General features: G+C 32.6%; 8 protein-coding genes, 1 long non-coding RNA gene and 1 pseudogene across 11 annotated transcripts; 6 read left to right on the top strand and 4 right to left on the bottom strand.

Annotated features, from left to right (window-relative positions):
* Positions 1-5,478: 5,478 nt before the first annotated feature.
* On the top strand, positions 5,479-10,535 carry LOC145956953 (uncharacterized). The gene is made up of 2 exons (XM_083072998.1): positions 5,479-8,433; positions 8,541-10,535. The coding sequence occupies exons 1-2, from the start codon at positions 7,689-7,691 to the stop codon at positions 8,567-8,569; spliced, it is 774 nt and encodes a 257-aa protein (XP_082929124.1). The 5' UTR covers positions 5,479-7,688; the 3' UTR covers positions 8,570-10,535.
* A 452-nt stretch (positions 10,536-10,987) lies between these two features.
* On the top strand, positions 10,988-11,683 carry LOC145957509 (secreted RxLR effector protein 161 pseudogene; annotated as a pseudogene).
* Positions 11,684-15,901: 4,218 nt separating this feature from the next.
* Positions 15,902-19,891, bottom strand: LOC109801776 (putative WRKY transcription factor 20). Its single transcript, XM_083072999.1, has 5 exons — positions 19,426-19,891; positions 18,995-19,189; positions 17,774-18,651; positions 17,527-17,685; positions 15,902-16,883 (listed from the first exon to the last, which is right to left on the bottom strand). The coding sequence occupies exons 1-5, from the start codon at positions 19,681-19,683 to the stop codon at positions 16,151-16,153; spliced, it is 2,223 nt and encodes a 740-aa protein (XP_082929125.1). The 5' UTR covers positions 19,684-19,891; the 3' UTR covers positions 15,902-16,150.
* Positions 19,892-26,539: 6,648 nt separating this feature from the next.
* On the bottom strand, positions 26,540-28,698 carry LOC109801840 (Putative adipose-regulatory protein (Seipin)). Its single transcript, XM_020362976.3, has 2 exons — positions 27,993-28,698; positions 26,540-27,424 (listed from the first exon to the last, which is right to left on the bottom strand). The coding sequence occupies exons 1-2, from the start codon at positions 28,536-28,538 to the stop codon at positions 26,738-26,740; spliced, it is 1,233 nt and encodes a 410-aa protein (XP_020218565.1). The 5' UTR covers positions 28,539-28,698; the 3' UTR covers positions 26,540-26,737.
* A 1,616-nt stretch (positions 28,699-30,314) lies between these two features.
* LOC109802950 (Ribonuclease E inhibitor RraA/Dimethylmenaquinone methyltransferase) lies at positions 30,315-33,272 on the bottom strand. 2 transcript variants are annotated; one of them, XM_020364378.3, is made up of 2 exons: positions 33,098-33,272; positions 30,315-31,377 (listed from the first exon to the last, which is right to left on the bottom strand). In XM_020364378.3, the coding sequence occupies exon 2, from the start codon at positions 31,362-31,364 to the stop codon at positions 30,864-30,866; it is 501 nt and encodes a 166-aa protein (XP_020219967.1). In that variant the 5' UTR covers positions 31,365-31,377; positions 33,098-33,272; the 3' UTR covers positions 30,315-30,863. The 2 variants fall into 2 exon arrangements, with proteins under 2 accessions (XP_020219967.1, XP_082929126.1); XM_083073000.1 differs by lacking the exon at positions 33,098-33,272 and adding an exon at positions 32,554-32,976.
* Positions 33,273-40,900: 7,628 nt separating this feature from the next.
* On the bottom strand, positions 40,901-45,442 carry LOC109802969 (isopentenyl-diphosphate Delta-isomerase I). The gene is made up of 6 exons (XM_020364407.3): positions 45,138-45,442; positions 43,700-43,755; positions 42,695-42,786; positions 41,920-42,022; positions 41,690-41,827; positions 40,901-41,412 (listed from the first exon to the last, which is right to left on the bottom strand). Exons 1-6 carry the CDS (start codon positions 45,392-45,394, stop codon positions 41,159-41,161), a joined length of 900 nt encoding a protein of 299 aa, XP_020219996.2. The 5' UTR covers positions 45,395-45,442; the 3' UTR covers positions 40,901-41,158.
* Positions 45,443-45,501: 59 nt separating this feature from the next.
* LOC145956954 (uncharacterized) lies at positions 45,502-50,928 on the top strand. Of its 2 annotated transcripts, XR_014433377.1 has the most exons (4): positions 45,502-47,533; positions 47,926-48,342; positions 49,377-49,514; positions 50,385-50,928. It is a non-coding gene; the product is annotated as an uncharacterized LOC145956954 (long non-coding RNA). The 2 variants fall into 2 exon arrangements; XR_014433378.1 differs by lacking the exon at positions 47,926-48,342 and having other exon boundaries at positions 50,385-50,919.
* Positions 50,929-70,143: 19,215 nt separating this feature from the next.
* Positions 70,144-74,574, top strand: LOC109802285 (uncharacterized). The gene is made up of 8 exons (XM_020363589.3): positions 70,144-70,298; positions 70,699-70,722; positions 71,011-71,116; positions 71,237-71,305; positions 72,066-72,559; positions 73,158-73,419; positions 73,926-74,134; positions 74,237-74,574. The coding sequence occupies exons 1-8, from the start codon at positions 70,294-70,296 to the stop codon at positions 74,301-74,303; spliced, it is 1,236 nt and encodes a 411-aa protein (XP_020219178.1). The 5' UTR covers positions 70,144-70,293; the 3' UTR covers positions 74,304-74,574.
* Positions 74,575-75,257: 683 nt separating this feature from the next.
* Positions 75,258-80,834, top strand: LOC109801804 (cytidine/deoxycytidylate deaminase family protein). Its single transcript, XM_020362927.3, has 9 exons — positions 75,258-76,294; positions 76,426-76,560; positions 77,169-77,268; positions 77,377-77,502; positions 77,580-77,893; positions 78,555-78,674; positions 78,928-79,170; positions 79,255-79,380; positions 80,422-80,834. Exons 1-9 carry the CDS (start codon positions 75,935-75,937, stop codon positions 80,683-80,685), a joined length of 1,788 nt encoding a protein of 595 aa, XP_020218516.1. The 5' UTR covers positions 75,258-75,934; the 3' UTR covers positions 80,686-80,834.
* Positions 80,835-106,090: 25,256 nt separating this feature from the next.
* Positions 106,091-110,917, top strand: LOC109802103 (Protein phosphatase 2C family protein). The gene is made up of 5 exons (XM_020363317.3): positions 106,091-107,150; positions 107,896-108,285; positions 108,385-108,502; positions 109,633-109,856; positions 110,078-110,917. The coding sequence occupies exons 1-5, from the start codon at positions 106,902-106,904 to the stop codon at positions 110,561-110,563; spliced, it is 1,467 nt and encodes a 488-aa protein (XP_020218906.1). The 5' UTR covers positions 106,091-106,901; the 3' UTR covers positions 110,564-110,917.
* The last annotated feature ends 11,773 nt before the right edge of the window (positions 110,918-122,690 follow it).

Consider the following 122,690-nt stretch of genomic DNA (forward strand, 5'->3'; position numbering starts at 1 on the left):
TAATTTCATATCAACTTTCTTAATAAATTTTATGTTTTTTACTAATAAATTCTTATCGATAAAATCTTAGCAAATCTTAAGGTATTGGTTTGAGATCAAAGAAAACAATAACTTGAAATCTTTCCGATATCAATATACTTCTTCTCTTATTCGCTTCTCTGGTTCATATTTCATCTCCAACTAATACTTTTTTCTTTGATCAATTAGGAAAGCAATTGGAAACAACTAAAACGTGACTATATAACAAAGTTATGACACGAGGGTTATGTTTTCATTCATCTCATACGTGCCTATTTTCTTATTCGTTTCTATGTTTGATTCATATTTCATCTCTAACTAAATTTTGGTTTTTTGATCAATCAAGAAATCAAATGTATTTACAAAGGCAAGAGAAAATCTTCTTTCGTTTAGAAACAACTAAACTTGACAATATGTAATCACACACCTTCTCTAAAATTCTCTCCCAAACAACTATTCAATATTGTGTTACGTCTTCTCTCTTCTCTTTCGTCTGTTATCTTTCACGAATTGTCAAACTATACTAGAATACCATTTTGCTCGCATTGAAGGTATGTAGTTTATTGACTTAGCTTTGCTATTGTTTTCTCATCTCTACTCTCTTCTTTCAATCAATATATATGTGCATCTTGACATTTTTAGTTCCTCTCTAAAAGCATCAACTTTGCTTCTTTTGTGTGTGATTGGATTAATTAATTGAATAAAATAGTGGTTATGGTTGTATTATTACATTGTATACATTAATTATATTTTATTATTGTAGTGTGTTATTTTGGTTTATTATAGGATTGAAATGTTTAATTATTAAGATATTTATAAGAATTTTAATATATTTTTATATTATAAGTTTATGGAGCCTTAATAAATTTAAGTAATGTCTCTAGTTTATGAATTTTTAGTTTGTCATTCATTATTGAGGATGTGGTTTTATATAAGTTGTGAAGCATTTTTTACTACGATTAATTAGGATTTATAGGTCATTCTCATGCTTAGATATGTATGAAAGTCATAAAACCATTAAATCATTTTCTAACATGCAACAATATTAACAAAAAAATAAGACTTGATAAAAAAATATTATCAAATTTTAAAACGTTAAATAATTAATTAAATAAAATATTATAAAAAAGTAATTAAATAAAATAATTAATTGAATTTTAAATTATAATAAAATTTTCCGATGTATATAACTCTGTTTCACTTGTCACTAGGTCAATCATTTTTTAAATATCAAGATAGTTTTGATTGCAACTCTATACATATAAAATCAAAGAAATACATGTGTGAAACCATTTATTCTACCATTTTTTTTTATAATTTACAATGAAGATTATTACTAACCTCTACTATAAAAAAAAAGTATTACTAACTTACTAATTATTTGAAGTTCTAAATATAGATCACGATACTTTAAATAAAATTTTATTTAAAATTAATTTTATAAAATCAATTTTGTTAACCCTTGTCTAAATCATTCAAATCTGAAGCTTGGTTACACGAAAAAAGTGCTAAGAACCGGAGTGGATCCGACCCGGACGATAGAGGTAGTTTGATTTTAAATAGGCGTAGAAAGAAGACGGTGCGTTTTTCAAATTTACAATTACAAAATGTTGAGAAGGAAGCCAACGAAAATCGAAGTGAAAATCGAAGACAAGGAAGAACTGGAGGAAGCTCGCCGTCGCTACGCCGCTTCCATTGCCACCCCCAACGCCGCCACTGCCACCGCCACTCTCCTCCGCCAATTGGATCGCGGCGGCGCCGAGGATCCTTCTTCCATAGCGCATCGCATCGGCCTCTCCTCCTAACGCCTTCGCCACACTCTCCCAATGCAGCTCCAACTGAAGCTGCGTAATTGGATAAGTGAGTGAAATTTCATTCTGTCATTTGGAATTATGCTTTTCTGTTTTGGAGTGCAGCATGAATAACGATAAATTTATGTTTTGCACATATTGTGTTTGATTTATGGTTTCCATTTGTTATTTCGATAGATTGGTCTTTCAAAGGTTTTAGAATGATGTTTGACTCTTATCAGTCTTATGTAACTGATGACTTTGATAAAACTTCATTGGAAGATATGTAGAGAGTAGAGACACCTTGTTTGGTAGATTGGGGAGGGGAGTGAAGCAGAGGAAAATACTAATTTATTATGATATATTTAAAATGAAAAACTCAAATGCGTGTTATATAGTAATTGATTGAGACTATAGATATTTGATAATTCTAGACTACCTAATAATTTCTTGCTTTTTGTGTACTTGTTTGATAAAAACATAAAACATTGTCCATCAATTATATCTTCTCTTTTTACCTCTTCATAACTTCTTTGATGAAAAGAAGCACATTTCACTGCCTCTTCAAATGGCCAAGAAAAGCAACCTTGATTCACCTTTGATTTGTTATCAAAAACTGTTGCCAAATAATTAAGAATGACAACAACAACTTTGAGATTTTGATACCCGCAATCTAGTTTGAAATTCATCCAAGCCAAAGCAGAACAATTCATTAGAAGAGCAAGCTTTCAAGCATCCTTTACTAAGTGTCTTGGTATTTGTCTTTCATGAAAAGATAATGTCGTCCTTCCTCTTTGCAACAATATGGTCTTGCCTATTATCCTAATGTGAATCTGTATCAATTTTGTAAATTTTTTTTTTGAGATAAGGCAGGATCAGCTGAAGCAAAATAACCTGCTAATTTTCAGATAGTTGAGAGCCTTTAACAAAAGGAAAACATATTGTTGTGGGACCTCAACTGTCAATAGTTTCATTGTTTTCCCAAAAGTAACCAACCGCACTATAAGCAATGGATCATAGTGGATTTTAACATAGCAGGTGACCAATTGGATGACCTTATCAAGCAAAATAACGATCTACTCCATAACAAACCAATGAATAATCTTATGAAACACATCTCTAAACCATTCATAAGAATCATAACCCAGCCAGATATCAGGGTGTTACATAATATGAGATCTACTTTTTCCATTTGAACAAACATTCTTCTTGCATAATAAACAAAACCGATGTAATGTACATATTAATAAGGGTAATCACTAAATTGCATCACAGACAACCTGATCCCACCCAGTTCTTATAACAGCATAAAGATTTTGTTATCCCACTGTGATTTCACACAGGGTTGAAAAATCACGAATGACTATACCCAACAATCTGTGGTTCTGATCTTCCATCCAGGATCTAGATATAGACCTTATTACTTAACAGAGTGTGTTCAATTTGTTCCATGGCCAATCCTCACCACTGAGGTGTCTACTTAATTTTATCAGAATCTGTTTCTTTATACGAGCATTTTCAAAGTGTAACAAGTAATTAAGAGTATCTCTCATAAACACGGAGCTTCTAGAAATTTGTTACTTTTGTTTGGTCAAGGTATAACTCTTGCCTGCGCTCCTTTACCGAATTGGGGTCCTTGCTATTGTCCCGGCCCAATCTCACTTGGGCAGCGTTTCATTTAATTTCTGCTTTTCTAAAATGTTCCTTTTTGGCGCTAACTCATACATAACAGTCTCCGCTTTTTGCGTCTTATTATTAGGAAAGGTAATAAAATAGGTAAGGGGGGAGATTTAACTATCCCCATCCATCATCCAATTAAGGACGGGGTAGGTCAGGGAACATATTTAATGAGAGAAAATATTTTATGCGACAGTAGAAGGGATAAATGTTAGCCAAAGCTTGATTGAATACAAATTTAAAAATGATTTAAAGATCTTCTCTACTAAAAAATAGTTTATTTTTAATAAAAAAATTTAAAAACATTTTTAACTTATATTCAAGCAAATTCTAGATCTTATAAATGTCATGATTGAATCAAAAGTTAAAAATTAATATTTTGAAATACTAAAATCTATTTAAAGGCTTGACCTTTTTTCGGTAAATATTTTGTATATGCATGGTTAGGAACGGAATTTCTTACCACACATTTTTTTTTAATTTCATATTACACTTTGTTGATTGTTTTAGGGAGAGTTAAACTTATAATACTTTTGACTTTAAAATCCAATTTATGATATTTACGATATTTTGCCCAACTTTGACCCACTGCCCACAAATGCTCGGATGCTATAATTGTATATGTTGTTGGTGTATTTTGTATAAGTAAAAAGTCTTTTCCTTGTGAAAGCAAAGAAGTAGGCTGATGCACCCGTTTGCTCAAGTAATGCTTGGATTACAATTGTTTTATTGTTGGAGGGTGCTCAACAATTTTTTTGAAAAGGAACTACTTTGTATATTTCAATGTAAATATATTTTTGGAAGACTTATATCCGAAATTCAAGAATGCACTTAAATGTTTGTGTTAAATTGTCAGGATCAATTTAGTGGTGGAAGAATTGGATAGTATAGTCTTGGGTTTTAAATCTTGTTGCATTTCTTATACTAATACAAAAAAGGATAAATATTAATTATTTAAATTTTTTTGTCCCTCAAATTTAAGATAATTTTATTTTTAGCCCTTCAAATTCAACTATCTTTTAGTCTTTATAAATTAAAAAAATGTTATTTTAGTCATTATATTTAAATTTTGTTAAGAAATTCATCAAATATTGTTACATAAAATCTATCTACTTGTATTTTTATTAGTGAAAATATCATATTAAACTCAATTGATGGGATATAATTGTTTTAATCCGTCATTTTTAGATATGTTACTGGGGACTTGTGAAACTAAAACGAGATTTTTGAAAATTTTATAAACTAAAAACAGTAATTTTAAATTTGCTTAAATTAGCTCTTTGTGAACTTTGCACAAGGTCTTTGCATTCTACATAATTTGCAACCACCGCAATAAATAATACTATCTCCGTTTTTTATTCATAGTCGTTTTGTCAGAATTTGTCATTTTTTTTCATTGTCATTTTACAAAAATCAATGACTTATTAGTTTTTTTTTCTCATTTTTATCCTTGATAATGAATGTATATTTACTGAATAATGTGCCTATTTATTTTTAATTTCTACCTATTTTTTCTCCAACTACCCATATAAAATTAATGTTACATTTAAAAGAACGATATGATTCCAACGAAATACTATAAAAAATAAATAGTAAAATAGGAAAATAAGTAATAAATATTTTTGAAAATTAAAATATTAATTATTTCTTTAAATTTCATGCAAAACCTTAAACGATTATGAATAAAAAACTGAAGGAATACAATATTTTGATGCATGCATTGCATGTAATATAAGGCATGGTAAATTTCATGGTATTCAATGTGAGTACAGCTGTACAGATCCTCACGTTTCAGTCAAATCAAAATTCAAAGAACTTTTAGCATTGGTTGAGTAGTGGGAATAAATTAGTATATACAAAATTTTAGATTAAAATTTATTGTTATTTTTGTAATTCTTATTAAAAAAAAAGAGTAAAAATTCATTTCTTTTTTGTATTAAACTAAATTCCATTTAAATTTGAATTTTAAATTTTTATTCAATTCATATTTAAATAAAATATGTGCGAATAATATATAATTTCAATTATAAATTATTATAATACTCATTTATATAAGTAATACTATTAGAAATACCATCTCACCCCGACACGACTTAGCAGGCAAAATCCATTTTTGGCAAGATCAGATATGGGTTTGAGTTTAGAGATGTAACTCTCCCATGATGTCATCCCATATTTGTCTTGTTGCATTATTTTTACAGCACAGACCGACACACATGCACGATATTTTTCTTATAATCATTAAAATATTAATTAATTATTTTTATATTTAAATTATAATAATAATTAAATAACAAACTTAAAATTATACAGTTAGCTAACAATATAGTTTAATTCTTACTATTTTTTTGTTATTTATTAGTTTTACATATTTTATATAAGTTTATCCAAAAAAGAAATTATTGTATATTTAAAATATGTAACTAAATTCAAATTATAAGAAAAGTGATAAATTTGTTAGAAATTTTATTTCTAATAATTATTGTGGGCTATATATATTACTTGTAGTATTTATATTAGTTATTTACATTTGGTTGGGCTCAATAAAAGTGATCTAATTTTAGTGAGCCTTTAGAGTGCCAACAGGAAAAACTGATATGGGCCCAAATAAGTGGAAACCAGATTTGGCCCGTTAGGGGTTAATGGGAACCCTAATAGGTTTAAAATCATAAAGATGGTCATGGTCCCCAATATGCCAAATCAGAAACACATGTCTCTCTGTCTCCCCATCAGAAGAGTAACATCAAGTCCCATCAAGGAATCCAGTGATTTGGCTGAGGAAGATCATTGCACCAAAAGACTATTCCGCTGCAACCTTTTGATCAACGTCAATGGATACAAGTATGTATTATTAACATTAACTCTGTAATCTGAGACAACGGTTCTTAATTTTTTATTAATGGAAAATTTCTATTTGGCTTAAGAAATTTTATCCCAACAAGTGGTATCAGAGCCGCCGTTGTTATTAGGTTATGGGGTTCTAAAGCGTATTGTTACAAATTTTTTTCTCTCTTCATTGATAATACGTGTATTTGAATGCGTTAGTCATTTTTTTCTCTCTTCAATTTGGTTTAATTGATTATACGGATAAAGAGATCGATTAAAAATTGAATTTTTATTAAAGAGAATTTTTTGTGAAATTGTATAATTTTCTGTGAATGTTATAGATTTGTATATGTAACAATTTTGCAATGATCCTGAAGACATTGTCAAATGTGGAAATTTTTTGAATTTTTTAATTTTCTCACCAGAAGTGAGTTAATTGTGCAACAATGCAATAAAGGAATATTTTCTCACCAGAAGTGAGTTAATTGTGCGACAATGCAATAAATAAATATTCTCTCACCAGAAGTGAGTTAATTGTGCGACAATGCAATAAAGAAATATTTTCTCACCAGAAGTGAGTTAATTGTGCAACAATGAAATAAAAGAATATTTTTCTCACCGGAAGTGGGAAAATAATATTATGTTTGATCCTTTGAGTACCACCAGAAGTGAGATTTTTTTTTGTTTTTGTCAAAATCATTGTTGTTATATTAAATGATGTTTGGGAAAATTATATAATTAATATATATTGAATTCCACATTATCGTTTTTTTTAATGGCATTCGCGTAAGAATTATTTTCTTGAAATTTAAATTGATATTTTTTATATATATCAAATTTGAGTGCGAATGTTGGCAGATTATAGACCCTCTTTATTAATTAATTTGTCTGGTAATTTTTAATTAAATAAATTGATGTAATATATTGCCAAAGCAATCCCTATTATAGAAATTAATTTGATTAAAAATTACAATAGATGTTAGTATGAGATTATTTATGCGATTTGTGCTCATCCCAAAGGAAGACACAATTTAGCCAAATAATAACATGCCTGTGATGATAAATATGTGACAATTATAAAGTTACAATCATGTGAATAATAGTCGGTCCAAAGAAAGGCTATTATTTGACAGAATTAATTGTCAATATTTGATCGTTGCATTGAGAGTACCATTAACAAGTTAATTTGTATGTCCAAAGACAAAGAATTAATGTTGTGCTCGATATCTTGTAATGGGTCTATTATGTAAATAATCTGCATATTTTGTTTATTTTATTTTACTGTGAGCATGTAATTAAATTAAATTTTTTTTATGTTCTATTACAGTTGCTGTTGCTAGTGCTGTTAACTTATCTGCTCAAATTAATTGTATATCTATGCTTAATGGGACAAACTTTAAGGCCTGGAAGGAAGCAGTTGAGATAATTCTTGGCTGCATGGATCTTGATCTTGCACTTCGGGCTGAGAAACCCACTCCAAATCCGGAAAACTCGGATGAGGATAAGGTTGAAAAGTGGGAACGCTCAAACCGAATGTGTTTGATGATCATGAAGCGATCTGTTCCAGAAGTTTTTCCGGGCTCTATTTCTGAAAGCCAAAATGCTAAAGGTTTCCTTGATGCTGTTGAGCAGTATTTCACCAGTAATGAGAAAGCTGATACAAGCAGTTTGCTTGCTAAACTTATCTCTATGAGATACAAAGGCAAAGGAAACATAAGGGAGTACATTATGAAAATGTCTAATCTCGCGTCAAAACTAAAAGCACTAAAGTTAGAGCTGTCTGATGACTTGCTTGTGCATCTAGTTTTGATTTCCCTTCCTACACACTTTGGACAATTCAAGGTGAGTTATAATACTCAGAAAGATAAATGGACCTTGAATGAATTGATTTCTCACTGTGTGCAAAAGGAGGAAAGGCAGCAAAGAGAAAAGACTGAAAGTGCTCATTTAGCGTCAAGCTCTCAGAGTAGGAAGAGAAAGAATAATAAGGATGTTGTAGAAAGGACTTCTCAACAAAAGAAAGTCAAAAAGGATGAGAACACACCTACTTGCTTCTTCTGCAAGAAGCCTGGGCACATTAAGAAAGAGTGTCCCAAGTACGCCTCTTGGCGTGTAAAGAAAGGTAATTTTCTCTCTTTTGTTTGTTCTGAAGTTAATTTAGCTTTTGTACCACATGATACTTGGTGGGTAGATTCCGGTGCTACTACTCACATTAGTGTATCCATGCAGGGTTTCCTTTGGAGCCGACCACCAAGTGATAATGAAAGATTTATATATGTGGGTGATGGCAACAAGGTCACAGTGGAGGCTATTGGAACATTTAGATTACAGTTAAAAACTGGATTTCATTTGGATTTATTTGAGACTTTTGTTGTACCGTCTTTTAGGCGGAATTTAATTTCTATTTCTAGTTTGGACAAATTTGATTTTTCTTGTTCATTTGGAAATAATAAATTTAGCCTCTATCAAAATTCAAATGTTGTTGGTTCTGGTTCTTTAATTGATAATTTATACTTACTAGATGTAGTTAGTTCCAATAAAGAAAATTTTCACATTGATTCTCGTGGTACGAAGCGTAAAATAAATGAGAACTCAGCCACTTTATGGCATAAGCGTTTAGGCCATATCTCTAAACAGAGAATTCAGAGGCTTGTGTCGGATGAGATTCTTGAACCCTTTGACTTGTCAAACTTTGAGGTTTGCGTTGAATGTATTAAGGGTAAACAAACAAATTCTAGAAAATTAGGTGCCGAAAGGGCTAAGGACATTTTGGAATTAATTCACACAGATATTTGTGGACCATTCCCTACGGCATCTTGGAATGGGCAACAATATTTCATTACGTTCATAGATGATTATTCAAGGTACGGCTACCTATTTTTAATTCATGAGAAGTCTCAATCCCTAGATGTTTTCAAATCTTTTAAAGCTGAAGTTGAGCTTCAACTTGGAAAGAAAATTAAGGCCGTCAAATCTGATCGTGGTGGTGAATATTACGGTAGATATGATGGATCAGGTGAACAACGTCCAGGGCCTTTTGCGCTTTTCCTAAGGGAATGTGGCATCGTTCCTTAGTATACTATGCCTGGGAAACCAATCATGAACGGTGTTGCAGAACGTAGAAACAGGACTCTTAAGGATATGGTGAGAAGTATGATTAGTCATTCTTCCTTACCAGAGTCATTGTGGGGAGAAGCGCTTAAGACTGCAGTCACATCCTAAATAGGGTACCAAGTAAAGCAGTTAACAAAACTGCTTATGAGCTATGGACGGGTAAAAGGCCAAGTCTAAAACATTTACACATTTAGGGTTGTCCGGCTGAAGCGCGTCCTTATAGGCCGCATGAAAGTAAGCTGGAGTCAAGGACTGTTAGCTGTTATTTTGTTGGTTATCCTGAACGCTCTCGGGGCTATGAATTTTACAATCCCACTACTAGATCATTCTTTGAGACGGGGAATGCGAGATTCCTTAAGAATGTTGAGTTTGGGAAGGAAGAGAACATAAGAAATGTTGTCTTTGAGGAAGAACCTGTCATTGACAGTGATCAAGTCCTCGTGCCTATTACTATTCCAGTACCTACCCCAGTAATAGGTGACAATCATGGAGTTATTCCTGACATTGTCCCTACACAAGACAATATTGAGGTTCTCCTTCAAATACCTATAGAGCAAGCTCAACAATCTCAAGAAGTGTCATTAAGGAGATCCACTAGAGAAAGGAAAAGTGCAATTCCAGATGATTACATTGTGTTTCTTCAAGAACATGAGGATGGTATTGGCTTAACAAAGGATGATCCAATCAACTTCTGTCAAGCTATGCAAAGTTCTAGCTCTCAAAAGTGGATTGATGCCATGAAGGATGAAATGAAATCCATGCAAGACAACGATGTTTGGGATCTCGTTGAATTACCTGAAGGTGTGAAACTTATTGGTTGTAAATGGATATTTAAAACCAAAAGGGATTCAAAATGTAATATCGAGAGATATAAGGCTCGTTTAGTTGCTAAAGGTTTCACTCAAAAGGAAGGCATTGATTACAAAGAAACCTTTTCTCCGGTTTCTTCAAAGGATTCTTTTAGAATAATAATGGCAATCGTAGCTCATTATGATTTAGAGCTCCATCAGATGGATGTTAAAACTGCGTTTCTAAATGGTGACATTGAAGAAACGATTTATATGATGCAACCAGAAAATTTTGTGTTTGGTGACTCAAAGTCCATGGTATGCAAACTAAAGAAATCCATCTATGGTCTCAAACAAGCTTCCCGTCAATGGTATCACAAGTTCCATCAAGTTATTACCTCATATGATTTTGAGGCAAATATAGTTGATGATTGTGTTTATCATAAGTTTAGTGGGAGTAAATGTATATTTTTGGTGTTATATGTCGATGATATACTGCTTGCCAACAGCGATATAGGCTTATTGCACGAAACCAAGAGATTTTTAACAAAGAATTTTGAAATGAAAGATCTTGGTGAAGCCTCTTTTGTATTAGGTATTAAGATACTAAGAGATCGTTCTCATGGTATCATAAGGTTATCACAAGAGAACTATATCGATAAAGTTTTAAATAGATTCGGCATGAAAGATAGTAAACCAGGAGATACCCCTATAGCCAAGGGAGACAAATTTAGCCTCAAATAATGCCTTAATAATGACCTTGAAAGAAATGAGATGCAAAAAATTCCCTATGCTTCAGCTGTGGGAAGTCTAATGTATGCTCAAGTTTGTACTCGTCCCGATATTGCATTTATAGTGGGAGTTTTGGGCAGATACTTAAGTAATCCTGGGATGCAGCATTGGAAAGCAGTAAAGCGTGTAATGCGTTATTTGAAGAGAACAAAAGAATATATGCTCACTTATCAGAAGTCTGACAGTTTAGAGATCGTTGGATACTCAGACTCTGATTTTGCCGGATGTCAAGACAGTAAACGCTCCACATCTGGATACATCTTTATGTTGGCTGGAGGAGCTATATCTTGGAAGTCTGTTAAACAGACTATTATAGCTTCATCAACCATGGCTGCGGAGTTCATTGCTTGTTTTGAGGCATCCAACCATGGGATATGGCTGCGAAACTTTATCACTAATTTACGTGTGGTTAATGACATTGAAAGGCCATTGAAAATTTATTGTGATAATAACTCTGCAGTTCTTTATTCCAATAACAATAGGAGTACAACCAAGGCAAAATTCATTGATATAAAGTTTCTGGTTGTTAAGGAAAGATTTCAGAATAAGCAAATTTCTATAGAACATATAGGGACTAATTTTATGCTAGCTGATCCACTTACTAAGGGTTTAGTGCCTAAAGTCTTTCATGAGCACACTGCTCATATGGGTGTAATTCCTTATAGTACCTTAGTTTAGTGGGAGTCTCATTTATGTTTTGTGTCTTCTTTATTTTTTTTAATTTTTCCAGATATTTGTATTATTTGGATTTTCTACAGAAATAAAGTTGATGTTCATAATTTTATTCTGAGCTTGTTTTTGTGCAATATATATATATATATATATATATTGCGTTTTGAATGGATCTCTATAAAGAATAAAGTTTGGACCAGTTGGAAATAGACATGATTAAGATCACGTTGCATGTAATTTCCATGCCACTTATCCATATTTGATCTATATCATTGAGTGCATACAATTGTGGTGATCATTGTGGTTTAGTCACATTAAATAATGATGAAAGCTGCAGTGGTTCCTTGTTGTTGTATGAGATGGACCAGATTGTTTAAGGGGAGTCTAAAAGTAAATAGCATACGGTTGCGCGCCTAAAGAATTTTGTGATATAAATACTTAAATGAATATGAAGCCCAAGTGGGAGATTGTTAGAAATTTTATTTCTAATAATTATTGTGGACTATATATATTATTTGTAGTATTTATATTAATTATTTACATTTGGTTGGGCTCAATAAAAGTGATCTTATTTTAGTGAGCCTTTAGATTGCCAACAGGAAAAACTGATATGGGCCCAAATAAGTAGAAACCAGATTTGGCCCGTTAGGGGTTAATGAGAACCCTAATAGGTTTAAAATCATAAAGATGGTCATGGTTCCCAATATGCCAAATCAGAAACACACGTCTCTCTGTCTCCCCATCAGAAGAGTAACATCAAGTCCCATCAAGGAATTCAGTGATTTGGCTGAGGAAGATCATTGCACTAAAAGACTATTTCGCTGCAACCTTTTGATCAACGTCAATGGATACAGATATGTATTATTAACATTAACTCTGTAATCTGAGACAATGGTTCTTAATTTTTTATTAATGGAAAATTTCTATTTGGTTAAGAAATTTTATCCTAACAAAATTATCCACGAATATAATTTGCCCAATAGAATCGGATATAAACTTTTAAAAAAATATAAATTCACATCTTTTAAATCCAAACTTGCGTTGCCTTTTTGCGCGAGAACAAAGAGCAAAACTTATATACATTCCGAAATCGTATTTCGAATATTAAAATATTAATACTTTTTAATAAATTTATTATAAAACAATTATTTAATTTAATATTTTATAATTTAAATTATTATTTGAATTATTTGGAATGATTTTCGACACATTTATTCAAAGGTTCTATCATTTTTCAAACATATATAACTCTCTTCTCAGGTCTACTTAATGTGTAATCATTATTATTTATTATCGTACAAAAAGATATTTCCTGAATCATTTTTTTAAAATAAAAATTATATAATAGCATGTGATTGTGAAAAATACTAACAATTATAGAGTAAAATTTATAATAAAAAATAATAATAAAAATTTATAATTTATAAAAGGGTAGTTATAAAGGTAAAATTGTCAAAAAAAAGAGTGAACATTAAATGAGACAATCTCCTTTATTAATGATATAAATTATAAGAAATAAATTATATAATATAAATAAAATTATAATGTTATATAATTAAAAAAAATTATAGTGTTTTATTGTATATATGATTGTAGTAATTGTTTTATATAATGTGTATATTACATATTACCTATAAGAATAACATAATAATTTTTTAATATTTCATAAACGAAATAAAAATTTAGTTTATTACATAAAGAATATCAATATTAAAGATTTATTTTGTGTGACACATGATGAAAATATATTGTGTCTCTTTCCTTTTATATTTTTTTTAGTTTTTTCAAATTTTCCTTTTTTTTTCATTATTTATTTATAAATATAGTTTCAAATTTTAATATGATATTTCATTAAATTAAATAAGACAAATAAAAGAATTGAAAATTAAAACAAATTTATTATGAAATATTGGTTCTTAAAATATCACAATACAATTTGAGTTTATAATTTCATATCAATTAATCTCAATACACATGTCAATGATGGAGTAGCATATGTTATTACTAATGTATCATATCAACAATTATTATTAAAATTTTGATAGTAGATTATGATTATAATGTTATTACTAATATATCATGTCAATAATTATTATTAAAATTTTGATTTTAAATTAACGATAGATAAATATTGTTTAATTAAGAAAACATGAGAGTCTAAATCATAATTTTAAAAATTAGCTTAGATTGACCAATAAAACTAGTTGAACAAAATTGATGATAAATATAGTCGATCCAAACACTTTATTGGATTGGTTATGCTAGTAACTTAGTGTGACATAGTAAAAACTGATTGATTTTTTGAACCACCAACTAGGTGAGCCACAATTCAATCGTAACACACTTTTCCTAAATGTCGACATTTTAGACATGGTCATGAAAGTTTTAGACAATCTAACTTACTACAAAACATATAACATCTTCTATTTACGATTAATAATATAATATATACTAAATTAAATTATATTTTATATTATTTTTTATATTTATTCAATCTATCAATAATTTAATTACTTTATTAGTATTACATTAATTACAATTTACACTCAACAAATTCACCAGATTTATACATGTACATCAAGTCCACCATCTATTGTTTGATTTTTTGACGTGTAAAAATCACTTTAATATAAAAACACATATACTCTTCTAGCTCTATATAATATGAAACTCATTTTTTTAAATACTTTTATATGATATTGAATCGGATGACATTTGAAAACAAATAGTAGAAATATTAAATTTAACACTAGTTTTATTGAAACTATCAATAATATATTAAATAAATCAATGTAATTTAATTATTATAAAAAAATTACATCATGCATTATTGATTAGAAAAAAAAATTAAAATATGACATTTTCTAAATATATGTACATCTAAAGATAAAAATATAATTACAAATTAATCTTATTTCCCCAGTAAATTCATGAAGCATTACATAAATTTGATATTATAAAATGATGGCACCTCAATATCATGGAAATGATGGAATAATTATAAATATATGTTCTCACCAATTTGGGTAAATCTTCGGTCTCCACCGATAAACAAACTGAGTAAATGTCAAGGAAATAAACCTTTTTCAAATACAGATTTTTTCAAGTGAAAGAAAACCAACAGAAGAAAAATTTAATCATCTCAATTAGAGAACTATAAAAGTTGTCTTACTAAAAATATAAAGTGTGAAAAGTAGACATGAAAGTTACCATTAATCCATCCTGACTGAGAGGTGGGAGCATGAAGAAAGTAAAAATGTTGAGATGGCATGACCTCCAAAACTAATAAAATCAAATTTTACACCAAAAGTATTATTTTTTCTTCATGAAAATGAGATTCACTTTGTGTTTTAAAGGGGATAAGAAAAAGTATCGTCCAATATTTATTAACTAAACAGAAACCTAATCTATGACCGATGTAAGTCATGCATTAGGAAAAAAAACCTCATCTATGTCTTGTGGCTTATGATACTTTTATGTTGTTTACAAGTGTTCTCTTATCCAATGCAAAATTCTGAGTGTTCTGTTATAGAAGTAAACTGTTTATAATGTTAATTTACTGTTTCACACCATTTATCTGTAATTTTCGTTTGTGAATTTTCTGAATTGAATGGATACATGAGTAAAACAACAAATTATCAAAAATTAAATAATAAAGTATGCAAAATAATAAAGGTCACATTATCTTCTTAGATTATCCTTCAAATGCACCAAAAGAAAATTTAACATAGTATATATAATCTAACAAAAACTATCTATCTCTCCAAATCCTGCATGCAAATATAAAATCCCGTAAGTATCTATGCACATTCTGCATATTCTCTCATATCTCAGAAGTTATAAGTTTCTCCATACACTCCCTTGGTTCATTGCTTGTTCTGGCAACTATAACTAAAAGAATTCTCTTTACAAAAGAAACCAGTACATGAGTACATGTACATTTTTAACTACAATAGACTAGTTGTAGTTACAATATATCATATCACAATTCTGCATCATACAATACTAATTTGCACTTGCCAACACATTGTCTCGCCCTCTTAACTTTAATATCAAACAATTTTCATGTAACATGATATCTACAAGAGTTAAAAATATATTTAAACTAGAATAAAAGAATGATTCATACCGTGGCGATTCATACATATATTTAAACTAAACTACAGAACCATATGTTTCTCATTAATAAAATTACTTACCAATAACTTGTTACAAACATGGGTATGTAAAGAATTTCATATTTTGTTTCAATAAATATATAAAAGAATTGAAACAACAACAGTCATAGGACAAAAGAAATTTACCTACCAAGAACTAGTTACAAATATTGGTATGCAATTTGTATAAAGACGTCATAGTTTGTTTGCGAAAATCAGAATAAAACTGAAATAACAATGTGATAAAACGAAAGACCTTCAAATACTAAACAAAACTCATCAGAATCTGCTGTTGCTAATAGCTGTAAAAAGGAGATTATGAAGGGAAATTCTGCATGACTCGTTGATAAATGGATGGTGACGCTGAAGAACTGAGTGAAGCATTTGCATGATCTAGTGCTGGAATGCACGAGCCGTATATAGAATCATCCTTCTGTTCCTGTTTAGGCCTCAGGAATCCTGTGTCAATGTCCTTCACCTGCTGCCCGGAAAGGTAAGACTGAACATGATTCATTGGTTTTACACAGTTGAAGTTAAGTCCAGCAAGTGAAAAGTTTCCAGATGGAGGAAGATTCAAGGGTAGTGGCATTGGAAAATCAGGGAACATTGAGGCGATGGATCCAGCTTGAGGGGCGGCGCAACGATCAGGGTTCAATCCATAGGAGCCATAAGGCATGGTGTTGTTCAAGGAAGGATACTTCATTTGGCAAAGGGAAGAAGGTCCAAACTTCATATCAGTACCGAAACTTCCAACCAAACCAGGCCTCAGAAACTCGTGGCCAAAATCAGGTTTTCTGTCAAAATGATGTGCAAGAGTTTGATGAGTTTCTTGCTTTGGAATACTGGCGCTACCGGGTAGTGTAAGAGCCACATGCCCATTAGCACCACTCGGACCATCACTTGAGTTCATCTGATTGTTGGTTCTAGCAGTAGGCACTTCATGGTTGTGCTTTCCCTCATATGTAGTGATCACAAATTTTAGGTTGTGTGAAGCCCTTTCCACGTGTTTCCTCACCGTACATCCAGCACTTGTGCATTTGTAGTAGCTCCTGAAAGAGATTCATGAGAAAATGTTACATGCATAGTCCTAATGAGGAAAACCTTGGCGTGAATGAAGAATATAGAGAATGAATCAACGCAATCTTTAGTATAAACCATTGATACGCTTAGAACAAAACACCATTTCAAAATAAACAACGAGAAAGACAAAATAGAATAATAAACGCATAGAAATATATATCTATAAACAATATCAAACAAGCACGCTATCAACTTAAGAATGGAAACTGTCTACTAATAAAAAAGAGCAGCAAACAAGAAACAGAAAAATATCAGCATTCAACATTTAGAAAAAAGAATCTACCATAATCGAGTTATATATATATATATATATATATATATATATATCTTCTTAAATCTATTAAAACTCTACAAATAGTTGAAAACTTGAAACATCATTTGAGATCACAGTAGCCCAAAAATACAACAACAAAAACCTTATCCAACCTGGTGAAGTTGGCTGCATGGATTACACAATGTCATTTAAACACATGCAACCATTGGATACAATACCCCAAAACTATTTTATAATATTTTATTAAAGATAGAAACAATACATCAGATGTGTATTTCAATCAAGTGAGAACAAATATAAACAGGCCTGCAAGAACAGAAAGAAAGGCAAGAGCATACCTAGGATTTGGATTTCCTTTGACAACCTTCTGCCCATACTTACGCCAGCGATAACCATCATCAAGTATGTCCACGTCACTCTCAATTTGGACTACCACTCTTGGCTCACGAACAGCCCTAGGAGGTAAATTTGATTCAGCCGCATAGTTCTCTTTCTTCCTGCATAGCAAATTGATACAGAAACATTTTAGTTGTCTTTCCATTTGTTATGGCCAACATGAAGACACTATCGGATAGAGTATGAAACCTTCTTTTGGAATCTGATTCATCATTTTCAGCTTCGTCTTCAGCTGACACGATTGCTTGAGTGGCTCCATCTTCATCACCATCATGACTAGCAAGTGTAGAAGAAAGCTCAGGAGTGTCCTCTGATTCAAGCATAGAAAGAGATTTAGCTTTGTTAGTTGACATAGGATCTGAAAGCTCAGTCACAACAGAAGTTGATGATGTCCTTTCCTGACCATCAGCCTTCCAATCTAAACTGTTTTTTGCATCTTTTAATCCTGACTGAATATTTCTCCAGATGAATCCATTATCAACTTTAGCATAAGTACTGTCTTCACCCATATCTGAAACTTCATCAGTAGAAGGTGCTGATGCCCTATGACTAGGGTGTGGTTTTGCATGATTATGAGCACCCTTGTAGATAATTTCTGTTATTTGGCCATCATGTGATCTTTCCACCTTTTTCTTGACCTGACAATTAGGTTGTGTGCATTTATAATAGCTTCTGGGATACTCACTACCTTTTACCTGTTTTTGTCCATATTTCCTCCAATTGTAACCATCCTCTGAGGTCCTTACTACTCCTGTTGCATGAGATGTGTCTTTCTGATCTTCTGAAACAGGTTGCCCCCCAAAATCCTCACCATGGATGGCGTTTTTCGGCAGAGCACTTTCATCACTCACTTCCTCAGAGCCAGACATTTGCATGTCAACATTATTGGAATTAACAATGGCATCATTTACCATTTTCATATCATTGTATGAATGGACTTCACTATTTTTCATGGAACGACCTTTTGAAAAGTCTGCTGGGAATGAAAAATCTAATGGTGGCTGAACTTGAGCATGTAGTTGGCTCTCCCTATTTCCTCCCTTTACCGAGTGGAAATTACTAGAAACCTAATGAATTCAAGGTTACCAAATTACATTTAATGTTGGAACAAATATGACTCAGTTAAAATAGATTTCAAATATAAGATTATATCTGAGAAAAAATATAGATCATGGGATTTGTTTATAAATTAGACAAAAGCTGGGCTGCATATGTTTTTAAAATTTTGCTTAATTGTCACAACTGATCACTATTCTTCACATCAACCACTTAGAAAAAAGTGATTTTCATTCTTCAAGTCCATCACTGAGAAATGGAGGAATAGATATAAAAGTAATACACCACCAACAAAAATCAATAACACAACCCCAACTGCATTTTGGGTTGGTTAATAACAAAAAAAAAGGGTACCTGATTTCGAGAAGCAGAATAGTGAGAAGGCAAAGGATTAGGATCCAAATTGCCAAGGGACTTGAATTTGAATTTGAAGGAGGCAACATCGGAGACAGACGACATATCCGTACTTCCTTGTTCAACTGTGAGCATTGATCCTTCCTGGGTTAGAGGCGGCAGCATGAAGAAAGTGCCAGTAGTGGGAGACATGGCCTAAAACACATCAAAAGATTCAATTTTTATTCAAAATTCCAAAACAAGGACCAAATGGGTGATCATATTGGACCAAACTAAGATGTAATTCTATGATGTTATTATCCGATTAGAATTGAAATTTTAACCGAATAATCTATGTCTTCAATGCAATTCTTATTTCACAAGGAAAAACTCTAAAAAAAAGTAGATAAGAAACTGATCTAAGTTTTGTGAGATTAAATATATAGCGAAACCTGAGAATTTGGAAGCATGATTGGAGAGTCAAGTAAAGCAGTGGGGCTAATGCCAGGGGGAATGGTGAGACGAGGTGATCGTGCAGCAGGAGAAGGTGAAGGGGTTGTTGAAGTGGAAGTGCGGAACAGTGCTGTGTTGATTCTTGCAGCATTGGAATTGAAACCCCTTCTCTCAGCAATGCTTCTTTTTGGCGGAAAACCTCCTCCAAAGGTTTCTTCATCAGAATTGTTGCTGTTGTTAAGGTTGTCTTGTTCCATTTGAAAAGAAGAAGGGATCAGAATGATTTGGATTTGGAAATGGATAATGATTATGTCGTAAGGACGAGATTCGGTTCAGCTCCAGGACAGTGGAGCTGAAACCAATGTAAGTCAGGATTTAAAGTTCTTCCTGCAATGCAATCTTTGCTTCCCCACACACAACACACACAAGAAAAATGGGACCTCACCATTTCACAACATACTATATATTTATATATAACAACAATCAATCACATGTTCTTGTCCCTTGTGCCTAAAAGGAAGATTAAATAATAATTAACAAAAACAAAACTTACGAACTGTACCATGTTAGTGCCAATTTAGTGTATAAATACATGTATTGAAACTAGTTTTAAAAAATCATTAATTATTGAAATGAATTAAATTAAAGTTTTACTCTTTTAGTTTGTAGCATTTAAGGTTTCGAAACAAAAATTAAGAAAATTAATTAATAATTTAAATTTAATAAAATTAATATGCAATTCCATAAAAAAAATATTCCTTCATTTTATTTTATTTGAGGTTTTAACAAAGCTATCTTATTTTGATCGTTATTTTACGATATCAGTGAAACGTTATGTATTTTTTTCTTATTATATTTTAATTATTTATTATAGAGTGAGAAAATATTTTTATAAAAGTATAATATAAAAGATAATGATATATTAAGAAATTATATAATAATTTTTATAAAATTTAAAATATTAATTACATTCTTAATATTGTAAAAAAAAATCTTAAACTCAAACAAAATGAGACAAATAGAGTAATGTTTTATTATTATCGTAAAATGATAATCAAAATAAAACTTTTTTTCTTCTTTTTCTTAAAACATCGAATAAAATGAGACAGGAAGGCAATATAATTCAGTGTTAAATATGTACACTAATTTTACATTGCAATTTTAATTTTAATTGGGGTATAAGAAAAATTGCAAAGTTACTTTGCATGATATTATAAGGTAGGAGAATGAGACATGTTTTATAATTAGGATAATCCATCATAGTTTTGGTTTACAGCATTTGTTAATGGAGGTTATGGGCAATTAAGTAAAAGCATTAAGTTGAGAAGAGTGAGAGTAGTTACTACACGTAGAAGGTTATGTAACATAATGCAAACACTAGTTTCGGAATTAATGACATGTGAAAAATCCCAATTCACATAGAGCCACACACATTATTATTGTTACCTCAAAACAGCATTTTCAGTTCCTCAAATCTATCAGCACCCATTCTCGGATCTAAGTTCTTAGATTAGATATCAATCTCCTATTGTTTCCTATTTCATAACAAATTTTATTTTCTGTTATTATGAGTTGTGTCTTATCTCCTTCAATGTCTCACACACTCCCAACTCAAACTCACATGTTCATTTTATTATCACTGCCTCAACTTAATTACTTTTATTCTTATTTTATTTCATGCAAGAAACAAGAAATTCAATAGAGAATGGAAGGCTTTTATTCTTTGACTTTGACCGTCTTGAGAAAATGAGGAACCAAAACTAAAATGATTATGAAACAGTTAAAAACGCGTCTGTTTCAAAAATTAATATAGTAGGAAAACAAATAAGGAAAACATTTTTAAAAAATCATCAATAATGTTCATCCCGTATAAAATATAAATCATCATTACCAATCTATATATTCATATATTCTATATAAACAAAACTGAATTGACCAATATTAATGACATGTTAATTAATAGATATTTCAATATTTAATGACACTATAAAAAATAAAATATCCATTGAAATGGAAAGTCCCTATATAATTAAAATAAATTTAATTTAATTTAATTCATGATCTGAATATAAAATAATTAATGCCATGCATGAATGTTTTTACAATTTTAAAAAAATAAGTTTATTATATGTTAATTTTATCTTTTAATTAACAAGCTATTAATTAATTATTTTTAAGATTTTCCATCGGCATAAAATTTCATTTCATCTTTACTTAAATAAAAAAAATTATTTGCTTGTATTTTTTTAAATATAATTAATTAAATAAATTTATAGTAAAAATTAAATTATTAATAAATTTATATATATATATATATGCATTAGTGGATGAACATTTTTTAATATATTATTTTACGTTAGTTTTTTATTTTTTTTACTTTTTAAAATTGAATTTTAATTTATACCTATTATAAAGGAGATAGGTATGTAGTCACTTTTAGTCTCCACTTTTTAATGAATCATTATATCTCTTAAATATAAAAAAGAATTATATCCTCTCTAAATAATTACGCGCAACCTTATAATATTCTATCTATGTATAATTATTAAAAGTATGTAATGTCTCGATCCCTCTAGTAATAGTAAAACAAATCACTTTTCATGTGAATTAAAAAAAAAATTATTCGCTAATTTAAAATATGTTTGTTGACATATTTATTTAAAATTAAGTTTGTTATTATATTTATTCTCATTAAATTAAAATAGATTAATAAGTCAAGCTAAATTTTAAAAAAATCAAATCAATCCTATAAAAAAATATCCTACAATACATAATGAATAAGGTTTAATTCCTAAATTTATAAGAAAGATCAAACAAATATATTCAAAGTCTATGATTTGTTTGCATTCCTATCTCTCCCATTCTCATGAAATTTGTTGGTTAAATCCTTGTCCTCGCCTCATTCCCATTATATGAGTTTTTACTTTCTCGATTGATTTTTTTTTTTTTTGTGAGTACCTATAACTCCGTAAGATGCATATACATGATAAATTTTTATTTTATTAACTGAAATTTTTAATTAATAGATACTTTTTAATGTATAATTTATTCTGTAATTAAAATCTATGTAAGTAAATATTTTTATCATACAAATATCGTATTTTAAATTTAAGATTATATTTTAAATTTATGATAAATAATTTATAAAATATTGTATAATTATCAGTAACTTTTTGTATAAAATGTTGAAATTCAATTTAAAAATAAAAATGATAAATTGACAAAATTTGTAACGATCCGATATGGTCTCTACAGTTAACCGTTTGGCTACTAAGTGCTAGATGTGGAAAACATAAATGCATCTACCTAAGATTAATATACACACAATACTTGGATATACATGTCATCACACACACACACACACACACACACACACACACACACACATATATATATATATATATATATATATATATATATATATATACGTACACACATAGAGTAATCTAGTACTAAAAGTATGAAAATCGATTAAGCAACATCTATAAACCAAATACATAAGAGTAGTCCAAAAGTCCACACTGCCATCCTCCAGCATGGTTTCAACACAAACTCCATCCACAACCTATCTTTGTCTTGCTCACATACCAAGTATGATCATCGTAGTCTCAACTACGTGCAAGGGTAAGCTAGTGTTCAAAAAAAATTAACAAGCAATCAACTTTACAATATAAAAACTTTACTACATAACATCTCAAATTCACAACATTTCAACCAGAGGTGTCAAAAAGTGAGTCAACTTAGCTCACATGGGTTGGTGAGTTAAATGACCCAACCTGACTCATTTTTTGGTGAGTTTGAAAAATTCAACCCTGACTTGACTCACCACAGACTGGTGAGTTACATGAGTTTCTTTACCAAATTTTTTAAAATTAAAAGTTAAAAAAAAATTATGGGAGTGTATTGGATTTGGATTTCGAAAGACAATTTTAGCATGAAAAGGCCATGTGGATTTTAATGAATTTTAAAAATATTTGTAGGAGTATCACGACTTTTAGGATTTTTTTTAAAAGACTTCTAAAACTTGAATTTTAATCAATACTTTGTAATTCAGATTTTAGTGGATCTTGATGGATTTATATTATAAGATCTTATTTTATAAAATAAAGATTTATAATTTTTCCATCAAGAAATAAAGTTTATCATTAATTCAAATGCAAATACATAAGGAAATATCAATCAAAATTTAAAATGATAACGACATAAAACTTTTTTCCTAACCAAGCTCGGCCCAAACTTGTGGTGAGTTGGTTGACCCACTAGGTTGAACAATATAATTCATCAACAAGTCAACATAGCATTTGAATAGCATAATACATCAACATATCACATGCTCAACACTCCATTCAACTTGAACAACATAACAACATTGTACTCATCAACACAACAACATAGCATATGCCGAAATCCATTAAACAACTCAACAACATATGCAACTCAAAAGTCATAACAACTAAATGTGTCATTATGCATTTCAACTAAGAGATCTCCTACAATAAAGGTGACTAGTCTAATTGGCTTGACCCCACCGAATTAACAACACAATCTTTTTAATAGAACTAGATTAACAACCAATTTCGACCAATCTATAACAACATAACATTGATCACTTGTTATCAATATAGCTCTACTTGACCTTGAGGTCACTTATAGCCAGTATGTCTCGATCTTACCCACATACCACATCAATTAACGTTCTAAGAGAGACTTAACCATCCACTTCAAGAGCCAACTACTCAATAAGTATTTTCAATAAATTGGACTCTTAGAGCACCACAACACAATATTCTCACATTGAGATATTCAACTTCTAAAGCAACCTCTCCTCTAGTCCTGGGTCAATCAACAACATTCAACAACATGATTTAAGCATTCTTAACTCAACCACCTCAATGTTCAACAATTTAATCATATATACATTATCTTAGATCAATGCATAGAACCAACGTTATACATTTCACCATTTTCTCAAGAAAATAACACATTTTCATAAGGCAACTCACGTCTAGTGCCATTCTCCTTGCGCTTGACATCATTGAGCCAAAAAGCTCTCGAACTTGCTCACGGCAACCTACAACTAGCATGAATGAGAAAGAGCCTTTGCTGCAATCACACATAGCATGGCTAAACCCACATTCGACCCCCATTTTAAACAAAGAGTCTTTGTCTGACTAACGTTTGACATCACTCCATTGGCACCCAAAATCATTCAAGCAAAGAGTTTCTATCTTGGCCACTTGAGTGTCACTCAATCTTAGACCCAACGTCACTAAGTCAAAAACATTTCTCTCTCCTCATGCTCAACGCCATTCAACCCATGCCCGACATGACCAACGTAAGAGACTTTTCTCTTTCCCACACTTGACGCCACCAATCTTGTGTCTGACGTAATCAAAGTAGATAACTCCTTATTTAAGCTATGCTCGACACCTTGAAGGCACGTCCAATGCGATGGTGCTTTCTACACTTGGTAGAATCATGAAATTGTTCAATCCACTTGAAACTCAGAAGATTTCAAGCATGCAACACGTAACAACATATATAGGCACTTTAAATAACTTAAATCCAACATGCATCCACCAATATGATCAACACATTAGAGTTCACCTCAACATACCTCATGAACAACAAAACACTAATCTTAATATTAAATCCTCAAAATCAGCCAACATAACCATGATTTGTGAACATCAACCAACATGCAACTCAACCAATTTACAATTAAACAAGTTTTAACTTCTTTTACCTCAAAATCTCCATAATCAGAGGAAGAAGAAACCAAGCTTTGGGAACTCCACACTCACACCATGGAATTGAGATTCCAAGCTCTCCAAGCTTGAATCTCTACTCAACAGTTCTAATATAATCTTCTACAACTCTCGGAAGGTTAGAAAGAAGAATGAAGAAAATCTGAGTCCAGAGTTCCTCTCTCTAATTTCCCTCTAATTTGTTTTAAGAAATGAATTTATAAAACTCAAATTTTAAAAGAAACCTTATATAAATTCGCCACAACCCATTGATTCAAATAATTATTCTAATTTATATTTAATATAGTTATTGCAATTTATATTTTATGCGATGTTAAATATGATATATAATTTAATATGTCATATTATGTAGTATGTGTATATTATATTGTATAAATAGATATAATATTTTATGAAATTTATATAATATATAATGATATAATGTAAATGTTTAATTATCTTTTTAATTCTAATAATTAAATAAATTTTATCTTTTAGTTTTCCTTATTGATATTTTTTATTTAATCCCTATATGTACTATTTTTTTAGTCCTATAGTTGTATGATTTTTCTTTTTAATTTCTATAATTGCATAAAAAAATTGTAGTTCCTATAAAAATAAATGACAAACTAGAATAGAAGAAAAAAAATGTATCTATAAGAATAAAAATGGATGTTTTTAACTATGATATAAAATTTATAAAACTACATAGAAGAAGATGTAATTAAAACTAATATAATACGGATCCTCTAGAGTTCATAAATAAACTGCATGCGGTGCACAGTTTGAATCGTCTTGAATCCAACGGCTTTCGGTCTTTCATTATCGTCATGAGTTAAAGTTTGAATAAAAAGACAATATTAAATTTTTTTAAAAATTAGAAAATTAAATTTAAAACTTAAAATTAGAAAATTCAAATATAATAATTTAAATAAAATGAGGAAAAAAATAATTAACCTATATTATTCATATAATAGTTTTCTTCAACATTTTTTCTGTCTTTCTACAATTTATCTAATATGAAGAGGTTTCTATATCCATTTTTCAATAAAACTATAACGCTTTGTTGTTATAATAAAACTACATCAAGCTATCATCTAAACATAATTTCTAAAATTAAAAAAAAAATGAAAACAAAAATTAATTTCATTAAACAAAAATATATAACGAAATACCATTTTAACCTATAAAAAGCTCCTAAAAACGTTTTGTTTAAATATAGCTCCAAAAAAACAATTCCATTTGCATCAAGCTTTCTCACTTTAACAATTTTCCGACACATCAACAATTGAAACTTCAATATTAATTAGCAACCGAAAATTCAAAGTCAAATTCATTGCTGAATGATACCCGCTGCACCCTCCAATTTTCATGTCACAAGCCAACATATAATATATATATGTAATGCAATGTTTCTAGATACACTAACAGAAGTGTTGTGACATTATTGTGCAAAATGTTACTTTTTGAAACCATAATAACATGCAGTGGCAGATTACAAAAGATCACACACTTGCAAACAACCATAATAAAAAAACTTACTCAAGACCAATTTATCATCCCTCTAACCTATGCACACCGATTCAGAGTCCTCAACATCCTGTTCCACACTGGTAACATCTTCTTTAGTAGTCATGCTAATGCTGGATGCTGATGAACCAACAAAGGTTTCTGGAACACCCTCATGTTCCAGGGTGGGAGTTTTTCTCTTTCTTCTGCTTCTTCTCCATTTCCTCAACAACTCAGAAGCCTCACTTTCATCTCCTAATTCCCCGGCTTGTAATTCGTTATGTTCACTAGTGAATTGTCTCACTCTATGATCACTGAACAACTGTGGTATCCCTAGAAAAATGAGTGGCCTATAACAACATAGGAGAAGCATAAGTAGCCCAATGTAGACATACAAGGAGACCCAAACATAAAAGGTCCACTTCCAATTTCGGACCAACTCTTTAGTCCAAGGCAGATGGGACTTCATCACAACTTCAGCTTCATATAGCTGTGGAAGAGATGATGATCCTGCTCTTGGATGCAGAGTTACTTTAATAGCATGGCTTCTTCTATAGTCTTCTTTGTGCCTCAAGATTTCTACATTAATGTTCTGAGTCTCCCCTGAGATTCCCAGTACCAGAGGCACGCCCATCATAGCGGTTCGGGCTAGTCGAACCGGGGAGCTTCTATACCTCAACATGCATGGCTGGCTAGAATTTGATATCACTTTTCCATTCTCAGATAAGAGTTCTGCATTCAACTGCAAAATGTCTCTGATTAACTCTTGAAGAAACAGGTCCTAGATCAAATATATAATTCTTTCTACCAATCGAGTGTTTTTTTCCCCTTGTTGACACAATTTGAAGAAAAAAAAAATGGTAAATTACTCGTATCCTAAATGAATAATGGTAGAGCACACTGTGAGTCTGTGACACATAGAACTTAAGAAGTTTGTATCATATATAGTTGATATAATGACTGTAAAACTGAAGGAATTGTAGTGAAATTGCTAGTTATGGCATAGTCTAGAACGGAATATAACCAGCCAGTCAGCCAGATGCGATGAGTTTCCTAATATTTGTCCAAAACCATAAAATTATGTAAGAAAATAGTGCTAGGACTATCTATCAGAATTTTGCACTACGCAATTGATGACAACAGGTGTCAGGTAACGGTATGATTTCCTTTTGAAAAAAAGAAATATCAGAATTAAAATGAGAAGAGTTTTCTGCTATTGTTGTGGTATTATTTTTTAATTAAAGGGAGAAAACGGCAGTAAGGACACGAAGAAGCTTATTTCGTGAAAATTTTCAGAGACAAAGACATACCTGAAACACGCCAAGATCCCTATTGAAGTCAGATTCAGGCATCACTAGAACCAAAGAAGCGAAAAATGTGTGACCAAGTGGGACACTTATGTGCTTTTTCTTGAGTTGGCCCTTAAAGCTGGTAAATCCGTTGAACAAAAACACAGCTGTAGGGTGAGCTTCAGTGTAATCAAAATGCAGATTTTCCTTAACAGACACGGGTTCCTCCACCCAGAACCGAACCAAACCAACACCCACCACGGTAGCCAGAAATAGAACCAAAATCAGAAGCATGCACACATACGCAGCGGTCAGAAAGCTAAGTCCCAGTTTCTTCAGCAAGTGAGTGCTGCCATGAGTCATTTGAGAAGGAACACGTTGCACCGCTGATTCAGCATTGTCTCTGGTCTCCTCAGCTCGGTGGTAGGACTGTGGAGCCACTGGAAAAAGAGAGTGGATCGGGGAAAAGACAAAAGCCAGACCGTTGAAGAGCAAATCCGTTTGAAAAGATATCAGTTTTGCCATTGGTGTGGGCAAAATAAAACCTTCTTTTTGGCGTTCCTCCATGGAGAAGGAGTGGAGTGGAGTGCAGTTTCATAGAGAGATAAGGACTAGTTGGGAGGGAAGAATAGACATGAGAAGGAGCAGTATTGTTGCATAGTGATTAGAGTGGCAGCACACCACACGTGTCATCTGTATCAGAACAAAATGTGTCGTGGCATTCTGCATGGGCAGAAACATGTTGCATACTTACAAGATTTTCTGTTTTAATTCAGTAATAATTATGGGTCCCACTAAGTTGGCATTTCTCTTGGGCCTTTATGGTAGGCCCTTCATAAAACATCATTTGGAATCCAACGGTTGAATATATCATCAAATATTCAAGCCGCATGATGGGGTGGTATAATGCAAAAATTTCTACCCATGCAATTGAAGCACATTCATCCTACGTAGATCAATCCACCATGACTGCTACGAATGCCATTAGTTCAGGTTTTAGCAATGTCTTCATCTGATCAAAATAGTTTCATACTCCATGAGATTACATTAGCAAACACTAGACTCCCACATTTCACGTAGAGGTCAATCACAGCTGTTTCAACTTTCAAGAAACAGTTTTCAGAATTCAAAGCCATGAAAAAACAGTGCGGCCGTGCCTATTGAGAGATGCCATATTTAAACAAGCACAAACCATGGGACATGGCGTACAGAGGCATATCAGTCAAAGCATAAGCTTCAATCATGCATGCCCAACAAACCAAATCCTTATCAACAACTCCATTCCCCTCGTCTGCATACATCCTCATAGCAACTCCAGTCCAATTCCTTCGCTGTCCCACAAACAGTTTCATTTTCATTTTCATTTTATCTTTGTACACATCCATTGGCAGTCCTATCAGGTGCATTTCCATTTCTACGGTCCAAAATCTTTGTAAACAATGACAACCTATCACAAAAGAACCATTTTGATAGCAAGCACCGTTTATGGAGCTCTAAGAAACTATATTTTTCTCAGGCATTTGATCAAACACCTGACGAAGTGAGCTTGTTACATTGTGAAAGTGGAGAAATGTTGAGAACGGCATGGATCAGAACAGAATATTCTGGAAAGTGTTAAAAGTGGGTAATGAAGAGACGCCGTTGATTTTATTTGATGCTTTATCAACGCCTTATTCTTTTTCTTTTTCTTTTTTATATTGTAAAAAACCTTTCATCCGACCCAAACGCAGCTTTCATTTTGTTCAGGATGACTTTTTTAAAAGAGTACCTATCTAAACTAATTTCAGTTTGAGAAGACATTTAGTTTCCTTTACCATATTTAATATGATTGTGACACCTCTTACGAGATTAACCAATTGATCAACGATCACTAGTGCCATACAGTATAGTATTATAACATGCATGAACAGGTTAGGATTTAAACAACTGTACAAACTACAATGGATGGCAACCCTGTTTAAGGACCGCGCAGTGAATAAAAAATAGTTCAAATGTTCACAGGTTAGGAGTTATATCACTTCTTGTAAACCGTGCAGGTCGGGATGGTCGTGATGGTGTACCAAGTATAAATATTTAATGAGAATCGCTACATCCTCCGAAAATCGCACTCCGAATGATCCTCTGAAGTAATGCATGTGCGGACCATGGATGAGGAATAAGTTTGGAAAGATGGTAAATTTTAAAATGTTAACATGTTAAATTTTAATTGAGTCAGAAATATTTCGGCTATTAATTTCGGAGACATAAGCATTTCCCATACTTAATCTGCATAGAACATGACGAAATGATGCAAACATGCAAAGAGTCATAAGTCATAACTGACCTTGTCTAAGAAGTTACAGGTAGCATCACGTTGCCTCATATTCAACACCAAAGATAAATCTAAAAGCATGAGAAAAATTGGGGAGAAAATACATGAGTTTTAATGTCTACATTAGGTTAATGGCCCATTGGAATCCTTATGCTGCTCCAATTTGGAAACAAGAGATAAGGAGAAACGTGTTCTTCCAAAGTTATAGCACAAGATAATGGTCTTTCCTGCTTCTGGTCTCTAGACCGCAGCAACATTTTACAGCAAAATACAATAACATCGCTTGATCAAAATATAGATATGCATGCATATACTTTGCACTTATCTCTCCAAACTTAATAACAGAAAATCACTAACTTAATTATGTGGAAAAACAAGCTTTCGTGACAGCAATTCAAAACAGAGATAAAGTTGGTATGAAATGGACAGATAATCCAACCAACTTTCAATTATCAAGGGATTTTAACGTATTGATTTTGTGGAAGCCAGGAACGGGTCAAGAACACTAGTACCGGAAGCACTTACACAAGGACATGCAGCCCATAAATATAGTCCATACATGAAGTATTCATGAATTGAAATCAAACAGCCAGCTCGGTTCGAGAGATCAGAATTCCGTCAGTGTCTGCATAAAGCCATTCCCCATCAGAGATCCTTGTCCCAGCAATATTTATGGGAACATGTTTTTCTCCCATGCCTTTCTTATTGGCTTTCATGGGATGGGAAGCTAGAGCTCTCACCCCAATATCACAACCATTGATCTCATCCACATCTCTTATACATCCATTCACAATAATACCTGCCCATCCATTGTTTTGAGCTTGTACCACAGGGTTGCCACCCAATATAGCACAGCGTACACTCGCGCCTCCATCAACAACAAGCACTCTTCCATTTCCCTTCTCTTCAAGGAACTCACGAACCAAAACATTGTCTTCAAAGACCTTCAAGGTAACTATAGGTCCAGAAAAAACCTGTCGACGACCATAAATCTGAAAAATTGGCTGAAGGGCACGAAGCTCCCCACTCAAAATTAACTGTGGGTTCGCATCACACACTTCAGCAGTGGTGACCAAGGCCATTTACTTGAAAAACCTGGACAGGATAAAAATCACATGTTTAGACTAGTGCATAGCAAACGGAAACCAATCCTGGTTCAAGAATGAAATTGAATATGATATTTGCGTATCATGGGTGTAGCTCTACCCCTACACCTCCAATTGAAAAATGAAATTTGAATCCTTTTATGTTAGGAAGTAAGAACTAGAGTACTTTGACAACTTGACCAATTCTAAATCAACCATTGATGCATCCTTATTTCCTTAATTTATACATTTCCTCACTCTTAGAAGTGCCAAATTCTAAAAACTACACCTCCATCAAATTATAACAACCAACACGTCATTTAACAACAACTAAGAGAGAAACTTTTCACTATAGTCTCATTTTTTTATGGCTACGGCTAAGAAAAACAAATGTAAAAAGTTTTCACTGAAATACAAAATAATTATTATATAAAAACACAAGAAATATTTAAGAACGATTCTTTTTAAGTAATTAGAAGCATGTAACAGAATATATCAAATAGTAAATGCTATTAGAACATTTATTAAGCGGATCCTTTCTCAATTAAAGCAATGGAGAGAATAGGGAGTGATAGTGAGTGTTTATGGGCACTTGTTAATTAATCAAAAGATAGGTTTTAATTAGAAACCAAAATGGAGATACATTAATAATATAAATGTTACCAATAGTACATGCCGTAAAGAATTTTTACTTTGTCTTCCAGATCTAACTGTTTATACAAGATAAGTTTATTACTTTCCGATGCCTATCTTAAAAGTTAAAAGTGATATACCAATGATAATTTCTAATTGGTTGACAAATCAATATTTTCTAATGAGAAATGCTAAAAATACGCACTTAGACCCACTCTTTCAAACACACATTGTTTGATTAATTAAAATTAATCAAAAATCACAAAATTTTGGTGAGTCTTACACCTTATTCATTATTTAATGAATGTCTATAATGATTTTGTAGTTTTCAATAAAGCCTAACTAATAAGAGAGAGGGTGTTTTGAGAGCAATGTGTTGGTAGATAGTGTAAACTAATATTGCATAAAATTATAAAAATTAAACTCCTACTATAAAAACATTCTATTTTTATTCCATAACTAATCTTCAGTGCACTAGTTAGCATATTCTGAGAAAGAATAGGTAAAGGCACCAGGTAATTTGATTCTCAAAGGTGAGTGCATAGGTACATACATATCTACCAGCTAAGCTTGCATTTACACAGAAAAACCAGCAAAAGTCCGTGCTATCTAGTAATCGATGTCTCCGTGCTAATTACAGAGCTCGCGATCCATGATTAGCATCCTTTTATATGAGAAAACACCGAAACTAAAGTGGAAAAATCCATAAAGATATTAATCGACGGCCAAACAAGTAGCTAATATGAGCAAGCAAACCTAGAGCGAGAAAATCAAAGAGTTAATAAAGCGGAAAACTAGTCAATTAGCAATAATCCTAAATCAAACGAACAGAGTAGAATCAATGCGGTTAAGTGCTGAAGATCGCGCGGTTAATAAAAACAGAGAGCGAATCAAATCACAAGTGCAGAGGAAACGGAGAATGAATTAAAAGCGCGTAGACCTAAGCATCCTATTAAAAAGTTGTAAAAACAGAAAGAAACACGGATCAAGTAACTATTGGAATATTGATTATGAAGTATGAAGGAAGAATCGAAAATCACCGAAGCGATCCGGCGATTGAGATTGTAAGGGAAAACGAAGAAAAAAGAGGAACATACCGTTGGAGAAATAGATCTGCAATTAGAAAGAAGTGAGTGGGAAAAGAAGAAGAAGGAATTAAATGCGTTGAGGAACGAAAGAGAGCGAGAGAGAGAAAGATATTCTTTCCTTGGCCACTGCAAATGTATTTGATAGTTGATAGTGAGTGAAAATCACATTATCAACACAAATGCCTCTGACTTTAGAATCGGTCTCAGTCTTAAATATAAAAATAAATAAATATAATACTTCAATGTTTATTATTCTACTATATATTATTGTCTGATATTTTCATTTCTAACACTATTTCTTGACTTTTCCTTTTCTTTATTCCTTCTATTTATTATAAAAAGAATATTAAATAGATTATTTTTAAGTCAAATTTACGAAAAACTATTTAGCCTAAAAATGAACAAATATAATAAAATAACTGATGATGACCACATATTTCTCTTAAAAAGAACTTTTTTTTGTATATTATTGGTGTAAATATTTTAATATTATTAATTAATTTAAAATTATATAAAATATAAATTTTAAAATAGTTATTATAAAAAAATTATTATATATAATAATATGTAATTTGATGCTGTATATTTCTTATACGTAAATATATTTTCATTATTTAAACTAGTGATATCGTGGCACTTCGTGTCTCTGTTAAAAATAAAATAAAAATAAATAATAAATAATAAAAGTATATTAATTTAATTGGTATTGTGAATAATAAATTTGATTAAAAAATATTTTTTTAAAATTTTTTAAAATAAAAGGGTATAATGATAAAAAAAATGGAGACCAAGATGGTTACTGAAAAAGATATTCCCTTTATATATTAGTATAGATATAAATAATAAAAATATATTAATCTAATTAGTATTATGATTAATTTATTAATCTTAAATTTTTAAATTTGATTAAAAAATACTTTTTCTAATTTTTTAAAATAAAAGGATATAATGGTCTAAAAAAGTGGAGAGCAAGGTAGTTAATAAAAAGGATCTAGAGGAGCTGAGGCACTTCGTGGCTCTAATAATTACACACAAATAAATATTATAAATTATGAATAGTTATTTAAAAAAAATATAAGAAATTTTTTTTTTATACTCAAGAGACATAATTATCCACTAAAAAGTGGAGACCAAATGGATGGTTACCAATAATATATCTTCTTTATTATATATATATATATATATATATATATATATATATATATATATATTCTTTAATAAATAATTTTTTTTTTTGGCACAAATAAAGTATTGTCAATTTAGTAGTGAAGGAGTTTGAATAATATATGAGGTCATATTTTCTAATTTTATTATAAACAATTAGTGAACGATTGATTGAAATGAAAATAAACTTGTTTGCGTAATTTGTATCGATTCAACCGTTATTAACCCCTCTGGTAAAAATTTATTTGATATTTCATTGATTTTTATATTGACATTCATTAATATTTTAATATATAATTGATTATTTAAAAATTTAATGAATAAAATCATAATAATAATAATAATGTGTCAAAACAAGATCCTATTTCGATAAACGTCTCAGTGAGAAAAATAAGTAAAAACAAAATAAATAAATAAAATATAAGTTAAAATAAACTTTATGCACTTTAACCTGTGGAAAAGTTAGATAAAAATTTCTATAAAAGTTGAAATACATAAATTAATTTAAATTTGTGAGAAAAAAAAATAGTTTTCTTCTATAAGTATTTATTTGAAAATTTGTCTAAATATAACTTGATAGATATATAGATAATATGGCTTTAGAGAATTATATATAAGCATATCCTCTAACTCTTATCAAGTTAATAAATATTCTAAAAAAAATCAGTTAAATAAATAACCCCCTTTTATTGGTGTTAAACTAAAAGCAATGCAACATACTCTAATATTTTTTCTATAAATGATTTAAATTTGATAGAAAATATAAAATTTATGAATTTTTCTTTTTTTTCTTATTTAATGAGTGCTACGGGATAAATTTTAACTAATGACAATAAGTATGGTAAAAGAAGTATATCAAAAAAATACCTTGTTAGCATTCTCTTGTCAAAAATAATTTGAGTAATTATTGTATGCGCGCCAATGTAACACGTCACATTTGCACACAACCACTATAAAATTAACAACTCATTAAAATTTTAAAAGTTAATTAATTAAAAGCAATTCCGATTTCAAACTATTTTTCTCTCTCCCTCAACAATTACCCTCCAAAACAAAAGAGTGAGGAGCAACAAAGGATGTGTTCCTAGAGCCATGAAACAATAACGTCGGTGATGAGAATGGAGGAGGTAGAAGCGCATAGGGATTTGGAATCTTTTATCACATTGCCACTCTCAAAATTTTTATTCATCATATATATTGTCACCCCCAAGAAATTATTTAGGGAAATGCCACACAATTTTATACTCATGAGATGTAACATTGTGTGATTTAGGCATTTTAATTTAATTATTTATGTAATATATAATTAATTATTATTAGTTGTCAACATGTTGTCTTAGAACTCTTATGGTCAAAAAATTCTAAGGATTAAATTGTCTCTAAGGTAATTTTAGAGTGAGTTAAGTTGGTTATGTAAAAGGAATGATATATAAAATTTTTCTTAAGACATGAATCTTATAAGTTCAAGTTTTAAGAAAAGTTAGAGAAGTTAGAGAAAGTTTTCTGGAACCCTATTCTTTCTTCTCCCTTTTTTTCCACTAAAAACCATTTTTCACTCTTCACTACAGCTAAATCGAGGTAATGGAGTTGACAAAGCTTGTGAAGTTGAGAATCTTAGGTTGGAGTCATGTGATTTTTGTTCCTCTCTTCTCCTCTCGATTGATCAACTAGAGGTAAGGAAAATTTAATGTTTGAATCATTGTTGAATTTGGATGCTTAATTGATTGTTTACATTCATCACTTGTTGGCTGTGAGTGGATTATTGTTGAAAGATTGAGTTAAGTTGATGAAGATGTTTTGAAGTATAGTATGGTGATCTTGAATCTTAATGGATGCATGTTTTTTTACGATACAAATGAGTCCTACATGTTGCATAGATGTTGTATTTCTTGTTGCATGTTGGCTTTGGTAAGGTTTAAGTTGGATTTAGGCAATTTGAGTTTTTGTCAAGTGCAAAAATTGTCATTGTGTCAGGTGCTCCTTCATGGTGTCGGGTGCTCCCTCATGGTGTCGAGTGTGGCTTAAGGTCAAGGGTTCACGCTCTCATGACGTTGGACATAGAATTGGTATCACCGAGAGTGAAGAGAGAATTGTCTCTGTTTGAATTGATGTTAGGCGTCAAAGTAGTGACATCAAACGTGAGTCAAGTAGAGGCCCTCTACTTGATTGGGGTCAGGCATGGATTTTGCTATGTTAGCATAAGAGAGTGGAAGGCTCTCTACCTCATCCACACTGGGTGTGATTCGAGACAAGAAGCCCCATGTCTGAATGGTATCAAACACCTAAAGGATGACGTTGAGCATGAGTTGTATGACTTATATGAGATGTTTTGAGTTGTTTCTATTTGAAGGACAATGAATTAGTTATATGATGATATATGATGATGATTTAAGTTTCCTAATGTTATAAGTTACCTATTGTTGTAAGTTGTCTATTGTTGTAAGTTGTTTATACTCATTATATTTTGAGTTGATAGAGTGTTTAATGATGATTATGTTTGTATAGATTGCATAAATTGTAAGTTGATAGATGATGATGTTGTATAGTTGTATGATGTTATAGTTGATTAAGTTGTTAGGCATGTGGTAAAGATACATGTCTTAGTTAAGATACATAAAAACTAGAGAAGAATTAAAGTTGTTTTTGAAATTTTAAAATATCTCATTGTGTGGACATAAATTATGATGTTTCAAGAGCCCAAGTTAAGAATACTTTAGTAAATAAGTTGGCTTTTTAATGGGTAGTTGTTTTAAATTGTTCCCTCTAAATTTTATATAGAATCCGTATATGTTTTAAATTATTGAAGTACAAATTAAATTTAGAAATAAAAAAATAGAATACATGATATTTTTTATATTATTCAAACATAAACTACATTAAAATACACAATACAAAAAAATTGAGTAAAAATAAATTTATCAATCATTGCATTTGTATTGTTCTTTTTATTGTCACTAAAAATCAAAAGTGTATGAGAATTTATGTGATTTGAATTGTTAAAATTATCAAATAGTAACTGACCAATAGTGTCATGATCAAAAACATGAACAATATAACTAGTAGAATATAGCTTAAAATGTGTATACTCACTACAATTTTAAGTATATGTTTGGATACCAATTCTGATGTAAAATAAATAAATAAATAAAAGTTTGTGAGAGTAGCTCTTTTTTCAATCTTAGTTGAAATCAATTCAATTGATTTCTAAACATATCTCAAAGTGTTTGGCAACTAAATGAGAAATTTAAGTTATACGCAATTTTTTAATATAAAAAATTATAAATTTATTAAATACAGTAATTTATTTGTTGAAAGTGCCAACCTATTTTGTTTTTCATTATTCATGTTGATTTATTGGTGAAAATTGATTGGCTTGTGGAAGAAGTTTAGAAAAAAATTATGAAAAAATTTGCATCTAATAGAAGTTGAACCAAGTCCACGTGTTTTTTTAAAAAGTTATTAACCACTAAATTAAAATGTGGTTTTAAAATATTTTTTTACAATAGGTAATATACTATATGTTTAATATAAAATTATATATTTAATAATATATTAATTAATACAGTTTAACTAGTAATTTATTGATTTAATAAGTGACTCATTAATCAAGTGTTTTGGCCAAGTTGATCACCGATCTGTTTTTCATAACACTAATAATGAGATGGATTTTATCATGACAGAAATTGAAAAAAAAAATTTCAAAGATTATCCAAAATTCACATATACATATATTAAGATGAATCTCATGAAAAGGCAAACTATAAAAATGTAGTTATTGTAAAATTGTTGATCATTCAATAAAAATGTGTCCCCATTTAAATAACAATAGTTTATCTTTTTTAAATATAATATGCTTGAATAATTTTAAAAGAAATCATATGTATTTTTTTTCTAAATTATATTTTATTTTAATCAAATATATAAAGCATATTTAAATAAAACTAAAAAAAATCCATTGAGAATTCAGATCCTCAAAATCCAACTTCTCATGAATATAAAAAAGTACAACGATTACCTAATTAATCTCATGGGAGTGGAAGTTTGATAAATAAAAGTTTAGGAAGTGATATTGTGATAAAAATTCGAGAGATTTGAGAAAAGAGCTTAAGAGTGGGGTCACAAAGGACTAGAGAGACAAATGGATATATCGGATAAATTTTTAAATAGGTCATAATGAATTGAATAAAAATAACTCATTAATATATTTAAATCTATTAGAACATCATATAAAAATTCAATTCATCTAATCTATTTAAAGACTAAAAAATCCATTCAATTCATCTCTTAACAATTATTTTTATAGATGAATATTCAATCCATCCATAAAAGTCATATTTTAAAAATTAAATAATTTTTATTTTTATAATATTTTATTTTTCTTTCTTTAAGTCATTATATTCTTACACAGTCTTTTAAAAAATTCAAAAAACTTTTTTCTTTTATTATCAATATAGTCTTATAAAATTCTTATCCAATAAACATTTCATGTTATAATCTAATGAATTTTGGAAAGAAAAAAATAATAAATAAATTACTATCCATCCATAAAATTAAATAAATTAATTGAATTTGAATCATTATTTATTTTTACTATAATAGATGAATGAATCGAATGAATTTACTTGATACAACCAATAAATAATCAATAAATAGATTCATTTATGAGCCTAACTTGATAGGATTGAGCGAGTTGGAACTGACTTGAGTTGATGGAAGTTGGAGGGGGAAGTTGGAATTTAAGCCGGAAATGGATAGGTTAGAAAGGAAGCGGTGAAATTGTTGCGGGGGTTGTGTACGGAGAGGATGTCATTGGAGCTTGCTTCCAAGATCAGTGGTTTTGAGAAGGAGAAGGTAACATGGTTTGCGACAATTATGAAGTTGCGATAGTGTCGTGGTAGTGCTTTTCTCTCTCCTTTATTATGAAGTCTACTAGTTGTGAGAGAGAAAAGTTTAGGATCTAACATGCTTTTGATTTTATTTTTAATTTTAATGAGTTCTCAATTTTTAGTGGTTGTATTGTATGCAAATGTCATGCGTTAGGTTTCTGCGCATGCAAGAATTGCTCTAATTACTTATTCAAGCTCAAGCATAACCAGTTGATTCGATAAATTGCTAAGTACGGATATTTTGACTTATTATCATATTTATCCTCATCAATCAACTATGGCATGAATTGGCCATTAATTGATCATAAATCTTATTGAGATTTTTTACAAAAACAATAACAACTTGAAAAAAAATACTTTTTAGAAAGACTTTTTCAATATTCGTATTTGTTAAAATTATTGATATAGTATTTAATTTATAGATTAACTAATGACATTATAAAAGGAAAAGAAATTCGTTGGTTAAGCTTCATTATTAACCAATTTAATCTACGTGGCTGGCGTCTAATCCATTCAATAATTTAGAAACATAAGCATCACCTATAAAATTTTGTGAAAAAAATTTATATACAATTTTATTAGAGTTAATAGCATGATGTAGAATTTTATTTGATGAATTATTGGAATAAAACTCTCGATCTAATCTAATTATAGAACAAAACAAACAACACATAGAAAAAAATTGTACTTATATCCTTACTGGTGCTAGACAGATGTATCATCTTTCATCAACCAAATCTACTAATCTATACATGGTAAGGTTAGTGACCAAGTATCTAACAAATAATGACATGATCTTATAAACTAGACTTGATTCATGAGTCAATTATTCTCTGTCTTTTTAAACTCGATATTAGTGAACTATGTACCATCATAGGTCGAGGGTTAACCTACCACATTCTTATAAGTTTTGGATCAATTAACCTTATTATATTACTTAAATGTTGATCAGCTAGTCATAAGATGGTAGCAAACTAATCTATCTCACCAATTACAATGATTCAATTAAAATCAAACATAGGATATAAATCTATAGTCTAATAGGCGGAAAGCCAATCAACCTTGTTATGTTATCCAAATGCCAATAAAGTTTGTCATAGAAGGGTAATTGACCCATTTATCTAGCTAATTACAATGACTCAACTAAAACACCAAATAAAAGATATAAATCACTATTTGATAAGATAAGTACATTTGATATACACAAATTCTAATAATCATGGATGTAACAAAAAAAAATTTGAGATCAAAGATTAGGAAACAAACCAAAATCAGGATTACAAGGTTCAACCGCTAGGTTACAAAGGAAACGCTTTCAAAGGAGGTAGGTATTCATTGAAGAAGCTAATGAGACCAAAAACAGAGAGAAGAAAATTATTGAATGCTCTGATATCGAAATCATATTTGCTGCGAGAACAATACTTATTTAGTGGCTGATCAAATTATTTATTTATTCTGTGAATCGGAAAGACCGCTACAGAAATGCTTTTCTATTATGCAGTCTACTCAATTGTCTGCTAACTACTAAAACTCATGCTTCGCTGTGGAAGGAGGATTGCAATCTCGATCTATATTTCTGAATCTCCACACGTGATCATGGGATTTACTGATTCTCAGATTTGGAGCCAAACTTACCCTAACCATTTTCTCTTTTAGAAAAAAGTAAACAAAAATTCACTAACAAACGATCGCCACCACCACGATAAACTTGAGATTCAAATCACGAACATCTTATACCTAACAATGCCTTTAAATGCCAAGATAACATAAATATGAGGGTTCAATATTGAGTACTTGCATGCATCCCAAAATCCGAAGTTTGCAAAAAAGGAAAAGAAATCTGCTCTAAATCAAGATTACACCAAAACGTTTTATGTTCTAACTATCATCGAATAATAGAAAAATCAACAATTATTATATGGGCAACTGCTCCGAAAATTCTTTTCAAAATAGGTCCAATTTCGTTCTTATTGGCTCGGAATACAGCTACCCTTCATTACATGATGCAAGCTCTCTGATCTTATGTCAGCTTGTGAATGGTCTTCATGTCAATGACCTCACCAAGAGTCCCTCGCTCCAAATGGTCCCACCATTTGAATAAGAAATTGTCCACAACTAGTCTGAACCAAGGGGAAAGCTTCAGACCTTCCTCACCTGCATCAGCTTTTCTCAAAAGCTCCTTCAACTGATCGCGGTTCACATATTTGATATCAGCCACTTCATCAGGATTGGGATTAACGTTAACATCCCGCACAATAAAAAGCAGATAATCCACTGCAATCAAGGAGGGCAAAGAAAAGTTGTCAACACTAAACATTCCTTCCAGTTCCACAACAATAAACTCACAAGAAAACATCCTGTTAGAATTAGCCACAGTATCTCAGCAAATTAGGCCCTATGATGCTAGAATTATAAAAAAATAAAAAAAAATAAAAAAAATCAATATGACCAGATTTATGTTTGCATTGCCTAAATTATTGTGACTTAACCCAAGTTGCTTATACAACAAAATCAGCTTGCTGTCTCATTTGAAATCACTTAATCAACTTACATTCATGCTCTCCCCATTTGCCATCAGATGGTGCCTTATAAAGGATGCGACCCAATGGGGTGAACTGATCAACTGGTAAATCTTCAGCAGGAATACCGAGCTCATCGAAAAGCTTCCTCTGAGCAGCATTTCTTACACCTGGTAATACAAGGTAGAAAAATATTAATAAAAAGTAGCAATGACAAAGTTATATAGTCGTTTGAATAAATATAAAGGAACACAGTATATACCAAGGGTATTCTCCTCAATAAGCTCAGATTCACGGTACAGTGGATGGCTGCAACAGGTGTTTGTCCACACAAGAGGGAATGTTACCTTTGTTGCAGATCGTTGCTTCATAAAGAAGAACACAGAATCTCAGTCAACACACTGAACTAAAACATGAGTCTAAGACTTGAAAAAACACATGCAACATAGAGAAATTTTCACCAGATAGTCATCCAGACATCCAGGAGAGAGAGAGAGAGAGAAGAGCAATATAGTGAATTTAGATTTAGTAACAGCGATAACAATTTTAAAAAAGCGGCAATTAAATGTTACAGTGCTGCTTACATTTAAAAATTCAATGTACAGATCACAACGAAGATGTGGTCAGAATAGAAAAAATAATAATTATAGCTTGTAAATATGACCTTGTTACTCAATTATTTGTGTGGAGAAACTTCAATGGATGAAAGCAAAGATTTGGTATTTTATTGACTTTCCTTATTTTAAATCAATTATAGAAGAGTCACATTGAAGTAGTTAGCAGCAAAAAAGCCATTCCCCTTCATATATTAAGCACTAGGTCTTTAACCCACATGATAATTTGCATGCAGATGTAAATCTTTCTAATTAGTATGCACAAAAAAGACTGAAACAACAATAAGAAATAAATATACACATGCTAGACAACAAATGAGCTTCCAATTCGGCATGACACTTTTGAAATCAATAGATCTATGGTAAAACAAGATGTAAACTACAAGCTTATGAGGCCAGAAAAATATCAATGAAGAAACATACCTGAAGAAGCAACTCATACTTCGAGTTGAACAGGAACACACTGAAAGCTCTATGCAACAAATTTTCAGCTTCAATCTTTTCCATCAAGTGACCTAATAAAATTATCCAAGCTCAACATAATAAATTAACCAGGTCCTTAGGCGGAGGAGGGGCACAATAACAACAGAAAATGAAAAGAAAAGGAGAACTTGATATCTAATAAACATGTTCCAAATTTCCGAAGGATTTTTGCTTTAGGAAGCCAAGACCCATAGGAGCACTGAAAATTTACATTTTATTTGAGGCGTCCACTGATCACATTTAATCAAAATCTACTAATAATCTATGGTGCATTTAAAATTTTAATTTGCAGCTCTTTTAGGCTTGAATCATTGGTATTTAGTAGGTTGTTAGCATTTAAATAACAGCATAATTCTAGTACATTATAAACTAATTTTAAGATGTTTCTCATTAATGATGTTCATTAGAAGTTATATACAGGGGAAATATCAAGCAAGAGCAAGAGAAGAGGTGGTCTTAACCATTCATATATAACTATATGGTCAAGATTAATCTCTCTGAAGAGTGCTCTCACTTGATATGCTTCCATATATGTACATGGGTGTGAGAGGTAAAAAAACACACTGCATAGCTGGTAATTCAATCTAAAAACTATAATTAATAAAACACAATCATTAGAAACCAATCTGTGTAGAGTAAATATAAAATTTAGATTACTCCTTTAATCACAGCATGATGAACCACGATGTTAATAAAAAAAATTCTCAAACCCATATCAGAGTGTCTGATTAGAAAATTTAGTGATACTACACTACACCCCAGCTATATAGTAGTAACATCAAATTATACAAACACGTAAATCAGAAAAGCATACATCATCAAAAAACCACAAATTATAAGGAATTGAAGCAACAAAAAAAAATTCTAAACAATTATTTCAACAGCGAACAATGTAAGTCCTTGCAATTGCAAACTAAAAATTTTAAAAATGAAAAGTCCACTTACAATTGTATTTGGAATCATGACCAACCACACGGTCATTCTCATCCACCAAAATGCATCTGCAGGAGTTCCAAAACAAAAACAGTTACAAATTTCAGCCAAGATAAAAAATAATACATTACAAACACACTCACCTTAAAGAAGCCTTATCCGTAAAAATATTATACAAGAGCCTAAAGAAAGGAAAGACACTTCCCATTACAGAAACACAAGATATTCAAAAGCTCAATTCTAAGGCTGTTTGGAATCTCGTTTGGCTGCAAATGGGAGTTCTCACTTTCCAAAGCATAAAAAAGTGGAAGCAACAATTTGTATCTTTTCTGTTCAATGTCAGATAGCATGTTTGTAATTGCAAACCAAACACACACATCAATGCTCTAAACTTCAAAAGCAATCTTTAAAATTGATAAACAAGTTCAACAGAGCAAAAAAATTAAATGACCAAACTAAAAAGCCTAAGTTATTAAATAGCAGTACATCCTGATACGATTCGTGATTACAAACATCAATAGCAGAACCTGCACCAAAGAGATTCAATGAACAATTACAAAATACCAAATGTTGCAGCTATAAATTTCCCACTCAGTCTAATTTAACCCAAATTCATCCCGCAAAATCAGCACTTTAATCAGACTTGATGCTCGACATGTTTTTCCCAACTCCAATAAATTTAGTGAAAGGCAAACCTCAAGCGCTAAGGCCAGGATCCACCATAGAACCTCACGTTGAGGTGGCCATTGACCAAGGTACACACATCTGTAAGGCCTTATTGATTCCACCCCCACCCCTTTTATACCAAAAACATTATTAGGGGGAAAAAAAAAAAGTTAAAAGTTAAAAGTACTAATAACTGCAACTTGTAAAACGTAAGCCTGTCAAATGACAAAAAAAAAAAAAAAAAAAAACAATAGTAGCAGCCGGTGTTCGTAATTTGAGACTCCCTGCAACAACCAGTCTAGGGTTTGTAAATTGAACATTTGAATATTTTATGCCAAGCTTGAGTACCAGTCAAACAAAACAACTAACATTTTTTTAGGGAAATCTCTGGAAACATGTCAGTCAACTCTCAACTCAAAGAAAACACAAAAACGCGGTAACAAATTCCCGTTCCAATTCAGCAACACAGACCAGCCACAGCATCAGAGTCAATCGCAAACCAAAAGCAAAAACCAGCAAAACAAACACCGAATTCCAATCCACCGCCACCAAACAAATAAATAACAAAACCAGTTGACCGAGAAGAGAACGCCGAAAGCACACGCGGACGCATTCCAATTCTCAACAACCAATCCGCAATCAATCAAAACGCTAAACAGCAGGACAGTAGCAATCAGCAAATTACAATAACAGATAACAGACACAATCACACAAGCAATTGAAAAACGAATCGAAAAGTAAACAAATAAACAAACGGAAGTAATTTAAAGAGCGAGGAACTGACTCGTCCTCGAACATGAGGCGGCGCTGGACGGCGTCCATGCCAGCGTCGGCGGCGGGAACGGAGGTTTCACCCATGGCGGTGCGGGAAGAGACGGAGGCGGTGAGAGTGAGAGTGAGAGGCGCGTTGGGCCTTCTCTGAGAGAAGGAAAGCGAAGGAATAGCGCGAGATCCGAGTGAGCGAGAGTGATGAGAGACGCAGGTCACGCTCCTTTTAAACATGTGCTGGCTCATAGTAACGACGATCGATGACTGTGCCATTTTCCTTCTCTCTACAACCTCCCTTATTTACTCACTTCACTCTTAACGTACATACATTCACTATTTAATCAAACTCTAACTATTCTCTTAATGTCTTTCCTATGTCTACATACACCATTCTTACGTTACCCATTAATTAAATGTATTTTTTTTTTATGTTTAATTTTTAAAATAATTATTATAAAAATCAAAATATATATTATTAATTAGATGACTAAACTATTACTATTAAACTTTTTTTTATTACAGGAAATCATAATAACAATAATAAAATTTTATATTAATTAATAAATTTATGATAATTTATAATTAAATAATGTATAGTAAAAAGATACTCGTAATATTTATTTTTTATCATATGTAATAATTTATTACTGTAATAATTATGATATACTTGGATTTGTAAAATATTAAGAATTTTAGTGCCTTTAAAAAATATTAAAAAATTAAAAGTAATTAATTAATGTATTTTTAGTTATTTAAATTGAAATGGAAAAGAGAAAAAAAATCAGAATTCAGAACGTTCCTTTTTTAACGGCACATGCATACTTTCCGCTACCACCTACCGCATATACACTGTTTTATTTTACAATAACTTTCGATTTTATTACGGTACGTAATTGTATTAATTTAATAAATAATTTTGAGATTAAGTTTCGACAATCAACGCTATTCAATGGTTTAAAGGAAAGTTGTATGGTTTATAATCATTTTATCTGATCTCACCGTAATTTTTGTTTTTTTAAAAAGAATAAATTTTGAGTTCTATTTTTTTCCAAAGCTAAATTTATAACAGTGTACAGATTTGTTTTTTTAAAATTATTTTTCTATGCGAGACGATTTATAATTAAAAAATAATATAAAACAATTATATTGTCTATTTGTTTTAATTAAACTCTGTTTATATAAAAATTTGTCAACATGACTTTTTTTTTTAAAGTGAAAAAAAAATGAAATTTAATGTTTTTACTATTCCTTTTTATAAAATGTTACTCTTTAAAAAACCATGACGATGAAAAAATGAATTTGTTGAGTTATGTAAGTTTGTGATGATAAATATTTTGTTTCAATGTGTTGTCCAGTCCTGGCCAAACACTTGGATGATTTCCCTTCAGGTTTGGCGAATCCTATCACCTTTAAAGTCAAAATCCCTCTAGGTTTACCTCATGCTCAAGCCAAACATTGTTGGAAAGGAAATGGTTGGTGACAATAGCTTGGTTGGTTTGGTTTATATTTTAAAATGTAATACTGATTTAATTTTAGTAATTTTCAAATGGATATGGAAAAGATAATTATTTTTTTAATGAAACCTTTAAAAACTAAGCAAAGTCTATTCAAAATGTTGACTTTTTGATATTCAAATTGTGACATTACTTGAACGGCACCCGTCATGACATGTTTTTATATTGATGGGGAAAACGATATACAAGATTAAAATATTTTTACAGTTTTTATAGCATTTTTTTATTTAACCGTCTGTCTTTATATTCTAAAATTTAGCGTTGAATATCACTAATTTTAAAATTGCTGAAAATTATTTCTGACGTTTATAATTTGGTTTCAGTCGCTATCTAGGGACTAATGTCTAGAGGTTTCGAAATTGTCAAACTCAAAATATAAAAAATTAATTAATTAAATAAATTAAATTAAAAATATTTAGTTAGATTAACTAATAAATTAATTAATTAATGTAAAATAACATATTTATTTATTTATTTGTGTAGCACCGTAAGTTTTATTAATTATTGTATTACTGTAAGTTATGATAGTGTTAGATTACTCTTAATTATTTTATACTATTAAGTTGAGTTGTTACTGTTAAGAGATTCAAAGATTTGAAAATTCCTTTAGAGTTTTAGTGGTGTCGAGGGGAGTTTTTGGACAAAGATCCAGTTTAACCCTTAAAAAGGGAGTATATAATGTTTCTATTTTAAATAGAGTTTAATAAATTGTTTTCCTCAACTTTCTAGAGATAATGTCTCTGGTCCGTGAGCCCTTTTCTCTCAATCTTCTTCTTCCAACCATTTTCTAAGCCACGTTTTTTGTGATTTGGGTGATGAGAACGTTGAATCCAATAATTGATTTCATGTGGAGCCTCAATCTTCCTTTTCTTCTACCTCGGAATCGAGCTGCCCTGAGGTAAAGAAAGCTAGAATTCATGTTCTTTTTGTTATGTGTTGGAGTTGTTGGATGATTTTAGTGTTGAACTTTTGTGGGGTTTTCAAAGTACTATGATTGAATTATTTTAAAATGGTAAAAAGTTGTATGAAGGTAGAGGTTCAGCTCTGTGAAAAAGAATATGGTGATTTCTTATGTGTTTTTGTTGCATGATGGTTTTTTAGATGAATTTGAGTTGCATGTGTTGAGTAGAATTGTTGTTCCTTGTTGCATGTGTTGGTTTTTTTTTTGCTTTTTAGGTTTTGGCTCAAAAATCAAGTTCTACATGTGTAGAATTTTGATGTGACATCAAGTGCACCTTCAAAGCGCCAAAAACTGTTCTAACTTAAGGTTTTTTGTCTCGATCACGTCAGGCATAGGATTGGTGGTGTCGAATGTGAGAAGAGAGACTCGTCTGGAGTTGGAATGACGTCAGGCATGGTTAAATAGCGTCGAGCATGGGAACCTTAAGAGCATTTTGACTTGGTGAAGTCAGGTCCAAATTCGAGTAGCGCTCAACATGTCTAAGCTATAGCTTTTTGTTTGGATTTCACCAATTGCCAAGGTGGTGACATTGGGCGAGACTCGAGTAGAGACTCTCTACCTAAGATGAGGCCGGGTGTGGTGTTTTACCACGCCAGACGCGAGGTCTCAAAGGTCTCTACCTTAGCCATGTTGGATGCAGGTTGTGTAATGCCAAGCGTGGGCGATGCAGAGAGCTCCATGCCTAGATAGCATAAAGTGCTGAATGTGTAGCGTCGAACGTTAGTTGTTGAAAAAGACATCATGTTGTGAGTTGATAGTTGAGAAGTAGATATGAGTTTGTGAGTTGTGTGCTGACAGAGTTGTATGTTGTCTGTGTAGTTGTGTTGAATATATAATGTGTTGTTGATTTTAGAGTTGAATATGAGTTGTGAGATGTAAAGTTGTGTGTTGATTTTGTTGTGTTGAAATTCATAAAATGTTGTCGTGTTATTGAACTATGTTGACCACTTAAAGCTAAAGGGGAGGTTTTCGAAAGTTGCATGTCTCATTGTGTGGATATTGTGTTGTGGTGCTCCAATAGTCCAATTTAGAAAATCTTTATTGAGAAGTTGACTCTTGAAGTGGATACTATGTTGTTTCTCCTTTAGGAATTTTGTTGGTATTGTGTGGAAAAGGTCGAGACACATGTGTATGAAGCAACCATAATATAGGGGTCAGGTCGAGCTATATTAATTGCAAGTGACCAATCGAGTAAAGTATAAAGTGGGGAACCTAATTCTTAATCGAGTATCAGAAGGGCGTGATATTTGAAGGGTAGTTGGTGGACTAATCTCACAGGAGACTTAGTTAAAGTAGTTAATGTCGTGGTAGGCTCGTACCTAGTTGTTCTACCCTAACAGTAATACTATACTTGCTTATTTAAGTGGGGACATCTAAGAAGTCGAGTTGTTGGGTTGTAAATTTATATCCAACTTGTTGTTGATCTAGCAAGTCCAAAAAAATCACCCTCTGTTATCAGTTCAGTAGGGTCAAGCCACTTAAACTACTCACTCTATGTTGTATGAGATCTCCTAATTGAAATACGTGACAACATATATAGTTGTTGTGTTGAGCATATGATGTGTTGTTCATATGTTGTGTTGAACTGTGATGAAATGTACTATTGTGTTGAATTTAAGTTGTTGTATTGATCTGTGTTGTATATTGTGATGCCTTGTTGTTGTGTTGTTAAAGATGAGATGTGATGTTTTTGTGTTGTATATATGTTTTTTTTTTTTACTCTAGCTAACCCTTATGTGTTTCTATGTTGTTCAAATTGCGATGACTATATTTGATATAGGAGCAGGGCATGGTTAGGGTTGGAGTGTTGCTATGGAGATCACTTAGTGGTGCATGAGCTGGAGGACATTTTGTTGACTACCCAATGATGGTAGATATGTATAGACAGATATAGTTGTTTGATCGACAACTTAGAAATGTATAGTTTACATTTACCATATTACTATATTTATATTGCACATATTTATATAGTTGTTTATATGCATGCAATATGTACATGTTTCTAGTAATTGTAATTCTACAATCCTAAGTTAGGTGTTTTTTGTTGCTCGTAGTTGTGTTATACAATAGTGTAGGGATCATAGTGGGTCATTATAATTATTGTCTTGTTAGAAATAGCTTTATGTTGTGGCATTTTTTGGTAGTTGTTAATCTCTAAGAATTTAGGAATTCTCGTGAGATTAAATGGTTTAGATAGTTTCTTTGAGCAAAGGTTCAGTTTGACCTTGAGGAGAAGTATAAGGTTTATTTTAAAACTTGAATTTCATAAGCTAAAATCTTAAGAAACTTTAGAGAAAAGACTGGAGATTTCTTCTTCATCTCCCCTTGCTAATTCTTTCTTCTGATCCTTCTCTATAGTTGATCTGAGGTGACTAGGTGGTAGATTCAAGCTTTCAATGTGTAGTTGTGTAGAGTTGCTCAAAGTCATCTTCTTCTTCCTTTTCTCTTTCAATTCCTTAAGACTTACAGGTGAAGGAAGTTAAATTTAAAAGCTTTTGTTGAATTGTGAAGCTATATGATGCTTGATTTTTACTCAATTCATGGTTATGTGAGTTTATTTGATTAGATTGAATGTTGAGGTTGGGATTTTTGTTTCTTATGAAACTTATTGAGAGAATTTGATGATTTGATCATTATGTGAGTTGCATGTTGAAGTTGTTGCTATAAATGAGTTGTTCATGTTGTGTAATTATGTTTCCTTGAGTTGCATGTTGAAGTTTTTTGAGTTTCAAGTGTGGATGAGCCAAATTCATGGATTTGATATGAGTAGATTTCACCATCGCGCCAGGTGTGGTTTCAATCAGAGGCTTTTTGTCTTGCTCATGTCTGGCATAGGATTGTGGCGTCAAGCGTGAGGAAAGAGAATTATTTCGATTGAAATAGTTTCAGACATCGTTTGAATGGCGTCGAGCGTGAGGTGGGAGAATTGGCTCTGCTTGGTTTGGAGCCAGGTGCGGAACTTTCTTATGCCAAGTGTGAGGGTCCAAGGGTCTCTACCTAATCCACGTCAGACACAAGTTGTATGACATCGAAGATAGATGAGGTAGAGGGCTCCCTACTTCAATGGTGTCGAGCATGGGGTGGATAGCCCTGGAAATGGGTTGCCTTGTTTTAATTTGTTGGTTTTATGATAACTTGGTGAACATGTATAAGATAATTAAATCTATTATATGTTGTATCCTGATTAAGTTGTGCTAAATGTTGTATATTGGTGTATGATGTTGAATATGTATACATTGATCTAGAATAATGTATAGATGATTAGATGGTTGAAAGTTGAATTGAGTTGTCCGTTGTTTATTGAGTAGTTGTATTGAGGATGCTTAAGGCATGGTGTTGAAAGTTGTGTTGATTGACTTAGAACTAAAAGATAAGTTATTTTTAAAGTTGCGTATCACACTATAAGGATATTGTGTTATGATGCTCAAAGAGCTTAGTTTGTTAAAAATTCTTTTTGGGAAGTTGATCCTTAAAGAGAATAATCGAGTCTCCTATATAGTAAGGTACAAGGTTAAGAGCCAAAATTCTTAACTAAGTACTACAATGGTATAGTATTTGAAGGGTAGTCGATAGGTTAATCTCATAGGTGACGTAGTTATGCTATATAATATTATGGTAGACTCACACTCAAGTTGTTCTACTATGATAGGGATAATAGACTTCTTAATTTAAGTGACGAAACCTGAGAAACCATGTTTTGTAGTGGATTATTATCCAAAATTGGTTGTTGACCTAGCTGAATTGAAAAAATTGGGTTGTTGGTTTGTCATGGTCAAGTTACTTATACTATTCATCTATATTGTAGACAATCTTCTAATAAAAATATGTGACGACGCACATATAGTTGATTTATTGTGCATATGCAGTTGATATTATAGAGTTGTGTGATGCATATGTTTCGTTGTGGTGTTGAATATATATTGTTAAGTTGATGAACTATCTTGTGAGCATGATGTGTTGATTACTTGGTATTGTTCATGTATTGTGTTGTTAAGTTATGGGTTAATGTTGTGTTGAGTTGATTATGTTGATAGTATAGTAGGATTTACTTTTATACTATTTATGTTGATAGTATAGTAGGTTTATGTTGATAGTAAATCATGTTTCTATGTGGTTAAACTATGATAACTATACTTGGTGTGGGAGTATAACAGGAATAGGCATGTGGAGAAGTTTTCTTATGAGGTCACATGAAAGGATGACATAGTTGACCTTTTTGAGTTACTTTGTTACTTGATCGACAAATAGGATTTTTTCCATATTGTAGCCCAAATTACTGTGTATATACACTCACACGCACACTTGTTAAATGGTTTAGTAGTTGAAGAACTTTTATTGTATATATATTATGACATGTATATACAAGCTTCGTAAATATGTGAATTCTAGATAATTGAATTTGATTTTCTTTTTCCCGTCTAGTAGTGACCAATCAAGTGTAATGACCTTACAAGTCGTTACAATTTGATAATAAAAGTGAAAGAATAAATTTTAGTTTATAAATTAAAATTGATTAAAAAATCAAGTAAATTAATGACCATTAAGGATAAAAAAAATTAAAAAAGGAAAATAAATACTTTAAATATTGGTATCAAAACTTGATTTTCGCATATCAAAAAAAGCTTATCAAAATAAGTTATAGATTTCTAAAATAAACTCTCATGTAAAATAAACTTATTTATGTTAAATAAACGTATAAACTCATCAAATGACTTTATAAGTGCTTTAAATATTTCATTAAACACATTCTTAAAGAACTAAAGATTTGAGGAGATCTAAAATAAACTTCCATATTAAATAATCTTATTTTCATCATATTAACTCATAATTTTATTAAAATAAGCTTATAACTTCCTAAAATGTCTTCTCAATCAAATTATGTTTAACCAACATCATGTTTGATGAATATAAATTAGTTATTAATTGTTAATTATGCGATACAACAAAAATAATATTCATGAAAAAAATAACATAAATTATATTTAAACTAAAATTAGTTCTTAATTATATTTAATGAAGAATTAAATTATTACATTAATGATATTTAATAGATAGATATTAATGTAAAACTTAATAATTTTATTAATGTAATGTAGTAATCAATTATATTTAATAAATAATTAAATTGCTCACATAAAGTGTATTTATTACATGAATATTTATACAACGATTAATGTTATTAATGGGATATTTTTATGAGTATATTTTTATACATATTTTATAAATATATAAATAAATCATTTTTAAATAGTATTAAATATCGTATTTACCAAAAGTATGATATATTTGTTAAATTTGATAATTAAAATATAAATTTATTAAAAAAGAAAGAATTATATTCGAATTTTATAAATAAAAATATATATAACTAAGAAAGAAGATCGTATTACAGGTAATAAATCAAAAAAAAAATTAAATCAAGCATTAATTAAGGATAAATACTTCACAGTTCACACCACTTACTTACATAATTATTAGAAAAATGTATTTGATTCTTCATTCTCCGCTAGTAAGCGTGGGAAACGAGCGAGCAATTCACCAATGGTTTTAGACATTAGTTCCGAACTCGTGGACCACGATTTCTTGCGAATCATTTGAGCTATCAGAATATATAAATTAGACCTCGTGGGAAATGAGGATTTATTTGATTTATTAATTATTGTTGCCTTTTTCATGGCCAATTAAAAAATTCAACCTTTTATTAACTTCTTTTTTATAAAAAATTTAGCTCTATGTTGACCATTAAATATTTTTTCTTCAAATAATTAACTTTTACATATTAAACACAAACTTCAATCCTAGAAAATGTTTTTAGGAATTTTTCTTCAATGAAAAGATTTTTAAGAATTTTTTAAACTTATTTTCTGATTTGATTTTTATCTATCATAATTATTATGTATTAAATATAAATATTTTAAAATAATTTATCAATAAAAAAAATTATTACAATACAATTTATTTATATTGAATTTAAAATATAATTTATATGTTTAATATATATATATATATATTAATTTAAAATATAATTTATATATTCAAATATAATATATATATATATATATATATATATTTTTAATTATGTATAATAAACATTTTTTGTGCATTGCAAGCTATGATTTTGTTTTTATCTTTTGTCTTCATTTCATTGTGTAAGAGAAGAGGTATTGGTCGATTCAATTCAATTTGATGAAAAAAGAGTTGGATCGGACCATCAATTTGAATTTAAAAATTAGAAGTTTAATCAATTTAATTCGGATTTCGAATTTTAATTTTAAGGAATCAAATTAAACTGAATTGATCATTTAATTAGATTAATTTATTATTTTTATTATTATTAATTTATTGAATTTATTTTATGGTTGTCAAAGAAAAAAAAAATGATTCATTCATCCTTTTTTTTTTTTTATATAAGATCGGTTAATTCATTCATCTGATACCAAAAATGATTACTTGATAGGGAGTCCAAAATCTACCTTTTATTAGTGTGAGTTTTGTTATTTTCTTTTAAAACCCTTATTTTGTGTATTAATGTGTATTAAATATATTACTTTTATCAAACAATTTTTTAATATAATAAAAAGTTGGTTGGTCCAAATAATTATAAATTCAGCCCTTTTTAAGTAACATGATTGAGAATTAAATTTTGTTAAAGATGGTTGGTCAATTTTTTTAAAAAAATTATTCATTGTCAAAATTAGTAGTAATTTCATACTAATATGATTAAAAACAAAACAAAAAATTATGTTAATTTATAATATATAATCTATAACCGTAATAAAAGTGATATTTTTTTTACACGTTATCATTTCAATTTCGCCTTACTAATCAATCTTTAAATTACTTTACAAACTGCCTACTATTATATAACTACAATTTTTTTAAAACTTTTTTATCTTTCAAATAATATTTACAATTATTTCATTATTATAAAGTTAATTGTACACTCTTATTTGATTATCCATTACTTTTGTTTTTAAAATAATAACGAGTCACGGAGAGTGTAACTTTTTCGAATAATAATAAAAGTGTGAAAGTAACTAAGCTATGCAGACTCTCATTTTTTTTCTTTCTATTAATAATAAAAGTGTGAAGAAAAAAAAATAACTAAGCTATACGAACTCTACTTTTTCTCTTATCTTTGGAATATATCAATTAGAATATATCAATTGATACATTCATTATGAAATTTTACTAATGTTGTAAAGAAAGGTTAAAAAAAAAAAACTCTAAAATAGTATCCACTATAATTGTCAAAAAAAAAATGTGACTAAAATAGTTGGTTAAAGTCAACTATTGGACACTCGCACTCAAATATTTGTTCAGTATTGGAATGGTTTGTTTAAATTTAAAAAAAAAAACGTGATTAAAAATGTTCGTTAAAAAATTTATGTTTTTAAGGAGTACATAAAATTTTCTTTTAAAAAATAAATAAAATATGTATTTTTAACACAATTTATTTACTAACATGTTACTCGAATAACATGAGTACATGCCAAGTTACTCAAATAAATTTTTTTCTTCTTAACTTTTTATTTTATTTCTCTTTCTTTATTCTTTGTCCTTTTCTTCTCATCTCTCTTCCTTCTCTTTCTTTCTCTTTTATCTCTATTAGAATAATTGATACACTTTGTATCTCTAACAATTATATAAACAAGATATTAGATAATTGTGGGTAGTTATTCAAATTTTTTAACACTCAAGAGATATAATGAATCACTAAAAAGTGGAAATAAAAAACATTTACAAACCCTTATCCCTATTATATAGGTATAGATTCTTTCCTTTTTTTTCCTTCTATTTCTATATCTCTTTTGCCTTTCTTCGTCCCTCTCTCTCACCACTATTTCTCCTTTCCCTCTCTTCTCACTTCTAGCTAGTTATTGTTCTTGATATATTCATTATTGAAACAAAACCCAAAATTAGAAATGCATAGTGCAAAATATACAATCAACACACCTATATCATATACCTATGATAGTTAATCAAGTGTGCAATCCATGGATTTTTTTTATTAGTAGGAAAACTAAGAAGGGTAGGAACGAAAAGAAACCAATCAACTAACTCTTAAAAAGAAGGTGTCCAAAAAGTCAAACCGAATAACTAATGACAAAGTAACAAAACATGGAAGCTAAATTAATATGGTATCAACTAAAAAGACACATTCTTTTATCAATTAATTGTGCATCTATTGTCTTCTCTGAAAGAGTGAGTGAGAATCATGTAGGGATGGCAACAAGGCGGGTCGGATATGAGTTTTATGATACCCGTCTCCGTGAGTCAAACACATCCTCGTCCCCGTACTCATACCCGTCGGGTATATGATTTTCATTCTCATCCTCGTTCCCGTCGGGTATCGGATATACCTGTACCCCTACCCATACCCGTCAAATTTTGTATTTTTTATTTTTTGTAAAAAAATATATGATATTTTTAAACTATTTTTTTTATTAATTATAATTATAATTAGGTTATTTCTCTATTTTATATTATAATAAATAATCACATATAAAAAATATTAAATTCTTTAATATAATTAAATTGAAAGTGGGTATTAAATTAAAAATGAAAACGGAGACGGGTACGGATACGAGTACGAGTACGGGTACGGGGCGGGTAAGTATATACCCGTACTCGTACCCAATTTAATATATCGGGTTTTACCCATACCCGGTCAAACCAGGTATTCCCCGTCAAAGTCGGCACGGGTTCGGGTATTGCCTGCAGGTACGAGTATATTTGTCATCCCTAAAATCATGATCCAATTAAACAATATAAAGAACACAATTTTTTTTAACAAGTAATGTCTTGCAAAGTTTAGACAAATAAAATTCAATGCTTTAAAATAATTAAATTGACCAAAATTTATCACTAAAATATCGAAGAAACAAACTCAATTTAAAAATAATAATTGTATTTTAAAGTACAGTGAAATTAAATAATTTTAGATGAAAAACTATGAGTTGTAGTTATGAGTCAAGGGAAATTTTGTGATTCTAGACGAAAAACTCAAAAGTAGGATGGCAAAACACTACTTGCCAAAAATTAACAGGTTAGATTGGACATCCTATCCCAGCCAGCCAGGCCAAATGGTGGGCCAGGTGAGTTGGCCTGCCTAAATTTATTATTATTATTATTTAAAATATTAAATTTAAATAACCCACATGAGATTTATCATGTTAGTGATTTGTAACTTGTTGTGTAACAAATATGTTATGCATTTAATTTATTTTATTATATGTAATTTGAAATTTTTTGCGCAACAAATTTGTTGGAAGAGTTATTATTATTATTATTACATGATTATTTTATTATGTAGTAAATTTGATATTTGTTGTGTAGCAAATCAAATCACTTTTTTTTGTAATTTAAAATTTATTCTATTATTTAGGTATACTAATTTATGTGAGTCTTTTAGGTATCAACGAAAAAAAAATATGTTAGAAGAGTTACTTACAATAAATATGCAAAAAAAATTTTTGACAAGTTAACTGGACCAAAGAGTGCTTAAACAAACCGATTTGGCCCATTTTGTTATCCTAGTCAAAAGTCATTACATGCTCGTTTGTTCATGCAATTTATTGTAAATGTAATATAACAATTTAAGAAAAGATTGATAAAGAATATAGAAATAAAGTGAGGAGATAAAGAGGAAATTGAAAAAAGAGAGGAGAAAGAAAGAGAAAAGGGTAAAGACAAATAGACAATATATTTCAAATTTAAATTTTAAAATTATGTTGGATTGATCTTTGATCAATTGAACATTAGTTAGATAATTCATTAAAATTAAAAATAAAAGAAGATGGATTGATAAGTAATTTTAATTTATTTAACAATTAAATTAATTAAGTTGAATTTCATATGAATGAACTATATTGATCACGAATGAATAGATAATCTTTGTCACCCTTATTTCACAAAATAAAAATGAGTAATATGTAATGATAGAACTTATTTAAGATGTCTATAAGTAAAAAAAGCAAAATACTAAATTAGAAAAGTTCTAAACAACTTAAATATTTTTTCCCATATTTTTTCCCCAACATAACATAGTTATAGATTCTATAATTATTCTACTGAAAATCTTTAGCACAAAATAATTTGACATTTATGTCCATAACAAAAAACTGAAAATTGATCTCAAACTTCAACATAAAATTATAATTAAAAATATCACTTTATTTCTATAAAAATTGATTAAGTGAAAATAATTATACCTCATAATAAAAAAAAACTTATAATAATTATTCTCGAGTTCAAGTAAAATGTAAAAGGATACACGTAATAGGAAAATAAAACTAAATATAAATAGAACTCAACGAGACTCAATAGTTAACGAGTCTTATTTTCACCCTATAAATGAATAGAATACATTATGATGAATTATTGCTAACAATTTTTCATTTATTTTATAAATTTAACTAAAACATATTCAGTGTAAAAGTTATTTTATACTATCACATAATTAGAAGTTTTTACGTACGATAGTATTGTTAATTTTTATAATAATAATTTTATAAATTCCATACAATATATTTTTTAATTAATTAATAGTAAAATATTTATATGTATAAATAGGATATAAATCACTATTACATATACTACCATGAATTTGTTTTGCTAACGTTTTGCTGTGCCGTTAGTTACAGGATTACAAATAGAAGAAAAAAAAGTCATTAGAAAGTAAGGCATTTATTATTTTAAAAATATAAGTCTTAAATATTTAGTCTTTTAAATAACTTCAATTATTTGATAAAATATATTTAATATATTGACACGTAATGTAATGATTTATTAGGTTATTACATATTATAGTTTAGTAACTAGCAGTAGAAGACATTTGATTTTCCAAGATAAATATATAAATAATATTTAAATATGCATGTCATAATATATACGTGTGATAATTTTATCAACAACTGAAATAATAAAATAATACTATACAAGTTGTGTGTGTATGTCTAATAATTCAATATTGAAATATAAACTTAGGTCATCGGTCAAACAACGACTATAAAAAAACTATTACACAAGGATAGTACAAAATAATATTGGTATCCAACTTGGCTCCCAACTCAAACATCTCCTTCAACCTATCCCTATCCTACTTTCATGTCAAATATAATCACCGTAGTCGAATCACAAGAAAACATGCAAGAGTAAGCTAATACTTAAAATATTCAACAAGCTAATATAGGAATTAAACTACTATAATACAACTTAAACAACACAACATACAATCCACCGTCATCCACTTGTAATTCAATTATTCATCATATCAGATCCTCAATTTGTAATACAATCATCAACACACTAGCAGAGCATATGAACAACACAACATAATCAACACATCGTATGCATAATATCACAACTAAATGTGTCGTCACACATTTCAATCAAGAGATCGCTTATAACATAAGTGAACAATCTAAGTGGTTTAACCCTACTGAACCAACTAATAATGTGATATTTTACACTAGATAGATCAACAACTAATTTGGATAAAAATCCACAACAACATGATTTCTTTGATTTTTCCACTTGAACTAGGAAAGCTTAGTATTTCTGTAAGGGTATGACAATTTGGGTGTGAGTCTACCATGATTTTAGCATGCATAACTGAGTCTCTTATGAAATTAGTTCGCTAACTACCCTCCGAATACTACGCCTCTTACAATAGTTAGTTAAAGATTTTGGCCTTCAACCTTGTACCTTGCTTGGTTTGAATACTTTCTACATATGGCTCAACTTGGCCCCATATGAATTAACATTGGTCGCTTTATAATCAATATAGCTCAACCTAACCCTTGTATTATGGTCACTTGTAGACAATATGGCTCGATCTTTCCCCCATACCGCATCACTAAGATCCTAAAAGAGACCCAACTATCCACTTTAAGAGCCAATTTTTTAAGAAGAGTTTTCAACAATTGGGCTCACAGAGCACTACAACAATATCATCACAATAAGATATCTAACTTTTAAAACAACGTTTTATCTAGTCCTAAGTAAGTCAACACAACACAACTTAATGACTTAAGCATCCTCAACACAATCACCTCATCATTTCAATCATCAATATACATTATCTCAGACCAATGTATAAAGATATAACATTATACGACAACATGATAGAGGTTTAATAACATATGCATGTTCAACACTTAGTCAATCATTCAAAACACATTAATTACACAACCCACACCTAGTGCCATTCCCTCTACGCCTAGCATCATGAGAGCTTATGACTCACCCATGCCCAACACCAATCTACCTATATTTGATGCGAATGAGGTAGAAAGTCTCTGTACTGATCACATCTGGTGTGGCCAAAACTCACGCTCAATCTCGTTCAAGAAAAGAGCCCCTACTTGACTCACATTCGACGTCATTGCACTAATGCTCAACATTGTTTAGGTAGATAACTTTTGTTTTGATCATTCTTGACACCACTCAATTAAAGCCCAAAGTCACCAAGTTAAAAAGCTCAAAGAGCATCCACGCCCGACGCCATTCAACTCACGCTTGGTGTGACCAATTAAAAGAACTCTTATTTAATTCATGTCCTTTGTTACCAATCTCGCACTTGACGTTAGTGAAATAGATAGTCTTTAACTTGTGCCACGCCCGACATCATGAAGTTGTGCTAAACACAATGGTGAAATTTACACTTGACAGGTTCACAAATTTGGCTCTCCACACCTAAAACTCAAAAAATTTCAACATGCAATGACAGATAACATAACCATTCATCATAAACAACTTAATTCCAAGCAAAAACACAACACGTAACCAACATTTGGTCAAAATCATTAAAGTCACCCCGACATACTTCATTAGTAACAAACCCCAACCTCAACACTCAACCAAATCAACCAACACATCAACTATTTGATGAAAATCAACCAACATATAACTTAGATAATTCAACAAGCGTTAAAAATTTAGCTTCAATTGCCTTAGTTCACCAAGAAAGAGGAAGAAGGAAGATCAATGAAAACTCTAAGCTAGCTCTACACTAACTTCGATTCTCAACATGAAGCTTGAATTGCTACCCAACTATAGCCAATCTACTATAAGAGGAAAGGAAAAGAAAAGATCAGGGAAGTCGGAAGAGAAACGTTCCTCAACGAGTTTTAGAGTTTTTCTCTCTAAATTATCTCTCTAAGTTTTTTCTTAAGAAATAAACTTATGAAATTTAAGCCTCTAAATTTTTTTTATATACTTTTTCCTATAGGCCCAACTTGACTTCTACTCAAAGAGACTCTTAAATCACTAAAAACTCATTTTTTTTTTTTGAATTCCTATGGCTCCTCAACAAATAAACAATTTACCACAACACATAATTTGAATAAAATATTAAGTAATAAGAAAATGTCTAGTGTTACTCTCAATATTAAATATTTAATGCTTAAGATATAATATCTAATATTTAATATTTAGTGATTTATTTTTAACATTTAATATTTATTAGTCTAATAAACTAAAAAAATAATCATGAACTATATAAAAAATCAGTTTGGTTTGCTTTCCAAACTTTGGTCTATGAAGTCGGCCTAGGTTGAGTGACTCATTTTACAACTTTACTGAAAACACAGTTTTGTCCTTGACCTAATCAATTTTTTTAATACATGTAGTTCATTGTATATATATGTTATTGAATAGAATGACCTAATGATTCTTTTAAGTTTTAAGATAAAAAAAAAAAAATTGAGATGAGATTTATTGGATGTGCAAATTATATAATATGCTTCTCATTACTAAGTTTCATTTAAAATAATAGATGTATAGCTTAAACTTTTATTTATTTTTTAAACAGGCTCCTAAATTATAAATTATTTTATTAAATTTTTATTTTTTCAATTTTTATAATTAGGTCTCCAGGATTAAGAAAGAATAAAAAATATTATGTCAAACTTAATGATTTGTAAGTAAATAATTAACCCATGAGCAATTACAAAAAATTACAAGAAAAATTTGAGGACTCAATTACATTTTTTTTAGTTTAATAACCTATTTAAAAAAAAACACAAAAAATTCAATGATTTACAAATATATTAAACTTTTTTTGACAGGTTATTTTATTTTTATAACTGTAAAATTATAAATGATAAATTTACTATATGTATTATGGATATCCATTTTATAGTTAATATTTTATGTAACGTTAGTTGTGTTTTTAATTTATTAGCACGGTCAATGCGCATTATTATTACTTATTATATTTTTCTTATTTATAATAAATATTAAAATATGTAGTATTTTATTTTAATTTACAATGACTAAAGATATTTTATTAATTTTTACATAAAAGTTAATTTATTTTAATATTTTTTGTTATACTTTTTGAAAAGTAAGTGACTCATCAACCAACATGTTCGGCTTACAACTGCAATCCGCAGATGTTTGGTTGGATTAGCAAAAGTGTAGCCCGCTATTAATTTGGTTAGACACATCCCAACCTGAAGTGTATTTGCTCAAGACGGACCATAATAATATTAGCTGAAAAACAAAATTTTTTTGAGGGAGTAATGAAAAAAATATAAAATTAGTTTTTAGTGAAAGAATAAAAAAAATATATTAGATTCAAACTTAGAGATTTTTGAATAAGTTTTTGCATAAATTAAATAATAAATTATACTAAACAATTTATAAAAATAAACTTTAAACATTTATGAATTACTCATAAGGAATATTATAAGTTTGTGCAAACACTTTCATAAACACTTATAAAATAAAGTAAGTACAAATAAGATGTTCATAACTTATTCCAAATGAAGCCTAAGGAATTTTTCAACAGTTGTGACACCCTTCTACCTCAGATAAAATGATTAGAGATATTAAAATAGTATGCAATTATAATTAAAATGTACTACAAAACATGCATGTATGGATTCTACCAACCACACCACATCACATCATCACATATATGCATCAACCATCAATTTTAGTTGACAGTTCGCAGTACTAGACTTATCCACTACATCTCACCATATTACTCATAGTGATTCATTATACTATGCATCAATATAACTTCTCATATAAAAATACCCAAACCTACTCATTAATCATACTCACAAAATATATCATCCACTTAACCTTTTACATGATATTAACACTTAACCTATATTATCCTAATTATAGTCCTTAATCCCTCCTCACGACTCCTCCATTTATTAATTATTTATGTAACCTCATAAACTACAAAATAAGCATGACACCTGATGAGGTTAGACTCGCACCTAATGTGGAGAGATTAAGGATCTCTGCCAAATTCAAGCTCAACATGGTGTCACCAATGCTTGACGTGAAGAGGTTTGAGACTTCTCTACTTGATTTGCACCGGGATAGATGCTCTCTCACCTAATGTTGAGGAGTCAAGGACCCCTTTGTAACTAATTCTCTCAACGTGCTAAGGGCCACGCCTAGTGCCCACCATCTCCAAAAATTGATGTCACACATCGTTGGGCGAGACACCCATTGCCTAACATTGAGAAGTCAGGTAGGGGTGGGACAACATGGTTCATGACCCACAAATCAACCCACTTACTCATTAAAAATTGGTGGGCTAGATTAGGTATCCTAGCTTGACCCTGCCCCAAACTACCTGTCTGGTGGGTAGGCTCGTTAGCCTACCTATTTATTTTATTTTATTTTATTGTTTGTTTATTATTTTTAATATAAGTTAGTTAAGTCACTTCAGATTTATTTTATGTGTAATCTGTGATTTATTGTGCTACAAATTTGTTGTGCAACAAACCTATTATTCATTTGATTTATTTTATTATATGTAATTTGATATCTGTTGTGCAACAAATCAAATCAAATCAATTGTAATTTGATATTTTTTTTATTATTTAGGTACATTAATTTATGTAGATCCTTTAGATATTGAGAAAAAAATGCTTGAAGAGTAATTCAAAATAAATATGCACATTTCTTTCCTTTTTTTTTTCCATTTTTTTTATTTCTTGGTAGGTTGACCCATCGACCTATTAACCCACCCTTAGGCGAGATATGCTAAGGTGTCCAACCCATTTTTGTTTGGCAAGCCAGCTCGACCCATTTTTGGGCCGGCGGGTTGGGCCTAAACAAGCGAGACTAGTTCCTTTTGTCATCTCTAAGGTTAGGGGATTTTTTGACATACTTGCACCCAATGTGACTCCCATTATGCCTAGTGTAGGAATTTGGGTTCATTGTCCCTTGCGTCATAAAGGTACACATAGTGTTGTCGTAGATTATGCACTTCGCAGAATCGCAATCTGTGCAATCTATGTTCTCCCAAAATCCACTTGTACACATTCATTTATCCCTTTAACATTCCAATCAGTCAAATCAATCATTACTCATTTAATATCACTTATATCATCTGACTGTGCAAATTCATCCAAAATCCAAAATTCATGCATATGGTAACCCTATCTCATAAAATACGTACATTAATCCATTACTATATTAATCTAACCATAATTTAGAACACAAATTTACAAAGACAAACAATAATTGATTACCAATCTCACTCATACGCATTTAATTATTTTAACACAACTTAATAGACTTGTAGATTGTCTCTCTACCCTTATTCCTCACATATATCAATAAATGTGTCCATCTCACTCCCCTATACCTGGAGTTATGATCCCACCATTTTACGTGCTTCCCTTATAGCTTTAGTTGCTATACTACACTCTTTAGTGATCTCCTCCAATTTTTCTTTTGTAGACACTCTTGAGAAGATGTAGAAGAAATCCTAATCCCATTATTTTTATTTTCAATAAGTCTTTGGTTGGGCTTAGAGTCCAACCCAATACTCTCCAATAAAGACTACTCTTTTATTTAAATCATTTAAATTATATAAATACTTATTTATATTAAAATTAATTAATCTAATTTTACTATTTATTTATTAAAAAAGAGATGTTATAAGAGTGAAAATCAAGTTTTCTTTTGTTCTTTTTGACAAATTAGAGTATCCCTTAATTGAAAGTTAATAATTAATTAATTTAAGATCTATTTCACTTAAAGTAGAGACAAGGAAGGAATAAATGAAGACAAAAGTAACACAATTTTTATAAATTTTGCTTGATTAAGATGAAAAACAATAGATGATAGATATATCTGTTAGGATTTATTTCTGTTATTTTTGTTTTGATTTGTTATCTTCTATCTTATTTTAGAATTTATATCTAATAAGATAGCTTTTGTTACTGCGAGCCTATAAAAGGCTTCACATCTCTGTAATTCAGGAGCGTGAAAACAGAAACTTGATAATAGATGATTGATTTTTAATATGACATCAGAGAAGATCGATCCATGGACAAAATCGGAGAAGCACCATACCTCCAACCCAGCTTTCTATCTCAGTTCTTCTGATAATCCAGGAACGCCTCTTGTTGCTTCGGTTCTCAAAGGACCCAATTATAGAACGTGGGCTCGTGCAATGAAGACCGCATTACGTGCAAAGATGAAACTTGGTTTCATAGATGGGACTATCAAGAAACCAACAATCGGATCAAGAGATTTTCCAAACTGGGAGAAGACAGACTCAATGGTAATGGCATGGCTCATAAATGTTGTTGAGCCAAGTCTACATGGTAGCATCTCACACGCTTCAACAACAAGAGACATATGGCTCGATCTTGAGGAACGTTTTGCACAAATCAATGCTCCAAGAATTCATCAATTATGGCATATGTTGTGTATGATGGAGAAAGAACATGATGAAGATGTGACAAGTTATTATACAAAATTTAAAAGCATTTTAGATGAGCTTGATGAACTTCAGCCCTTGCTAGAGTGTAACTGCGAAGCCTCAAAACAGATGATTCAAAGAGAAGAGGACCATCGTGTTCACTTGTTTCTTGGAGGTCTTGAAAACGAGGAATATTCGCACATCAAGGCTACCATTCTGAACACATAACCACTTCCCTCTCTAAGGCGTGCCTTCAATCATATTCAAAGAGAAGAATCACGTCTTACAACAGATAAAGAAAAGAGTGCAAAAGCAGAAAATGGAGCAGCTTTTCATTCATATAAAGGAGTGAAACCAAAGGGACGTGGTGGATCCCGATCTAAGTGCGATCATTGCGGCAAAACATGTCATATTAAGCCAAATTGTTTTGAGATTATTGGTTACCCAGAGAATTGGAATACTCGGACACAAAATGATACACGCAGACAGGGACATAAATCTAATGCATTCTTAGCTTTTGAGGATGAAGAAAAAGAAGCTCCAGAAGGTGCAAAGGCTGCGCACACACTCCATGAAAAACACATGACACATAACACAAGAGTGCATGAGAATATGGCTGGTAATAACAAAAATCTTAGAGAAATAGAATGGGTGTTAGACAGTAGAGCTTCACACCACATGACACCTTGTCTTTCTCTTTTAAAGGCAGTACGAAAGATTGACAAACCTTTCTATGTGACAGTACCCACTGGAAATGTTGTTTTGGTAGAAAGCATGGGATATATTATATCAAGCTGGAAAATGTTTTATTTGTGCCTCAATTTAGTTGTAATTTGATTTCTGTGCATAAATTAGCACGTGATTCAAAGTGCATATTAACATATGATGAAAATCGTTGTGTGTTGCAGGACTAGACCACGAAAGAGATGATTGGATTAGGTGACATGCATGAAGGGGTTTACATACTTAGAAGACCAACAAAAAGTATTTCTTTCACCACTGTCTTGAAAAACATGGCTAGTACTTGGCATTCAAGGTTGGGGCATCCCTCGTTTGAGGCTATCCAGAAAATTTCTTATATAGATAAATGTAGTTTTATTACAAATAAAGAGGAATGTTGCAACATTTGTCACAAATCCAAACAATGTAAACTTCCTTTTAATCATAGTAATAATAAAGCTGAAGCACCTTTTCATCTCATTCATTGTGATCTATGGGGAAAGTATAACACTGCTTCACAGAATGGGTCACATTATTTTCTTACCATCGTTGACGATTATTCAAGAGCCACGTGGGTTTATCTAATGAGACACAAATCTGAGACTCTAGATATGCTCAAAATTTTTTGCACGATCATAAAAAGGCAATTCAATGTGGATGTGAAGAAAATAAGGAGTGATAATGGAACAGAGTTCACAAATTCAAGCTTTCAAAGATACATTCGTGAAGAAGGAATAGTTCATGAAACCTCTTGCGTAGGAACACCCCAACAAAATGCACGTGTAAAACGAAAGCACAGGCACATACTCAATGTGGCAAGAGCCTTATGCTTCGAAGCTAATCTTCCCATACATTTTTGGGGAGAATGTGTGTTGACAACTACTCATCTCATAAATAGGACACCCACAATCGCAAACAGCGGCATCACTCCTTACAAGATGTTATATGAAAAACCACCAAGTTATGATCACTTAAGGATTTTTGGATGTTTATGCTATGTAAAAAATTCATCCAAACGACAAGACAAATTCATGCCAAGATCAGAAAAATGCATGTTCATTGGCTACCCACAAAATAAAAAAGGATGGAAAGTTTACAATCTGGAAACACATGAATTTTTTATTTCACGTGATGTAATTTTCTATAAGGAGTATTTTTCTTACAAACTACCAGCAAGAATAGTTTTCGAAAACTACACATCTCAAGAACGAGATGAATATTCATACAATATGATGCATGAAGATAATGATCATGTTTCAAAAGATGCATCACAAGTATCAAGCGAGGGAGAACACTCAGAAAATGAGGAAGAAATAGAGAGTAATTCTCACAATATAGAGGTAAAGAGCTCTAATGACGAAGATTTAGAGAATCAAAGTGAGGGGGAGAATCGAGCAGAAGAAAAACGAACAAGGCAACCTCTAACTTATCTTAAGGATTATTATTGCCATGCAATCACAGTAAACCCTTCATGCATGACAACCAATCCTAACAACTCTTCAGGTATGGTCTATCCTCTTTCAAACTTTGTAAGTTATGATCATTTTTCACATAGACATCGAGCCTACCTTGCAGCACTTGGGTCTCATGATGAACCCAAGACATATGCTCAAGCGATGAAGCATCCTGAATGGCGTACTGCCATGACACAAGAAATCAAGGCATTGGAGGATAATCAAAGATGGGAATTGACACATCTCCCACCAGGCCGGGAAACTGTAGGATGCAAGTGGGTATACAAAATAAAATACAAAGCTACGGGAGAAATAGAAAAATACAAAGCACGTCTCGTGGCAAAGGGGTTCACTCAAATAGAAGGAGAAGACTTCAACGAGACCTTTGCACCAGTTGCCAAGATGACTACTATTAGGTGCTTGTTATCACTAACAGTGGCAAAAGAATGGGAACTCCACCAAATGGATGTAAGCAATGCTTTTCTGCATGGAGAATTAAATGAGGAAGTTTATATGGTCGTACCTCAAGGATATGGTGTGCCCACAAAAGGAATGGTATGTCGCTTGCGCGAATCATTATATGGCTTATGTCAAGCTTCTCGCAATTGGTACACCAAGTTGTCTCATTCATTGGAGGAGTATGGTTTCAAGGAATGTGATGTTGATCATAGTCTTTTTGTCTATTCACATAATTCAATTTTTATTGCAGTTTTGATCTATGTGGATGATCTTGTTATAGCTAGTAATAACTCTCTTGCGTGTGCTCAATTCAAGGAATACTTGAGCAATTGCTTTCATATGAAAGATTTAGGAAATCTAAAATACTTTCTTGGTTTAGAGTTGGCACGAGACTCAAAAGGATTATTCATATGTCAAAGAAAATATACCTTAGACATTTTAAACGAATGTGGAATGCTTGGATGCAAGCCAACATCTTTTCCCATGGAACAAAATCATCGCCTTGCACTGGCAACAGGATCTCCTTTTCCAGAACCATCCCAGTACAGAAGACTGATAGGATGTCTCATTTATCTCACTATTACTCGACCAGAAATCACCTATTCAGTTCACATTTTAAGCCAATTCATGCAAGCACCTCTACAAGAGCATTGGGATGCTGCCATGCGAGTTCTACGCTACTTAAAGTCATCACCGGGACAAGGAATCATATTGCCTAAAACCAATGATCTTCGGCTTGTTGGTTATTGTGATTCAGATTGGGCTTCCTGCCCACTTACTCGAAAATCTATTTCGGGTTACTTGATGAAACTTGGACCAACTCCAATTTCTTGGAAAACCAAGAAGCAATCTACTGTGTCTAGATCTTCCAGTGAAGCAGAATATAGGGCCATTGCTCATGCAACTAGTGAGATCATTTGGCTGAGAAGTCTGTTGAAGGATTTACAAGTTGATTGTGACTCACCTACTTTTTTGCATTGCGATAACCAAGCTGCTCTCCATCTTGCAGCTAATCCTGTTTTTCATGAACGAACTAAACACATAGAAGTTGATTGTCATTTTATAAGAAATCACTTGGAGAAGGGGACTATCACTACTTCATATATTCCAACAAAAGAACAACAAGCTGATATTTTCACCAAATCTTTGGGAAGAAAAATGTTTTTAGAATTGACAGTCAAGTTGGGTGTTCATAACCCTCACACTCCACCTTGAGGGGGAGTAATAGATGATAGATATATCTGTTAAGATTTATTTCTGTTATGATTTGTTATCTTCTATCTTATTTTAGAATTTATATCTAATAGGATAGCTTTTGTTACTGTGAGCCTATAAAAGACTTCACATCTCTGTAATTCAGGAGCGTGAAAACAGAAACTTCATAATAGATGATTGATTTTTAATAAAAAAGAAGATAATATTGAAGAGTTAAATATATTTTAATTAAAAGATGGATATATATTTTTTTTCCTTGTTGATTCATAACTTCTTATTGTTTTATAAAGGGAAAAGATTTTTTTTTAAATTTATTTTACTTTTATATTTACAATTTAAAATTTAAAATATAAATAAAGTTATTTTGGATATATACTCAAAATATTTTAAATCTGATCACTTCTCCTCCAAATTTTTTCGACATTAAAGAAGAGTTAGATGAAAGAGAAATTTTATTCTATTCTTAAAAAAATTTAAAAATAAGAAAAACTAATATAAAATCTTTCTCTCGTGTCTTCCATTTCACTGCCCTCCAACTTAAGAGGATGACATATGCAAATGTTTTAAGAAAAAGAGTTAACATGAAAACTAACACTCATTTAATAATGAAAGAAGTAGAGAAGATGTTGACTCATTTAACGCACAGTTTTAAATAATTATTATAAGCATTAATAGAATATTTAATATTTTTATTTAAATTTTGTAATAAGAGTCTGACTAACCACTAACCAGTGTCAAACACTAGCAACAAAGTAAATTTTTTTATTTACTAAAAATTGCAGTTAAGTTAAAAAAGAGTATACTGCATACTTTTATTTTAAACTTTAAATAAAAAATGTATAGTTTTAATTCCTATAGATGATTTTGAGCAGAACGTGATATATTCTTCGGCCACCGTGCCTAAGACGCTAATTAGTAAAATGAATAACAATATTAGTAACCGCATAAAGAAATATCAATATTAGTAGTAATAGAATATATAATTATTTGTTAATTAATTAATTAGATAAATAGGGTATCGAAACCAAACTGAAGAAGTTGTATTCTCTTCTCTCTTCTTTGTTTCTCTTTTTCTCTTTCTCTCTCTCTCTTCGTTCTTCTTCCCTACAAGCACCGAGTCACAGACTCACCGATCTTCCGATTCCCTTTCGTCTTGGTTTATGAGGTATCTTCTCTCGTTCTCTTTTCTTCGATGCGCTTTCGCTTTTCGCGTTTCACCGATCTAAATCATAACGATGCAATCCCTTTCCAAATTCTCCTTCGCTGCTTTAATCGTAAAACAGATCAGCGATTTTTTTATGTTCCGTCGCGATTTTCTTAGATCCAGAGGCTTCTCTACGATTCGCTTTTCAGAGACCTATTCCGAATTACTTTTTCGCCCTTTCGGTTGCCCTAATTTCCGTGATTTCGATTTCGAGGGCTTTTTTTTTTTTTTTTTTTTTTTTTTTTTTTTTTTACCTTTTATTAAATTAGTGTGACTCAAATATGAATAATGTTTAAAAATTATTGTTATTCTTTTTTCTTTTTTCTTTTTCTGTTACTAATCTCGATTGTTCTTGTTGCAGCTCGAAGGAGAGACCCACTCTTGGGTAAGTTTTATTCTCGCTTTGTGATAATGCCTTGTTCTCTTTTAACATGTTTTGTTTAGCTAAGATATGTTATGATCTTTTTATGCTCCGTGCGTGCGTTTTGAATAATCATGCGCTGTATGCTGATATGTTATGTCAACCATGCTTGATTAAGCTGATATACTATGAACATTTCGCTGGAAGGAAAATGAAAATATGATATAGTTATTGAGATTTTTGTGTTATTTATAATGCATGTATAAACTATGTTGAGGATCTTATCTTTTGTCTGTTTATTTCAATTCTCAGTGGCACGCGGATTAAGACCCGCAAACGGAATATTGCAGCGCCGCTGGACCCTGCAGCATTCTCGGATGCAGTGGTCCAGATTTATTTGGATAATGCTGGTGATTTGGTAATATTACCGTTTCATTTTGCAGTCTATTTATTTATTGACTGTTTGAATTGCACACTGTCTCGCACATATTCATTCATTCATAATTCATATGACTGATTTAGTAATTTGTGCTTGTAGGAACTTATTGCTAGGAGCATTGAATCTTCAGACCTTAACTTCTCAAGATACGGTGACACCTTTTTCGAGGCAAGCTTTCCTAAACCAGCAGAAAAACTTTATTGTCTATTTGTTCATTTCTCTACTATGGGTTTTTGATGAGCTTTTTGGAAATAATTGGTTTTGAATTTTTATTATAGAGAACTGGATGCATAATTCTTGCTATTGTTGAATTCAGTCGTTGGTGGTATCTATAACTATTATGTTGTGGCATGCTTTGATGCTGTCTGCTTTATCAATACCTTCTCAATTTGTGTGTGGTTGTTCGAATACTATCTTTTTTTTTTTTTTGCTATTCTCTCTGTGGGTGCTGTTCCCTAGTGAATACAGTGTTCTCATTTTTATTTTTTGCTTCCTGTGTATAATGACTATTTTCCCAGGATACCATTCTCCCAGTGGATCTGATGTGCTGCATGTTACTGTGATATTTACATCTGTAACTGTACTCTACTAAGATCTGGGTTACACAGATAGCATTAATGTGGATCCAATACCCTGAACTTTAAATTTAATTCACATTCTTCATGATGAAGGGACCTTTTTTTCATTGCTGAAAATTTTTTACCTTTACAATAAGTGGCTGACACAGTCTAGTTTCTTTTTTGGGTGGTGGGATATTGAATATAACATTTTATTTCCTTACATATTCCTTTTACTAGAGCATCAACACAGTCATTATCTAATTTTAATGTTCTTGATGCATTCTAGTTTTTTTTTGTCCACTGATTTGTTCCTGCCTTACAAATGTCTCCTACTAACCAATTACTCTGCTTAACTTTTATTACTATAGGTTGTTTTCACTGGGGGTCGTACACAACCTGGAACTACCAAGCCTGATGAGGGGGACCGCCATCCGTACTCTATAATAGAGTGTGAGCCTAAACGTGAAGTCATCTTACCATCTGTAATCTACATACAGAAGATTTTGCGGCGAAGGCCATTTCTGATCAAGAACCTTGAAAATGTCATGCGAAAATTCCTCCAGTCCTTGGAGCTTTTCGAGGAAAATGAGAGGAAAAAGTTGGCAATTTTCACAGCACTGGCATTCTCCCAGAAGCTGTCTGGTCTCCCACCCGAGACTGTGTTCCAACCACTTCTTAAAGATAACCTTGTGGCCAAAGGGCTAGTTCTGTCATTTATGACTGACTTCTTTAAGGAATATCTGATTGACAACAGCCTTGATGATCTTATTTCAATTCTGAAACGGGGAAAAATAGAGGATAATCTTTTGGACTTTTTCCCCCCTACAAAAAGATCTAATGAAGTTTTCTCTGAGCATTTCAGGTAAGTCTGGCTTATTAGTGAAAATGACATATCTTTGTTGAAAAGTGCTTTAAGATTATTTTTTCTCATTATTTTTTGCAGCATACTAATACTCGTGAAATTTAATCCTAATGCAATGTTTGGCTGAATATGATATTAAAGCTATTCTGTGGCTTTTCAGTATTGTATCACTTGACCTTGTGTAATCTTAATTCTTAAATAGCATGTTAGAAAGGCTTGCAAGCCTTAATTATTATCCTTGGGTTTTGTTAAAGATTAAAGCTCAGCATACCAAGTGCTGTTTCTTTTTTCTTTCTTCCAAAGAAATGTAGTTGAATGGACTGCACAAGGCCTGAAATCATGCCTTACAATGCTAGTAGTGAATTATTAATCTTCTATTATCTAAAGTGTGGAATTTTATTGTTTCTGAATCTGTTGTAGCATTCTGCTTGTTGGACATTTGCTAATTGATCATCTAAAATGAGTCTTTTAATCTGTTTAAAGTGTGTAACAGTTTTATTGTTGGATATTTAGTTAGAGGCTAGTATATTTCGTTTTTCCATTCTCTATTGTTCTGTTACCTATGGTGGAAACTTATATATCATTGTCAATTTTTTAGCAAGGAAGGGCTGGTGGCCTTGGTGGAGTATAATGAAAAGAAAATTTTTGAGGTGAAACTTAAGGAAATGAAGTCTGCTTTAACGACACAAATAACTGAGGAGGCTGATACATCTGAAGTCATCGAGACTGTGAAGCTGCGAGTTAGAGATGCTAAATTGCCTGACAGTGAGGTGGTGCGGGTTGTGTGGGATGTTTTAATGGATGCTGTACAGTGGTCTGGAAAAAATCAGCAACAGAATGCAAATGCAGCCCTTCGTCAGGTATCCTCTAGATATTTTGCTTCTCTCGGGAATTTTTTGCCCTTGTTGTCTTTTACGTTGTACACTTAGGTTTCTTATTGAACAGAAAAGAGATGCAAGTATGGGGTATTGAGTTTTTTATGACCTTATTCAAGTTAACGGTTTTTCATATAGGAATTTATTTGTTGGTAATTTGCCTTTGTTTTTTTAACGGTTTCATTTAACCTTGAGTCTGTTTTCAACTTTAGGTTATTTTACCTATTTCCAAAGAACTGCTGAGAAGCTTATGAGTTATGACAGTATCCAGAAGCTAGCTGAGTACTGTATAGCATGTTCTGGGTGGTAGATATTTTGTTCTTATAGTGTTAAGACATGCACAATTTGATTCTTTTTAGCGGTTACATAATCTTAGTTAACGGATTTGACGTGTAACTGCTTATAAAGAAAACTATTTAATGAATTAGCTTTTCTACGTGCCACGTTTTATCTTTGTAAAAGTTGATGACAACACTGTGTTCGTGATAAAGGTGAAAACTTGGGCAGAACTGTTGAATACATTCTGCACCACTGGGAAGCTTGAGCTGGAACTGATGTACAAAGTACAGATGCAATGCTATGAGGACGCTAAGCTGATGAAGCTGTTCCCTGAGATCATTAGATCTCTTTATGACCAGGATGTGCTGGCTGAAGATACCATTCTTCATTGGTTCCGAAAAGGAACAAATAGCAAGGGAAGGTATGGAATTTGTTGTGGATGTCATTTATAGTTTCCTTGTTCATGGTGTCTGTAATTTTACCTGTTACTTACTGCTGCTGCTTATTTGGGAAAATGGTACAGGCAAACCTTTGTGAAGGCGCTAGAACCCTTTGTTAATTGGCTGGAGGAGGCTGAAGAGGAGGAGTAAGTGTGGTGGAGGTTCAGGGCTGACGATAATATGTTGTCTTCAGCTCAGCTCTTGTACCATTAGCTAAGATATTGGCCCGTTCTCTCTTAAGTTGGATTCTACCTAATTTGTACTGATAATCTATTTTTATTTTATTTGTCTGTGTTTGTGTTTGACTCCTCGTTGGGACATATCACGGTGCTTGCGTACTTTGATATGTTATCCGGGTGCATTACTACTGTATTTTGAGTGGTCACTTCAATAATGGGTGGACTCTATCCCTGTTGACTTATTATCGTTTCTAGTTCACTGCTTGGTAAATTCTATTGGTTGTACTAATTGAATGTGAACGTGAGAGTTGAGAGTGCTATAATAATTTCGGTGTTTAGTTCTAGGAAAAAGTAAGACGTTTTAAGGGTATTGATAACAAGCGCTTTAAAGTCATTGATTAATATTGATAAACTAAGTTATTTTGAAAATTGTGTTAGGAATATACTGCTTCCGCCGCTTTAAAATATTTTTTTTTGAAAGATTTCTATACATATACACAAACCAAATAAAGTAAGTTATAAATAAAATAGTTGCTTCACTTTCAGTGTTATCTTGAAAGATATCTTACATTAGTTAAAGATACGAGGGGAAGAGAGATTGAAATGTGCTATTTAATTTTTAAAGTTTTTTTACTTGGTCTATTGAAAGTTATTTTTCCTCCTTTCTTCTATAAAATTAAAGTCTCTAATTCTTTTAAAAATATTTCAGGTGTTTAGCTTATTTTGTTAAGAAAAAAACGCTAAATTATACTTGAACTCTATATTCTTTTTTATAAACTTTTCTACTCTAGTCTTCTTTTCCCGTCTTTTAGTTGGAGAATAAATAAGTTATTTATAATTTATGGATATATAAAATTGTGAAGTATTTGAAAATAAGCGAGAATATACCATTTTATAAAATTGTTTAACTTTTTAGAATTTTAACTAAATTAAGTTTAGGCTTTGAATCATCTAGATAAACAAGAATACAACATTTAAAAAAAAAAAATTTCTCCCTTGTTTCTACAGGCCGTAGCTGAACATCATGTGCGCAAAAAATAAAGAAAGTATAGAAAATATGAAGAAAACTTTGCAGCATCCTTAATCATATCAATAATAAAAAAAGTCCAAGACAACATTTTCCCTCATAAAAAAAAACTAAACTAAACTACAATAAAACAATTTCTAGAAGTGCAAGCTGAATGGCATGATTGGAAAGCTCTCTTGTCATCTATTGGAAAACAGTTATTGAGCAAAATTTTATTGGTTAAATTAAATTATATCATAGAACATTAATCAAATGAATTGGACCTCTTTCCAGGTCAGCCCATGTATGCCTCTTGTCCTTCGCACTCAGAATTAGATGAATAAAAAAAATAATATCTTTCAGGTCATCGCATGCATGCCTCTGGCCTTTTGCATTGAGAATTATGTGAATAAAAACTTTTCCCACTCCTTTCATAGTCTATAGTAAAAACATCTTGCTAATTCACGGACGAAATCGACTATCTACTCTTAACAAAATGCAGTAGCAAGTAGCAACACTTCCTCTAAGCTCTAACCAAAAACCGAACCTAAGCAAAGCAAAACAAAACAAAACAAAACAAGAAGCGAGTGTTCACAATGGCTTTGTCGTGTCTCACTCTCAGTCTCAGTGGCAATCCTTCTTCCCTCATCTTCAAATGCAAAGCCTCCCTCCCCACCGCCCTCCACGCCCTCGACGCCGCCCACATCCGACGCGCCGCCCTCCTCGCCGACAAGTCCGCCGGCTTCACCTCCCCCCACCCCAACTTCGGATGCGTCATCGTCGCCCCTTCCGGCCACGTCGCCGGCGAGGCCTACCTCTACGCGCAGGGCACCGCCGCCGCCGAGGTGCAGGCCGTCGCCGCCGCTGCCGAGAGCTGCCGCGGCGCCACCGCCTACCTCAACATGGAGCCCGGCGACTGCCACGGCGACCACAGCGCCGTGTCCGCTCTGCTCCAGGTTCTTCACCTTTCCTTTGATTGGAATTCGTGCGTTGCGATGTTGTTGCTCACGAATACGATGGTGTTTGGGGTCTAGTTTGTGTTTTGTAGCTGATAAATGACCGTGCCGTGTGTGTGAAACCAAACTAGGGAGGGGTGAAAAGGGTTGTGATTGGAATGAGGCATCCCCTGCAACATCTCCGTGGCAATGCTGTGAGGGCACTCAGAAATCAAGGGTTGCATGTTGACCTTTTTGGAGAGGATCTCACTGGTAATCTCATCGAGGTGTGTTCACTGCATCCATTTTTGTTTTAATTGAACACTAAAAGCAACATAGCTTTATAATGTTTTTGGTTTTGTTGAAATTTTCAGTTGTTTTTTCATAGACCTCCATGGGGTTTAATTGATTTGTTTTTAGAATTAAATTAGAATACACCGATGGTGTAAAAGTTTCTGTACTAAAAAATGGAGTCCATTTGAATAAACTTCTTCTGAAACACTTTTAGGGAAAAAAAATTATGAAAAAAAGTGAAATTAGCTTCTCCATAACTTATGCACACGTTACAAAAAGAGTTTTTGGAGAAGCTAATATGAGAGAACTTCTACAAATTGACTTAAGTATAAGCTAATTTTAACTTAAAATGAAGCTAATTTCATTTTTCTTTCCTATTTTGTTCTCTTGCAAGTGTTTTGGGAAATGTTTATCCAACACAAACCCCATGGCCATCTATGTATGGTAAGATTGTTGAACTTTGTATAATAATTACTTTAAAAACCATATGATTTCTAATTGGTTGACAGTATGAAGATCTAAACAGTAAACACTGATAGTGCATGAAACTTTTTTTTTTTTTTTTTGTTCACATGTATGCAATGTTGTGTGTTCTTTGCAGGAAGCCCAGAAAGAGTGTCTTCTTGTCAATGCACCTTTGATTTGTAGAGCTGCTTCACGTGTTCCCTTTTCTGTTCTCAAGTACGCAATGACCCTTGATGGTGAGATGAGAATTCTATTCATTTTCCCTTTTCTTGAACGGATTATAGTAAAAGAAATTGTGTTACTCGGGTATTTGTCTAGTTGGTCTTTACCTTTTACTTCTGCAGGAAAAATTGCTGCTAGCTCTGGCCATGCATCATGGATAAGCAGCAAGCAGTCTAGACATCTAGTTTTTGAGTTACGAGGTAGAAGTGATGCCATTATTGTTGGGGGGAATACAGTTCGAATGGACAGTGAGTATCGTCATTACTGCCTTTGAATTTCTCTGAATTTGAATTTTTATAGTTTAACTCCCTTGATAATTAATCAGATCCAAGACTAACGGCCAGACATGGAGGAGGGCATATGCCAATGCGAGTTGTAATGTCCCAGACTCTTGATCTTCCAGAGGAAGCAAATCTGTGGGACATGTCTGAGGTTTCTACCATAGTTGTAACACAAAGGGGTGCAAGGAGGAGTTTCCAGAAGCAGCTTGCATCTAAAGGAGTTGAGGTTGTGGAGTTTGACATATTGAATCCCCGAGAAGTTATGGAGTATTTCCATGATCGTGGTTATCTTTCAATTTTATGGGAATGTGGAGGAGCACTGGCTGCATCTGCTATTTCATCTGGAGTAATTCACAAGGTGTTGTTCATGCTTTCATTTTTTTTTTCTTCTTGGAAATATTAAATGGGGTTCCACACTTCCACTTGTTATTGGCATAGTTAGATACTTTTCAGTTTTTGCAATTAATTTACTGCTATGTAGTAGATTATATGCTAATAATAGATAGGCACCAGAAGGGTTGTACACAATCTTATGGGATAATCAAGAGACATTCACGGAATGCTTTTCTATGTTTTGATCATCCACCAAAATAATTAGTAATATAATATTTCTTGGCCTTAAGCAGGAGCCAGAAAACTATTGAGCTAAAAGGAAGTTTAATATAAGCTTAACTTGATAATAGTTGTTTTTCTTTTAACTGGCTGAAAATAATAAAATTCTATTAGAAATTAAAGTACAGATAAGAATGAAAAATATGTAGGATATAAAATGATACCCCTTTGTTGCTGTCTCAGTTTTCTTGTTTTGTGTTCTACATAGTTGTTTTTTTCTGGGTAGGGGGTTTCGGTGACAAAGATACTAACCTTACCAAATGCAGAAATGCATCATTTGTTTGGATAGTTGTACTCAATTAGTGATGCACAAACTCCAATTAGAATTCATTTGGCTTAGCTGGCTTTATCTTGTTTTAATTTTATTTGTATAATATGTTGGATAATGGTGATATTATGTCCTTCAGGTTTATGCTTTTGTTGCTCCTAAAATTATTGGTGGAAAGAATGCACCATCTCCCGTGGGTGAACTTGGGATGGTTGAGATGTCACAAGCTTTAAATCTAATTGATGTTTGCTATAAACAGGTTAGTAGGAGTTCTTTGAGTTTCCTTTACAAGTACTGAGATTTTCCCCCTTTCAAATTATATGTTTGACCTATGCATTTATTGCTGAATCTATGATACATCCAAGGAAAAAGTTATGGTATTTCTAGCATTGGATATTTTAGTTGATGTAATTTCCAATTGAGCTGCATTGTTCTTGATATATATATATATATATATATAATTTTATTTTATTTTTATTTTATGAGACTGTGTTACTGATACTGTAATGCAGGTTGGGCCTGACATGCTTATTAGTGGATTTCTTCAGCCCTTACCAGACATCATACCTGTAATCCCATCACGTGATGAAACTTTTGTCGTGGATCCTACTGTCTCACCTGAGTCAAGGATCATATTTTTCTATAAAGCATGGGATCCTTACGGTGCATTGTCAAATTTCTCTCCTCATCCCATTCAAATGCTTGATGAAAATGGTGATTATGTGACTTGGTTGACTGTTGAGCATTACTACCAGGTACTTGATTTTTTTTTTGTTGCATTTTTTCTGTTTTCATTTGCTGTTTTGTTGCATTGCTAATAGATATAATTTTATGTGTAGGCACACAAGTTTTTTGGGGTGAATGATCCTTTGGCACAAGATTGTGTTGAAAGGATTAAATCTGCAAAAAGTCCAGAAGAAGCTGCAAGAATAGGAAGGTCAATGCAAAGGCTGAAACCTTATCTGGTATAATCCTCTGTGGTTTCAAACTTTTCTCAAACTCTTAATCTGATATGGAAGGGAGGAGGGACATAAAGGGGCTAAAATTTCTCCCCTTTCATTTTTTTACCTTTACTTCCACTATTGGGGAGATTCGGAAGGGAGGGAAATAATACTATTACCTTTGGTTCTAATTATAAGCAACATAGAACAAATCATCAAGATCAAGAACAGTAATTAAATTAGTTATTTTTAATTAATGCTACCATAAATTTCCAAAGATTTATATTTAATGGAAGTACTCATAATTCAACGAATATGGAACAAGTGAGTACATAAGAAATAGAGTTAACAATAAATTAAGGGTATAAAAGAAATTTATCTTAGTAACTTTATGAACCGTTGATTATTGCTTATAATTAGGACTAAAGAAAAATTTAATTTGTTGTTTATAATTAAGATCAAATGTAATATATGTTTGTAAACTTTATTGGCTAAATTATCCTTAGTTTGATTACTCGAACTTGATGCCTTTATCTGTTTACGATATAATAGTAAATAGCCACATGCCCCTCATTACCTTGTGCTAAATTTAACTCTGGAAGAATAGGGGCTACAAGAATTGAATTTCAGACCAGTTGGTCATAGAGCTTTGATATCAAGTCATGAACCAACTATCCCATACAAGGCATGCTTTTATCCCTATTGCAGAAGTAACTATCATGTGGTAGATCGTTTTTCTAATGAGATGTCTGTTCGCTTATAGTGTGTAGCTATGAATAAGTATGGTTTCCCTCTGAAAGATGCTGTTTCAAGGCCCATCCATTAGTTTGAGATGTTATGCGAATGATATTTCAATCCATGGCTTTTTTTTTCTCAGTTAGTTGTTTGTTCTTTGGAGGGATTAAAATAGAAAAAACGTAAGAAATCTTATTTAGATTTTGGGGAGAAAATTAGACTATAGAATATACATTAGCTAGGGTCATGATGTCCAAAGCATGTTATGTTGGATTGGTTCCTTTCCCTTTTCCTTGAAAGAGGACTGAAACTTTCTTATTGGGCACACAGATAAACTCTGACTGGGACAACATAAAGATTGATGTCATGTACAAGGCACTGAAATGCAAGTTCTCAATGTACCCACATTTGAATTCTATGCTGCTCTCTACTGCTGGTTCTGTTCTAGTTGAGGCTTCACCTCATGATCTGTTTTGGGGCGGAGGTCGAGAGGGAGAAGGCTTAAATTATCTTGGCAGACTGTTGATGAAATTGAGATCAGAGTTTCTTGGGGAATCTTCATCATCAAGTGAGACATCTAGTTTAACTGTGTAGTGGTTTCAAATTTCAAAGAAAAGAGTAACAATATTTTGATATAGAATTGCCAAAACTGTTTGTTGTGCAACATGTCATGGACAAAACCATGTCACCATCTTGTTAGTTTACTGATATTTTGCTCAGAGGGACTTCCATTCAAGTCTTCAGCTATGTTCCAATTTTACTTTATGTGCCGTTTCCCATTTTGATATCCATGTTGACATGATAATTTAGTGCAGATGTGAATATGCAGTAGAGTATCGCGTTAAAATTTTTGTTAAACATTGGATGTCAAATTAACAGATGAATCAGAATTGCACAATTACAACAGTGGTGGATCAAATTTGTGAAAAGCAGAAGGAGGACCAAATTCAAGAAATAACAATAGTAAAGAGGTCAAATGTGCAATGAAATATTTTTTTATTTGAAGAAAATGTCCTCAGTGATAAGGGTGGATTAAGTTGGTATTATTGGCACCATTAATAGGCCTTAGACAAAGATGGGCCAGCCAAACACTGTTGAATAAACATATAATGTCAATGAGTTAGGAACATGACCTGCCAGTATTTGAACCTTGTCAAACTCCCCCTCTAAATAATGTACTTGTAAAGTGGAAATGCGTGCCAAAATGAGAAAAGATTAATAGAAGTAAATTAAATGTGAACCATAGACATGTTTGTCAAGTGAGAGAGAATAACAAAATTTCATCAAAGGGTAAAAAGCTGTTATTTGTCAAGTGCTCCTCAACTCCCTGGGTCACGGGAAGTTTCTGTGATTGATGTGAACGCTTACTTAATCATGGTTAGGGAGCAATTAATAACGGGCCTAAACCGCAACTACCCCTTCAAGTCACTTATTCTATGGAATCAATGAATCTTTAAGCAAGTGCTATTCTTTAAAAATAGCACCTAGAGCTAGATGTCTAGAACTCTAATTACCTGAGCCGGTTTGTTTTCATCTAGAACTAGAACTAGAATCACATTTGCTACTATAAGAAAATAATAGCATAGTAATGTATTATGATAGGTTAGATTTTTGGATTATCAAAATTACTCTGAACATAAAAGTAAATATTTATTGTGAACACAGTTTACTATAGATGAAAGATTATATAGAGTCACTTTTAAAGTATTATTTTCGGACACAAGTTGTCTTCTAGTAATATTAATTTTATTAAAATCAAAACTAAACTAACAACAAAAACAAACATTTAGGGCTAATTTAGTAGTATAATGAGTAGAAGTAATAGTGATTTTAGTGATGACAACCTTGATGGTTACAAGTGAAGATAGAGGTCACAATGAAGATAATGACACTACTTATAAATTTATAATAACAAGGAGATTGATAAGTAGAAGTGACTTATAATGATAATAATACAAAAAATATCGAATCTTTCAAAAGGATAAATCGAAAACATAAAAACACTTAAAAGTAAAATTAATAATAAATATTTCATTCAATTGATAGATGATTCAACGGTTCAGATAAGAAGACATAACACAATTTTAATAATAAATTAATAATAGTAATGATAGCAACAAAATTGACAAGAGTGACTTGTGATGATAATAATTATAATAGTTATAATATTGAAGATAATAATAACGATGACAATAATAATAAAAAAAATATAATAATAATAAAAATAATGTAATGATTAAAAAAGTTACGATAGTGATTACAATAAATATGGAAAATCCTTGTATGTATGGTGTGAGTACGAGGGTAAAAAATAAATAAATATAATTTTATTTTATTTATTTTCCTAGTAGGACTATTTTTTAACTAATGAACAAGAAAATAAATTTATTCTATCTTATTAACTTACTAAATGATGAATTAAAATAAAATAAAATAACTTATTTTATCGTATTTATTACCTTCCTTTTAGCCATGAAATGAGTGGTGAAGAAATAAAGTTAGAAGTGTCTTTGTTAAAATATAAATATATGTTTCATATGTCTTATTTTAAGTGTGCACAATTGACAAGTATTATTCTTGCAGCGAGAACACGGTACATGTGTGGTGAGCAAACACACGTTTAAACAAAATCTTCTACCTCCTCCTTTCCTTTCTTTATCATTCTCCATTTATATGCTTTGCCATCACATTAACACAAATAGATCCTTCCCTTAGATTTAACGTCAACTTTCACCCCAAATAATAAAAAATATTCACTCTCATTGAAGAATTCTAAAGGTAGTCAATAACAAGAATAGATCCTGTCAAGTGGGGAAAAAAACACTTGGCATAACCATTTTTCAAGATCCCACTATTTATTTTCCTCAATCCCATTTTTATCATAAAAATATATTATATCTAAAGAAATTATTGAAAGATAGGATCTCATGCAATGATAATGCATTAAGAAAAAAATCAAAATCTCACATCAACAAGAGATTAGGTAATTAAATAGTATATAAATAAAAAAATTTCTTATCTTATAAAATAATTTTATAAAGTTGAATTAGACTTAAATTTATTATTTTAAGATGATATCACAACTATTTTAGATCCTAAAAAAGGACCACCAATTATTTATCCATGTAACAAGTCCAAGCCTAATAATACTGAACATAAGTGAATATATTAAAAAAGAATTATACAATCACCATATATAATTATATGCCGTCAAAAATATATTACAAGCCAACATCTTTTTTACTGCTAAGCCTAATAAATGGCAATTGCTAAAACCATATTATGCAAGACAAAGATCCCTACGCAAACTTAAAAAGGTAAGCAAATTGTTATTCTAGAAAGTGCAAAGAAGAGCATAAAGCAAATAAGGAAGGTGCACTACATTAAAAGTTATCAAAATCGCTATTTAAAACGTTTACAATTTAACTTAAAATAATACTTTCTGCCTAGGAACGTTTCAAATCCGTTGTTTAACTTTTTTGAGTAATTATTGAAGTCTTGTTGGTGATGTAGTTAACTTTGAAATTAATAAAACATTTTGAAAATTTGACTGAATCATTTAAAACTGATATATGCTTTCACTGTCATTCATATTATATTACTACTACAGTATAAAATAAAATTTACTTTCATTTGTCACATTAATGATTAATCTCAGGAGAGTTTTTGCGGGTTCCATCATCCAATTAGTTCTCCACCACCAAATTTTTTTTATTATTAATTATTATTTTTTATATAAATATTTCTTTCCATTATCTTATGCATAAAGTGCAGACGTGCACTGCTTCTCCTTGTTTTTGACAAAATTCATGATTTTATTTTTAATAATATAAGTTTGTTCAACTTACAACAGCTAATCACACCAAACCCCAAACATACTTTGAAGAAAAAAAATAAAAGAAGAGTCAAATCATAATTTGTCAAACCCAGACAAAGTTAATTGTTTGATTCGAGATTAAGTTATTACTATTTTACAAAAGAAAAGTATAGGTGGTTATTTCTTTTAGTTGGTATTTTTTAACAGATAGAATTTTCAATTCATATATTTACAATTTATGAAAATGATATAATATATATATATATATATATATATATATATATATATATATATATATATTAAAAAAATTGATTCACAACTTTTAGTGAGAATCCTTGAATTTACCTTTTATTTTCAAGGCTTTCTGAAAAATCATGTGAATAAGTTTATGTTATTTTCTTTATGTTCATAAAATAATAAATTAATAGTTTCTAGTTATGGATAAAAGCATCTTAATTAAAATGAAAAACATAAAAAAAAAACAATATGAAAATCTTTCAGCCAGATAAGATAGCTAATTGAATTAGCTACACTAATTGTTCGATTTATAACAGTCAAGCAAATAGATAAACAAACAGAAAATTGGTGTTGCCTAAAGCCTAAAACGTGTTGTGAGGAATTGAATCAATCATTAATTAGTTTGACAAATAGATTGTCTGTCAAATAAGTGGTGTATAATTTATTTTTGTCAAAATAAGTGGTTTTGACAAGTAGATCGTTTGACAAGTCATTTTAATTAGTTTATAATTTATTTCACTAATTTATAAATTTATCTGATTAACAAATGAACCTATCTTATTAATTTATAATATTTTCAATTATATATAAAGTATCGCTTAAGTGTATAATTTATTGTTATTTTTTGTTTCATTTTTTTACTTTTGATATTTTTTAAAATTTCACATTTGCTATCTTCTTTGATACTGCACTATTTATTTTAATTATTGCAACATCTATTTTGATTTAAATAAAATATTTGATCTTTAATTAAAAAATTTAAAAGGCTCAAAATTAAGTAAAAAAATTAGAACTATAATTATAAAAAAACGAAATTTATCTAAAAATTAAAAATTATAAACACATGCCTTTTATATTTTATATTTATTAGTTAATTTGATAATTAATTTTACTAAATATACAATGTAATAAGTTAAGTTAATTGTTTTCAACTAATACGTACAAAAAAAAAAGTAGTTTTCAACTAATAGTTTTTAATAAAAAAAAATTAGTTTTTGAACGTTTGGTTAACTTTTCAGCTTTTATCTAATTCATTAACTATTTTTCTCGAATATAAAAAAAAATAGTGAAATTTCATAAATGAATCTATCCTTTATACGACCATGCCTAACATTATTATGTATATGACGATTTCATCACTTTGTTTTTCAGATCTGCATGATAATTAATTTGCTTCAGGCCCATATGAATGTTAAAAATATGATCTTTTTACCTCGACATTTTCTTGAAAAATCTCTTTGCAATGATTATCAAATATAAACTTATTCTATTGTAATTTTCTTTTTCAATTAAAGCAATGATTCACTTATTTTAAAAATAATTTTATTTATATTTATTTTACTCGATAATTTATGTTTTATATTAAATTTTAATGATCTAATAGTTGAATTAAAATTTATTAACATATAAATTAAGTCTGTAAATTTTTAAAAAATTTAAAAATTATTTGATTTTTTATGATTATCTATCAATTTGAATTAATGAAACAAAGTATTAAATAGTTTTTAAATTTTTAAAAATTTACAAACTTGATTTATATATTAAGAATTTTTAATTAAAAATTTGATCTAAAATATGAGATATTAGTTGGCATAAATATAAATAGATTTATTCTTGAAAAGTGGATCTTTTCTTTTTTAGTTGTGTTATTAATCTCTTGACTACTCGAATTTATTTCTATCGAGCCAATACTTTTTTTATTTAGGCAAAAAAAAATAAAAAAAAATAGTGTAAGATTCAATTTTTTATTGTAATGATTGTAATATATATATATATTATTTTTTATTTTATATAATTATGCTTGAAATATTTTATAATGCGTATGCCTATAATAATTTCATGGAAACTTAATATATATTTTTTTTGTCACATCTAAAGATCTAGTTCCTTGTGAGTGAACAACAACAAACTTCATATATTGTTATATTTGTAACGATCCGTTATGATCGATCATTATATTTAACAAAATCAACTACTAACAATAAAAAAAAAAAGAAATATAATTGCCTAAAATTAACATACAAATCATTATGAAATAAACTATACAAGTTTATATGTATATACCATAATTAAAAAATAACGGTAATATATAATCTTAGGTTATCGGTCAAGCAACACTACAACATCTATACAAAAATGATAATAAGCTACATTGTCAACAACACAGCTCCCACTACGCCTCCAGCCTAACCATGCCCTACTCCCATGAAAATATGATCATCGCAATCCAATTACCAAGAAACATGCAAAGGTAAGTAATGTAAAAAGAATATAACATGATAAAGTATAGAATAAGAGTGTTTATACTAATCACCAACATGTAAACCATACACAGCATTACCTCATGGATTACAACACTTGCAACACCACAACAACTCAACATGGCATCAAACAAGTTTGAAAGACAAACAATTTAAGCATATCAACCTTACACCAGAACCTTGCCATCCAACATACAACATCACATAAAATATGAACAATCACCAAAACAACACACCATACACATACACCTCAATTAATGCATCATCATGCATTTACTTACGAAGATCTCTTACACTAAGGCGAACAGTCTAAGTGGTTTGACCTTATCAAACCAAAATATATTTTTACACATGCTAGATCAACAGTCAAATTGGGATACTAATCCCTACAATATGATTTCTTGGATGTCACTACTAAATTTAAGAAAGTGTAATATCATTGTTAAGTATAACATAACTTGGGTATAGGCATACCATGATTCTAACATGCATTAACCAAGTCACCTATGGATTTAGCCAACTAACTATCCTTGTGATACCACGTAACTCTCTAGTAATCAGTTAAGGTTTTTAGTCATCAATTTCATACATTACTCCAACATTAATTAAGGATTTAGAAAAGACTCAACAATCTGCTCTAAGAGATAATGCCTACTCAAGGAATATTTTTCAACAATTGACCTTATAAAGCACTACACCAATATCCACATTATGGGGTATCCAACTTTTGAAAATATCATTTCCTCTAATCTTAAGTCAATCAATAAGCCCAAATGCCTGACATTCTTGGCATCAACACCTCAACACGTCAATATCATGCCTAAATGCCTAAAGCATTCTCAATATCGACACCTCAACAAGTTAACACTCATGCAACATATTTTGCCTAAATGTTTAAAGCATTCTCAACGTTAACACCTCAATAGTTCACAATCATGCGATGTATCATGTCTAAATGTCTAAAGCATTCTCAATATCAAATCTTAACAATTTAACAATCATAAAATCTATACATTTTATATCATATACATATATAATGACATCCATCAACACACAACGTGCAACAAATTCCTTTAACATATTCATGTTCACCATTTCATCAATTGAACAACAAAAGTTTTCAAAATAAATCGTGCCTGATGCCACATACCTTGCGTTTGACGCCATTAAGGTAGGAAGCTCTTTACCTCGACCATGCCCGACACCACTCAACTCGCGCCCGTTATGGATGAGGTAGGGAACCCCTAGGCCCTTATACTTGGCATGAGAAAAATCCACGGTCAACCCCAAATTAGGTAGAGACAAGTCTTTCTCCTCACGTTTGACACCACTTCATTGGTGCTCAACATTAGTTCAGGTAGAGCCAATTCTCTCACCTTGTGTCCAACACCATTTAAACCATGTCAGATGTGGCCAAGTTATAGGCTATTCTCTCTCCTTACACCCATTGTCACTAATCCCACATTTGGTGTGAGTAAAATAGAGAACCCTTGATTTGAGCCACGTTCGGTGCCATGAAGGCACACTCAACGCGATGATGAGTTTTGCACTTAACTGGCCACAAATTTGGCTCATTCCACTTGAAAATCAAGAAATCCCAAACATACAACACAATATATTATAAATATGCATCATCCACAACTCATTTTACACCAAAATTGTAACGACCCGCCATGGTCTCTACACTTAGTGGAATCGCACTACTACTAGTGAACTAAGGAAAATATTAAATTGGATAACTCATACATACAGGTATAGATAAGAATAAAAATAACCAAATTCTTTAAATACAAAATAAAATGCCATATATGTACAGTCATCCCAAAAATAATATTTCCTAGTGCCGGTCAAACAGACAAAAATCGCTACCCAAAATGGTAACCCTAACACGAGGATCAAACTCCCCGTCTCGCAGCGGTCACCTCGACTCCAAGCTAGCCCTGATCTGCTCCCATACCAAGTATGATCATCGCAGTTCCACCACATGGAAACAGAAGGGTAAGCTAGAATTCACAAATGAATCATAATAATCTATATTACACAATCGTATTCATAGAGTCACACCATACACTCTATCCAATACTACTCATGCATAAAATACAATCCACCAATCATGAAGTCAAACACCACACTTCATCATATTAATAATCATACAATAAATGCATCTCATGACAGATATCAATGCATATCAATCATCTAATGCTTCGTCACGCATACACCTAGGAGATCTCCACAACAATAGAGCTGTATAAGTGACATTCCATCCTACCGAAACCACCCCAACCGTTTTCACGCCCAATGCGCCCGCTCGGTCACAGCTAAACAGGATATATAATCCTCCCTCGGGTTTACTCGGATGATGTCACTTACACAATTGGAAGTCCAGATCCACCGTCAGGTATAGCACAGCTGGGTACGGGCTTACCACGACCTTGGCATGCATTAACCAAGTCAATTGTGGAGTTCGCCCACCGACTATCCGCAAGGATCCACGCACCTTCCCGAGTACTTGGTTAAGGGAATAACCCTCGACCTCATACCCCGCTCCAACACTAGCTAAGGACTTAGAGGAGACTCACCCAACCCAGTGGCCTATCTGAGCACCACTCTCCCAAATCCAGTGGCCTCCCAGAGCACCACTCTCATATATCAGTGGTCTATCCAAGCACCACTCTCAAGAGACTCTATGTGAGCTCTTCCAGTTCGAAAATATTTTTCTTCTCCTCAAGTCCTAGGCTAGACTCATGCCATAGGCATCACATGCAATCATGCATCATACATCATAATGGTCTGCCCACCATCATGATCAACAATCATACACTTGTCATAAGACATCACATGTAATAATGCATCATACATCATAATGGTCTGCCCACCATTATGATCAACAATCATACTCATATGAACATATACGCATGTCATATCATATTCATACATAAACTTATTCACGCTCGGCGTAGCCTGAGCTCGCCCAGCCTAATCCCAGCCTGAGAGTCCCAAGACTCATCCACGCCTAGCGCATTCAACCTGCGCCCGGCCTAAATTCCAATAACAGAGTTCACAAACTCTCATCCACACCAACAAATCCAGCCACATGCAAACACAAAATACAATGCATAGACTCCATACAACTTAAATAAACCTAGAATCAACATGCACCCATCTGATGCATCAAATTCACTAGAACCCCCATTTTTCCAAGACTTTGAACAATTAGCGAATTCTCCGATCCAGCCATGGATCCTCAACTTTCATGCATCAATTGAGTTTCTAAACTCACATGCAACTTAAATAACAAACATTCTAGCTTCCCTTACCTGAAGATTGGCTCAGATAGCCAAAGACTGAACAAAAGTATAATTTCCCCTCGAGGCTCAACTCGGAACTTCAGTCCTCCCAAAACAAGCTTTCTAATCTGAATTTCAAGAAAAGTCAGAAGGAGTTAGTGATCTAGAGGAGAAAAGGAGTCAAACAGAGAAATTTGGGAGAGAAAGGAGCTCACTGACCCAGAGACCTTCTCTCTAAAACTTCTCTCTAAAAACTCCAAAACTCCTGAAGGCCCCCAACCCCCTATTTATAGACTTTCGGATTGGCCCAGAACGGCCCGTACCGAATTCGGAACGGCCCGTTCCGAACTCCCAAATCACGCACAAAATTAACGCCCAGAACGGCCGGTTCTGAAATCAGAACGGCCCGTTCCGGAACTCATCCGGAACGACCCGCTCTCCCTCCGGAACGGCCCGTTCTCCCTCCAGAACGGCCCGTTCTCCCTCCAGAACGGTCCGTTCTCCTTCCCAGAACGGCCCGTTCTCAACTACAATATGTAGTTCAATTCAGTAGCTTGGAACGGCCCGTTCCAATTTGGGAACGGCCCGTTCTGGGCTACTGAATCAGCCTCTTTTTTTTTTTTTTTTTTTTTTTTTTTAACAATGTTACAATACTCCCCAACAAATAGGAATTTTCGTCCCCAAAAATAGGTCTACCTGAAGAGAGGAATGGATACTGTTCCTTGAATTGACTCTCCACCTCCCAGGTAACCTCACCAGTAGCTGCATCCCAAACAATTCTCACCAAGCTGATGGATTTGCCACAAAGTTTCTTCAACTTGTGATCAACCACAGCTACCGGTCTCTTCTCATAGGTCAAGTTCTCTCTAACTTGCACCTCATCCATCTCTACCACTTGACTCAGATCTGGGATTTACTTCCTCAACTATAAAATGTGAAACACATGCTCTCCCTCATCAAATTCTAGAGGTCTCCTCCTCTTATCGGCATAGGACTTTCATCAACTCTGGGTAGCCCTCAACCTTTGCTGAATTTATCTCACCATCTCAGTAGTCTGAAGAACTAACTCTGGACCAACCACTACTGACTCACCCTCTTGATACCAACATAATGGAGTCATACACCTCCTGCCATATAAAGCCTCAAAAAGTGTCATGCCAATAATCAAGTGATAACTGTTATTATAAATAAACTTTACCAATGGTAACACCTCTTCCCAGCTACCCAGATGATCCAACACATAAGCTCTCAAGAGATCCTCCATTGATTGAATTGTCCTCTCCGACTGACCATCTATCTGTGGATGATAAACAGAGCTCAACCTCAACCTTGTTCCCAAAGCCTGATGCAGAGTCTGCCCACCGGGAAGTAAACCTTGGATCTCTGTTAGAGATAATACTGTAAGACACTCCATGCAACCGTACTATCTCTCTGATATACAACTGTGCAAGCCTCTCCAAGGACCACCTCTTGATAGGAAGAAAGTGCGCACACTTTAACAACCTATCAACAATCACTCAGATAGAGTCACTGTTCCTAGCTATCCTAGGCAACTCAACCACAAAGTCCTTAGTGACACTATCACACTTCCACTTGAGAATCTCCATCAGCATTAAGCTCAAAGCACTAAGCTCAAAAACAGCTGCCCTCTTAATACCAAGCAATCCCAAAATCCTCAACAATTCTAGATCATGTAATTGCTTAGTTCCCACCTGTCTTAAGAAATCATTAGTTATGGTGATCATACCACAACTAATGTGATCTTGGACAACCTCCACTTCTAGTCTCAAATCTCTAAACTACTCAATCAGCTCCAAGTCCTTAATCAACATAATCGACACATGAATGAATTTCCTACTCAATACATTTGCTACCACACTCGCCTTTCCAGGATATACATCAACTTTGAAATCAAAATCCTTTAGGAATTCCATCCACCTCCTCTGCCTCATATTCAAACTCCTTTTTATCCTTAAATACATTGAATCTCGCATCATACAGATAGTGCCTCCACGACTTCAAGGCAACCACCATAGCTGTGCAAGCTCCAAATCATGAGTAGGATAATTCCTCTCATGAGTCTTATGTTGCCTCGAAGCATACACTACTATTCTTCCTTCCTGTATCAACACACAGCCCAACCCCTGGTGAAAAGCATCACAACACACATCAAAATACTTACCAGTATTAGGTAACACCAAAACTGGAGAAGTATTCAATCACTCCTTCAATTCCTGAAAACTCTGCTCACAAGCGTCCATCCAAACTAAAAGCTGATCTTTCCAAGTCAGTTAAGTCAAAGGCATTACTATTCGAGAGAAACTCTTCATGAATCTCTGATAGTTACCCATTAACCCAACAAAACTCCTAATCCCCGTAACAGTCCTCTGACGCTCCCACTGGATCACAGCCCCCCACCTTGGCTGGATCTCCTGTAATCCCCTCTATCGATATCACATGCCCCAAATCTCACCTCAGACAGTCAAAACTCACCCTTGGACAGCTTGGCATACAACTACCTCTCTCTCAGTACCTGTAAAACCAACCTCAAATGCTTATAGTGATCCTCCAAAGATTTAGAATACACCAATATATCATCAAAACATCGAAGCTCCCCTCAGTGGATCCATCAACTCATCAATTCTCAAAAGCGGATACCTATTCCTTATCGTCAATTTATTCAGTTACCGATTGCCGATAATCACACAAACGGGCCCCACCATCTTTCTCTACTAACAGTACCAAGGCACCCCAAGGAGAAACATTGGACCTCACTACTATTTCTCCAACAAATCCTCGATCTGTTTCTTCAACTTTACCAACTTAGCTTGAACCATCCTATAAGAAGCCACTGATATCGATCTTGCACCCAATACCAGGTCAATGCTAAATACAACATCACGCATAGGTAACAATCCCGACAAATCATCTGGGAACACCTCAGGAAACTCACTGACAATCTCAATCCCAGTGATGGCCCTCTCCATCTCAATCATTCAAAACGACAAACAGCATGAAGCACTCAGCTCCATCTTTCATCAACTACTCAGCCTGACCCGCTGACAACAACACCTCATCCTCCAACTGAGGAAATACCAATCTTCTCCGAGCACAATCTATAAGGATGTGATGGACAGATAACCAATCCATCCCTAAGATTATGTTAATATCTATCATGAGCAACCCAATCAGGTTCACTCAGAACCTCCTACCAAAACACCTCTATTAGGAATCTCACACACATCTCCAATGTCATCAAAGAAATTGAAGCCAGAGTAGATACATACAAAACAACGTGCCCTGCAAACACCAACAACCCAATCTCCCCACACAATCAACAAAAATAAATGAATGTGTGGCACCAGAATCGAACAAAAATAAAACATCCTCACCTGTTGCCTTCCCTATCCCCTTCACCAAGTCTGATGAAGTGGAAGCCTCTGCACCTGATAATGTAAACACTCTCCCCGCAGTTGTAGGTCTAGGTGGCCTCGGGGCACTCCCAGATGAAGTCGGCGGTGTTTGACAATCTCTAGAGATGTGGCCTGGCCTACCACATCTGAAGCAAACATTCCCCGGATGAGAACAATCTCTAACCATATGTGCTCTTCCACATCTGTAGTACCGCACCGACTGTGCTCCGCCCTGAGCAGTAACAGGTTGAGGTCCTCTACTAACAGCTCCTCTCTGAGACTATACCGATCTGTCATAGGGTCCCCTCTACTGGCCTCCCCTCCTGAACTCTAGCAGCCTTACCACTGCTACTACCACCCTCCAAACTCTCAACAGTCTTTGCCTTCTCAACCAAGGCAGGAAACTCCACTATGGACATAGGGACTATGACCCTCTTCAGCTCGTGCCTCAACCCCTCTGCAAACTTTCTACATCTCCAAGCCTCAGATATGGCCTGAGAGTAGAAACGAGTTAAATGCTCAAACCTCATAGCATAATCTAGAACAGACAGGCTCTCTTAATGCAATCCCTATCAACAGGTACACTCCTGTTCTCTAACATTTGTTTGGTGTCTCTCCACCAGTACTCAGCCTCGCCTGCCAGTATACATATTGCATAGGCCAACTTCCTTTCCTCAGAAGATCTCAAAACACTGAAGATCTTCTCCATCTCACACAACCACTAATATGCCACATCAAGATCTGAATCCCCCTTGAACTGAAGAAGCTAACATCTCCTAAACTCTGCCTGAGAGACCACCGGTCTAGCTGCCTCAACCGCAGCTCTACCCACCTCCATCTAAGCAAAGTAAGCACTTTACTATTGCATCACTATGGCCATCATCTCCATAGTTCTAGCGATATGATCAAATTGAGACCTCACCATACTAAAAGAATTCAAACATTCTTTTACTAACACTTTACCACTACAACTCACCAAAATTAACACATATCAAAGATATGACACAACAGAAACATAGAAGGATCACTCCCCACAGAGCATCCTAACAGACTCGACCGGCTCTGATACCATAAAAGTGTAACGACCCGCCATGGTCTCTACACTTAGTGGAATCGCACTACTACTAGTGAACTAAGGAAAATATTAAATTGGATAACTCATACATACAGGTATAGATAAGAATAAAAATAACCAAATTCTTTAAATACAAAATAAAATGCCATATATGTACAGTCATCCCAAAAATAATATTTCCTAGTGCCGGTCAAACAGACAAAAATCGCTACCCAAAATGGTAACCCTAACACGAGGATCAAACTCCCCGTCTCGCAGCGGTCACCTCGACTCCAAGCTAGCCCTGATCTGCTCCCATACCAAGTATGATCATCGCAGTTCCACCACATGGAAACAGAAGGGTAAGCTAGAATTCACAAATGAATCATAATAATCTATATTACACAATCGTATTCATAGAGTCACACCATACACTCTATCTAATACTACTCATGCATAAAATACAATCCACCAATCATGAAGTCAAACACCACACTTCATCATATTAATAATCATACAATAAATGCATCTCATGACAGATATCAATGCATATCAATCATCTAATGCGTCGTCACGCATACACCTAGGAGATCTCCACAACAATAGAGCTGTATAAGTGACATTCCATCCTACCGAAACCACCCCAACCGTTTTCACGCCCAATGCGCCCGCTCGGTCACAGCTAAACAGGATATATAATCCTCCCTCGGGTTTACTCGGATGATGTCACTTACACAATTGGAAGTCCAGATCCACCGTCAGGTATAGCACAGCTGGGTACGGGCTTACCACGACCTTGGCATGCATTAACCAAGTCAATTGTGGAGTTCGCCCACCGACTATCCGCAAGGATCCACGCACCTTCCCGAGTACTTGGTTAAGGGAATAACCCTCGACCTCATACCCCGCTCCAACACTAGCTAAGGACTTAGAGGAGACTCACCCAACCCAGTGGCCTATCTGAGCACCACTCTCCCAAATCCAGTGGCCTCCCAGAGCACCACTCTCATATATCAGTGGTCTATCCAAGCACCACTCTCAAGAGACTCTATGTGAGCTCTTCCAGTTCGAAAATATTTTTCTTCTCCTCAAGTCCTAGGCTAGACTCATGCCATAGGCATCACATGCAATCATGCATCATACATCATAATGGTCTGCCCACCATCATGATCAACAATCATACACTTGTCATAAGACATCACATGTAATAATGCATCATACATCATAATGGTCTGCCCACCATTATGATCAACAATCATACTCATATGAACATATACGCATGTCATATCATATTCATACATAAACTTATTCACGCTCGGCGTAGCCTGAGCTCGCCCAGCCTAATCCCAGCCTGAGAGTCCCAAGACTCATCCACGCCTAGCGCATTCAACCTGCGCCCGGCCTAAATTCCAATAACAGAGTTCACAAACTCTCATCCACACCAACAAATCCAGCCACATGCAAACACAAAATACAATGCATAGACTCCATACAACTTAAATAAACCTAGAATCAACATGCACCCATCTGATGCATCAAATTCACTAGAACCCCCATTTTTCCAAGACTTTGAACAATTAGCGAATTCTCCGATCCAGCCATGGATCCTCAACTTTCATGCATCAATTGAGTTTCTAAACTCACATGCAACTTAAATAACAAACATTCTAGCTTCCCTTACCTGAAGATTGGCTCAGATAGCCAAAGACTGAACAAAAGTATAATTTCCCCTCGAGGCTCAACTCGGAACTTCAGTCCTCCCAAAACAAGCTTTCTAATCTGAATTTCAAGAAAAGTCAGAAGGAGTTAGTGATCTAGAGGAGAAAAAGAGTCAAACAGAGAAATTTGGGAGAGAAAGGAGCTCACTGACCCAGAGACCTTCTCTCTAAAACTTCTCTCTAAAAACTCCAAAACTCCTGAAGGCCCCCAACCCCCTATTTATAGACTTTCGGATTGGCCCAGAACGGCCCGTACCGAATTCGGAACGGCCCGTTCCGAACTCCCAAATCACGCACAAAATTAACGCCCAGAACGGCCGGTTCTGAAATCAGAACGGCCCGTTCCGGAACTCATCCGGAACGGCCCGCTCTCCCTCCGGAACGGCCCGTTCTCCCTCCGGAACGGCCCGTTCTCCCTCCAGAACGGCCCGTTCTCCCTCCAGAACGGTCCGTTCTCCTTCCCAGAACGGCCCGTTCTCAACTACAATATGTAGTTCAATTCAGTAGTTTGGAACGGCCCGTTCCAATTTGGGAACGGCCCGTTCTGGGCTACTGAATCAGCCTCTTCTTTTGTTTTTTTTTTTTTTTTAACAATGTTACAAAAATAGCAACATGCAACAACAACTAGGATCAATAACCAAAATTCACCTTTATGAACTCAAAACACCAAAGCTTAACAAATAGCAATCCCCACCTCAGAATCATTCATACAATCATGCATTCAACACATTCAAGGCACGTGCAACTTATCAATCTATCAAAAGATCAAGGTTTTAGCTTTTCTTACCTTAGATTCGAAGTGAACTAAGAAGGAAGAAGAAGAAAGAAGCCTCTCCAAGTTATCACCGAAGCTCTGCATCAACACAACCTTGATTCTTAGCTTCCCAAACTTTGAATCAACAATCCAACAATGATCCATATGCACTCGAGGAGCCTAAAAAGAAGAAGAGGGAATCAAAATCTGAGAGCTTCTCTCTCTAGTATCTCTCTAATATTTCTTAAGAATTATAAAACCCAATTCTTAAAAGAAAACTTATATACTTTTCCCCTTAAGGTTAAATTGAACCTTTACTCAAAGAAATATTCTATAACACCTAAAAACTCTTCAGGAGTTTCTTAACTCCCAAAATTTCTCCACATCAAACTCAAAACACAACATATAATTATTGATAAAAACATAATAATTAACAAAACAAAATATAACGGTACAACGTCACTACAAAAGTTAATTGTAATATTTTATTATATATATATACACATATAATTAAATACACACAAATAAACACATATATGAGAGATCAAATTATACATGAGTAACTTGCACAAATTATAAATATTGCGTTTGACTAATTTTTTCTTCTAATTTTGTGAAAACTAAACAATATTAAAATTAAAAAATAATTAAATTATTCATATTTTTTATGTGTATTTTTTAAGTATATATTTCATCAATTTTGATACATATAAATGATACATCAAATAAGTATTATTAAATTTAGAGTTACAAAACATTATTTTAATATTGAATAATTAATCAAACTATCATCAGCTAGCAACCCATAATTATATAAGCAACATAGCCTATACCAAAAACTTCTATTGTTTTCAAAAGAATATAAAAGAGCTACAAAAATCAAATAGTTACTCATTCGTAATTTGAGTTTCCTAATAATATATATCAAGATTAGCCTTCGTAAAAACACAAACGATTAGCAATAGGCTTATAAACTTTATATCATATCTCTACTCTCAACGAATTTGTTTACAAAGATTAGAGACCATTATTAATTATTTCAATGAATTCATACAATTCTGCCCCCATTTTCATGAACATAATGATGTGCATATTTCTCATTCGATGAATATCCTCATTACCCCACACCTCTCCATGGTTTTAACAAATGCTTGTCAAGTCCACACAACTTCCTCAAATTATCGTATATATTAAAAAGAGACGCACATTGACACACACAATATTATATTATGTAGGAGACACAAGAAACAACATAACACAGCTTATCTCCTCTTCACATGCTGAATGTCACATAAGTCAATGCTGCATGCGTCGCGACAAAGAAATCAAACTATATATCAAATGAATAATTGAACAACGTAGATTTCATATCCACTTAGCCCAAAAGCAAAACAAGATCCACAACAAAAACAAATCAGCTACTATTATTATAAAACTAATAATGTTTAATTAATGTTATAATCGTATCTATCCAACTCAAGTGTATTAATCCCCAACGCACTTAAATAATCAAAATGAAAATCCCTTTCAAAATGGAAGAGTTCGTGATAATTAATATCGAATCAAACAGCTGTTGGGATTACGAGACCATGCATTGAGATTTGGAAAGAGCAGGTTGGAATATTGCGATGTACTAATATTACAACAATATAAATTATTTTAAAGACATAAAATATATTTATATGAAAAAATTATGGGTGAACTAGAAGTACTTATAACCATACTTTTCTATCTTGTCTGATTTTAATTAGCTAACTCTTTATTTCATGAAAAAAAAATGATCTTCAAAAAATTAATTTTTTTCATAATGTTATTCAAAGAAAGAAATCGCGTGCTATTTTAAATTTTCGGATTTTCCAATGCTGTCCAGAATCTAAATTCATCTCTCGTACTAACAGTATGTCACAATTTTGTACATAAAATGTATATATGTCAGAACTTGAAGGTTGAGTAGTTTTATAATATTAGAAGTTTAGGACTGCATGACTCACAAGCACTTGAAAAAAAATATTATATACTTGCGTGTACACCTATAAAAGGAAAAAGTAAGTTTATATTGGTAACCAGTTAAAGACATTTTTATATCTTTAAATACTTTTTTATTAAATAAATTTATCACGAAACTTATAGTTAGATTAAAAATTATTCTCATATGAATTATATTTATGAAAATTTGAATTTAATTTAAAATATTTTATATTCTATATTATGCATCTAAATTAATATAATATATACTTTTTAAAATATATATATAAGAAATATGTATTATTTAATAGATCAAATTGTTCAAAATAGGTCTTATCAGGCTTAATTTATTTAATAAACTTAATAATTGATTTGAAAATTCTTATTAAATAGATTAAATTTTATATGATTTAAAAGTTATTTGATGATTCATCGATTAACTTAATAGTGTATATTTTAAAAATTATTAGAAAAAACATGCGTGCTTCACGTTTTCAATCTCAGGAGTGAATGGGTACATGGTTGATAGGGATATTGGGACCCATGATGCATCCTTCAATATTCACTAATAATAATTCAGTTGCCTATTACTATAAAATATATTAATGAATGAAGCAACAGTTAGACCTCAAAAGGAGATACAGGCTTTAACTTCAATAGTTACATAACTAAACGAATTATACATTAATTGAAAAGTAGTGAATTCACTATTTTTAACAAACTTTTAATCAAATACTTATTACAAGTGAAAAAATAAAAAGAATTAAGAAAGTAAATAAATCATTTTTTAGTTAAAATTAACTCATACTTTGATTTTTGGAGATATTAAATTAATTGAATTTCTAAAAAAATAAAATTTACTAGTTAATTAATTTTAATTATGATAACAAAAAATTTAATCAAGTACTTAGATGTGAAAAATAAAATAAATTAGGTAAATAATTAAATCAAACTTTTTCAGTGAAAATGAACTCATATTTTAATTTCTGTAGATATTAAATGAATTGAATTTCTAAAATAAATAAAATTTTATAACTAAATTAATTTTAACTTACAAGAAAAGTTCAATTTATTTTATTTTTTGTCTCATGAAAGTATTTATTTATTTATTTTTTGAAAATAATCTCTTATAATGTTGACTCGAAAAAGTAGGGAAAATAGTATTTAGTCCTATAAATTTTATCAAATTCGTAAATGTAGCATCACCATCTCATAATTTTATTGTTTGATTTGATAGTTGTTGTAGAGAGTTTTGGACTTGAGAGACCCTGAGAATATGTTGATCTATGGAGGGTTCGACTATAGATAAGCAGGATCAACTTAGAAAATGTATAAAAGGGAATTTTTCAAAAAGGAAGCCATAACTCAAAATTATGAAAAACCTTAGAGAGAAGTTAGAAGGAGAAATTCCGTCTTCCTTATGCTTTCTTCCTACTTCATTTTCACCTAGAACATTCCTTTCTCCATTCCTTAGTTGAATTTAGTAAAAGTGGTGAAGAAATCTGAGCTTCAGAGTTTGAACTTCAAGTTGTGGTATACGAAGTCGCTCTTCCTCTTGCATATTGGTTCTCCAAGAGGTAAAAGAAGTTGTGATTTTGAATTTGGGTGTGCATTTTTGTGGTTGTGATGATTAAAATCAGTTGGCTGAAGGTGTTGAGTGATTCAATAATGAAGTTAAGAGGGTTTTGTGACCTTGAAGAGAAGTATGAGAAATTAAATTGATTCTTGTTTAATAGTTTTTGCATGTTGTTTTGATGACTGAATCATGTTGTATATGTTGTGAATATGTTGTTTGTATCATTGCATGTTGTTGGGGTTGGTGATTTTTAGGTGATTTGGGCAAAATCAATTTTTGTAGAAGTGCGAAAATTGATATCATGTTAAGCTTACCTTCAAGGTATTGGGCGTGGTTCCAAAGAGAGGTTGTTGTCTCACTCTCGTTAGGTGCAGGATTGGTGGCATCATATGTGAAGAGAGACTCATCTCAGGTTGGATTCACGTTGGACATAGGTTGAATGACATCGAACATGAGATGAGAGACTGGCCTCTATTTGGGATCACGTTGGGTGTTGGTTGAGTGGCACTGAACGCTCAAGTAGAGAGCTCTTTGCTTGATGGGGATCGGACATGGGTGTCGTCATGCTAGGTGTAAGATTGAGGGGCACTCTTTGCCTCAATCACGTTAGGCACAAATGGTGAGACAGCGGGCGTGGGCGAGATAGGGAGATCCCTCCCTCAATGGCGTCAAGTGCCTAATGAGTGACATTGGACGTGAATTGTGTGATGAGCTGTTATTTAATGTTGTTTTAAAAGTTGATTGATGGTGAATGGGTGGTATGATGTAAAGTTGATTGCTTAAGTTGATTTATGTTGTTCTATGAAGTTGCTTACGTTGTAGAGATATATTATGTTATTTTAAGCTAATGTGTTGTAAAGTTGAAAGTTGAACGTTGTATATGTTGTATGTTGTTAAAGTTGATAAGTTGAATGTGGAAAGATGATAAAGTTGTTAAGTTGATAAGTTATAGATATGTGGGTTAGATACATGTCTTAATTATAATATATAGAGACTAAAAGAGAGTTAAGATGTTTTCAAACTTAATATCCAATTGTACGGATCTACATTGTGTTGAACTCTTTAGTAAACAAGATGGCTTCTGCACGAGTATGTTATTTTCAATTGTCTCTTCTAAGTTTTATGTGGTATCTGTGTGTGGACAAGATCGAGTCACATATATAAAGCGACCAATCGAGTAAAGTATCAAGTTGAAAACTTAGTCTTTAACCTAATATCAGAGGGTTATGGTATTTAAAGGATAGTCGGTGGACTAATCACATAGGTAGCTTAGTGTTACAGACTAATGTCATGGTAAACTTATATCCAAATTGTTCTATCTTGACATAGTACCATATTTCCTTATTTTAGTGGTGAAACTTGAGAAATCAATCTAGCTTATACTAGTCGTTGTTTATGACCTTAGTGTTAGCCGTTGTTTCTAGTATTATACCAGCCTTTGTGATTTAGTAGGGTCAAACTATTTAAATTGTTTACCCTGTAGGAGATCTCTGTAGTTGATATGTGTGATGCTGCATTAGATGTGATATATATGTTGATATGTTTAACATGTTGTGAGATGTTAAGTTGTTGTAGTGATGTGTTGTTTTGTTGTAAGTTGTAATATATTTGATATGATAATGTTGTTTATAAGTTGTTATGTTGAATTCTTTTCACAAGTTTACCCTCTATTTTCCTTGCGGTTAGGACTACGACGATCATACTTGATATGAGAGAAAGACAAAATTAGTAGGATGGCTTGCACAGTTGGAGGATAATCATGCTAGAGGTGACTAGTTTTATTATTGTTAATTATTCCTATGTAGTTGAATTTTGTGTAGACATTGACCAACATTTAGGAAGAATGGTGTTAAGCATGAGATGTCAAATAAAAAATTTGTTGTTTTATTAACTAAATGTTGAATATATGTTAGTAGATTTGATTGCTCACATGATATAAGTTGTTGTATGATTATTATATTTTATACATTGATCTAAGATGATGTATATGGATGTTTTAAACCTTTGAAAGTTGTAAGTTGTTAAATGATGAAATATAATAGAGTTGTATGTTGTGAAGTGTTGAGGTGATTGTGTTGAGAATGTTTAAAGCATGTAATTGAGTTGTGTTGAATTAACTTAAGACTAAAGGAAGAAGTTGTTTTAAAAGTTGAATATCTCATTGTGAAGATATGGTGTTGTGGTGCTCTACAAACCTAATTGTTGAAAATCCTTCTTGAGAAATTGACTATTGAAATAGAGTTTTGAGTCTCCTTTATGACCTTAGTTGATATTGTATGACGGTCAGGTCAAGTCATACGTGTATAAGGCGACCAATGTAGATTTGTATAAGAGCAAGGTCAATCTATATGTGCACAAAGTGACCAAATCAAGGTATGAGGTTGGGGGCCGAAATTCCTAACTAAGTACTAGAAGCGACACAATATTTGGAGGGTAGTTGATGGGTTAATCCCATATTAGATTTAGTTATGCATGCTAAGGTCCTGGTAGGCCCACACCAAGCTATCTTACCTTAACAATAATACTAAACTTTTCTAGTTTAAGTGATGAAATCCGAAAAACCATGTTATGTTGTAGATTTTTATCCAACTTTGTTGTTGATTTAACAAGTCCAAAAATATCACATTGTTAAGTTGGTTTGGTAGAGTCAAGCCACTTAAACTACTCACCTATCTTGTAAGAGATCTCTTAGTTGAATGTGTGACGACACATATAATTGTTATGTTGTGCATGTGATGTGATGATATGTTGTGTTGTTCACATGCTATGTTGAGATGTTGATCAGTTGCATAGTTGTTTTATAAGTTGAACATGTTGTCATGTTGTTAAGTTGTAAAATTGTGTTGATCTATGTTGTATTTTAAGTTGACATGTTGTAAATTGAAGTGTGGTTGTTGGTATGTTAAAGTTAAAATTTGGAGGTATAGTTCTATTTTTTTTATCTCTATACTTGTTATGTTATTTTCAGTAAGCTTACCATTGTATATTTTCTTGTGATTGAATTACGATGATCATACTTGATATGTGAGCATGATAAATCAGAGGAAAAGTACTATTTAGAGCCATGTTGGAAGATGGCTAAGTTATTTGGATGCTACACTTTAGTAACTATTTTGTAGTGTTACTTGACTGACAACCTAATATTTTGTTTTTAATAATGAATTATTGTATATATATGTTTGTATAATTATAATTGTAGTCTCATTGATGAATTTATTTTATTATCTCAATTGTTGATAAAATTTTTAAAGTAGATATTATCACACATATATCAAAGTATTGCTTGTATGTTAACTCTGAAAAATTAAATTTATGTTTTTCACTATTATAATTATTGAATTATAAAGTATAAGAACCTGCTATGTTGTAACAATAACAAATATTAATTGAATCATAATAATAACATATAATAAAATATTAATAAATAAATTATTCTTATTAAGTATGAAATATAAATAATTCGTACATAAATAAGTAGAAAAATATATTTTAATAATCACTTGATGTAGAAAGATTTGAGGAAGGTGAGAGGGGGACTAGCCATGTTATATCCAATAATCCAAATCTACTCCACCAACCTTTTAATAATATAGATAGATCTGCAGGGCTATAGTTAATGAATGAGTCGTTAAAATAAAGACTCTCAAAATAGTAGAGTCTGTTTATTGTTATTCTTTATTAATTCTTTATAATTTTTATTATATATTTAAGTAAAACTATAAGTTTATTGCTATTCCCTTTTTATTTATTTTAATTAAAAACATATAATTTATTATATTTTTTCTTTATTGTTTTCTTCTTCTTTCTAACTCTCTTTTCCCCCGACACGTACGTACACCTAAAAAAATGCGATATACATTTTAAGATTTTCAAATTTTATATTTTATTATATATATACAATTTATCAAAATATCAATAGTTAACATTTTAATTAATATATGTGTATATATTTTTTTCAATATAAATGGCAGTTGGCCAAAAGCAATATAGCATTTATCTTGGTAATTTGTTTTTCTTAAAATGTACTTTTCCATTTATAATGGACATAACAAAATGTTTTTTTTAACTACTATCCACGAGATAGGAACAAAAAGTATTTTTGTATAATTAAAATTGATAATAAATATTATTTTTAAATATAAATTATATTACAATAAAGAAATAATTTTAAACATATATATTATATTTCATTTTTCAATGAATAATCTAATTTTTTTATAAAGTTATTTTAATTATTTTTAATTTAAAAAATATTTTAAAATTTAATTTACAAATAACGATAACTTTTAATATTTTAATATTAAAAATTCTTTATTATTATAACTGATACAAATTTTAATATTTCTAAAATTTAACATTAGCTAGTATTTGTGTTTTTCATAGGTTAAATACTTATTATATATAATTAAAATTTATAATAAATTATATATAAGAATAAATAGTATATTTAAATATAAAATATATTTAAAATTTATATAAATAGATATTTTAAAATATATAAGTTGTGTTCTTGAAAAAATATAAATTATATTAAAATTTAAGATAAATAATTTATATTACAACATAAGATTATTTTTAATTATCGATAATTTATTTTTAAGAATATAAAAATTAATAAATAAATAAATATAATAAATAAAATTGGAATAGATAAAAAATTTAAAATTTTTTAAAAATGCTCTTATTAAAAAAATAACCCCTAAAAAAATAATTATTCGTATTTAGTATATAAGAGTTGATGATTGATATAATATTAAAAAATATTTAATAACTTTAATTTTAAATTAACAATTTAATCACTTAAAACAAATAAATTGATTTTTTTTCATAAAAAATATGATTTATAAAAAAAATTCAAAACAAAAACTGACTTCAATACGTTATTATGTTTTGTTTCATCGGTTATACATTTTTTATAATTCATCAGTTAAAATAAAATAATAATTGATTAAAAATAATTTAAAACATTTCCCCCATTTTTTTTTCTGTATTTCTCTTATTTTATTTGTGATTCAAATATAATTTTAATTAATGTAAAATGAGTGTATTTTTATTTTTATAAAAAATTCTTTATTTGTTATTTTCTAACATTTGTAATCGTTATTTTTTATTTTTAAAAACATGTAAATTTTTAGTTTTATTTTTATCTTTTTAAAATCTAGAGCTACTATTTTTATTCTAATATTTATTTTAAAGTTGATGAATAATATTTTCTTTAAGAAAATATAAAAAAAAATAAAAGTACCGTACTAACAGGATATCAGTATTACTATAAATGATGATTTGACTATATAATATAGTATATAAAAAAAAATTAAATATGACATAATACTAAAAGTTAAAAACAATAATTTTAATTTAAAAATGAAAAACGAAGGTGAGAAGTAGAAGCATGGGTTAAATGAAAGAATTAGGGTTAAATGAAAGAATTAGGACTCCCTCCGTTTTTTTTTCGTAATCGTTTTGTCAGAATTTGTTGTTTTTTTTTATTGTCATATTACTAAAATTAATAAATTATTAATTTTTTTTCTCCATTTTTACCCTTAATAATTAATACATGTTTCTTGAATAATGTGTGTATTTATTTTTAATGTCTACCTAATTTTTCTCTAACTACTCATATAAAGTTAATGTGCATTTATAAGAGCAATATGTTTCCAACAAAAAAAGGACAATTATTTAATGGAGTAGTTCAACAGTCTAAAAAATATTAAAAAAAAAGATAAAATAAAAAAGTAAATAATAAATATTTTAAAAATTAAAATATCAATAATTTCCTTAATTTTTGTGCAAAATCTTAAATGATTATGAAAGAAAAAACGGGTGTAGCGAGAAATGAAGAAAATATAATATTAATGTGTATTTTATCCTTATCGAAATCATAGTAAGACTTGTTTTTAAGAGGAGGGTTTGTCCGAAAAATTACTTTGTTGTTTGTCCATCTCCTCTTTCTCTTTCACTTTCCTTCTCTCTCTCCGTCCAAAACTGACAAGACCCAGCGCTTTTCTGGGTCTATGCCTTCTTAACTTAGTGGTTCCGATTCTTCCTCCACTTCCAACTTGTCCGTTTCTCATTCTCCTCAAATCTCATCTCACTCCTAATTCCTTCACATTCCTCCATTCTCTTTTCCATTTTCTACTTCCAGTCAATTCAACCCCTCCCTGATCCAAAGCCCACAACTTCTTTTCTGGGTTTGCCAGATACACATGCCAATCAAAACACCACTTTTCAGACACCCCTTTTGTTGATTTTGGAATACCAAATTTAATATTAAAAAAAGGGGTTCTGGACTTGTGCTCTGGTCTTTGTGGGGATTAAGCAGATCTGCATGTTACCCATTATTTCACAATAACCAAAAGAGGAAGGAAAAAAGGTGTCTGCTTTTTTGTTTTTTTGTTGTTGGTGTTTTTGGGTTTTCCATATAAGAAAATAAAAGCTGTATCTTTCTTTCTTATCTTATCCCTTACCTTAATTGATGACTGAAGCTGGTTTCACTGCCATTTAAGCCATCTCAATTTGAAACTGTGCGAGTGTGATTGTTGTGGGGGTGGTGAAAAGTTTGCTAAAGGAACTCAATTTTGAAGGTGAAGAACGTGGTGTTGTGGGGATTGTGAAAGATTTGATTTTGTTGGTTGTTTCCCACGGTTGTTGTGACGGATCCATCAAGGGAAGAAAGTGGGTGTTGGAGTGGCGTGGAGTGCATTCTGGGCATTCTAAGGGCCCTTAAGATGGGGTCCTGCTTCTCCGTGGAAAGCAGGAGCCCTGGCCCTACTTCGCCCTCTTCATCTTTCAGGAAGCGCAGGAGCAGCTCCAAGAAGAGGCTCGGGTCAAGGGCCTCTTCCTTTGAGTATTGGAGGAATGACCCTCTGCATAGGATCCCTGGGAGGATCTTCCTCAATGGCTCCTCCCAAGTTGCATCCTTGTTCACCCAGCAAGGCAAGAAGGGAACCAACCAGGATGCCATGGTTGTTTGGGAGGTTAGATTGGATTCTTTTCCCTCACTTTGCATTTTCTATATTTGCCCAATAATACCCCTTTTTGTGTAGTACACTTTACTTTGCTATTGCTGCATTTTTCTATATATTGCTGCTTTTACTTTGCTGCATTTTTGCATATGGGTTGTTTATGTTTGTACATATATACTCTGCTTTTGCAATTCTTATGTCGATCCTTGTATAAGTATTCCATTGCCTGCTTAATGTTGATATGGTTGTGACATGATGTTTCCTGATTGATCAAGTAGTGTGTTCAGATGGTTTCTTTGCAAATATGGTTTTGTGCATGGTTTTGGTTGCTGCTAATCCGTAATTCACTGCTACATCTGTGGCTATGAATGGATGTTTGTGGTTTTGATTTGATTGGGATATTGTGCATAAATGATCCAATGTTTTATTCTGCTGGGATCACTATATGAAAGGTGATGGATGATTTAAGTCATGGAAGATCTTGGATGTACTTTTCCCTTTCACATAATAGGGAGTCACATGAATATTGATCTGAAGCCCTTTAACATATTTGAAATCTGTATCTTCATCTTTTATTTTTCCTTTGCTATTCTTTTGATTTTCTGCCTTTATTTTATTTATTATGAATGTGGGAGCTGGGGGGAATGTTTTGGTAGCTTTTTTTTAGACTAGCAAATGTGGATGCTTGCTGTTTTTTTCATTTCTGTTGAAAACTGTTGAATAGTGTTTAATTGATTCTGTTTACCATATGTTGCAGAACTTTTGTTCTAGACAAAATACAATTTTCTGTGGAGTTTTTGATGGCCACGGTCCGTATGGTCACATGGTTGCGAAAAGAGTGAGGGATTCTCTTCCTCTAAAACTGAATGCCCATTGGGAACCTAATGTATCTGGTGAAGAAGTCCTCAAGGAGATTAGCTTTAATACTGCAGGAAGCATGAATTCAGAAGAGGCTGCCTTTGCTTCTGCTGATGACGAATCCAGGGTATCTGTTGATGTTGACGAAACAGAAAAACACCCAGAAATCTTTCAGACACTTAAAGACTCCTTTTTGAAGGCATTCAAAGTAATGGATAGAGAACTGAAGACCCACCAAAGTATTGATTGCTTTTGTAGTGGGACTACAGCAGTAACTCTGATTAAGCAGGTGTTGGCTTGTCACCTTTAGAAAATTAGCAATTCTCTTGTATATGATATATTTTGTTAGACTTGTCTTCAACTGTAAAATATTTTTCTTCCTTTATAGGGCCGGGATCTTATCATTGGAAATGTTGGTGACTCTAGGGCTGTTCTGGGTACAAGAGAGAAAGATGATTCTCTTGTTGCTGTCCAGTTAACTGTGGATCTAAAACCCAATCTTCCAGGTATGCCTCTCATCTGGGAAATTCTTGCCTATTTTGTTGAACAGTGTCACCAGATTGTTGAGCATCTAACTAGCCATGGAAACTATTAAAATGTTATTGCTTTCTTGTTTAAGTTCAAATGCATATGAAATGCTTGCACACCTCATTTATAACCTACCAAAAAAGCATGTGACGAAAGTTGAAAATTGTTGTGATCAGCTCTATGTCAGTTCCATGAAGATCATTGTTTAGTTGAAATATGTCTCAATTGTTACCAAGTTATTTCGATCATTTTAGGTTTTCCATAAATATCTATCTGTCATGTCCTGTATGCATAAATAGGAATAATGTCTGCATTAATTTCAGCTTGGATGTCAAACATTGAGATGATGCTTTTGATCTGTCAGTTCTTGTCCTTTTGAAATTATCTTATATCCCCTTCATCCTGATTCCTGATTCATTGTTCAATGAAAAATATTCCGTTATAAGCAATTTTTTTTTTCCTCTCCCTAGTTTATTTATACTCATGTCATGATTGGATGGTCTACAATAAGAAATATCATTGGCATGCCACGTTGGTATCCCCAGTATTTTTCTATAAATAGAAAAAAAGAAAAAGAAAGAAATAAAAGGTTAATTTTTTCTGCATTGAAATGTATTCTTGTGTGATTATATGGACATATTCTTGATTACATGTAAATTTATGCAGTTGTGCAAGTCATAAAAGGCCCTTGTAGTACCCTAATTGTATGAGATGTGATACAATAAGCATTTTACCAAAAAATATGGGCTTGCATGTCAAATTTATTCGAGAGCTCTAGAATACATGCTTTTGAACAACTAATCTACATATTAACATGATGAAATAATATTGAAATAAGCCATAAGAAGGATATTTCTAGAATAATTGGATGTCGTAATGGACAAAATTTTACATGTGTAATGTTGGCTATTGTGTCTGCATGTTGTGGCTCATTTCAAGTTGTACTTATCCAGAATCAACTCATTCTTGCTTTCAATTCAAATAGCCATAAAGGAGAAGATTTTAGCCTTTGTAATGCTTTGTATCAACTTGACAGTTCTCTGGTGCCATTTTTCACGGTCTGTCATTGTATCATGTTAGTCTTACCTAGTTTCTTTTCCTCTAACAGCTGAAGCAGAGAGAATCCGCAAATGTAAAGGACGTGTCTTTGCTCTTCAGGACGAACCTGAAGTTGCTCGAGTCTGGTTACCAAACAATGACTCACCAGGCCTTGCCATGGCAAGGGCATTTGGAGATTTTTGTCTTAAAGATTTTGGCCTGATATCCGTTCCTGAGGTGTCGTATAGACGACTCACTGAGAAGGATGAATTTATTGTCTTGGCAACAGACGGGGTAGGAGACCTAAGAACAATGCCATTGCACTTTCCTACAAAGATTTTCATTTTACTTGAAACATCTTTAGATACAAGATAGAAATGTTTTTGGGAGCTTCTTTACTGAAAATAGAGTTATTTCATATAAAGAAACTCTTAAAAACACTTATAAGCTTGTATCCAAACAAAATTTTAGCTTTTTTTTACTTTCATCTCAAATTTGGCGTTTGTTTACAACAGATTTGGGACGTGCTCTCGAACAAAGAAGTGGTGGACATTGTGGCAGCCGCTCCAAGGCGTGCCTCAGCAGCACGAGCACTGGTTGAGTCAGCCGTCCGTGCTTGGAGGTACAAGTATCCGACCTCCAAAGTGGATGACTGCGCTGTGGTTTGCCTCTTCCTGGACTCGGATGCGCCCAAAGTGGTCACTGCTTCCCATGCCAAGTCCAAGGAGCAACCTAGTTCAATCATCCAAGTCCACAACGGCGATGGGGCCGACGTCTCTGGACCGACCGGTCTGGTAAGGTCAGGAACATGCAGGGAGAATCATGAAGAAAGTAACAACAATGAGGGCGAGCCAAATAAGGAAGAGGAAATAGATGTTGAATCAGAAATAGAGTGGTCTGCTCTTGAAGGGGTGTCGCGTGTGAACACACTACTAACTCTCCCAAGGTTTGAACTTGACAAAGAAGACAAGACTGCTGAAGGGATGAGAAAACGCAAATGATCAAATAATGGTTCAAGTTCAAGTTCAAGTTCAGGCAGGGAATGTTGAGTTGAGAATTTCTGGTCTTTTTATATTTGTTTATTTTGTTTTGGTTTTGGTTTCCATCATTATTATATAGATACATTACATACCCTTTTTCTTTTTTGTTCTTTTGAACAATTTATATATTCATGTTCCCACCCAATCCCAATTTATATATCCATATGTTTGGACTTAAGAGAGGATTGGCCCGGCTGTTTTAGTGTGTCTGGAAATCTGTCCTTCCTCTCGTGTGATTAATGTTTTTTTGTAAAATCAAACTCTTCATAATTTCATATTCATACATACCTTAATAATTTATTTATTTTTGATAAAGGGGTGGCTTACTTTTTGCATGGGAAATTTCTAGCATGGTTCATGAGTTATTAAATTATTATGCAAGTTGATGAATGAGAAGGAAATTGGGATAAGGACGCGTAGAGTGGTTAGGTTCATAAATGAAATGAAGTGGCCTAAGTTTTTTGGGGTGGCAATTAATGTGGTAGGCTGTGACTCGTGTTTGCTATTATTTGGTGTGTTGTGTGGCCGGTGACAGCAGCGTCAACATGCGGATCGGGTTCACTGCTAAATCGTGTCATTTCATTTTTATTCAATTCACAATTAAATTACACATCACACGTTAAATTGCATTTTATTAGGGTCTGCAGTTCGTGCATGGTGATTGGTGAGTTTCACCTCAGCAACTTTTTGAAGCAATAAATAGTTATTTTTGAGTTGGTTTTATCATGATTTTTCATTCATCCTCTGCCCATAAATTTCAAAATTTTCTTACCTGTCCAATTTCTAATGAATCAAGATAACCATTCGTTCCGGTATAAATATTTATTATTTGTTCTTCCACGGTAAGAGGAGCTGACTGGGATTGTTTAAGCAACTCGTGCAATTGTTGACCTCTTGCTAATTGATTTTGAGTAGCTTTATCGAGATCAGAAGCGAATTGTGCAAAAGCTTCTAATTCTGCAAATTGTGCTAATTCCAATTTTAATTTACCAGCGACTTGTTTCATGGCTTTAATTTGAGCTGCCGATCCTACTTTGGAAACGGAAATACCGACATTAATAGCAGGTCTCATTCCAGCATTGAATAGATCGGCGGATAAGAATATTTGGCCATCTGTAATGGAAATTACATTAGTAGGAATATAAGCTAAAACATCTCCCGATTGGGTTTCCACAATTGGTAAAGCAGTCATACTTCCTTCGCCTAACTGAGAACTTAATTTAGCGGCTCTTTCCAAAAGACGCGAATTCATTTAACTTTCCCATTTTTCCTAATTCTTTATGGTATCAGGAGCTCTTAGGTTTTGACCAAAAAAGAAAACTCAAATAAAGAATGGCAGAAAATTGAGAAGTGCACGGTGAAGAAAGAAAACCAGAGATGACGAAGAAGATGCCATCACCGTATGATCTAAGTTCGAGCGATAACCCAGGAAGTGTAATCACCCAAGTTCAACTGAAGGGTGAGAATTATGAAGAATGGGCTAAGGCTGTTAAAACCTCTCTACGAGCACGATGAAAGTGGGGTTTTATAGACGGCACCATTGAACAGCCCAGATCAGGAACAATTGAATTGGAAGATTGGTGGACTGGGCAGTCAATGTTGGTGTCATGGATTTTGAATACCATTGAACCAACCTTGCGTTCTACAATTTCGTACATGGAGACTTCAAAGGAATTGTGGGAAGATATTAAAGAACGGTTCTCAGTTGTTAATGGGCCCAGAATTCAACAATTGAAAATAGAACTAGCCGAATGCAAGCAAGGTGGGATGACAATAGTAGGCTACTATGGAAATCTCAAAACACTATGGGATGAACTAGCAAACTATCAACAGATACCGACCTGCACATGTGGGAACTGCAAATGTGGTATCACAACGAAATTGGAGAAGCGCAAAGAAGAAGAAAAGGTGCATCAGTTCTTGATGGGATTAGACGACTCTCTTTATGGCACAGTACGTTTAAATCTTCTGGCTACTGACCCACTTCCACCTTTGAATCGGGTGTACGCTACATTGGTTCAAGAAGAACGAATGAAGACTATTGCAAGAAGCAAAGAAAAGCGAGCAGAAGTTGTTGGATTGGTAGTACAAACAGCAGGGAGAACAAAGGGACGAAGTGATGGAAGGGAAAAATCCATGTTCTGTTTAAACTGTAATAAAGCGGGACATGATGCAACGAATTGTTTCCAGTTGGTTGGGTATCCAGATTGGTGGGGAGAGAGGCCTCGCCAAGAAACGAAGATAATTGGACGTGGGAAAGGACAACAACAACAAACACGAAGTGGACATCAAAGGCGTGGGAAAGGCATGACTATACGTGCTAATGCTGCTCAAACTTCAAGTGGAGGAACCTCCGTGAAGGTAACAGATGCAGATAAAGCAGGGCTAATGGGTTTAAGCAATGAACAGTGGCAAACTTTGGTAGATCTCTTGAACAATCACAAGGGAGATGCAACTGAAAGAATGTCAGGTAAAGAAACAACGTGGATTATTGACACAGGAGCCTCTAATCACATGACTGGAAATTTAGGGCTTCTGCATAGAACAAAAACTCTGCAGGGATGTCCAGTGGGATTGCCAAATGGAAAGGAAGCTGTTGCAACTAAAGAAGGAGATGTGATCCTTGAAGGAGGACAGAAAATTAGCAAAGTTCTATATGTGCCTAGTTTGAATTGCAATTTGATATCAGTGTCACAATTAATAGATGATGCTAATTGTGTAGTCCAATTCACTAACTCTTTATGTGTTATGCAAGACCGCACTTTGAGGATGCTGATTAGAGTGGGTGAACGAAGAAATGGGCTCTATTATTTTAGAGGAATTCGTCATGAGAAAGTTTTCAAGATGGAAGAAGTTTCTACATTCGATCTTTGGCACAAACGGATGGGCCATCCTTCATTGAAAATTACTCAGATGATCTCAAATGGTAGCAATAAAAACAATATGATAGGGAATAAAGCTTGTGATGTTTGTCAGAGGGCAAAACAAACTAGAGAAAGTTTTCCTTTAAGCAATCGTAAAGCTTCTAGTAGTTTTGAATTAATTCATTGTGATTTGTGGGGACCTTATAGAACCCCATCTTCTTGTGGTGCTTATTATTTTTTAACTATAGTAGACGATTTTTCTCGAGCTTTCTGGGTTTATTTGTTAATTGATAAGAAGGAAGTTTCACATGTTTTGTTGCATTTTATTGCTTTGGTAGAGAGACAATACAATAAGCGAATTAAGATAATTCGGAGTGATAATGGAACGGAATTCACATGTTTGCGAATGAAATTTCTTGAATGTGGAATTGTGTTTCATACATCTTGCACTAGAACGCTCCAACAAAATGGTCGAGTTGAACGGAAGCACAGGCATATTCTTAATGTTGCACGAGCGTTAATATTTCAAGGTAACTTACCAATTTCTTTTTGGGGTGAGTGTGTTTTAACTGCTTGTTATCTGATAAATAGAACCCCTACGCCATTATTAGGTGGAAAGTCTCCCTATGAAGTGCTTAATGGGGAGCCACCTTCATATGACCACTTGAAGGTGTTTGGGTCCCTATGTTACGCTCATGATCAAGGTAGAAAGGGTGATAAATTTGCTAGCCGAAGTAGAAGGTGTGTCTTTGTGGGATATGAACGAGGCAAGAAAGGTTGGAAATTGTATGATCTGGATAAGAATACATATTTTGTGTCTAGAGATGTTAATTTTTTTGAGAATGAATTTCCTTTTATCTTGCTAACTTGTACGAAAACTATGATCAAACCTTTAGAACCTGCACTTGATGTTGACAATGATAGTACACATGATGAGGAAGTGGATGATGTTGAGTTGCCCAACAATGAAAGGGTTGTTGAAGTGAGGGGGGGTTCTGAAGTGAGGAACGCACAAACTAATGAAATGCAAATAAATGAAAGTGAAAGTGAAATAAATAATGAGGAACTTGGAAGAGGGAAATGTTGAGATTTCCGTTGAAACACTTTTGTTAATATTTGTAAATTCGTTTAATTCTATCAACGGTCTCAAACACGGCAAGTATACCGGCCGTTCAAGTAGTAAAAATATCGTATCCACAGGGATTAGAAGGTAATATAAGCATTTATTGACTATTCGTGACTAAAGAATAATTCCAATTTCATAGTTTGTGCAGTGAATGCAAAGTTGTGACTATTGGAATGAAAGCTGTAAATAAATATTGTTTTGTGAGTGGAAAAGGTAAGGAATGGTATTGTGGTATTGTGAGGTTGTGGGGGTCAGATTTCACCAAACGTAACACTAATGTATCCTTAATCTCTTGTTGAATTCATTGCTTAGTCAACCCATAAGTTTACTCAAACCTAATCCCTTAGAGAAAGAGCCTAGATGCGGATATTGAATATCAATCCCTTGAGTACCCAATATCTACACCCGCATTACGGGCTAGGGTTTAAGACTACTAATGGGTCAAGCTCTATCCCTAGATACAATCACCACTAGGCATATGTTTCAGAACTAGTTTCAAAGGTTATTTTCCAATACCCATGGAACCTTAAATCATGCAAAGGGTGATCAATCCAAAGCAAACATTAAGAATAGAAACAAACACAACAACGAATAAAACAACATGTATATACATCATTAAAACCGTAAAGATTACAATAGAGTACGTTGGTTACATCTAACCCCACAAAATGGGTGAAACCACTCAACAAAGAGGGCAAATACAAAATAGAGATGGAAGAGGAAGTGAAGAACCGAAGGAAAGATCCGCACACGGACGATCCCAAGCCCTGGGAATCCCTTCCGCAGCTCCTGGAGGCGCCCAATGTGAGAATGGAGAGAAAGATCCCCGAAAATGGCTTCAAATACGAGCCTGGGAGATCAGATTAGGGTTCCGCGCCCGGCGCACAATTCTTCGCGCCCGGCGCAAGTTCTTCCAGAGAAGTCAAGCACTCTCTGTCTCAACACAAGCCCGGCGCAATTCCTTTTGCGCCCGGCTTAATTCCTTTTGCGCCCGGCTTAATTCCTGGCAGAGATGAAATACTCTGTTTTTGTCACGCCCAGCGCAGGTTATATTGAGCCCGGCGCAGAGCCTCTTCTCTGCTCCTTAGCTTCTTAGGTTTCCAATCCTAAGAGTCTTCAACTTTCCACTCTTCCTCAATACCTGCACAAAAAATGAGGTGGATTAAGGTATTGTTAGATGAATTTGGGTTAGTTATATCTGCACACAAAATGAACCAAAAAGAGAACAATTATATTGCAATGGTTCAAAGGATGAGTGGAATTTGTTCAATAAGTCTCATCCAAAAAGAGGTAAAATTGAGACTTAACAACTCCCCCAAACTTAGAACCTTGCTTGTCCTCAAGCAAAAGGTAATTAATCTAGCAGATAACAAGCAATGCAAGTGAGTCAATTTCTACATCCTAGTTTACTTGTATCTTCTTTTCGCAAGCATGAACCTCAGATGAATTTCCAATCACAATTATTGCAATAGAACATGACAAGGTGCAAACAAAGGTTTCAAAAGAGATCAAAGAGCTGAGAAGAGTAATGACTATCTGTGTATGCATCCTCACTAGGAAAATGTTTCTCTCTATGCACACTAGTGTATCAGGGTGAGTGTTTCTCTCTAGTCTACTACTCACGCCACATAATTCAACTTTGCTCTTCGTTTCTAAATGAAACCAGTGGTAAAACAAATGCAGACACTTATCACAAGGTCTTTATTAGGGCAATCTGGGTCAAGCAGGGTCAAGCGGTAGCAGTTTTATGGTTTTTCAAGGATTAAAGGTGCTATAGCTTAAGAGAGCAAATAAGATTTTACAATGATGTCCCTCTCCATACCCCATTACAACAATTTGGCACATGCCCTTTACCTGATCCAAGCCATTAGCCTTTATGAGATGCATATTTATATTTTTGCATCTTAATATTTTTGTTTTTGTTTTGCTTTGTTTTTCTCTTTTTTTTTTTTGTTTTTTTTTTGTTTTGTAATGGCTGACCACATACTTTCTTCTTCCCAAAATTCCCCATTCTTCAACTCCCCCAACTTATTTGATGTCATCAGTTTGCTCTCTTAACCAAAGCAAGGGTTATGGTTAATTTTTCATGGTTTGGGACAAGTGGAAGGTGTGGTGTTTAGGCTTAGAAAGGTATGGGTCAAGTGAAGAGTGGAGATGGCTTTTTGGCTTAGATGGTTACAAAATAGAGGAGTATGAATGCCTTGATCATATAAGTGCACAACATAAGCAAACCACCAGGGAAACTCAAGCAAAGTCTATCATGCAACTTAAGCGTAGTTCACTCATAAGTGTTTTAGGCTCAAACCTCACCCGGCTATGCATCCATAAATTATCGAACTCAGCTTAGTTCTATGATCAACATTGAAACCCGTATGCAACTAGTCATGAACTAAAGATCTAATGTGACTTGAAAATGTCTAAGGTACACACACCATAAACATCAAGCAAACTATAATCCAGAATCGATCACAAGCAGAACAAGTATCAACAAGATTAAAAACCATGCTAAGGCAGACTATTCACAAAAGAACCAACAAAGTAATCATCAAAAAGACTATATATAAAAATAGTTAAATACTGAAAATAAAAGACAGAAGAATAAATTGCAATAGACAAAGGTAAACTAAGGTAGGCTTCATCTGCTTCCATCTATGGGGTCTGGTCATCATCATCTCCAAGAGCTGCTCCACCATCATCAACTCCATCAACCTCAGCAGCTCCACTCCCCCAAACTTAGGAGCCTGGTCCCCAGGCCAACCAGTATACGCCTGAAAGTCCTGGTAACCAGAAGTGATTGCAGAGTGTACTCATGAAAGAACATGGTGAGCACAAAAATTATACACAGTGATGACCAAGCAAATATAGCAAAAATGGAGAATATCCTTAGACCAAAATTAAGCACAACATGCATGCACACGGAAATGAACTATAACAATGCAACATAAAGCACACAAACATACAACATACAACAGAACATAAAGAAACATGATTGAAAACAGATAAATATGGGCTGTCAGGAATGTGGTGCGCCGGGCTTAACACAGATGCGCCGGGCTTAATATCAGTAAAAATCAACGAGGTTTCAAAATCTGATATCGCGCCGGGCGTGCGTTAAACGCGCCCGGCGTGGTGGTTCCAGAGACCAAAAATTGAGTATTAGGCCGGGCGCAAAAGAGTCACGCCCAGCGCGTAGTCACTTTAAAAGGTCAATTTGCCCAGGTTTTAAATTAGGATCAGGCCTTATTTCCACCTAGACACAGAATTGCCTCATTCCTCACATTCCAAACAAAATGTACCCTATATTTACCCATTCAAACATGATTCTAACAACTAACACATAACACAAACAACATATACCACAAAACATATAACACAAAACACAACACATAATACAAAACAACACTTATAACACAGAACAACATGCAACAAAAATCTAAAACACAGTTCAGATCTCTGGGTTGCCTCCCAAGAAGCGCTTGTTTACTGTCCCGAGCCTGACGGTGGCCAACTTGAAGTGCTCTACTCTCCTTCTCCTCCTGTTGCTCTTGTTCCTCCTTGCTTTGTGCTCAATCTCATGATTGCTCAACAATTACTCAGAGGGATTGGTCAATCTTGTTCATAGTACCTAGCATACAAGAGAAAGTAGAGGACTAGAGCGCCCAGGTCAGCTTCAACAATTCATTGCTACCATAAAATGAAAATAAAAGTAAAAGAATAAGTCACAAATAGCTATAAATACTAAATCGCCATTCTAATCCCCGGCAACGGCGCCAAAAACTTGTTGAGATTTCCGTTGAAACACTTTTGTTAATATTTGTAAATTCGTTTAATTCTATCAACGGTCTCAAACACGGCAAGTATACCGGCCGTTCAAGTAGTAAAAATATCGTATCCACAGGGATTAGAAGGTAATATAAGCATTTATTGACTATTCGTGACTAAAGAATAATTCCAATTTCATAGTTTGTGCAGTGAATGCAAAGTTGTGACTATTGGAATGAAAGCTGTAAATAAATATTGTTTTGTGAGTGGAAAAGGTAAGGAATGGTATTGTGGTATTGTGAGGTTGTGGGGGTCAGATTTCACCAAACGTAACACTAATGTATCCTTAATCTCTTGTTGAATTCATTGCTTAGTCAACCCATAAGTTTACTCAAACCTAATCCCTTAGAGAAAGAGCCTAGATGCGGATATTGAATATCAATCCCTTGAGTACCCAATATCTACACCCGCATTACGGGCTAGGGTTTAAGACTACTAATGGGTCAAGCTCTATCCCTAGATACAATCACCACTAGGCATATGTTTCAGAACTAGTTTCAAAGGTTATTTTCCAATACCCATGGAACCTTAAATCATGCAAAGGGTGATCAATCCAAAGCAAGCATTAAGAATAGAAACAAACACAACAACGAATAAAACAACATGTATATACATCATTAAAACCGTAAAGATTACAATAGAGTACGTTGGTTACATCTAACCCCACAAAATGGGTGAAACCACTCAACAAAGAGGGCAAATACAAAATAGAGATGGAAGAGGAAGTGAAGAACCGAAGGAAAGATCCGCACACGGACGATCCCAAGCCCTGGGAATCCCTTCCGCAGCTCCTGGAGGCGCCCAATGTGAGAATGGAGAGAAAGATCCCCGAAAATGGCTTCAAATACGAGCCTGGGAGATCAGATTAGGGTTCCGCGCCCGGCGCACAATTCTTCGCGCCCGGCGCAAGTTCTTCCAGAGAAGTCAAGCACTCTCTGTCTCAACACAAGCCCGGCGCAATTCCTTTTGCGCCCGGCTTAATTCCTTTTGTGCCCGGCTTAATTCCTTTTGCGCCCGGCTTAATTCCTGGCAGAGATGAAATACTCTGTTTTTGTCACGCCCAGCGCAGGTTATACTGAGCCCGGCGCAGAGCCTCTTCTCTGCTCCTTAGCTTCTTAGGTTTCCAATCCTAAGAGTCTTCAACTTTCCACTCTTCCTTAATACCTGCACAAAAAATGAGGTGGATTAAGGTATTGTTAGATGAATTTGGGTTAGTTATATCTGCACACAAAATGAACCAAAAAGAGAACAATTATATTGCAATGGTTCAAAGGATGAGTGGAATTTGTTCAATAAGTCTCATCCAAAAAGAGGTAAAATTGAGACTTAACAGGAAACGAACCAGAATACCTTCTGTGAAACTTCATGACTACATGACTTACACTGTCCAAACTTTGAGCCCAAGTACTCGTTCACTCACTCCTCGGTTAAACTCAGGTGCACTCTATCCCATAACACAATATATGAGTTGTGACAGGTTTTCTATGCAGCATCGCGGGTTCATTGCAGCTGTGACCGTTGACAAAGAACCCGGGACGTTCTCAGAGGCTATGAGAGAAGCTAAGTGGCGTTCAGCCATGCAAGAGAAAATTCAAGCTCTTGAGGATAATCAAACATGGACAATATGTGCTCTTCCAGCAGATAACAAGGCTTTGGGATGCAAGTGGGTATACAAGATTAAATATCATTCTGATGGTCGAATAGAACGATATAAAGCTCGCTTAGTCATTCTTGGAAATCATCAAGTTGAAGGAATTGATTACACAGAAACGTTCGCACCAGTAGCGAAAATGGTCACCATTCGAATTATTTTGGCTGTTGCTGCTGCAAGAGGGTGGGAACTTCACCAAATGGATGTTCATAATGCGTTTCTTCATGGCGAGTTACGAGAAGAAGTGTACATGAAATTGCCTCCTGGTTTTCATGTTTCTCGTCCAGGTATGGTGTGCAAATTAAGCAAATCATTATATGGACTTAAACAAGCTTCTCGTTGTTGGTTTAGTATGTTTTCCACTGCACTCAAAGAGTATGGATTTAATCAATCTTATTCAGATTATCCTTTATTCACATTAAATGATCGAGGTATTCAACTTGTGGTTCTTGTTTATGTTGATGATTTGATTATTTTTGGAAATAATTCCACTTCTGTTCAGCATTTTAAGAATTATTTGAGTAGTTGTTTTCATATGAAAGACTTGGGCACATTAAAATATTTCTCGGGATTGGAAGTGGCCAGATCACTTACTGGAATTTTTCTTTGTCAACGAAAATATACTTTGGATATTATTAGTGAAGCTGGTCTGCTTGGAGCCAAACCCGCGGAAACTCCATTAGAACAAAATCATAATCTTGGTTTAGCCACAGGGGATATTCTTAGTGATCCAGAAAAATACCGCAGGCTAGTTGGACGACTTATTTATCTTTGTTTTACACGACCAGAGCTTGCATACAGTGTTCATATTTTATCTCAATTCATGCATCAACCACGCTCAAATCATTGGGTTGCTGCTTTACGTGTGGTGCGGTTCCTTAAAGGCAATCCGGGACAAGGAATATTCTTGGATAAAAAATGTGATATGTGACTGTATGGGTGGTGTGATGCTGATTGGGCTGCTTGCCCTCTTACTCGGCGTTCCCTCACTGGATGGATTATATTTTTGGGTTATTCTCCTATCTTCTTGGAAGACAAAGAAGCATCAAACCGTGTCTCGTTCATCAGCGGAAGCTGAGTATCGTTCGATGGCCAATACAACCAATGAACTTAAGTGGGTGAGAAGTGTTCTATCCAGCCTTGATATCAATCATCCTATGCCTATCCAACTCTACTATGATAGTCAAGCAGCTCTTCATATTGCTAAAAATCCTGTGTTCCACGAACGTACTAAACACATTGAAGTAGATTGCCACATTGTTCATGATGAGGTTATCAGTGGGCATATTCAACCTTCGTATGTTTCCACTCATATACAACTTGCAGACATTTTCACTAAAGCTTTGGGACATGTTTCTTTTAATTGCTTACTTGACAAGTTGGGTATTCGAAATCTTCATGCTCCAACTTGAGGGGGGTAAAGAGAATGAAAATCAATCTAATTGATTTGTTTTATTATCTTTTAGATAATATCCTTTATTTAAGGGATTATTTTGTTAGCATTGCTGATTTTTAGGAAAGATAAGGGAAAGGGTGGTTAATACTTTTTGTATCAACTTGAGGGGGGGTAAAGAGAATGAAAATCAATCTAATTGATTTGTTTTATTATCTTTTAGATAATATCCTTTATTTAAGGGATTATTTTGTTAGCATTGCTGATTTTTAGGAAAGATAAGGGAAAGGGTGGTTAATACTTTTTGTATATATGATACGCATCGGAATATATGAAAGCAGAAAACAGAGAGAGAAACGTTTTTACGTTTTTCCTAATTCTTTATATATATATATATATATATATATGAGTTAATCACTTATACACTACTAGTGTAAAGATTTTTTACAATGACAATCAATCATATTTTTTAATAGTAGCATGTCATTTGCTTATTTAATGAACTAAAAATGAAATAAAATAATTTAAAAGATATGATTAGTTGTCAGTATAAAATTTTTTATACTAGCAGTGTATGGATGATTAACTCAGTATATTTTACTTGGAACAAAATATTTATAGAAAAATAAAATAAAGAAAAAATGTTGTGAAAATGTTGAGAGGATCTGGATCACCCAATTTGTAGAGCACAGCCACAACTGCTATGTTGTTATTATCTTCGGTCAGGTGTACGAGATGGAGCTCGGCATCATGGCTGTATTAAAAATATTTGTAAAAATGATTTTTAGACACCCAAAATACTATATGACACTTAATGAGAAAGAGATAAAAGTAAAATATATGTAGATATGTTAGGTTACGTGACATGATAAGAAGAGAGATAATAAAAAATAAAAAATGAGTGTTATTTAGTATTTGAAAAAGTGAGTTTTTTTACACTAACAGTATAATTTTCATTTTGAAAATGTTGGTATCTTATTTCTGACACGAGTGGCATGTATATTTACTGACACATGTATATGGGCCATATATAATGTGGCAATCAATGGAGCGCGTACTAAATTTATAATTTTGTAAGATGAGGTTACTATGAATTTGGACTGAAAGACAGTTAGTAGTTACATTTATTGCGATACGAAAATTACAATGTTTTTTGAACAGATTATTGAAAATTACTTTTTTATTTTATTTTTATGTAGGAGTAATATTCTGCATTAAAAAAAAAGAAAGTT

The sequence above is a fragment of the Cajanus cajan genome, chromosome 4 (assembly GCF_000230855.2).
Source record: "Cajanus cajan strain Asha chromosome 4, NIPB_CcT2T_4, whole genome shotgun sequence".
Taxonomy (NCBI): domain Eukaryota; kingdom Viridiplantae; phylum Streptophyta; class Magnoliopsida; order Fabales; family Fabaceae; genus Cajanus; species Cajanus cajan.

What these genes read in the sequence shown, in the direction of transcription:
- LOC145956953 (XM_083072998.1), top strand. Translation starts at nt 7,689, where the DNA reads ATGCTTAATGGGACAAACTTTAAGGCCTGGAAGGAAGCAGTTGAGATA. An exon ending in CTCTTGGCGTGTAAAGAAAG is followed by an intron (nt 8,434 to 8,540) that starts GTAATTTTCTCT and finishes GTATCCATGCAG; the next exon opens with GGTTTCCTTTGGAGCCGACC.
- LOC109801776 (XM_083072999.1), bottom strand. Translation starts at nt 19,683, where the DNA reads ATGGAACAAGACAACCTTAACAACAGCAACAATTCTGATGAAGAAACC. An exon ending in TCATGCTTCCAAATTCTCAG is followed by an intron (nt 19,190 to 19,425) that starts GTTTCGCTATAT and finishes GATGTGTTTTAG; the next exon opens with GCCATGTCTCCCACTACTGG. An exon ending in GAATCAGATTCCAAAAGAAG is followed by an intron (nt 17,686 to 17,773) that starts GTTTCATACTCT and finishes TTTGCTATGCAG; the next exon opens with GAAGAAAGAGAACTATGCGG.
- LOC109801840 (XM_020362976.3), bottom strand. Translation starts at nt 28,538, where the DNA reads ATGGAGGAACGCCAAAAAGAAGGTTTTATTTTGCCCACACCAATGGCA. An exon ending in GGGATCTTGGCGTGTTTCAG is followed by an intron (nt 27,425 to 27,992) that starts GTATGTCTTTGT and finishes GACATTTTGCAG; the next exon opens with TTGAATGCAGAACTCTTATC.
- LOC109802950 (XM_020364378.3), bottom strand. Translation starts at nt 31,364, where the DNA reads ATGGCCTTGGTCACCACTGCTGAAGTGTGTGATGCGAACCCACAGTTA.
- LOC109802969 (XM_020364407.3), bottom strand. Translation starts at nt 45,394, where the DNA reads ATGGCACAGTCATCGATCGTCGTTACTATGAGCCAGCACATGTTTAAA. An exon ending in TCATGATTCCAAATACAATT is followed by an intron (nt 42,787 to 43,699) that starts GTAAGTGGACTT and finishes TAATTTTATTAG; the next exon opens with GTCACTTGATGGAAAAGATT. An exon ending in AGTATGAGTTGCTTCTTCAG is followed by an intron (nt 42,023 to 42,694) that starts GTATGTTTCTTC and finishes TTCTTTATGAAG; the next exon opens with CAACGATCTGCAACAAAGGT.
- LOC109802285 (XM_020363589.3), top strand. An exon ending in AAGGAGAGACCCACTCTTGG is followed by an intron (nt 70,723 to 71,010) that starts GTAAGTTTTATT and finishes TTCAATTCTCAG; the next exon opens with TGGCACGCGGATTAAGACCC. An exon ending in ACGGTGACACCTTTTTCGAG is followed by an intron (nt 71,306 to 72,065) that starts GCAAGCTTTCCT and finishes TTATTACTATAG; the next exon opens with GTTGTTTTCACTGGGGGTCG.
- LOC109801804 (XM_020362927.3), top strand. Translation starts at nt 75,935, where the DNA reads ATGGCTTTGTCGTGTCTCACTCTCAGTCTCAGTGGCAATCCTTCTTCC. An exon ending in CATCTGGAGTAATTCACAAG is followed by an intron (nt 77,894 to 78,554) that starts GTGTTGTTCATG and finishes TATGTCCTTCAG; the next exon opens with GTTTATGCTTTTGTTGCTCC. An exon ending in AAAGGCTGAAACCTTATCTG is followed by an intron (nt 79,381 to 80,421) that starts GTATAATCCTCT and finishes TTGGGCACACAG; the next exon opens with ATAAACTCTGACTGGGACAA.
- LOC109802103 (XM_020363317.3), top strand. Translation starts at nt 106,902, where the DNA reads ATGGGGTCCTGCTTCTCCGTGGAAAGCAGGAGCCCTGGCCCTACTTCG. An exon ending in ATGCCATGGTTGTTTGGGAG is followed by an intron (nt 107,151 to 107,895) that starts GTTAGATTGGAT and finishes CATATGTTGCAG; the next exon opens with AACTTTTGTTCTAGACAAAA. An exon ending in TTGTCTTGGCAACAGACGGG is followed by an intron (nt 109,857 to 110,077) that starts GTAGGAGACCTA and finishes TGTTTACAACAG; the next exon opens with ATTTGGGACGTGCTCTCGAA.